Source organism: Mesocricetus auratus, unplaced genomic scaffold (genome assembly GCF_017639785.1).
Source record: "Mesocricetus auratus isolate SY011 unplaced genomic scaffold, BCM_Maur_2.0 Super-Scaffold_100020, whole genome shotgun sequence".
Classification (NCBI taxonomy): Eukaryota; Metazoa; Chordata; class Mammalia; order Rodentia; family Cricetidae; genus Mesocricetus; species Mesocricetus auratus.
Genome location: NW_024429201.1, coordinates 11,942,210 through 12,086,388, shown reverse-complemented (window position 1 = coordinate 12,086,388; position 144,179 = coordinate 11,942,210). Strand labels below are relative to the sequence as shown.

Sequence of the window (144,179 nt, the reverse complement as noted above, 5' to 3'; positions counted from 1 at the left end):
CCACTTCAAAGACTGTTTGACTTCAGAGCCAGCCTTTCACACATGGCCTTGCAGGTAAAGATTAGGTTCTGTTAGGATATTCTGAAGTGGTTACTGAAGAATCTTGTGAAGTCAAGAAATAAAGAGCCATTCTGTTCTCAGAAGTGCGTCCATTTATGCTACGGCGAGTCTCACACTTCTGTGTTGCATCTCCTGCTCTCTCCTGCTGATTTCAATCTGGCGGGACCACACATGTCTTTGTACTCTGCACCACACATGTGCATATGGTGCATGCTAAATATAAATCCTTCTTGGCAGGATCCTTTTTCCCTTTCTTTTGTTTCTGAAAATGTAGCAAAGAAAATGTGTAATGTGCACCCTCTCCAAAATGAGACTTTCAGGGAGTGGGATTATCTTGACAAGCCACGTGCTTCTTGTATTATTTTGAAATGTGGCAATAGAGGCAGCAGTGTCTGTCCACTGTCTATCTGATCAAACTTGGCTTATATTCTCTCTTTAACTGGTAGTCAGATCAACACCTGCAGTGCTCACTCACTTGACTAAGTTTCCATGGTCTGGTTCTCCCTCTAGATTCAAGAACTAGTCAGGTTAGGCCATGCTATGCCATAAAAACAAACAACTCAAAGCTTAGTGCACAGTCTGCCTTTGTTTCCTAACCATGCTATGTATCCTCTGATAGTTGATCAGGGCATTGGCTCGTTATAGTAATCTGGGCTAGACTGATGGAGGCTTTGTTTCAACAAAAATGTTCAGTATCACCACAGACATGAGTTGGAGGTGTGATGAATTACCCTCTGGTATTGAGAGTATCCCATGGAAGTACCAGCATTACTTCTGCTTTTTATTTATTAAACAGAATGGGACCATGCCACGCCCAGTTTCAGAGAACAGAGAAGACAGAGAAGAGGATTCTGCTAGCAGCATCAATGATGACCAGATCTGTCAGAAATAAGGAGGACACTCAGTAGGGGATAGTAAGGCCTAGAACACGGATATCCAGATTCACTTTCAGTTCCTGAAGCTGGACAGAGTTCATATCCACAGTGTGAGGTCCAGAGTGAAGCAAGTATGAGGACCAGCAGAATACTTCTGGAACATTCCATGAGACATCCTGTTTCCTGCTCTTTCTGCTAAGTTTCACAGGGTCCTGTAGACTCCGCTCCTGTCATCAGGGCCTGTTGTGACTGCTTTCACAGGTGGCAGGGACCTCAGCAAAACTACGATTGAAGGGAATTCGGCATGCCAGACCTTGAGAACTGGGGGATGCTACAGAGCTACTTAGCAAGTGAAGAATCGTGGCTGTGCCTGCACTGACTTGGAAGGCCTCGCACTTCTGTGCTGATTGTGCTGAGAACAACCGAATCAGAAGTTGGATTTGCAATCTTCAGGGCAGGGGAGAGGGCTTTGCCAGGTAGCACTGATCACAGTAGGCAGGGCCCGCTGAGGAGAAGCAGCAGCATGTTGCTTCACACTCCACCCCTGACAGGTGACCACTGCATCAGAGGAGGAGAGCTAAAGAAAAGAGCAGCCGTGAATAAGACAGATTCAACCATCCACAGTGCCTGGTGCAACCTGCAGTTCAGCAGTTTTCAGCAGTATTCTCCTAATGAATGTGGACCGTGGGCTGGCAGTTCTGTTTCCTCTGGCATTAACATTTTCTTGCTTTATTTTAATGAGGAAAATGAAATTCTACTCAGTTTCCTATCATTGCCCCCGGTTGGGGGGGTTTGACATTTAACAACAGTGCTTTGAAAAAAATATTAAGCATTATACAAATATGAAGAATTGTTGCTGTTATTATTCTGATGGAGGGCACACACAGCCTTGACTTAGCCTTAATATTGGAGGGATTAGGAGGGGCTCTGTAACTACTGGGTAGTTACTTGGGATAGCCTTCCTAGAAAGGGCCAGCTAATCTGCCCATATTAAATCTGTTTTATGAAGCTAAATACCCAAACTCTGTGTCAGTACATTGCAAACACAAGCATAGATCATAAAGCTTGATCACTTTTCATCAGATGCCACATGCTCATAAATTATAAAACATGTCAGGTTATTAACTCCAATTTGAAGTTGTAATTTGATCATCTTCTGGGTAAAACGAAGAGATGGTGTTTAGAAGGAGCAGTAGCCCCAAGTTTCTCAATACAGAGATACATACAAAATACAGTGGGTAGAGGGAAGGCTGAATTTATATGGTGGAGTTGGAGGGGAAGTGGGAAATTTAGGATGGTGGGAGTGTATTTAAATCAGACCTCAAAGGCCTTGAGAAACTCTGTGAAGTCTTACTAATATGGATATATTGAGAGGGGACTACTGAAAATGTGACTTATCCACTCTTTTAAATGACATCTGCTTGCATCGTTTTTTTGAAGTGAAGAGACTCGCAGAATTAATGGGTAGAAGAATGAAGCCACATACAAGTACAGCCAAGCCTCTTTAATTATCCTAACTATTGTTTACATGCAACTGATTAGTTTTATTAACAGATTTATAACAGTTAATTCCTTGAAGATTTGTTTATTTTTACTTATGTACACGAGTACCTGTGTGAGTTCACGTTCACCATGTACCTGAAAGTGCCCATGGAGGACAGAGGGCAGTAAATCCTCTGGAACTGAAATTGCAGGTGTTGTGAGCTGTGTTATATGGGTACTGAGAACTGAACCCCAGTTCTCTACAAGAGCAACAAGCACTGTTAATTGCTGAAAAATCTCTACAGTCCCTCATTCTTTTTTTTTGTGAGTTATAAAATTTATTTGTGTAAGCATTCAGACACTTTCAGGTGGGAAAGATGAGATGCGGATTCTACGACCAGGTTCAACAGAAAGGTGTTGACAGGACAGGACATCTGGTGCGGACACAAAGGCACAACTCAACCAAGATTAGATGAGCAGCCCCTCATTCTTTAAGAATCTATAATCTGCCTTTACTTTAAAACTTTTTTATTTGGTTTTGTTTTATGTATATGTATGAGGCTGTGTGTGTATATGCAGACCACACACGTATCGGGTCCTCTGGAACTGGGCTTACAAGCAGTTTTGAGCTGGCATATGGGTAGGGAACCAGGCCCTCTGCAAGAGTAGTGAGTACCCTTTACTGCTAAGCCATCTCTCTCTCCAACCTAAGAAGAAGAAGAAGAAGGAGAAGGAGAAGGAAAAGGAGAAGAAGAAGACGACGACTGTCATCAATAACAACCAAACTAACCTAGTAGATAAGTCCCATCTTATTTTTTAGGAGAAAATTTCAGACATATTCAGAGGGATGAATCCCCAGTTTCTGTTGTGCCAGTATAGGCAGCAGACTGGCTGTCCCCAGACATTGCTAGTCTTGCTATTCTAAGTGAAATAGACAGATGCCACATAGCATCTTGTGGAATTAAAAAATGTATCCACTACTCTATATAAAAAATCCAGATATTGATTTGTTTACAGATTTGCCTATAATTTGGCCTTGAGAGATGGCTCAGTGTCTAGCAGAATCCAGAGGATGTTCATGGAGAGAACCCAGAGAACTCACAACAATCTGTAACTCACTCCAGGGAATCCAACACCCTTTCGCAGCCTCTGTGGGTGGTACTAAGCACATATATGATTCCCTGAAATACATACAGGCAAAAACCATTACACATAAACATTTTTAAATGTCATAATTTGTCCAAACTGTCTATGTGCATTGTTTCCATACCAGTTGAATCAGATGGGGCAATGTTTTGGTTAGAAAATAAAATGTCCCCTGCATATGCTTTTTTTTGTTAGTTGCATTGTTTTGGAAGGTTGTAGAAGCTTCAGAATTATGGAATATTTAGAATTAGATAGTGGGTTACTCAGGATGGGCTTGAATATAGCCTCACCTTGTTTCTGGTACAAGCTTCAAGTCCACAATCTGGGCTTATAGGTCTGCAAGATGTAGGGAGCCATGCCTTAAATTTTCATTGCTACAGGTAGATCCCACCTACCATGCCTTCCTCACTGTATTGGCTAGTCTTTTGTCAATTTGATACAGACTAGAGTCATTTGGTAAGAGGGAACATCAATGGAGAAAAATGCTTCCATCAGATGGACCTGTAGAAGAGGACCAGAAAAGAGAGTGCCACATGTCTTATTTTGCTTGAAGATGTTTGCTTTGGGAAACATCCGCTGGTTTAGCCACTCAGGTACTCAGGGGAGGCTATAATCATTGTCCAAAGAAGGCAGACTTCATCTCAGGTTGGCCCCAACTTGGCATCATATACATGATGTTTCTCTTGGAGACATTCAGGATGCAGAAGTGATGGGATCATGAGGGCTTGTGACAAGATCCCAGCAAAACCCAAGAGGCCAAGCAACATGTATCATGGTAGGTACCTAGAGGATTATTTGTGGATCTGTGAATGTGAAGTCTAAATGGCAATAGAAAATTGAAAATTCAGGATGTTGGAGATGCCAGGGTTATAGAATATCTACTGTGGAAAGCTCTAGGCATGGAAGGAATCCAGATCAAGAGAGAGGTCATTGGAGCTATTGAAATAGGTTAACCCAAGCCCATTGTGGCCCAGGTGATGACATCAAAACCTTAGGTGCTGAACATGGAACTATGAGTTTTTATGCTTTCTCTGCTGTTTTTCTTTTCTGTCTTCCTTTTCTAGTTTCCTGTTCTTCCCCTTTGTAATAACAGTGTTTACTTTACAATAAGAGTATCTACTCTGCCACTGTATACTGAAAATATATGATGTATTTTCTGGTTTATGGAAGTGCTCTCACAGTTAAGATTTTTTCCTTGAGTCTTAGAAAAGACTTTGGACTTTTGAAATATGTTGAAATTGTTAAAACTGTGGAAACTCAAAATTGGTTTGGAGGAATTTTGCATTATGAGATGGTTGTTAGTCTATGGGGGCAAGGACAGGTGTGAATGGAAAATGCCCCTCAAAGTGTTTAAAGACTTTGTCTTCAGCTCTTGCTGCAGCTTGGGGAGCTGTAGAATCTTTAAGAAATGATGTGTAGCTGGAGAAAGGGAGTCACTGGAGAGGAGAATTTTGTGGTTGATAGCCAGGCCTTTCTTCTGGACCATGATTCCAGCCCAAGCTCTCTGTTTCTCAATCTGCCAATACATGATAAGGGCTGCCAAAAGTGCCTTGTGCTATTGGAAGAGTCCCAGCTGCCACATCTTAAATGTGGTGGACTGTGTCCCCTTAGACCATGGGCCCAAACAAACCTTTCCTTCCTTAAGTTGTTTCTGCCAAGTTCTTGGTTATAGAATTGTAGAAGTAACTAATGCAGACAGTTTCTAAGCAGTGTGCTTGGGTGGTTAGCTGTCGTGATAGTAGTAGTATTAGTAGTTAGTAGTCAGTAGCAGATAACCAGTCAATAGTTAAAGTCTCACTGTTGTTCATTGGTCCCATCATTTCAGTATTTTAACCTTCTTTGTGATCTTTTATTTACCTTCATTTTCTCTCTCAGTATACAAGACTTCAGGCCTGCTGAAGGAAAGGCTCTTTTATGTAATTCTGCATTGTAGTTCTGGAATACTCACATGCCCAGATTACATAATTGCTACATGCTACAAGAGGGAATCAATGCATTATTAAGCCACGTGAGCAGCAAAATTCCACATTAAGTAGTACACGCTGATGGGGGAATTGATATGTTGAGGACCTTAATAAGGAATAATAGTTAAACCTGTAGGAATGAATTCTGTTTCGGGCAGGTGAATACCTTCCCTCTAAGTAGATGACTGTCAAGTTTGCTCACCTGCAGTAAACTTATTCTAAGTAATAGCAATAGCAGCTATAGTGTCTAGTTGTTGATAACTTAGTATGTATCAAATGTGTAACAGAACAGCACTTGGTTTTATGTGATCAGTCATTACACCAAGTACTTGAATTCTCTCATTCTCTTTCTCTTTCTCTTTTACTTCCCAGGGTTTCATAAAGCCCAGGCTGGCCTCAATCTATGTAGCTGCAGCTGTCCTCGACCTCCTGATCCATCTGCCTTTATATTCAACATAGATCTTCGTTTGGTCATCTTTATTTTACAAACAAGGACATTGATTGTAAGGAAAGTCAGATTCTGTCATGTGCCACAATGTTTTGGTCAACACTGAACTGCATATAAGAAGGTTGTCCCATAAAGTTGTATAACCTAGTGACATTGCAGCCTTTGTTGTTTATGAACACTCTATGGTGTGTGCACAATGATGACATTGCCTTGTCATTAAGTGATCCATTAATCTATTCTCCCAAAGTCACATAGTAAGCAGGGGCTTTGAAGAGTCACTTTGTGACTAAATCCAAATTGGCGTTCTTTCTATATTACTAATAAACCAAATTTTCCATCATTGGAACTTAGATATTGTTCAAACAAGCACACCTTTCTTCTAAGCCATTTGAGATCCCAGATGGAATCCCAAATATTCTGATTCTATGATCATTATCATCACCAACAACTACCATGATGTGTGTTCATTACAAGCAAGGCATTGAGTTCTAAAATAAGCAGGTGTTCGCCCAGACTTCATAACTCACTGAGGTCTGGGAAATTTGGGTTCCATGAAATTCCTTCCATCACTGTGAATGCTAGATATTAAGTGCACACAAGTTTTATACAGGAAAGCATAGAAGACTAGAAACAAGTTCCTTTCCTTTACAGAGCATCCGTCCTGCACTTGGGCACAGAGTGCCGAGGTTTGTACACAATGACGCAAAGGCATTATTGACATATCCAAATTACAAGTTCAGAAAAGGAAGAACTTGGTGAATCACAGCATTTAAACAAGGTTCCCTGGTGGAAATCTTACCTGAGCTGTGTCTGCAAAATGAACAGCTTGAATAAACATGGAAGAGGGCACTGGAGATGAGAAGCAAGGATGACAGAGGACAGGAAGTAACCACATTCACTAGACAGTTTCTTATGCTTGCTACTTAATTTTGACAACAGACTTTAACATTTCTTTATGCTTCACATTACTCCTGAGATTAAATATGTAAACTTTTGTTATGCTTTATGTACAAAAAGGAGGTAACATTTTATCAAGTCTGTGGCATTCACAATCATAGGCTTAATGCTAAGGCTGGCTGAATCAGAAGATGGATCAGAATTCTCACTGATAAGTAGGAATGACACATTACAGTAAAGAGAAGCAAAGAAAATTTATTCTTCAACTTAAAATTGTTACCAGAATGTAACATTATACTTTATACTGTTAAAAATATGTCTATCTGAGGTTGTTCTTAAAATGTTAGCACTTTCATTTTAAAAGAATTACTTGTAGTCTTCCTTTCACTATGTTTTTGGAGGAGAGGGAGCTGGCCTGGAAGAAATATGTAGAATGCATCTATCAGGTTTTTGTTTTTGACTGTTTTAAAGGAAGTGCTTTAAACTGGGTGAGATAATTCAAGGTCCTGGTCATGGGTAAGTTTTCCTGAGAGGTCCAGAGCCAGCTGTTTGAATCCAGCGTTTGTGAACGTTAAGTCTGTGGAATATTAACATGACGTTTCACACAAAGCATGATAATTCGTTAATTCGAGTGATGCCCTTCAATCGTAAGCCCTCATTGATAGTGGCACTTGCACAGACTTTAACAAGTTCTTTTCAGAGAACTCTTTCTTAACTTTGCTTTAACCCAGTGATGCCTGAAGTTATTTGGTTATTAAATAATCCTTATGCTGATGAACTCTCCCCTACTTTACTATTTTCCCCCCCAAAGACTGCTATTATACCCAAGAAGCAATCTAATAGATGGAAACTACACTAGCTATATTGATGAAGAAATTTTCAGAAATTGATTAAGGTTTGTTACCTTAAAAATCATGAAAGAGAGAGCCAGTCAGCTCAGAGACAATGACTGTTAGAAGTGACCTGATTGGTGTTCTAATTTGAGGAAGACACTGTGGAGTTGGGGCTTAGAGGTAGGGGCCTCCTCTAGAAGCTGCTTATATCAAGTCCTTGAAGGCAAAGCTGCCTGGCTAACACTGGTATCTTAGGAGCTCTGAGGTGGGGAACAGGAGTTAGGGTTTAGATCGTGGGTCTGCCTGTGGGTTGCTGGTACTGCTAAGTGGTATGTGATGAGGTTGGCCATGTGGGAAGACGCTAAAGATGGGAGACTGCTGGTAGAACTCCCCACTGCTGCCTGGGATGAAGGATCATGGATGGACAAGTAGATGGAACAGCCAGAGAGCAATCAGAAGAAATAAGTCCCTGATCCCTTTCTAGCATCTCCTATTGGCAAGATTTGTAAAAGGAGAATGTGGCTTGCATGGTCCTTACTCCACTACAGAAATGTGAGTGTGGTGCTAAAAAGATAAATAAGTAAACAAATCCCCAAATTATATATGCTTATATTACAGCTTCATTATTCCCTTCAGTACTCAGGGTCCATAGTCCCCTTCCAGATTATACTTGAACTCCTATAAAGTTCTATAGTAAAAAAACTCACTATATTTTTCTCTAAAAACTATTCAAATGTCCTTCTTATGTGCAAAAATGCTTGTACTGTTTCCTAAAAGGGACACAAGGAGCCTTGACACACTGCTTCCATTTGGGAGAAATGTTAAGTCATTCCCCAAATTCAGTCATAGGACCATCTGAATATTCTTTTTTAACCAACATCTAAAAAAGTATCTATACCGCCCACAATTCATGTAAAATAATACATGGAAAGAAGTAGGAAGGGAACAATAAATTTGCTCAGAAACATTTGCCAATTCATTGGGAAATATCATGGCCTTTAGGCTACCTGTTTGTTTTACATGCATGCAAACTTAGATATCAAGCATGAATTGAAGCTGTGTAGGTAACTGAAAAGTAAGCAGTTTCCAGGCTAGAGATCCTACTGTGAGTTTTCCACCCAGTCAGGTCCAGAACTTTCCAAAAACAAACAAAATAGTGAAAGGGAAAGAAGGATTTTAATCAACGTGGACATGTTGAGAGGGTGACACATCCCAGTCCCCCTGGGGTACCTGACACAGTGTCTCTGCGAAAAAGACTGGACAGGGAAGACCAGTTAGAGGCGTATTATCAGGCAGTCTTGGCCAAACTGTGGTCTGTTTGGTTGTTATCATGGGCTTGTTTCTGAAAGGTATTTTGTCCCAGGAAGTCCTTATCACTTAGGGAACAATCTGGTTTCCATTAGGACTGCTGTGCTTGGGATACAGCCCCAGTTCCCACCCAGGGCACGTGCTCCTATTCAGGGTAGTGGTTTCCCTGTGATCTGTCTTTTAGACTGCTGCCCCTGAACTCCTCAGTGACTGCAGATTTAGGATGGCTAGAGACACTTAAGCACCTTTTCAGATGCTTGGAAGAGGATGCTGTAAAAGTTGACTTGAGATACCTCAGTCATTCTTATCTTTGTGTCTTTGGTTTTGTGGGATTGGCAAGGTTGGTAAATTGAGGTCCAATCGGCCTTGCATCATAAGTTATTAGAGGGAAATCCCTACTCGAATAACATACCGAAGCTCGGAACTGAGCAGGAATCTCACTCAAGTAGAGGAGACACATAAAGTAAAGACAGAGGTCCAGGTTTTCACCTGCCTTCAGTGAGTCCAAGTGAATGGTCAGTGCTTTCCAGCAAAGGCAGCTTCTACATCTCGGCTACAAGCTCACCCCCGCCCAACAAAATCACAGTTGTTTTAGATAGAAATTGCTGATTATTAACTAAATGTACTTAAAATGTAGTATCTGCCTGAATTCCTCACAGTTCACTTCCAAGCCACAGATTTCCCTAGAGGGCATTATGGATCCAGAGAAATCTCTGTGGCAGACTTCGAAAAATGCAGAAGAGAATGATTCTCCCTTGCTAAAGGACTATGGGAAAGACCACTGCACAACAGGGCAGGCAATGCAGTGGAAAAGTTGCAAACTTTGGCAACTGCCATAACTTTTGAAGAAAGGAGACCTTTTCAAGGCGGCCATGGTCACCATCACATTCCAACTTCTTGGGAGTGGGGAGACAACAACCACAACCACAACCACAGAGGACCAGAAATGCAGGGAGTGAAGACTAAAAGAACCAGAGATCCTGGAACTCAGTTTCCTCTGTAGGAGGGAGCACTCTCCTGCCCCCAGCCAGCAGGGTAATTAGCATCTTGTGTGTGCCTGGGGGTGGGGGAAAAAGTTTATTTGGCTTACATGTCCAGGCCAATGACTGTCATTTAGGGAAGTTGGGGCAGGAACTCAAGCAGGAGCTGAGGCAGAAACCTGAGAGGACTCGGAGGCTGGAAGTCGGATGTCTCAAGCCTAGTTTCAGATGCTCAGCACATTAGCCCTCTTTGTTAGTGAACCTTCTTCCTAGGTAAATGGATGCATTAGGAAAAGATTATGTTGGGGGAGCGAGCCCAGATCCTGGAAGGCAAATGTCAAAATTCTTTACATCCTCTGCTCTTAGCTTCTCTTCTTTGGATGTGAGTATAAAATACGGAGGGACAGGTAGGGGAGGAGCTACCTAGCATGACTGGATCCTGTGATCTGTATGTGTAAGTGGTACTCTTGCTGTGGGGAGGGGGTACTTAGCAATACAACTCTGTCCTACCTTCAGAGATAGAAATCAGTTCCTGCTAGGTATCCTCCTCTGTAGGTAAAGTCCCACACAGGAATCTAGATGCAGGTCCTTCTGGGTGTCCCCTCTTCTGTAGCCAAAGAATCTCTCTCACACACATGGCTGTATTTCCTCCCACATATCCAAAGACTCACAAGCACATACAGAGTTAGGTAATTAGCATTGTAATGAACCTTAACTGAGTGTGTAGAACTGCCGCTGACCCCATGATCTCAGTGCCATCTTTATGCGGCTGCCCTCAGTACATACATGACAGATCCTTATCATAGGCTTAGATGATGCCTTTTGGAGACAGACATCTTTCAGCCATAGTCGATTTATTGCATTGACTGTGTGACTTTTGAGGACTCCAAAAGCATTGGCCTTTGGTCTTTCCAGCTATGAGTAGGCGTGGTCTATAAAACAGAAACAGCAACCACTGCAAAATGGCAAAGCCTCTAACACCAGTGATTTATCTCAAAGATTGTCTCTGTATTGTAAGCCCACAAAACATAAAAGGAGGTCTAGCAGTAGAGACAAAAGGATGCTGACACAAAGCTCATATGGAGGCTGAATTCTGGTATGGCAATTTGTTCTCTTTTTCCCTAGTTAGGGGAGTTGTGATCTGAGTTTAGAAGCTTTAGTACTTGTCCTGATCTTTGCTGGCTAAAGCAACACTTACTGAGGACCCAGATGGAGTGACCACTTGAGGTTGCTCATTTCAGGGATAACCCGGAGGAAGCTGTCTTGCAACTCCTTGCTTACTTCCGATCTTGGGGTCTTGTAATAAACAGATGCTGTGGCAGGTGTTATTTCTGTCTATTCCAGATAAGTAAAATGCATCCCGGATAGCTAGGAACAATAGAGAACAATGCCCTGGTGTCAGCAACATCAAAAGGTTAGATGTTCCTGATAGTCTTCAGAATGGCATATGCATATCTATCAGTACTTGAGACTGAAATTTGAGGTTCAAGAATTAAATTAACCTGAGTTATGGCAGAAGTACTTAAACACACTGTTTGCACATAGTATATGCTTGATAAGGACAAATAGTCCTTATTTAGGGATGATTTGACTTACAATTCTTAGTTTTTGAGATGGCCTAGAAATATGTCTTCCTATTTTGAACTTTGATCTTTTCTTGAGTTAGTGATATGAGTGAGGTAGGTTGATCAGCTGCAGGAGAGCAGACAGCCAATACTCTACTGTGTACTGGGTTGCCAACATTTTGTGGGTATAGCTATTCAGTAAGCTATTCCTTACTTATATATTAAACATTCAGTACTTGTTTTAAAATAGGCTTTGCTTTATTTGAGTTTGACCCACTGTAGATGAATGCAAGCAGTATTTGAAGTTAGATTGCACCATGATGCTTGATAGGTTAATAATTTTCTATGGAGAATGTATTTATAGGGATGCAAGGTCATTCCAAGCCACAGGTTGAAGAAACACCTGTGTTTCTCCCATTCAGGGCAAGGCTGGCTGTGCTAAGATGAGCAGAGCTTTTAGTAGCTGAATAACCCAAAATATGCCAATAGTTCTGATGGTCCTTCAGTCCCTCAGAAGCCCCATCCATACTAGAACCCATTTAGTGACTATGGTCCAAATCCACCCAGTTCTAGGACTGCGAGGAACTTGCATCCCTATAGGGTTGGTGGCCAGTTGGACCTGGCTGTAGCTGGATTTGGACAGGAGCTCTACATCACCAGTTCTCTTCAGTTTTTCTACCTGATTGCCCACTCTGAGTTCTCCATCAATCACCCATCCACTTTAACAGACACCATAGCCTTGTGTTTTCTCATATGTCTTTTTTTTAACGATGTTGGAGGATCCAGTACAGCTGGATGAACTGGGGAGAGAATAGGTGCACTGCTTCTTTTGAAGTTATGTGGTCCTATTTGGACTTATGAATCCCTTTGGCATGCTTCACAAAGAGGACTTTCTATAGGAAACAAGGTGCTTGCCTGCTAACAAGTCTCTATTTTTCTCCTTTCAATATGGCTGTTAAAGTACCAGTGTTCTGAGCACCCTCCAAGTGCCTGTCCATGTGCTGGGTTGAAATACACCGACGAACAGGATTAAGTCTTTGCATTGGTGTGAGGACAATGGCAACAAGCTGCTCTGTGTAGGGGTGTGTTTTATGACCTGAAGCAATAGGGTGAGGTGACAAAGAGTGGCCGCTAGGAATGGGCCTGACTCTGATCAGATGACTGGAAAGATACTCGTATATGGAACTGACATTTGAGCAAGTCCTAGAGCATAAGGAGGAGCCAGGTACGACGAGAAGCCATGGTATGTGGGGCTGAGGGAGTCTTGGACAGATGCAGAAGCTCTAGGGAGAAGACATACTCCTGTGGATGCTGTCTGCCAATGCATGAAAAGACAGGCTAAGCAAGGGCCAGGAAGGAAGTTTTGGTCACCGGCACACACCTGCTCAAGCGACTGGCAGTTCTGGGTGACAGATCTGCCGTTAGCACTCTGTCTGTAGGCTGGAGACTGGGTGATTTTCTTGAAATTTCTCCCCATAGTCAAATTTTTCCTGAGCTAAAAATAACAAACTGGCAATATACCCACATGTGTTCTTTTGTAGCATCCAAGGACACTATTATAGCGTGATGGATAATATTATGAACTGTCTCAGTTCTGTGATGGGTTGTGGCATAAAAGTGAAGGAAACTTCATCTTGGTGAGGAGCTTAGTGGAGGGAGCAGCATTTCTAGTGTGACTCTCAAGTTACATTTCCCCCTTGTTTTCAGTTCTGTCCTCCCCCTACTTACCTCCCCCCCACCATGCACAGCAAACAACATACTCTTTGAATAGACTAGGACCTCTGTTGGCCTGTTGTCATGTGAAAAGGAGGGCTGGAGAGGAAGGCATATGGACAGCCGTTTTCTCAACCTTGGCCTACAGGCTAGAATAAGGGTACACAATGAATCTGAAGTGTTTCTGGTGGGGTTCCTCGGTGCTGTATCATGTGACTTCACTTCAACCTTGGTTCTGCACACACAATGTAGGCACTTCAAAGAACGCTGCCTCAGACACCTTGACTTAGATTCAAGGCTATGGGATGGTCTGAATCATAGTTCTTTCGCATACAGTATTCTCTGTTCATGTAGAGACACACAGACTTAATTATGGAAAACAAAAGAATTTTAGTATTTTCTTACCATTTTTCTTCAGCATGTAAATGTTAAGTTAGTGTTTGTTTAGATTGTATTGTGTTACAATAGTTTATTTTAAAAGTTGATGCTTAATTCTCTAATTGACTTTTATTTTAAAAAACCATTAAATACATTTTGACTTAAAGTTAAGACAGAATTTCCATCAATTTCTGAAATGACTCTAAACATGCTTGTGCCATTTTATACCATATATTTACACAAAGTGATGTTTACAGGATTGGTAATGATAACATTCAAGTGTTGATCAACTCTGAAAAATGTTGAAGGTGCCCTGTCCCATGTGTAAAACATTTGAATGAGATTGAGTTCATTATGTAAAAATAAACAAACACATCCATCTCATTACCATGTCAAGACAATCTCATCTTTAGTAAATTGTAAAATTATATGAACCAAGGAAATATTTTAAAACACATTTATTTATGATTCATTATCACAAAATATTTTATTTGTATACCTATTTATATATCTAGGGTCACATTAAAATTTCTTGGGTGAAACAGGGTTATGAGTAGAAAAATTTAAAGAATTCCTGACTCAGAGAACTGGGTCACATAGTAGACTCTCACATACGTCCTTATTGAGATTTATGTCTATTCTACCTATAAAAGAGCTGTATTTTTTTTCTGGTCTATTTGCTAAGAGTAGCCTCTGCTTGAGAGCACGAAAGGCTGGATAGTTTGCACGTTGCTTCCCCCACCTAGATTTAACCCCAACGTTTGCAGATTTTCCTCGGTTGGTGAGAAGTTTCCAGAAACATGGAAAGAAACAGTGCTTCTGTTTGTTAGCCCATCCCATCTGTGCCCAAGGCAGTGCACAATCTGTCCCAACACCGCAGAAGCACAAGTTATCATGACACTCACATAGCCTGAGCCTCGGTGCCCTTGGAATCTTAAGCCCTTCTAAGTTGGAATTTGAAATTTCGCATTCATTTTCTTAAAAAGTACTCCATAAATTGTATAACATTTGAGGAACCACAAAGCTGGGGTCTCTTCCTGCTACAAGCGGTCAAAAGATCCCAGTCCTCTGAAGACACACAGGCACCCGGAGGAAGAGTGAGCTACAGACATATAAAAGTATCTGCAAGATAGGGCAGGCATCCAGGTGACTTTCACCGTTGGATACCTTAAAAAAGGGAACAGAGAGCTGCAGTGCTGAGAACCGTGGAATCCTGATTTGCCATATCAACAAGCTGGCATCTCTCCTATTTTCTATTCTTCCCTTACACATGCATGCACACACGCACATGGGCACGCTCACTCACTCACTCACTCTCTCTCTCTTTCTCACACACACACACACACACACACACACGCACACACACACACACGCGCACAAATGCCCATTTCTTTTTCTTCAACGAATTGAGAATTGATTAAAAATGATTCCTTGCCTCCCGCACTTCATTTACACTTACTCAACAGCAGACACCCTCTATTAAAGCCATAGTGCACCTATGAAAGTAGAGATCGGCACTGACTTTTTGCCACCACATATTGCAGTCTCTCTGTGTTCATAATAGTGACTTTTATGGGTCAAGAGCCCAAGCCCAAATCTCATATTGGATTGAGTTGTCGTTCCCTTTAATTTATTTCGACTTGAGGCAGTTTTTCGGTCTTTCCTTGCCTGTCAAAGCCTTGTTATTTTTGAATCATCTAAGCTAGTTACTCTGTAAAATGTCCCTAAATTTGCTTTTGTCTGATATCGCCTCAAGATTACATTTGCATAATGAGCTGTTTTTGAGGTGCACCACAGGAAAGTCAGGGTGTTCATGACTTTGATTCTTTCCATTGTTGGTTACGTTAACCCTTTCATTTGGTTAAAATGCTAGTTACTGGATCTGTCTTTGGCTTTGTGCTGTACATAAGTATTTTGTGGGGTGTTTTGAGACTGTGAAAACATCCTATGCCTCATCACATTTTCACTCACTAACTCAAGCACTCAGTGATGATTCCCTTGGAAGGCAATCACTACTTTTCTGGGTGCCAAACAACCCAACAGTAGCATTCTAAATCTATTACCCCTTCTATATTTACTAGTTGCCAATCTCCCATAGACTTTTTCCCTTATTCCATTGTTTTTAGACATTTGTATTTATTTGTATCTGTATAGACCTCTAGACTCCTATTTTGTTCAATGCATTATAATCCAGTATCATTATTACTTATTGCAAAGCTCAATTTATCTTATGCTTGGGTGGCAGGAAGCTTCTTCAGTTTAACTCCTGTATGGTTTTATCAGGTCCCTATGATTCTTTGAGAACTTACATTTGGATGCATGATGTTTTGGAGTTATTTCATGTTTTTCTTATCTTAGTCCTCTAGGACTAAAATCTGCAATCTCCCCAGTACACTGAGTTTCTTTCAACGAAAAATAAAATGGTGTTTACAAACGAGGATGCGGGGATGAGTGCTCATTGCTAATGGTGTGTTAATTATTAGACCTCACTAGAGTCAGATAATAGGCATGTAAACACACACACTAGTTATTTCTATAGATTTTGATCTACATATTTAATTCAGATAGGCACCTCCAGTTGCAATCTGATAGCCTTTCCGTTTCCTATAGTCAAAGGTAATGAGAGTTTCATCTCTCATATCTCATTGCTTAGTCCCTTGTATCCAGCTGCTTCCAGATCACATGTACCATTTCACCCTTGAAGGTGGCGTACTGCTTACATACTTTTTCCCACAAATAGTCACTGGTCTAGTGCCCTATTGTCCAAGCCTGAATTCCCAACAATCTCTACTGGCTGAAAGTTCTTCACCCATTGAAACATTCAGGCCAGTAGTTTCTGTCAGTTCCAGTGGTATTTCCACAAGAATTGAGATTTCTGTCACCCTCTTGTACCCCATACATGCTGGATAAGAATCCTTACAATCTTTATAGCTATCTGATCAAGGGAAATCTCTCACTCTTAATGACATGCTGGTTTAGGCTGCCAAGGCACTAAACAGAACAGGAGCTCCACTACGTTAAGGGAATCTTTCTCAGGATGTTATTATGGGGTCTGCTGTTGACATTATGGGATGTCATTCTAGGGAAAGGACAGTCAACAGATCCTGGCTGAATAACCATGAAAAAGAAGCACAAGATATCTTATGTACAGACTCTCTCATTACCTATCAGTATGGGTATATTATAGGTGACCACATCTTCAAGGCTATTTCATTGACTGAATTCCAGCTGGGCATGTCCAAGGAGAGACACAGAGATCAACTTAGAGAGCAGGTTGAAGAAGTCATACTTTGGGCAGCTTCTCCATGAATGGTTACTTCTTCTCTATGAATAGTGTTTTTATGACACACTTGTCATGTTCTAGATTTCGATTCAGACTTGTGCTCCTATAATCTGATAATAATAATAACTATAAATAATAATAATAATGATAGCATCTTCTCCATCTTGACAGCCCCAAGACTAGTGGTAGTGACCTTCTCCCCTGTATCTAAATTCTTCATTCTTTCTTTTTCCATTCTATCACCCATGCAAACAATTGCTAAAATTAAATTTCCATTGATTTAAAGACCTAAGAGCCTTTAGTATTTTCATAACCTAATACTGAAAATGGCCCAAGAAGCTGATTTCTCTTAATGAACCTAAGAGCCTGGAGATACTGTGGTCAGTTCTCTCCCATTTGGAGAGAATGAAGCCAACACAAAGGAAATCAAGCCAAAGAATGAAGGAACAGATCCTGGTGACTCTGAGCAAGTCCTTGATCAACCTCTAGCTAATGCTTGGTGGCTTTTGGCCTTTCACTTACTAGAACCAAGAAGAGGACTCTTTGTTGCAATCCTAATTGTTACCTCTGTGCATAGGGGTCTCAACTGTCAAACGAATTACAAATTATAGACCATGAAGTCTTTGACTCATGCAAGTGACTTAGGTTCCACTCATATTTCCCAGCAGGATTTATCTCCTTGTGTGTTTTACTTATTTGTTTTCTCAACGGAGGAGGTTTTCTTACAGCTTCTCCCTTTTATTGGTCTGTCTTTCTTTTACCATGTGAGTTCCCTTTCTTTTGTGATCTGCCACATCCCGACAGGGGCTCATATATCCAGCACATCAGTGGAAGGGACAAAATAAAAAATTTATGTCATCCACATGACAGACCTGAAAAACTAGCCTCTCATTTAAATATTGCAAAAAATTGAGTTATATGCTACATAAGTGACAGGAGAATGGGGCTCTTAATCTATGTGAAAGGAAATTGGATTCAAGTTGTTTTATCTCTTGCAGATGTTCAACGTTATTTTTGTCAGCTAGTAGTTAAGTTGAAGAGAGACATCTTTCTCAGAATAGAAACATGAAATAATAATGGCCTCAAGCATCATCTCATCATGTTAAGCCACAAGATGGATGAGATCCTTATGTGAGAAGATGCAAATGATACTCGGCTTGAAGTATTTGTTGGGAGTGGAAAGGAGCTGAAGTTTTGCTCTGCAGTGTACTTCTGTGTGAAGATAAAGAATAACAGAGACTCTTTTTCCTGGATCATAGTTTCTTAAGGGATTTACTTGGGGCATGAACCATTCAACAAAGATGTTAGTTCAAATGTCCCTAGGCAGGAAGTTGGTCTTCTTATAATTTGGACCCAATGTCCTTAGACACAGGGTTATTGCTGTGATTTACCAGATCTTACACTTAACATGAGGTACAAAGGCTTTTTAGGGTGACTTGGTCATTGAAATTCCAAGATTCTGGCCTTTTTCATGCTTGTCATTAAGTTCACTGGTTTCTCTCACCCGAAACAGGTCCATTTTCATCTTTTCTATTTCTTAATGATCTGACCTAAATCACAAAACACCTCCTTTTCTTCAACCTTACCCTCTAGCCCAACTCAACCCAGGAAATGATCTTAGTGGCCTCAGACCTCTTAGAATTGTGAGTAGATGGACTTGGAACATGTTACTTGGTTTAGGACATTAGGAGATTAGGAGGTACCTCTGAGTAATGTTGTGGTGGTTTATCCCAGAAAAGTACATGACTGCCTCAGTTTCCCTATCTGATACAGTGCTGTATAAACTAAGAAACATAAGAACACTAATGAACTTGGCCATGGCCATGCTGTTCCATTGGAGGATGGTAGATTCTGTTTCCTCCATCTGCTACCCCCACAGCTGGTTTTAGAGAGAGAACCAGGCATAGATCAGGGCCAATGTCTACAGACCTCAGGCTGCCTTGCTCACCCGCCCTTGTTGCCAGCTCCTGTCTGACTTCTTTTTTTATTTTATTTTATGAACACTCTTACTTACATATCAATGCCCTCATTCCCTCACCCTCCCATCCTCCCCACCGCCCACGCCCCACCCACTCCCCAAGGATAGTGAGGCCCTCCATGGGGGACCATCAAAGTCCATCACATCATTTGGGGGAGGACCTAGGCCCTCTTTCTTGCATCTGGGCTGCAATAGTATCCCCCCATAGGGAATGGTCTCCCAAAGTCCATTTGTGCTCTAGGGATAAACACTGGCTTCACTGTTAGAGGTCCCATAGACGGCCCTGGACTCCTAGCTGGCACCCACATTCACAGCACTTGGTGCAGTTCAATGCTGGTTCCCTAGCTTTACAACTAGGGTCTCCATGCTCTTTCTAGGTGAGGTCAACTGTTTCTGTAGGTTTCTCTAGCACAGTCTTGGCTCAAAGGAGAGCCAAGCTCATTCCTCCTCCCTCTCCACAACTGGATTCCAGGAGTATGGCTCAGTGTTTAGCTGTGGGTGCCTATTTCTGCTTCAATCAGCTTCTGGATGAAGGTTCCAGGAATGGCAACCAAGGTAGTCATCAATCTCAGTGTAGGGGAAGGGCATCAAAGACAGCCTCTTCACCACTGCCTAGATTCTTAGTTGGGGTCATTCCTGTGGATCCCCTAACTTTTCCTCTGTGCCAGACCTCTCTCCAAACCTGTGCTGGCTCCCTCTATCAAGGCATCTCCTTTCTTGTCCTCCTCCATTCCTCCTCTGTCCCAGTCCTCCTATTCTCTCGTGTCTGTCTTCTTGAGTTGATGTGTTAGCATGACACACATCTAATGACTGCTCAGTCATGTGACTCAGGACATGAGACTTCTCTGCATTGGAGCAGAACTTTTACCTGAATGAATTCAATCCATGTCATGCTAGTGTCCACTTTTCATGTCCACATTGTTAAGTGTTAGTATGGTTTCTACTTAGAATATGAATTAGAAATGCCTTTTCTTTAGCAGTTTTTTTTGAGATAGTCTCACTAGGTAGTCCAGGCTAGATTTCTGCTTCAGCACTGTAAATGCTGGGATTACAGGCATGCATCATAACATCTAGCTATAAATGGCATGCTAGATAATAGTAATAATTATTATTATTTCACTTATATTATGTGAAGATTGTATTAAAGGCTTTATATTTGTTATTTAATTCTACTTCATGGGGAAGATATTAATTTGGTGAGTTTCAAGGTGTAGAGAGAATCTCTGAGGTTGATTTCCCTCTGATCACAGAGATAGGGATTCTAATTAATCTGTTTGATGTTATAACTTGTACTTCAGCCAAGATATCCAGACTCACTTAAGCAGAGACTTATAACTTTATATACTAATCCATCCTAGGAGGCAGTTTCAATATTAAATGACCAAGCTGGGTGGGTTTCTATCTCACTTATAGATAGGAGTGTGACAGGTGTGGGAATCAGAACAGCAGTAACAACAGCAAACATAAATACATAACTAACAAACTGCATTTAAATCGCACTGTACAGAGTAAGAAGCACACATACCCCCAGTCAGGGGAGGGGCTACCTCATGTATCTTCAAATGGATGTTCCTTTTTATTTATCTTTTCCTTTTGTTGTGCTCGGGATGGAACCCAGTAGCTTCCCCTCCCCTCAATATGTTTATACTATTTTACAGTCTCTTCTGAGGGCATGCACACTGACACTTTATATAAATTAACTGCTGATTTAGATAAGGTTTCCCTCACAGCTGAGCATGGCTCGAGGCAAGGAATAAAGCCTAGGAACTCAGAGCAGCAAAAGTCAAGACATAGCACATGTGCAGTGATGTGATGTCCTGTCTTGGTCTTCATGATGGCAGAGCCAGGCAGTCCACTCAGCAGGTGTGTTAGAAGACCTGTATGGCTTTCTAGAAAGACTGGTTGGAGAAGCCATTCCTCATGCTGACTGATTGGAAAACAGAACGAGGCAAATGTTTCCCCACACCCAGTACTCCCCATCTTAACCACTGAGCCCCTCTCTCCAGCTTTTTAGTTCCCCTTCTGGTTGACCCAAAGCTCTCTGATTGAGAGTGAATCCCTTGGTGCATCCTTAGTTGTCAGAATGTGAGGTTCCCAGGTCTCATTCCACTCCTTTGAAATCTGGAAATTGCAGAACCCCTGAGAAACTCCAGGCTGAGGCTGGCAGGCAAAACGGGTAGACATGGCTAAGGAGGGAGGAGCTTTCTGAAAGCAGGTGGTGGGGTGGTACCCTGGGACAGTTGCATGATCTGGGAGTCTACAAACCAGGGTGTGTCTAAAGAAGTAAGATTTGTGGTCTATGCTTCTGTATGCATTGTCCGAGGGCCCTGAGAGGTGAGAGTAAGCTGTTCCCAGTGGAAGAACGGGCTAATTTGTCTGACATCTCAGAAGAGGCTCTGACTAAGTCAGAGCTTGACTCCAAAGCAGTGTACTTTCAAGTCCTGTCCTCTCTCGGATGTACTCACAGGGAAGGTCCTTCGGATGCTTTAATTTCAGAAGAAAAAAAATGATGGGACTCAATGAGAGTAAATACATGGTTCTTGTAGAAAGAAATGTAAATTATAAAATGATCACTCCCAATATGTGGATCCAGAAATGACTTTTAAAAATATCCTCAAACCAGGCACGCTGGCACATATCTGCAATCCTAGCACTTAAAAGGTAGAGACAGGAAGGTCCTCACAAGTTTGAGGTTAGCCTGGTCTATAGAGTGAGTTCCAGGCTAGCCAGAGCTGCACATTGAGACCCCATCTTAAACAAAAAATATTTTAAACATGGAATCTTTTCATTCCTCTGTATTTCTTGTATATAGTTGACAAGATAATTCACATTTGTAGTTTATTGTGCTGCCATTGCTCAAAAGTCTTATGCTTGACAATGTTAATTTTTATGGTTAAAAGTACCTAGATATACCTGGCTTGGAGACACCTGCCTATAATCTCAGTACCCGAGAGGCTGAAGCATAAGTTCATAAGTTACCATAAGTTCAAAGTCAGCCTGGGATACAAGTCAAGGATGTGTACCTAAAAACAAACACAACATAAAACAAAAATACCCAGATCTAGTCTGTATGGCCTACTTTGGAAACAGTCACTCAGGATCCATTCTTTCAGGGGAGAGGGCACATTCCTACACTGGAAAGATGGTAAACAAACCATTTACTCTTATAAGGGTACTAATGGCAGGCCTCCTAGTGAACTAAATGTTTTCTGCCAGCAGGAGAGTCCTTACCCGAGGAATGCTTTTAGCAGAGTGTACTTTGGTGTCTAGGATTTCTTAGGTAAACAAAGCTGGAGTCCACTGGTTTATGAGACACAGTTCTCTGGAAAATGTCCTGTAAATTATGTAAATATCTGAGTATAAAGTGGAGATCTTTCACATGTTTCCTGAATTCCAGCTACTTCTGGACAAGTAGGTGGCCGCATACCATTCTTGAGAAAACTCATGTATATCCTCAGGCCAGAGCCCTTCTGCTGTAGGAAAAATAAAAAAGACACGGGAGGTGCCACTGTGCTTCTCAAGCTCCTGGATCCTTGTCTCCGTGTTATGAGCATCATCTAAGTTAGAGTAGAGCCTGGATCAGGTGTACAGTCTCCAGTGGGTGTGCCTTACCTCGCAGTCTGGTCTTTGTAGTATCTTTTGCTATATAATTTTATAACCACTTCATTACTGGTAACGTTTTAAGTATCCAGTGTTTCATAATTTGAAGCACAGCTGTGAAACAAAAACCCTGATCAAATCATTGCCTACGTTTTGTCATTCCTTTGGTGTGATCCCGAAGAGAACTGGTCTTCTGAACTGTTCCAGTAGCCACTAGAGGGAAACCTCTACTGCCCTTTCTCTTTTCCTTGCTACTACAGGAAGAGAGGAATGGAGGAAAGAGAGGAGAAAGAGAGGAAGAAGTGGAAACAGATGGGAAGTCTTTATAATCACTGGAAACCCTGCTCTTCCATCACTCTCTGGGACGGCCATTCCCTTAACCAACCCTTCTATTCTCAGTTCTTAATCTAGAGGCCCGACAACTGTTCCAAGTCCCTGGCCTCTTGGAAGATGGAACTAAGAATCCCCTGCTTTTCCCCACTAACTCCTGCTTCAGCTACTGAGGACTGTTAGTCAGCCTGCTGTTTGATTGGAGAGCTACATTCCTGCTATTCTGAGCTGGACCCGCTGGCATTTTAGTGTATTTGGGTGCTTAACCCAGGGTTTAGAGACAGAATTCCAGAGGGAGGGTCAACACATTCTCATAGAAGAATCACAAATATATCATTAATCCCTAATCAAATACTAACATTTCTTTTTCATTTTAAATGTGAACAGAAAGTAGTTTTAGAAGGATCTATGACTTTCCCACCAATAGAAATCATCTTGTTGCTAATATCTTAAAATATTATTTTCTTTTTTTGTGTGTGCATGTAAGGTCAGTGGTCAACTTGTAGAAATCTGTCTTCTCTTATCACATGCGGGTTTCAGGAATCAAACTCAGGCAGGTTTGTGGCCAGTGCCTTTACCTGCTGAAACATCCTTCTCACTGGCCCCAACTGTTTAGAAACTTTAATAGTACATAAACCTGCTGTTAAATTTATCTATGATACATATATGTGTTATTTAATACACTACTAAAGAAGCATGGCAAATACATTTTAAAAATATTTTAATAGTTATCAACATTTCAAAAGCTTGGTTTTCTTTGGTGTCTGGTATTCTTTTTTATTTATTTAAATCCATTATTCTAAGAAGGCTTTTGTAGCTTTACCAGGTTGGTGAATGGCACAGGAAGGGTCAAAAAACCTTCCAGGTAAAATGCTTTACAAGCATGCATTACCTGATACTTAATGGTCATTTGGAAACTGGCCTGGCTCCTCTCTTTAGAGATTAACATAGTAGTGTCACTAGATGCATAAATAAGGTGTGTTCTGGAAAGCATTGATACAGGGGTAAATAATATGCCTCAGGAGCCTACAGACAGGAGAATCACTTACAGCTTGAAGATTCAAAGAGGCAGTAACATTGAGAGGTTCCCAGCCTCGTATGAAGCACTTTGAAGAGGTGACCCATGCTGGCCATACCTCTGTATAAGAAGTCTCTGAACACTCTATTACCATCTGCTCCCTTGGAGGATACATGTCGAAGTAAGTTACAGTGGTTCTGAGTTGCTATTTAATAAAATCATGGAAAGAGCTTCTGTGCTGTGGTGGTTTGAATGGGACTGACTTATAGCCTCACACATTTGAATATTTGGTTCCCCATTAGTGGAACTGTTTGGGAAGGACCAGAACATGTGGCCTTAGTGGTGATGCCTTGAGGGGGGCAAGATTTGAGTTTTCAAAAGCCCATGCCATTCCTCATGCTTGTAGGTCAAGTTGCGAGCTCTCAGCCACTGCTCCAGTGACGTGCCGCCCTGCCTGTCACTATGCCCCCCACCATGATGGTCATAGATTCTAACCCTCCAAAACTGTAAGCTTCTATAAGTTGTCTTTGTCATGGTGTCTTCACAACAATAGAAAAGTTACTAAGACATCTAATAATGTGTTTTCCCTAGAGTTTACTAAGGATGGTAGCTTGTCTATCCAGCCACATTCTTCTGTATAGGAGTAGCCTTTGCTACAGTAGCCAGACTCTAGCCTAGGGATGAGTTCGGCTGGGTTCTTACATTTGTTCAGATTTTCCTAAATCAAAGTGTTGAACATGGCAGTCTTCACCCTGACCACATTGCTTTGAGAACTGCCTTTTAGAAAGTTGTAAATGTTTGATGAGAAAAAAGTCATCCAGGTCAAATGTTTCACTAGTTGTAAGAAAGCTGCACACCCCCATTCCACTGCATTGATAAAGTGGAAAACAGACCACAAGATGCCCAAGAAGCTTGTGGTTACCCCTCTGCCATCCCTGTCCTTTCTAAAGTGTCTTCCTAGAAAGCATCAACTATTTGTACATCCGGTTTCTGACAAACTGAGGAAAAATAATATGCAGAAGATATAAAGAGAGACTGCGGGCTGTTTGAACCTGAGGCAGCCTGCGCGTAACAATAAGATGTGATCTTCAGAGGGGCCTTGTGGAGCTGTCTTCTAAGTCAAACCAGGAAGTTGCTCCTTGTCCTGACCTCATCCTCAGTGGCTGAGCTGTACTCTGTCCACTGACAGGAATGTCTGGACATGCACAATCCTTACTCTTTCATTTTGTACTTCTTAATTATGAGGAGGGGGGACTAACAATACAGGTAAGAATTCAGTTTTAAAACCAGCAGACACAAATTGAGAAAATGAGTTGAAGGGAAAGGGCAAAGGGAAACCGTGGCAGTGGGGGGATGAGAGCAAGTTGGGAAGCGAGAGTAGTTGGTACGCATTATATACACATGTGAAATTGCTGGAAGGTGAGAGTAGCTAATACGCATTATATACACATGTGAAATTGCTGGAAGGTGAGAGTGGTTAATACGCATTATATACACGTGTGAAATTGTCAACCAAGTTTTTAATTAAAATGTTTGGAAATAAAGCAACAAAATAAACAATTCAGTTTTAAGTGTTGCTGAGAAACTTGGGGGCTGGGGAGACATTGCTAGTCACAGAAGTACTTGTTTTTATTCTCTTCTGTTCTCTGTACCTTGCCTTCCAGAATACTAGCCCCAAACTACAGTTCCCAGTATTCCAGCCTTTAAAAACTTCAATGACTTCTTTAAACTCCAGCTTGAGGGGAAAGTCCCAGAGGTGAGGTAGAAAAGGGAGTAATGTTCAGTTGACATGTTTGTGGGCCTGAAACAGAGAGACAAGTGCTGAAGGGCAAAGGAAATAAAGGTTTAATTGAGTATGATTCACACAGCATTTCCTAGCAAACTCAAGCATGAATTTTAGCAATATGCTAGCGAGACATTCAAAGGTGACCGATAATCAGTATGTAATGATAATGATGATGATGTTGATTAATAACACAGCAGAATGGTAAGAAAGAAACCGCCTTCTAAAAACCACAGGAATGATTGCCTATAGAATTAGAGAAACATTTTCCATACAGTTCTGTGAAGTTTTCCTTGGCAAAAATTTAAATTCAGAGAAAAGTATTTCAAAGAAGAAATAGAAAAGTCCAGAGAGGAATGAAAAGGTAATAGAAATAGAAGGGGCATGAGCATAGAGAAACAGAAGGGAACCAGGTTCAGTAATAGTAAACGTGACCAACAACACAACTATATGAACAGTGGCAGGTTTGACAATATCACTCAAAATGAAATTGGAAAAAAAAAGGACATGAAAAGATTACAGCAAAGTGCTGGATACCGAAGAAAAATAAAAGAGAACAAAGAAATACAATCTCACTGATATTTCTGAGGGAAGGAATGGAGCAGAAATGATTTCAATAGTAAAAGGCATCCACTTCTTCATCAGTCTCCTCATGCTAAAAGCCCAACTCAGCACAAGCAGGAGTAACTGCAGAATTCAGTGGAAACTGACAGCACATTCGACAACAAAGCCCAATCTTGAGAAAGACGCTAAGCATGAAATGAGGAAGGGTTTCTATGGGTACAAAGTAAACAAATTAAATCACAGATCCAGGAAAGTATGACTGTCTTTGTCTTTCTTCACAACAACGTTCAAATGTCAAAATAAAGGGAAGGAATGCGGGCAAACTTCTGAGGCAACCAAGTGTTGATAGTTGTCTTTGCAAAGTCAAGTCTGAAGGCATCAGATCTTCAAAATGAGAGTACTTACATGATACGGGTACAGGAATTCTTGGGAAAAAAATGAATCCAATGGATCAAGACCTGATTTAAAAATAAACATAACTAGTTTATTAAATGGTTTGAACTTTATATGCACAAACATAAAATCTATTTCCCCCTTACATTCTCCAACACAGTCTACATGCTTTTCCAGAAAAGCCTTCTTCTTGAAAATTTTAAATTACATATTGTCTTGATCCTACCACTTTCTCAGCAATTTCAAATATCTAAAATCCAGTGACATTCCCATCCTATATGTGTCAGCTCTCTACTTGCTGTAGTGAAATGCCCAAGAAGAGCAACTTATAAAGAGGAAAAGTTTATTCAAATTCACTTTTGTAAGTTCCAGTCTGTTACTGGGTGTCCAGAACCATTGCTTTAGCCTTCTCCTAAGTGGAGAATGTCATATTAGAAGGGTGTGGCATAGCATAAATATCTACTTCATGGTGGGGCAGTGAAAGAGAGGAAGGTGAGGGGGCTGAGATCCCACAGTCCCCTTAGAAGGTATACTCCCAATGACTTGAATCTCCCACCAAGCCCTACTTCTTGAAGATTCATGTCCCAGTAGAACAAATTTGGGGACTAAGCTTTGACACATAGCCTTTGGATAAGGCCCATTTTAACCCTCACTTTCTTCCCCTCCCCCTAATAAGCTTGGAACCCTATGCCCAAAATTCTTCTCCTTTCCTCTCCATTTTCTCTTAGATTCCCTTTTCGAGGCATAGTGAAAAGGAGAGAAGGAAAAATGGGGAAATTTCTACTTAGATGGTACAACTGGATAACTGTGGTACAACTGGATAACTGTGGACAGAAGCTTCTGTCCCACCCAGTCTGGTCCCACAGCTGTTCAGTCCCAAATAAACACACAGAGGCTTATGTTAATTATAAACTGTTTGGCCTATTGCTCAGGCATATTACTAACAAGCTGTTACAACTTAAATTAACCCGTAATTCTTACCTGTGTTTAGCCACGTGGCTTGGTACCCTTACTCAGCAAGGCATTCTTGTCTTGCTTCCTCTGCATCTGGGTGGCAATGACTACATCTCTGCCTTTCAGCTTCCTAGAATTCTCCTAGTCTGGTCTCCCTGCCTATACTTCCTGCCTGGCTATTAAACCAATACGAGTGACAAATCTTTACAGTGTACAAGAGCATTATCCCACAGTAGATAACCTTGTGGTTGCTATAGTCTCTGGTTCATTCTGTATGATTTCAGGGAAATGTTAGCATACTCAACAGATTTATGTGTGAATTCTTTTGGCATCCCTCAAAGTTCTTCTTCTGTCCAGAGGATAAGTGATGCTCTGGTAATTTCTTTTTCCTAACTCTGATCATTGACTCCAGTGACCATTCTGAAGTCTTCTAGAATATTGTTGTTGCTGAAATCTTCTTGCTTGGAAGCAGCGTGTCCCTTGAACTATAAGTTATCACACACTGGCTACCCTATGGGTACTTGACTTTGTGTGAGACCAGAATGTACGTCCCTAAAATGTGAAGGATTTTCTTAGCCTAAAGCAGTTAAGGAGCAGCAGAGGACTGGTTCTTCTGTTCGCCCCCTTTCCACCCAAGACAAGCTATAAATTCCCCTTTACTGAAGACAATCCTCACTAGCTCAGTGGTGGCACCTGAGGGATCTACAAACAAACCTTACTCCATTTGTTTTTTCCCAAACATTTGTCTTCTTGTAGATTCTTGCCTTTGGAAGCTGAAACTGCTTTCCTTTGTCTTGTCATTTCTCTGGAAATTTATTACTGTTTGTTGAAGCTGCTGTAAAAGCCAGAGTTTTCAGTCACCGCCTTGAGTGCCTTTCATGAATCCTTCTCCCATGTGATATGACTGCACACATAAATAGACATGCTTGGTTTTTCTCCCGCTGATCTGTCTTGTATTACAGAAGTTTGTCCCAGCTACGGATTTATGAAGATTGAGGAGAAATCATATTTCTTCTTCCCGTGAGGAAATTCATACATCTTATCATTGACATATCTGGAATATGGGTTGTTCTACTATCTCCTGAACTCTCTTGTTTTCTTTTATAGACCTCTTAATTTCAACCTCAGTTAGACCCAGGGCACAATCTCAGCTACACCAGGTAGTATCTTTAGCAACAAGGTGTCAATATGCTGTTGTAAAAACTTCAACTGTGTAGTCAAAAATGACATCGCAATCTATTGCCTGTTTTCTGCCCTTCATTCTATTTTCCAAAGTCTGAATGATTCTTAATTAGTGATGGTTTTTACCCTATTTCTCTCCAGGGAACGATTGGCTATATATGGTTTTCACACCGAGGGAAGTGTGTTCTACCGGTGCCTAGTGAGTTGAGGTCATGATTGCTGCTAAAAAAAACAAAACAAAACAAACAAAAAAACCCCAAACTTTACAATGGGATTAACATCCTCCACAAAAGGACTCTGAAAATTAAAGTGAAAAAATCAGAAAAAGCACCTGAACAAATCAGACGTCAGATTGTCTATAGTTTAGCAGAAATTCCTGAAAAGAAACCTGTTGTTGATTCTTCATATATTCTGCAGACTGAGTGTGCCCATGGACACAAATTGATTCCTGTCTAAGGTACTTTCTTGGTCATGAGAAGACTATTAGTGTCAAGCAGTTCAGAAGAACCTGATTGAAGTTTGGAAGTTTAATTCCTCCCCACTTTTGAATATATATATAAATGTGTGTGTGTATACATATATAGATATTCACTTTATCTAACTGGATGTTCAGTTAGTTACTGATGAGAGCTCACATATGAGCAAACACAAATTCTTTGGTTAATCTCCAGTTGTCTGCTTTCAGGTTCCTTACCATTCATCCATTGGAATTTCTGTGGACAGAGAAAGTTTTTTCTTCCCCACACTTCCAATACACTCACAGCAAAGAGGCACATTTTAAGTATTAAAATATGCCAACTGATAATAAAATCATCTTAGTAAAAAACAAAGGCAATTACATTGATTTGAGGCCTAATTAGGATTGCAATCTGGGGAAACGCAGATTTCAATAGATGGGAAAAGGTATTCTGTGCTTTTAGAAAATGGTAGCTATATGCATAGCTTTAAACTGCCAAGGGCTTTGGCTATTACATCATTTGTTAGTCAGGAGTTAAGATTGGTGCTGGCAAAAGTTAATTTGTGTTTTAATAAGAGATTGGGCCAGTTGATGGTGGCACACACCTTTAATCTCAGCACTCAGGAGGCAGAGACAGGTCGATCTCTGTGAGTTTGAGGCCATCCTGGTATACAGAGTGATTTACAGGACAGTTAGGGCTGTCACATAAAGAAACTCTGTCTCAAAAAACCAGAGACAGAAGAGAGAGAGACAGACAGAGACAGAGAGAGAGAAAAGGAGACAGAGAGACAGAGAGAGAGAAAGGGGGAGAGAGGGGGGGGGGAGAGAGTTTGCAGTCTCAGCAGCTGGACAGTTTTGGGGAGTGGTCTATTACATGGAATGCCATCATAGATTTACAGCATGATGTTTCAGAAGACCCAGACCAAATCTCATATGTCAGTTGGCCTTAGCGGAGTTCAAAGGCTCAGTTGGGAATGTTTCTGAGATCTGATTTAGCAAGGCCTCTCCATTCCATTTTAGCACTCTGAATCCACGACTCCATTTTTATTTTCTTCTTTGACAATCTGTTTGTTGGGGAGAGCAATTTTTCTGCAGTTCAGTAATTTATCAACATTATTATAAGATTTTTATTGTTCTTAGAGTAAAATAATGTAAAACAGAAATGCTTAAGAACTCATAGGCCTTCAGATCCTTGTTTTATAGATGTTTTTTGCTTTTATCTGTATATGTATGTGTAAGTGTGTGGGAATGGTGCTCAGAGAATAACAAATGATGGATATTTGCGGGTAGTTGAATTTGGAGTGATTTTCTTCCTATTATTTGCCCCTGCTCCCGGCACTACTTAAAGCCTACTTTTTGTAATGATGAACATAATGTTTATAAAAGCGATGCATTTGTTCCTTGCTAAGAGAAAAGCAACTGCAGCAACAACCTTTTCAACGGCTCTTTCTACACAGTTCAGGAGAAAATTCTAGCTTATTTCCTCTGTTCCTTTGTCTGTATAAAAATAAAAACGACACAAATACCAGCAACCAGCTTCAACAATATACATGTCCCCATGGTTTGGAAATGTCTTGGAGGCTACCAGCAGTCACCTTCCTGGGCTGTGGGGGCAAGTCGCTTCGACATCAGTCTTTTTATTCTTGTTTCCCTTCATCTTCCGGAGTGGAAACACACCAGAAGATAACGCCTCTGCGTGTTCCTTCTCCAATCTCACGCTATTCAGGTGAGGGTCTGTTTGTGTCCCAGGAATTGTCTCATTTTCTGCTTCATTTTGCCAGCACTGATCTGTCATTTGCACACACAATGTAGCCGCGGAGGGTGGGGGCGGGGGCTGGAAGCCGCCTTTTCCTCCACAGAAAGAGCTCTTTCATCTGCACATCTCTTATTTGCACAAAAGTTGCAAAAAAAATTATATTATGCCTACCAATTTTCTGCGAATAATTTCGACTGAGTGCATGAAACAATGGCTCTTTCCTACTCCTAAAAGCAGTGAAAGAGGGAAAAAAAAGTAACTAAGACGATCTCCCTTCTTTATGGGCTCCAAAGCAGAGCCTGTGTGCTCTATTTGGAGAATGCAAATGCCTCCAGCAGCCTTTCTTTCGCTATCTCTCAGCAAGCGGCCATTCAGACTTAATTGCTCCTCACAGCGTAGTCCAATTAAGAATGGGCATCAGCGGGGTAAGGGCTATTTGTTAATCCATAAAAGGTATGAGAGGCAGGACTTGTTTTGCCTGCGGTTTTTATTCATATGTTTGGGTGAAAATCTAAACAGCTGGAACTCCCCGTAAGTGATATGCGTGTGTATTTATTCTTTTGGTTGTGAGCAAGATAAGTGTATGAATGTATTTTATGAAAAAAAAAAAGAAAAAGAAAGAAAGAAAAATCCAAACCAAAAGACCCAAACCCAAAAAACATTCAAACTTTTCTTCCAGTACAAAGGAAAATGCTGTCAAGACGTTGCCGAAAGCTACCCTTGCATGAAGCTTGAAATCGTGGGGGTGGGCGGGGGTGGGTCAGAGCACGCTGAGAGGGGGAGCCTCTGAACCGAGGGTGTTTTTGCAGTGTGAAGATGGCTTTCGTTCCTTGGGGAGCAATTTCTTTATCAAAGTGCCAAACTCGATGAGAACATGTCATTACCGGCTGTTGTTGTTTAGCATTTTTTTCAGACAGTTTTGACTTTTTGAAAACTTACTTTCTGTACATCATTAGGGCGTGAGCAGGAGAGCTGCCACCCTACACCGGAGACAAACTCAAGTGACAATTGAGGCGCGTGGGTGTGGAGCTGGGGCTCTTGTGACTTACAGGCAAACAGGAAGAAAAATAGACACCACGTAGCTCAGAACAGTCCCACTTGGTTTTTTGTAGGAGGAAGAACCTGGGGTCAGCCCCTCTAAGGGACAGGCCTTCCTACAGCTCTAGGGGCCTTGCTCTTCAGAGGAGAAGGTCAAAGAAGGCCCTGTTTTAGCTACTGGTGAAATCCCAGGAGAGCATGCCAACCAGGAAAGCCAGACTCAAGTAGGGGCAGACTTTTGGGAAGTGAGGAAAAAAAATGTTTGACTCTCAGGGCGGCAAAGATTTTTAATCACTGCCATAGATTTCTTTGCTTTCTCGGAGTAAGGCAAGACTAGGTGCCGAATGTCTGTCAGGTTTGAAGACAGGCAGAGCTGTCCGTTCCTGCTTCACCCCCCAGTGCGCCTCTTTCCTAACCTCCAGTTTCCTGGGGGATTCTGCTCCACTCGCGGTACCGTGTCTGTCTTTCTCGTCACATTCTTGTCTACACTTAGCAAAGGGGGACAAATCTGGCCCATTACCTAAATTACCTAAGTCACCGGGCTGTTTGTGGTTAATCAACCTGGTGTAGACTAGAACTTTGGGTTTTGTTGGTAGTGTTTTTTTTTTCTTTTTTGGCAAAATGAAAATCACTGTCCCCGCTCCTTTCTCCTCTCCTCTCCTCTCCTCTCCTCTCCTCTCCTCTCCTCTCCTCTCCTCTCCTCTCCTCTCCTCTCCTCTCCCTCTCCTCTCCTCTCCTCTCCTCTCCTCTCCTCTCCTCTCCTCTCCTCCCCTCCCCTCCCTCCCCTCCCTCCCCTCCCCTCCCCTCCCTCCCCTCCCCTCCCCTCCCCTCCCCTCCCCCTCCCCTCCTCCCCTCCCCTCCCCCCTCAATCCTATTGTAGATCTTTAACCAAAACTCTGTCGAGTAAGACCTTTGTTAATTTCAGGACTCTCCTTACCATCAAATGAGAGATCCTCTGCCGGAAAATGCAGCAGCCACCACCTCTAGGTCTGTGCCCATGCTGGCTGCTGGCTTCGGGTAATGATATTTACCCGGCTCATTGAAATGTCACACTTAGGACTGAGCCCTATAAATTATTATTGTGCTCCTGTTATATTGTACAGATAAAGGTCAGATCAAAGCTCAGATTTATTCATACCCACGATGCATTTCTGGGGGTTGGTAGAAAAACTGTAGGGTCTTTTAATTTTAGAGCAAGAAACTTGCCTTAAAAAAAATGAAATAAAAGAAACAATGACAGAATCAGTAGCTCTTGGTTTAGATAAAATTAAAGGAGAGATTGACTCACCTAAAGGTCTAGAAACATCATCTGCAGTTTTGCGGTCCTTTCTTGACATCCCTTTGATAATGCTCGGATAAGACAAAGGTCAGAGGCAAATTCATGAAGATTGGAGGAATCGCTGTGCACTGATCGTGTAGTCACTAAGGTAATCAATCCTCTTGTCTCAGGACCAGGGAGGCCCTCCTGTTCCCTACAGGAAGTCCCAGTGATTGGAAAGCTTGTCTCACAGAGCTGAGAGTCTTGGTGTACAGGTAATCAAAGCACATGGCTTCTCACACTGAACTACAAATTTCCACAGGCAAGATTGCTCAGTGATGCTAGTTGGCAGCACTCAAGCTAAGGAGGCAGAGAGATCAAGAAGGGGGAGCCCTGAAGGACACCATGCAGGGATCGAGGTGGACTGGAGATCCAGGCTGCGAGCTTTACAGCCTTGTATGCCTGTGTGTTTGCTGTGCCAGCTCCTGGAATGAACCACAGGCTGAGTGTTGTCAGCTGTCAGAGTAACAACTCTCACCAGCGCTTCATAGAGAGTTCCAAATCATGTACATCAAGTGGTTTTCTTCCATAAAATTTGGCTTTTGTGCTTTGAAAGAATCTACCAGGATCACCCCCTATTTTTCTCGCTCACCTATCCTCCTTTCAAGGATTATCTCCACATGGAGAGTGACTTTTGAAGGGTTTAGTCCTTTTGAGCTATTTGAGCAAGAACTGCTGGATAATCCACTTGCCTCCCTCATCTCCGTGATTCATCCCTCTTTCTCTTTCTTCACTTCTCACTCGTATCTCAGTGCTTTCACCTCAGCATTTCCCTTTATCCAGGTTCTTACAGTGTTTTCATTCTTATTAGCTCATTCATAAAAATTATCACTAAAAAGATTATGCCCACTCTGTGCCAGCACTGCCCTGGACATGGTAGGGAAGGGATAGTCACATTGGACAATATTTGACTTGCTAATCTTTGTCATTTTACAAAAGCAAAAAGGAAAAGAATGACCAAAATGCAATGATAATAGTACCAGACAAATTGAGGAACAACAAATACATGCTTATTCCATATCACTACATCCATAATAGAATTTTTCCTTAGTCACTTTCATGTTCATTTTAAAACTCCCTGCTCAGTCTTCCTAACATTTACAGAAAAAAAAGGGAGAGAAAATCATCTATTTCTATGCAAATTCCCCCTTCCTTATGTTTCAACCATTTTAAGAACATCATTGTGTTTGAACATACTAATTGTTTCTGCTAACAGGTTCTCTGAATGGAACACGCTGTCTAAAGAGGAAACATCAACTATAGGAAATATAGATAGCTCACCGCTGACAGAAAGTCAAGAGTAGGCATCTAGATTTGCCTCTTTTCTCTCCTGGTATGGCTTCCTTCTCCTTCCCCCCTCCCCTCTGTATATTCTATTTTCCTATAGGGTTAAGGTCTTTGAGCCACCAGTGAATATACAGATACAGTCCTTTTCAAGACGTACAAACAAGGAGGCGGAGCCAGGGCAACACCCTCATGTTTTTACACTGGACCATGATGCTTTGTTTCTAGCCATCTTTTTTTCTATGCTGCCAAAAAACATTTCCTCCTTGGGAGAGGCGTGTTTGAGTTGTTTCGGCAGCACTCTAGAACTTGGGATATTTATAGTTGAGTGACCAAAACAAATCAAGATCCTTGCTCCTCTTGGGTCTTCAATTCTAGTGAGTGAAAACAAGCAAACAAACAATCAAAAACAATAAACAATGAATCAGATAAAATGGTTGGTTTCTTTGAGTTAGCTGATGAAAAGATTAGTTTAACAGGAATCAAGAGAAAGGCAAGAAAAGAAGTTTTCAAGGAGGGGTTGTCATTTTAAAGCAAATGTCACAAAGTTCTCAGAGAGGGTGACACTGCAGAGACACCTTCCTCATCTAGACCCAACAAAGGTGGACAGAAATGTCAAGAGCGCAGGAGCACTGTCTGCCTTGCGGTGATAAGCTTCTCATAGAGCCTGAGGATCACCCCTGATTGGTGGGATGAGCTGCTAAGAGAGGGGAAGGGCTGGCACTTCTCTCTATTTTCTTCTCCAGGAGAAAATATCCAAGTAGAGGCGAGTTATGCCGAAAAAGAAAGATTACAGACTCTAGAACATTCCATGAGAGATGAATACTCAGTTTCTCAGTTCAGCTCAAATTCAGCCCCTTTGCTTGACAGCTCTTTTCTGGGCCACTCTATAAAACCAGGTGCTGAATTTAAAGGTACCTGTGCAAAAGCATCTTGCCATTCCATGGAGCACTGTCTATTTACTTGAGGCTTGGGTCTTGGGTCTCTGTGTATGTGAGTAGAATTATCCTACCTTGTTAATGAAAGGTACTCTAATTATGGGCAGAATTGCCCAACTTGTTTTATTTAATGTAGATAATTGTTTATGGTTGTGTCCTTCTTTGTATATTCGGTTATGTTAAAAATCAGTTTATGATTTTTCCAAATCATGAAGCAACAATTCGTTATTGTGATATCTAGATAAAGGCTCTTAAAACTATTTGGTCGTCCGTAGCATTTCTAATGGAGACTGACTATTTAATTCCGTTCTTTGAGGGAACTTAGAGTCTGATAAGTAACATGTCCGATTTGATTATGGGAAAGCAAACCATGAATGTGTCCCCAAAGAATATGTATGTCTTTGGGAAATGAAAAGAATCTCCTGAATTTTCATCCTGTCACACATTAAATGGAGAGTCATTTAGATGAGACCACATGATCATACCCAGTGCAGTGGCCAAGTCTGATGTTTTAAAAACAGTGTATCTCCTCCTCTCTAGAACCTGTATGCAAGAGTAGCTGTTGCTGTCTGATAAAGTTTTTGTGTGGTTTGGCTTAAGGGAATGAATGGGGCTTCTGTGGAATTTAAAGCAGACTGGTGGTAATTGCAGAATAACAATCTGTCTTCTAGGGACAGGCTGGGAATCAAAATGCCTACTGGAGGGAAATATGATGTTATATTTACCTTTGCTACCAAGGAGTTAAGAGTGGGGCTTGGTAGATATACAGGGTGAACAGACATTCTTGGTCAAGGAGAAAGGAGGCTCAGTGCTAAAAGATTTGGGATCATGTCTAGTTTTCCAAGCATGGAATGTGAGAGATGGAGAAGCAGGAACCATGTGAGCCTTTGCTTTCCCCCATAGGTTCACATTTGAGTATTCAGAAATAAACTCTACTATTTAGGCTTTAGCCAGTGCTTTCTAGAGTGATCAGCCCAGGTTTTGTCCTCTGAGTTGGAACTCCTGTTCTCCCTCCCTCTTTCACCCGGGCAGCTTAATCCATGCAGGCAATGTCCTATATCTCTTTCATCTGTGAAGGGAGGATGATGGTGAGTCTGTTGGTCTCTAACAAGTCACTAGCTAAGAGTTCTGTGTGTTTTAGCATAAAGAGTCTTAACAGCACCCAGATTCCAATCTTACTTAACACATGGAGACCAAAAGAAAGACTGGGGAAGATTGTACCATTTATCCAGAAAAGTTGGGAGACTTATAGGGGTTAAAGACCAAGCATAATATGCTGTCCTTATTTGAGTCAGGCACAACAGCTTCTATACTCTAAAGATAGCTTTGACTCAAAAACATTAAAGGGACAAAGAACAATTTTAAAAACTTCTACTTTTTTGTGATGGGTATATTGTTTGGAATGATAAAAACTTAGAGAATGTTCTGGGCTACAACATATTACTTTTGGGCTAGAACGATGTCGTTTTCATTTCGCCTTTCAAATTTAACATCCCATGTCACAGTGCACATGTGAGACTTGGTGACAGTGAAAAGCAAATTTACTTCTCTCGATAGCATTTCTTGGGTAGGGCTAGTTGGTTTTTAATCTCCTTTTTAAAAAAACAATTGTGTTGCAGTCAGTGTGGATTATCTAAGGGATGGTGGTCAAGGAAATGGATTACTCAGCCCTGTTGCTCTGAGATTTCCCCTGAATCCCTGATTTTAAAAGCTGTGCTGTTCCTTGATACCTTCACCAGAGGCAGTGCAGAGGTGATGGGGAGAGAGGCTCTGCTATTCTGTGGGTCTGAGTGTAATTTTTGGAGCTGGAAAGTCTGTCTCCCTTCATGTTTAGCAATGCCCTTCAGTCTACCAATATTGAGCATTCTTTCATCTCTTTGCATCTGTCTTCTAGTCTGTAAAATGAGATGGTATCAGTGTGTTTCTTACAGAGCTGCTGTGAGGATTAAGGCAGAAGGGGCCTACAAGGACTTTACATTAGAGCCTAGTGCATCAGGCAAGCTGGATAAGTAAGTGCTTGCTTTTACCATTGCAATGAGTGTTTTAACAAAACACTCAGATGGCTCTGCAGTGCTGGTAGCAGGATACATCCCTCTTAAAGAACTGGTGTTCGTGTGACTGTCACATACAGTCTTCCCTTTGCAGATTCCCTAGACAGAGAAATCTGGCCTGGATTCTTTTGTCTCCTTCTGAGTATGATGGTGATTTTTTTTCACTTACCTATAGCTTTCTTTGAATTTCAGTCTGTCTATTTGTATTAATAATATGTTACTAACACTATCCAATGTAAAATGTAATAGTGTGCTAAGGTAAAGAAGCCAGAAAGCACTGTACACTCCTCTGGCATGTGGAAGATGCCCATGTTCCTCAGGGTACCAAGACGTAAAGATTCCAACCCAAATGAACATCAAAAATATGGTTAAGAACAACAGTGATTTTCTGTTTCCATGTTTCAGTGGGTTGACTGGACTCAGGAGTATAGTTCGTTAAAATTAAATCTGCTACCAAATGTATGGGTGGCCTCTCGTCTCTGTGTCCTATCTCCATGTGGTCTCTCACCTTGAGCATTCTGACCTTAGCATCTATACAGCAAGGTAATGGGCCTCTAAGGCTAGAGAGGCATGGCTCCTAAGGACTAGGTCTGGCTTTAAACAGTATTACTCCAAAACATTCGATTGGTCACAGATCAGCTCAGACTTAAGGGACAAGAGTAGAGTCCACTTTGGTATTTCCGGAGATGAAGGAATTACTGATGGCAATATTGGAAATCATATATCATAGTGGCTCATCTCACAGTGGCATATAAGACCTCCTGAAGGATATCAGTTATCTTAGCCCATCACTGCTGTCATAAAAATACCTTGGATTGAGTAATTTACAAACAATTAAATTTATTTCTTAAGGTTCTGGAGGCAGGAAGGCCAAGGTCATCATACTAGCAGAGTCAATGTGAAAGCATGTTTTTCATGGATGAAACCATTTGTGTCCTTACATGGGGAGAGAGAGAGTGAGAGAGACAGGAAGGTTCCTAAAAGGGAACTTCTTAATTTTAGTACACTGGGGGTCAAGTTCCAACATAAGAGTTTTAGGGAGGTATACACATGTAGAACATTGCACCAATAAGATGGCCAAAGCCCAGGCATCTTCTAATATCTACATTACCCAGGGAAACTCCTAGAGCCCTGCCCCTCTGAGTCCTTGGATTTTTGTCATTTATCTTCTGGACTTCTCAAATGTTTTCATACCATGGCAATGTTGAGCATTTTGTAGCCACAGTGGAATTCTCATCCAAAGATGTAGGCAATTAACAGACTTCCTTGAAGATGAGGGGTTTTTATTTGGTGAACAGCATATTTTGGATTGGCTTGAATAATTTTCTTTATGTGCCTTCCTTTCCCTTGGATCTGAGGAGGGGAATCACCTATTACTCCTGCCTCACAGGAGATCAAGCCCATCAAACTATCCAGAGGCAACATAGCCCAAGGTTGGGGAACCACCTCATGATCTCATTTAATCCCATTTCCCTCATCCCTTCTCCTATCTATCTCAAATCCACAAAGATATTCAAGCAGAATTATAAGACAGGAAAGGTGGAGTTCACCTGGGGGAGAATTCAGCTCAGAGGTTTCCATCTTTACTCCTTCAACAAAGGTAAAAGCCGGCACCACTAGAGGAGGAGTGGAGATTTTTCTAGTTCTTTTCCCAGCTACTCCAGATTCCTTATTCCTCGTTGTGTTTCCACCAAAAGTTTCTCTGGAACCATTCTGAAGTCTCCAGGAATAAGGACCAGTGAGTATGAGTCACATGCCCAATCAGCAGGGCAGCCTAGCTTTAAGGGGAGGCAGAATAGAAAGTGATAGATTTATGCTTGGAGCCTGGGGAGGCAGGCAGGGAACAGCAATATCCAGACCTCTGCAGGGCATGCAGGGATTGAGTTAAGCGTGCATGGCACCCTGAAGGAACATGTGTATGAAGTCAAGCAAAGGGTTAAGAAAGGGCCTTGGGGAATATACCAGGATGTACATTCCTATCATGGTGACTAGGGCATGTCCATTTTCCTTCTCCTTATTCTCACACTTATGACTCAACCTCTCTTCTAAAATTTGAACACGTATTTAAAGAGTGCAGGTCTGAAAGGGTGCCACATCCTTTTCTGAGCACTCAGCTGCATCTGTTTGGTTTGGGGTTCTTAGGAACTTGAATAACTAGTGGCTGAGTTGGAGGGAAGAACTAGACCTCCCACTTCCCATTCCAACATCATTTTCTCACTACAATTCCCTCTTATTGTAAAGGAACCAGCAAGATGATGTCTCCAGAAAGACAAAGGATATGCCTCAGGAGCTAGTCTCCATACCGCCTCATTTTCTTTATCTAAATAAATCAAGAATATAGTTTTTCTCTCTACTAGCTGTTATGAGATTTGCTGATATAATGTATATGGCTCCTTAGATAAAGGCATAATGTAAAACAAAATTGTATTAATAAGATATTACTAATATTAATCAATGTGAAATGCAGTTGTGTGCTTGGTGAGGAAGTCACAAGAAACACGGTTTAACTCCTCTGGGATGTGCAAGACCAGACACTTTCCGATGCTTCTTGCTAAACACTTAGTCTAGAAATGGTCCCCAAAGTGCAATAAAACATGCCACTCTAATGTTTGTGTTAGATTGGAATTATAGCTTGGAAAATTCCAGCATTCTCTTTAATCATAAAAAGAGTGAGAGATGTTAAATTTCATGTAATTACCCAGTTGAATGGGAGCTATATCACATTCTGTGCTGTCTGACTGCCTAAAAAGGTCAGAGTTCCTATGGTCCTTGTGTATAGACCGTATTTGAATCAAACTTCCTAATGTGTTTGACAGATGGGAAATAGCTCATTTGGATCCTGAATGTCCAGTCTTTGGTTCATAGAACCTAATAACATGGGCTTATTACTTTAGTATTTTCTATAGATCTATAATAAAGACCCCAAGTTTCAAGGATAGCAATCACAGAACTGTTATTATTTTTTTCCATTTAGCTCCAAAGAGCTCATAGCTATGATATTCTCTCATTAAATGAAGAGAACACTATTATATTGCTTTTATTTCTGCAAAATGAGGCACTGAGCTGCATCAGAGTTAAGCAACTTCTCTGAATTCACAAAAGTTTTGGTCAGAGCTGGGAGTCAAACCATTTTTCCTGGTTTGCTGCGCTTCCCAAACATTCAGCAGTGCTAGGATGTCTCTCAGAATTTAATTATGGCCCAACCAACACACAGCCACTCACATTTTCTTTGTGTTACTTTTCTTGTCTGTTACTCGATGTTCATCAAAAACAAACAGTGCCAACTTGTGCTGTGTGATCCTTTTCCTTTGGGGAAGCCAACACAAGTAACTGGAATGAGCAAAGCCAAAGCCAGACAGATCCAGATGGACCGCTCATGACCAATGGCCTCAGACATTAGTATTCAGCTAAACACACAGCCTTAGAGACCCAAGGAAACAGCATAGCCCTCAGAGGCTGTCCAGTTTCTCAACCCCAAACACTCACACGAAGAAGCATTCTTGCTTATGTACCAGAGCATCTCAGGAAGAGAGGGCTTGCCGTGGTCCCTGCCATTCTTGCTTATGTACCAGAGCATCTCAGGAAGAGAGGGCTTGCTGTGGTCCCTGCGATTGCTTACTCTCCAGTTCCCACCCTCCTGAGCTCGTCCCTCTATTGCCTCGCCTCTTTCACATTCGGTTTTCCCCTCCACTAGTGCTTCCAACCTCGCTAGTCCTTGGGTGTTGTGTTCTCCTCTCATTGCTGCCTTTGCTTCCTGGACTGACTTTACCCACTACGAAAATGTCACCAATGACAAAATTAGCATCATCAGCCCAGACCTGCTGCCTTGACATCTTCACGTGGCTGCACTTGTGGCCTGTGAGGAAGACTCATCATTTTCTTTGTCCCCCATTTCCCTTACCAAGCCTCAACTTCTGCTTCAGATTTCTGTCACCTATCAAAATAAAGGTCATAACCATCCACTTTACTAAGAGCCAAAAAGTTGGGGCCAATCTTTTTTTTTTTTTCAAGACAGGGGTTCTCTGTGGCTTTGGAGGCTGTCCTGGAACTAGCTCTGTAGACCAGGCTGGCCTCGAACTCATTGAGATCCGCCTGCCTCTGCCTCCCGAGTGCTGGGATTAAAGGAGTGCGCCACCACTGTCCGACTAAGTTGGGGCCAATCTTAGCCCTTCCGTGTCCAGCACTCATCATATGGCAAATTTCTGCCAATCTCTCTCCCATAGATATCTCACACCTGTCCAACCTTGACACATTTTCCCTGATAACATCATAGTCTACTGGTTGTCCATTGCCTTTCACCAAGCCATTGGCTAGAAAGGCAAACAATCAGGAGATGAGTGCTCTGATCTTGACTCAACCAATAACAAAGAGGTCTGTTGTGGTATACTTAACTATGTAAAGGTGTGTTGCATTTTTTTATGCTGTGGAATAATATCACTTTAACTGTGCAAAGGTGTGTTACATTTGTTTATTCTGTATTTGTACAGATGTGAGGATGCATGACACTTGTTTGTGCGCATTTGCTTAACTATATAAAGATGTGTTGTGTTTGTTTCACCTTGCCTGCCTAAGTCACCTGATTGGTCTAATAAAAAGTTGAATGGTCAATAGCTACTCAGAGAAAGAATAGGCAGGGCTGGTGGGTTGAGAGGATAAGTAGAAGGAGAAATCTGGAAGGAGGAGCAGGGAAGGAAAAGAGAACGAGGAGAAAGAGGGGGACATGCCTGGGGCAATAAGCCAGGTATCTACCAGCCAGCCAGCCAGACAGACACCAGAGGCAGTGAAAGTAAGACATACAGAAGGAAAGAAAAGTAAAAACCCCAAAGCAAAAGGCAGATAAAGAGGAAAAGGTTAATTTATGTTAAAAGAGCTAGCCAGAAATGAGCCTAAGCTAGGCTGAGCATTCAAAACTAACAGTAAATCTCTTCGTCATGATTTGGGAGCTAGGTGGTGTTCTAAAAAGAAAAAGCGTGGTACAGAGGTCAGCTTAAACAGGGTGGATACCTCCCAAGGATCCACTTGTTTACTCTGTTGCAGAAGGAATAAAGGACAATGGGTTTTCTAGAAGGCAGGGCCCAGCCAAATGATTTCTGTCTGGAAGAGCCTTTCAGTTTTATGAGCTGCAGTTCAGTGTAGGATCTCAGGCACAGGGACACATTGAAGGCAACTAGCCACACACAGATCAAGTCCAAGCATCACAGAAACCAAGTCAGGGGAATTTGAGGTGGAGCGTCTCTTGCCTTTTGGCAACTAAGCACCTTTCTCATTTATTTTGTTACTTAACATTTTGTTTTGAAGCTTCCCGTTTCATGATTCCTACAACACAAACAGATGAGACAAATGCAACACCTCAGCTTCTGGTGGAGCTAGGACACACTCATGTTGGCCCAAACTTGCAACAGGTGCACATTTTCTGAGATTTAAATTTGAAAAACATGGTAACAAGATGAAAGAAAGGCCATTCTGGCAAGGAAGGCAGGGAAATAGTAATTTTTTAAGAAGCAGATTTGACAACAGCCTCATTCTAAGCACTGTCAGGTGCTGAGCAGAGCCTGTGCTGGGGTGAGGGGTCCTTACTGGAGGACTCTGATCATTCACTTGAGCATTATTTGTGATTCCTGTAGGCTTGGTTTCTGACCTTCCTGGGGATTGTGTAACAGTTCCCTATTTATCCCTTAATCAATTTTATCTGTCTTAACAAGCTATGATAACTCTTCCCAAACATGAATGATGAGTACGCCTCCCCTTTCTAGTCACGCTCCTATGGGAAGTGCTCTTTGATGCACAGTTACAGGAAACTCCTTGCTGTAAGGAAGAGGAAACTCTTTCTCCTTCCCTAAGGTCTATCACATGTGTACAAGTATCTTAGATGACAGTCGTCTCTGTAGATTTCTAAGTTGTTGGTGGCTGGGGCGTGTCTGCTTGTTATTTCTGGCATCTGGTATCACAGATAGCTTGTAGGAATTGCTTGGCAGATGTAGACTGGAATCAAATTATTGACATCAAAGTGATCTATACTTAACAATAAAATGAAAATGTAAACTGGAGTCAATGTGGAGATTATTATTTTTGCTAGTTTTGCTTTAGACTCTCAGAGATGCTTGGTTTCTTTGAAATTTTCACCTTCAAAGACAAAAGATGATAGATTAGAAACATATACTTCATTCACTTCCTTCTAAGACTTGACTGAAATAGCATTAAGAGCATAAAAACTCACAAGGTTCAAGATGAGTCCCTGGATATAGACAATGGTTCCAGATATGGCAAATAAATTCAGATCATGAACTGTGTGTGTGTGTGTGTGTGTGTGTGTGTGTGTGTGTGTGTGTGTGTGTGTAATAGTCATCTCTATCTCCACAACACAGATGAAGAAGAGAAGTGATTTCTGAAGTAGTATAGGCAGTGGTTGGCAGTGGTGTGTTGGTAAACACTTGGTAACAGTCTCTGTAAAAGGAAATGAGGGACAAAGAGGAGATGGAGTGAGACAGGGGGGTGGGAGGAAACAGATTTTAGTTTTATTTGTTTTATGAGTGTTTTCTCTTCATGAATGTCTGTGTATCAGAAGCGAATCTGGCTCTTGAGGAAGTGAGAAGAGACCACTGGATTCCTTGGAACTGAAGCTGTGGACAGTTGTGAGCTACCATGTGGATTCAGGGAACAAGTGTTCTCAACCTCAGATGTATTTCTGCAGCTTCAAGCAGAGAGATTTTTAAAGGAAAAGAAAGAAACCTTTAATGTATAGTATTTGCTGCTTTTTTTGTGGTGGAAACACACCACCATGGCCAATTTAAAACTGCCAACATGACATCCTTGAATGAAGGGTTGGAAGGAAATGAGCCTCTTAGAGGCCAGTAAAATGGAATCTGATACTTTGAACCGACAGGGTAGACAAAGAGGAGTTAGTCCTCACAGTTAACTGTCCCTCAGTTAATAACGCAGAGACTCTGCAGCTAAATAATCAAAGGGGGGGTGGAGGAAAAGGAGGAGGGAAAAGGAGAGGCAGGCAGAGGTATTTAGTCTGGGGAGCTTGAACCCCAAATTTCTAGGAATGAATTAAGAACCGTAAATGAAACGACTTAAAGATATTTATATCTGTGTGTTTGTATAAATTTTTTAATTACCTGAAAAATGATGAGAACTGTCTAAAGCACTAGCATTCAAAATGCTTTTGGAGAGTGTATGTACACTTTGAGTAAAGGGCACACAGGAAGAAATATGAATATGAGAACACAGTTTGATGGTAGACTTCGATGACTTAAGGATATATTTGATAATTTGTAATGGACTAAAAATACAGTCAGGAAGAGAGAGGTATCATATGCCTATAATACAGTATATCATAAGTGCTATATGTAACTAGGTAGCATGACTGTATAACATAAGTCAATACAGGAGATTAAATGGATTCAAAAGAAACAATTCATTCCAAAGTAGCCAGAAATGGATAGAGGAACAAAATATAAATGCCACAAATATTTTTTAAAAATGAAGACTTTTAGCCAATCATTTAAATCATCAGATTAAATGTAAATGTATTAGACTCTTCCACTAAAATTAAAAATTAAAAAGCCCAATGCCTCAGTTATAGTAGCTACACTTTAAGTGCTTAATAGCTGCACATGACTAATGGTGACCACACCAGACAGTACAAATGCAAACACCTCTGTCATCACAGAAAATCCTATTACACAGCACTTTGTAGAGAGCAACTAACTCAAAATGATGCGGGAGGTTGGAACACTCAGGATTAGGGTTCTCTAATGAGGATATATAGGTGCCAGGCAGTATAAGTGAACAAATACTTTAAGATAATTTGAACGTTTAGGAAAAACAGAGAGCTCATCAGGGAAGTAAATGTAGCCGTAGGATTCCATACTCTGCTGTAAATAGTGTCTACATGGGCAAAAGTGTTCCAGCAGTGGTCCTCGGTCTATTCTAAATTGGTGGATAACTGTTATTGGGAACATGGTTGGGAAGATGAGGGGCATGAGTGGTGATGACTGGAAGAGAGAACTACTTCATCTACTGAAGCAGGGATTGATATTTGTTACTAACAACCCAGAGACACCTCATTATTAAAAAACTTACATGTACTCTATCCAGGTAATAAGTGTGTAGATAATCACAGAATTTAATTGTTGCTTATTCGATTAATATTTGCTCGAAGAAGTAATGGGCCCGCTGATAATTCGCAGAGGCCATATTCCATAGTAAAACCTGATTTATATATTATGTAGTATGTATTAAAAAACAAGCAAAAATATTAGGAATGTAAAGACAAATGAAGAAATGATTTCCAAAGTATGATGGAAGACTTACATGTAGAGAGAGGACACTGGGTCATATGTGTGGGGACAGAAAAGAAGGCAGAAAGCTACTGTGTGGCCAGAAGTTCAAGGGAGGCCATGAGCCCCACCCACAGCCTGCTTCTTCTCACATGTAACACACAGAGCTTGCAAAAGGACAGCCTGCTACATACAAACATGGGACAGGCAGACGCTCTGTGAATGACTTACAAGGGGACATGGGACTCCTGGCCCAGACCCTCTGAGCATGTGCATTCTCTCAGCTCAGCACCCCACTCACATTTTCCAAAGTATCTTTCTTAGCACCTCATCTGTATTTCTTACTGTTCTTTCCCCAGTGCAGTCTCTGGTCTGGGATCCTAGAAACTGGAAGCTTCACTCGTTCCTTCCAGGACTCAGATCATTGCCCGTACCATTCCTATTGCATAAGTGGCCTAGAAAGGTACTCAGAGTCAGTTTTCATTTCCCACCTCACCTGGCTCCTGTACTCATTGGAAGGTCTCCACTGGGCAGAGCCACCCTGCCGGTGGGAGGGCCATCTTTCTGTGCCCTGTCCACGAGCCTTCACACACTGCAGGCTCTATCCCTTCTTCCCACCTGTGCTAACATGTTGCAAGACTGTTCCCAGTCCTACATCTTGAGTCACAAGCCAGCCGGGTAGAACACCACACCAGGCAGTTAACTGAATTGTCTGCTCAGGGGGTGAGATGCCACACCAGGCAACTTTCTACTGTGATCAAGAGCTGCTGGGGCACCAGGATAGATCCAAGCTTTCGGACAAGACATAGCACACTGGTTGAGGCCACGGGCTTAACCTCTCTGGCGATTAATATTGCTGACCTCAGAACACAGCCTGTGTAGACTGGTTCTCTCTTTGGCTTCCTCACTACTCCTTGTTATATGGAGATTAAAGTTTAGTTTTATGAACAGGAAACTGTTGGTTAGAAGGTTAAGCCAATTGTTCCAGATGAAGGGAGCAGGACAAAGAGGATTATCCTCCTTCCAGTTTTCCTGCACATAGGCAAGCTCGCTCGCTTGGCTTCCATTGGTCATCTAGCAGTGCTGGAGGCTGGGTGCTTCACAGAAGAGAGGGAACTCAGCCTCATCAATGAATCTTTGCAAACTGACTTCCTCAACAGCTGGGTAATGCAAACAATCACTGTTGGGAAGCCAGATTTCAAAAACTGTACTGCAGGCTGTGAAAAAGGAAACCAGTTGTCTCTACTCATCCTACTGACTAGGAAATACAGACTCAGAGTCCCAGTGGCAAATCACTGTGGCAGCCTATGGTTATCTTCCAACGAACTGTGTCCTTAATTATGTTAATTGACAGTCTCTGGAAACTAGAACCATGTTTCTTTCTTGCCCAGAGATGCTACTGTCTACTCTGTGACCTAAATCATAAGCATAGACATCATTGTAGGCACTGTAGTCTCATTCTATTTTATCTTTCTTCCTTCACCACACTCTTTAGTCCTTCATCTAGTGCTACTCACCTGAATTCCAAAATAGTTTGAAAAATCTTCCCATAGAACTAGAGCTATGAAAATGAAACTTAGAGTCAAACTGGCTTAGAAGTACATTGACGGGCCCTGATGCCCAACCCGCATCAACATAGACAGGTCACACTTAATATGCCCCCAAATAGACAGTCTCCAGATAGCCTTTGGCTTTAGTTTCAGGTTTTGTTTTCCAGTTAAGCGTTAAGCATAGTGTTGTTTGGCCATCCCTACCACTCCTTTGATTATGTTCTTTATGTAATCTTAAATTGCTCTGACAATGAACAAGGGATAAAATTCAGGAGGAAAAGTAAGGAGGAAGTGTTAGGTGGTCTCACTTCTTGTTCCCTGCTCCTGTGTTTTGCCAAGTGTGGTGTCACACATCTGTAATCCTAGCATTTAAGAAGTTGAAGCAGGATAATCGTGGCTTGAGGCTAGTTTGGGCAACATAGTGAGACTCTATCTTGACAAAAATAAAACAAAACAAAACAAACCATAAGCAACTCCCCCCAGAAAATAGTAGTTCCTGTTGTTCAACATTAAGAACGCCAACTTCTGTGTGTAGTCTCATTTACATTGCCTGGATTATTCTTAGCATAATAAAGCAGATTCTTCATCATTGTTCAACATTTATTGTCTAGGCACATGACATTAACATATATCTCCTTTCATATTAGTGAATGAAACACTTCTTCAGCTTCTGTTTTATTATTTAATTTCCTTAGAAAACCATTAAAAGACACAGAATATCCTTTGGCATACTGTAAAAATGATTTAACTCTTACCAATGTTAATAGAAGTTGTACTATCTTCCCTCACTCAGCCCTCTTCTTTAGGGGAGATAAGAATTCCACTAAATTAAATATTGGTCACATTGGAAAAACATTGTACTGATATTGACACTCTGACTTTTCTTCTGATCCACTGATTATCAGCAATACTTTCCCTCCAGCACTGAGGATTGAACACAGGACCTCACACAGGTTGGGTAAGCATTCTACTATTGACCTTAATTCCCAGCCCCAACTGTATGCCTAGATATGAAGCCCATTGCTTCTCCAGTGTGGTCTGTGTGCTTTCTGGAGTTCCCGTTTGTATTCTTGGCTTAGTCAAAATCTGCATCACGTTTTGCTTTTAGCCACCAGCTGTATGAGAAATCAGCAACATTTTTACATGCCACACAACCACCCTGTCTTACTGTATGGTAAGAGATGAAAATACAAATTTCAAGGGCTGTGTCCACCTTCTCCTTGGACAGTTAGAGCAAGAGAGGCTCATTTGTTATGTTTCACTCCAAGAGCCACAAACAATAAAATCATCTCTGTAGAGAGTGTGGATGTGGGACTGTGAAAATTTTAGCATCTGTTTTGAATGACTATGATACCAAACATGTCTTGTCTCGTGTCTGATTCAGTGAACCAGGAAGATTTTTTTCCTTTAGGATAATGAGCAACATGGTGAAGGTCAAGTCAGGAAGTTTAAACAAGGGTATTGACTAGCTAACAAACTTTTGGCAGATCTTTTCATTTTAACAACATAGATTTACTCATCTTTAAGATAGAGTTGGGTTTAATCTTCCTATGGACCAATGTAATTGTCACTAGATCATCTACTTAGGCTGCTCTAAACATAAAATGACAGAGTCCATTGTTTAGTTACAGGTCAGGCTATGGCTATTGGTTGGTATTTCAGCTATGCATTGGAGTCGAGGCATGAATGAATGGGACAGGGACAGAAGGATGCTATGTGTGTGTTAATGAGGATGGAGTGAATTATTAAAAGAACACTTTAGAAAACAGAGGCAAATTTGACCTACTTTGAAGATTCATCCAAGGCTTCTTTGGGCCAGAGAAGTTCCGTGTATGGATTAAGTATCCTAAAAAAATTGGTACTACATAGGATTGGGTCCTGAGCCCTCTTCTTGCTTCACGGTACACATATTATCTCTGGATAATTATTTCATACCTGCTTTTTATTTTTTGTTTTGTTTTTTATTTTTATAACTAGTTAATTAATTAGTTTCTGAAACAGGTTCCTACTATGTAGCCCAGGCTGGTCTCATGCTCATGACACCTCAGTATCCTAAGGGATGAGAGTGGAGATATGCTACCATGCCTGGTCATATTCATTTTATTTTATTTTGTTCACTCATCTATGTCTTTTTCTCTGACTTCCAGAAGTCAGACACTGTGTCTTATTTGCTTTTAATTCCCAGCTTTAAGCACAGTTCCTGGTCAGAATGGACACAGGGCACACATTTATATAGAAGCAAACAAAATAAGCACACAGTCTGTCTACAAGGACAGCTTCACCTGTCTCCTTCCTCTAATCCCTGTCCCTGAATCACCACTAAGGAAAACATTCTTTCAGAGATATTGTGTATGCGTGGGCCACAGCAAACTGCCAACCTGCTTGGGGAAATAAATAGTAGAATAGTTATTTTTGCTTTTTAGTGTCTTCACTTGCCAATAATATACTAGTCATGGAGATAACCTTGCAATGTGATGTGTCCTGCAAGACTATAGTGAATATATGTATTTCTGTGATCTGATTTCTTACATTAAATAATATTTGAAACAGTTTGTGTCATGATTTTCTTTTATAGGAGAAAATGCCACATAATGCGAGTTAAGGCAATGGGAGCCACTATTTCATTGCCCAGCACCATAATCTATTAAGCCTGAGATATTTTCAGGGAATTGCCTTAAATCCTTTGGTGGTTTAAAGTAGCTTCAAAAGGATTAGTGGCTTAGAGGTAATTGTTATTGCTAATATTTTATTTGAAATGTCCTGTTCAGCAAAGGTAATGTGACATTTTGCTCACTGGAAATGCTGTCTTTCTAGGAAAAAGGATGAGTCAAAAGGTCAGTGCCCAGGAGGGAGAGGAAGGGAAGGGCTTGTGTGAGACAAAGGACAAGGGCTTGAACTGAGGAAACCATCACAAGGTAGCTGAGTTAGAGCGGCTTTCGCGTAGACCTTGGGGACATAAAATTTTAATTGTATGGGAATTGTGAGATTAATCTCGACAGTTAATCAGCTCTAAAGAGATGTCTGAGTTTTACTTTTAAAAGCAGATTTGGTAAGGAGAATGAAGCATATTATGGTCTTCTTTGTGGTTTTATTTTTCTTCTTCTGAGGGGAAATGTTGGTGCTCTTTACAGCCTGTCTGTGTCTCTTGGCAATGAATCTCACAACAAGATTGCCCCAGAAATCACATGGGAGCAGCTCTTGCAGAATACAGATTCCCTGGGTCTACCTCCAATAACTCTGATTCAATAGTTCTGAGATATCCCCAGACCTCTACATTATAATTAGAGAGCACCAGGGATTTCTACATGGGTATTTCCTGGACCCACAGTCTCCCAACCTCTAGCTTGTCCATCCATCATACCATTTTTTCCTAATTTCTATCTATACCATAAATGCAACTGATTTATGGATTCCTGTATCAAAATGATAGTCACAATGTCAAGGGTTTGAACACCTCAAAGATATTCTAGCTGCCGTATTCTAGGCCTTCCTTCTAAGTACCCACTGGGTTTTTTAGTAGTCCCCGCTTCCATCATCATTTGGACCTCAACAATAGCTGACATTTGTTCTTCTATTTGCTCTCTGGAGACAGAGGGGCCCTTTCAAAATGTGTGCTTGAGTGTTGTTGTACCCCTCTCATAGAGACACTTCAGTGACTTCCCATTATTTTCAAGGTTAGGTTCCCAAACTGTCCCTTGGTTCACTTGAGTGACCACCTGCCAGCTTGCCTCACAGCACTATCCAGCACCATGTTTGAGCCACGCCTTCCTGAGTTCTGCAGAACTTTCACACTTGATTCCCCGCAAGGTGTGATATTCAGCTCTGAACTGAATTCCTTCATTCCTTTCCTTTATCCAGTGAACATCTAAATGAGATGACACCCCAAAGTCTCCCTCATACTCTTCTCCCTACCTAACTCAGGTTCCCTTAGAGTACACCCTCCGACACAGGGTGTGTTTCTTTCTCTAAGCCTGAAGGCCCACAAAAGAGCAGGTAGGTGCTCTTTTTGCTCATAATTGTAACTCCAGTGTCTCTTCCAGTGCTCATTGCTTGGGAGAACTCAATAAATGCTCACTGAATGGAAGCCTAAAGGCTGAATGAATGAATGTGTATTGTATAGAATTATCTCATTTTAACAGAGAGATCACAGACAGGAAAATCACAGTAGGACTAGCAGAGACAGAAACTGGGGATGTCTGACAGCTAAATTGGATTGCTAAGGTCATTAGCTAGCTAATTAAGGCAGGTAGGACAACATAATTATAACTTTTAAGCACAACCATTAAATGTACCCAAACTTTGTACTTAGATGTATAATTTTAAGCTTGAGTTGACTTTTCAGTGACAGATAGTTAAGACTTTTTGAAAAATAATAGAGATCCTGATTAATAAATTATTAGATTTCACTCAAATTAAGAATATTTAGAATAATAAGTGCTTTTCAGATTAAACAGAGGCTCATATTAGGTGTCATCTTGCTGGACCATTTTCCTCTATGCTTCTGAGCCGAACCTATAGTAGAGATCTACAAGTTTACCTGAACACCCACTCATTCTTTTACTCAACTTTGACACTTGTTCTGCAAAGATGAACTGCAAATGTTCTGAGCTGCTGGCACCTCCTGAATATGCAATAGCTGAATGTACTTGTTAATGTTAACTCACTTGGCACTTCAGGTCATCTAGACTCTATCATTGAGGTCTGTGAGTTACTTGTTACAACTTTATGATATTTTCCTCAAAGGAGTCCAGAGCATTTTTTTTATGGCAATCACAAACTGAAGAAACGAAAGAGATAAATGCAGCTATTGGAACTTTCTCCAAAACTGATCACATACTTGGATACAAAGCTAGTTTCAAAAGATGTAAGAAAATCGAAATAACACCCTGGTTCCTGTCTGATTAATATAGATTAAAGTTGGATATCAACAACAACAGAAACAACAGAAAGCTTACAAACTCATGGAAACTGAGCAACTCACTACTGAATAAAAAATGGGTAAAGGCAGAAATTAAGAGAGGAATTAAAAAGTTTTTTGACTGAATGAAAATGAAAACAAAACATAGCCAAACTTATGGGACACAATGAAGACAAGTTCATAACACCAAGTGCCTACATGAAAAAAAATGGAGAGATGTCATATTAGTAACTTGTAGCACACCTGAAAGAACTACAGCAAAAAGAAGAAATCACACCCCAAAGGAGTAGATGGAAAGAAATTATCAAACTCAGGGCTGAAATCAACAAAATATAAACAAAAGATATACAAATAATGAATGAAACAAAGAGTTGGCTCTTTGAGAAAATCAGTAAGATTGGCAAAGCCTTAGCCAAATTAAAAGGTAGAGAGAGAAGACCAAAATTAGCAAAATTAGAGATGAAAGAGCGGGACATAACAACAGACATTGAGGAAATCCAGAGAATCAAAAGGACATACTTTAAAACCTATACTACACCAGATTGAAAAATATAAAAGAAATGAATAATTTTCTTGATATATACCACTTACCAAGGTTAAATCAAGAACAGATGAGCAATTTAAACAGACCTTTAACCTCTGGTGAAAGAGAAGCAATAATTAAAAATCTTTCAACCAAAAAATACCCAGGGCCATGTGGTTTTAGCATAGAATTCTACTAGATTTTTCAAGGAAGGATTAATGACAGTACTCCTCAAATTATTCTACAAAATAGAAACAGAAGGAACATTGCCCAATTCTTTTTTTATGATGCCCTAGTTCTTTTGATACCTAAACTACATAAAACCCAAGAAAGAAAGAAAATTACAAACCATTTTCCCTTATGAACATAGGTACAAAAATTCACATTAAACACTTGCAAACCAAATCCAAGAACACATCAGAAAGATTATTCTCCATGATCAAGTAGGCTTCAAGTAGAGATGCAGGGATAGTTCGCTATTTGTAAGCCAATAGATGTACTCTACCCTATAAACAGACTGAAGGACAAAATCCACATTTGATGCAGAAAGGGCTTTTGACAAAATTCAAGTCAAAATATTTTCATTTGCAGATGATATGATTGTGTACATGAATGACCCTAAAAATTCCATCAGGAAACCAGTGCAGCTGATGAACACCTTCAGCAAAGTATCAGGGTACAAGATTAGCTCACAAAAATAAGTAGCATTCCTATATATAAATTGCAGATGGACTGAGAAAGAAATTAGGAAAATACCATCTTTCATAAGCTTCAGATAATATAAATACTTTGTAATAACCCCAAGCAAGTGAAACACTTGTAATAAAAACTCCAAGACATTGAAGAAACAAATTGAAGAGGATATCAGAAGATGGGATGAGCTCCCATGCTCATGGATCGGTAGGATTAGCAGAGTAAAAATCGTCCGACAAAAATCAATCTACAGAGTCACTGAAATTCCCGTCAAAATTCCAGCATAATTCTTTACAGAACTTGAAGAGACAATTTCAGCTTCATGTAGGAACACAAAGAGTCTAGGATAGCTAAAACAATCCTGAACAACAAAAGAATGGTTAGCAATACCACCATTCCTAACTTCAAATTATACTACAGAGCTACAGTAATAAAAACAGCATGATATTGGCATAAAAACAGATATGCTGATTAATAGAATTGAATTGAAGACCCAGAGATAAGTTCCTACACCAATGGACACCTGATTTTTTTTAAATAAAGAAACCAGAAATACACACTGGAATAAAGACAAGGTCTTCAATAAACGGTGCTGGTCAAACTGGATGGCTGCATGTAGAAGAATGTAAATAGATACGTATTTATCAAGCTCTGCAAAACTCAACTCTAAATGTATCAAAGACCTCAACATAAGACCAGATATACCGAATCTAATAGAAGAGAAACTGTGGAATAGTTTAACACTTACTGGCACTGGAAAAGACTTTCTGACCAGAACACCAATAGGACAGGCACTAAGAACAGCAATTGATAATTGGGACCTCATGAAGCTGAAAAGCTTCTATACACCAAAGGGCATCATCATTCAGGCAAAGCATCATCCTATAGAAAAAGAAAACATTTTTACCAACTACACATCTGATAGAGGGCTAATAGCTAAAATGTAGAAAGAACTTTAAAAAACTGGACATAAAAAACCAAACCAAACCAAATAAATAACCCAATTAAAAAATGGAATGCACTAAACAGAATTCTCAAAAGGTAAAATGACCAAGAGACAAAGAAACGTTCAACACCCTTAGTCTTCAGGGAAGTGCAAACCAAAAATACTTTAGGGTGGGCAAGGGGCATGGGAGGATGAGAAGGAGAGAGAACTGGGATTGACAGGTAAAATGAGATTGATTCTAAATTAAATAAATAAATAAAAAAAGGAGTTCATCTAACACCATTCAGATTGGCCAAGATCAATAAAACAAATGACAGCTCAAACTGGCAAAGATGGAACATTCATCCATTGTTGGTGGGGATACAGTCACTATGAAAATCAGTGTGCTGGGCCCTCAGGAAGATGGGAAGAGATCTATATCAAGATTCAGCTATACAACTCTTGGGCATATATACTCAGGGACTCTATATCCTATCACAGAGATACTTGCTCAGCCATGTTCATTGATGCTTTTGTCATAATAGGCAGAAATTGGAAACAGGCTAGATGGGATAGTGGACTTTTAAAAAGTTGCACATTTACCCAATGGAATATTGCTTAGCTGTTAAAAAATGAAATTCATCAGTAAACAGATGGAGCTAGAAATAATCATCCTGAGTAAGGTAACCCAGAAGCCAAAAGACAAATATTGTATGTACTCATATGTGAATGCTAGTTGTTAAGTCTTCAATAAGCAGACTATAATCCATATAACCACAGAGGTTAGGTATAGAGTAAGGACTGTGGTGGTCCTAGGGAGGGAAAAGTAATGGATAATTATGGATGGATTGGGGAAGGGGACTATGATAATAGGATCAAATGAGGAGGGGGAGCGAAGAAGTGGGTAAGGGAAAGAATATGAGTAGGGACAGCTAAAACTAAGGGCCTTTTGAGGAGTTGCATGGTAACATCATATAGTAAAAGCTTCTGAAAATACATATATATGCAAAAGAAATCTATGTGGAATCACCAAATCATGGGGAAGACAAAGCCCCAATTAGACATCTCTTTAAACAGGTTTTTTTGTTTTGTTTTGTTTTTTGCCTAAGCCTTGGTTTCTTTTTGAATAACATTCTAACATCAAGGGGATTAACATCTTTCCTTGTGTGTGTATACCTCCGTGTAGCTGCTTAGTGTTTCATCTACTTTCCACCACGTCAACTGTACCCTTCCTAAGAATCTAAATCATTCTAAAATGTTGTGATTGGCAAGGTGGGCTATCAATTTTGGGGGCATGCGTCCCTAGCAATCCTGGCCTGTTCCCGTATTACGTTCCCAGCCTTTATTCCTGGATAATTCTTCTCCCTGGAATGCTCCCCAAGAGACTTTCTTTGCCTCCCCGTTAGGGTGACCTTCTGCATTTGGACGGCTTATCCTTTTCTTCATCTCCTTGGTGCAGTGCTGTGACTTCTCAAGAGACTCATTGGAAACACTGATGTATACAAAGAAAACCAAGACCTTGCACACACCATAATCTGTTATGTCACCATTAGTGTAAACCAGTGGCTTGATAGGTTATAGTATTTTGGGCTTTAAAATAATTTCCTTCAAAATTTTTGGGGTTATTTCCCCATTTTCTCCTGATTTCCAATGTGGCTATTGAGGAAGCTGATGTCTGTTTGATTCTTGGTCTACTTTGGAAAATGGTTTATTTTCCCTCTCTCCTTTTAAAATTAGGAATCTTTATTTAGTTAATAATAAATCATGTTTATTATGTGCTCAAATTTTACGATTAGTCATTTTAATACATTTCATTAAAATATAACATCTAAGCCGGGTGGTGGTGGTGCACACTTTTAATCCCAGCACTCGGGAGGCAGAGGCAGGAGGATCTCTGTTAGTTTGAGACCAGCCTGGTCTACAAGAGTTAGTTCCAGGACAGCCTCCAAAGCCACAGAGAAGCCCTGCCACCTCAAAAAACAAAACAAAACAAAACAAAACAAAAAAGACATCTAAGCAAGGTCAGGTTTTCTATTCAGAATTAAGTTTTCCTTCTAGGAAAAGGCTGGCTTTGTGTGTCCATGGATCACCTTCATCTGTTATCACTCAAGTAGACAAGTCTCCATGGGTTTAGCTCTAAGTCATCTTGGTGCTTTAACAATTCTGAGATCTCAATCATAGCACAGGCACTTCATCACCAGGGAACTGATGCCTAGAGCTCCCGTGATGAAAAATAGTTGGTATGCCTACTGTTGAGGCCCTCCTTCTATCTATTGAGAAGTAGAACTCAGAGCCATGCACATGTTAAATGCGTTGCAGTGCCTTTAAAAAGTAAGAATGGGGCTCTGACTGCACTGCACAGCAGTTACCTTTGGATAAAATAGTTGTCTTGGCCACTTGTCACTTAGCTCCCCAAGCTCTAGACTCAGGTGGGAAGCAGATTGAGCTATTTGTAAACTCCATTAATTACAAATACACAAAGCCTGTCTCATTTTACCAAAAAATCAGACTGATTTTTTTCTAAAGCCTAAATTGAGTAAATTTCCCAAGTAATATTAGCATTTAGAATACACGCCACCTTAAATGATCACCCACCCTGATTACCCATCCAAAGTATCTTCTCCTCGGAAAGGGTAAGGCCTCCCCTAGGAAGTCTACTAAGTCTGTCCCCTCATCTCACTGAGGCAGGACAAAGGCACCTCTCCAACCCCCAAACCCTGTGTCTAGATTGAGCAAGGTATCTCTCCATATAGAATGGGCTCCACTAAGTCAGTTTGTGCATTAGTATTAGATCTTGGACCCCACTGCCAGTGGCCTCATATATTGCCTCAGCTACAGTATTGTCATCCTATTAAGAGAGTCTGGTTTGGTCATGTTTTTTTTTTTTTCTGAGTGAGCCTGTCAGTAATCTCAAGTCCCCATCAAAGTTCCCTGCCTCACCCCAAATTCCTTTGGTTGTTGTTGTTGCCCTGTGAGCCCAGTAATTTCTTCTGGACCAGTAATTTCTCCTGGGATATAAAAAAGAGAGATCTATTATATTAATTGAGGTTCCAGAAGATCCATTAACTTCTACTTATTAGACATTTTAGTGTATACTGTTCATGTCAGTGGTATTTGGGACAGAGTTAAAAACAAACAGAAAAGATTTAGGGTGTGCCTTCAAGAAGTGTATGTGAAGGGACCAAGAGCTCATAAAACAAACCAATAAACACAGGAGATAACATTGGGTCATGATGGGTATCATGCCAACTTTTGAGTAAAGTGGCTTGACAAAACTTACCCTAAGTATCAGACCTCTTGGGAATTGGCATTTCCATTTGGATGCAAGCTTGGCAGCTTCAGGGATGCATTGCTGTGATATGATTGCAAGGTTGTCTCAGGAATATGTCAGAATATGTGAATGAAAAACTAAGGAGAAATAGCAGTTCAAATCATTATTGGGTTTCTTTTCTTTTTATTCTTGCGTGATGGATTTTTCCCCCTCTGTCCTTGTGACTTTGCTAATTACCACAGCTCCTGCATGTACTGTGTAGTCCTTGAGTTTGTAGTATTAGTGACATGATCAGAATGTATTTCTGAGTAAATAATGTCAAATGTTTTTCTGATTTCTTAAGTGTAATTTTCAGAAACATTCTCAGTTTTGTTCCCATGTGGCAATATATCTGCCATATCTAACTTCTTATAAATGTATCTTTCCTGTGAAATTAGGAACACTGTGCCAAAAACAGATGTAGATATACTTAAAATTGAAATAGCAGGTGTTTGGGGCCAAATTTTGGAAAGATGATTGTAGCCATTCTATAGATAATGGCAAACAGGTAGGTGGAGTTTTTCTACCAAAGAAAAGAAAATCTAAGCAACATTTTTTTAGGTAGCCTAAAGTATGGACTGTGCCATACTAGGAAGAGCTATTTGATGCTAAAATTTACAGTGTTATTATTTGCCTTTGAGAGATAATATGGGTTAGGAAATTTGACCATTTGTTTTTGATACAAATTAGGAAGGTATGTGTTATTTTTAGTGACTCAAAGCCTTGTTCAAGGTTATATGTCCACTTAATAGACATTATGATTAGTGCATACTATATTATATTTATTTATAATTTTAGCTCCATGGGGGCAAAGGGAAGAAATGCGTAAGATTGTGAACGCTTTTTCTACAGGTGGTGGGTTTTGGTGCCAAGGAAAGTATATCTGGACTGCCTAGTCACAGGCCCAGCTGTGACTATTTTCCTAGGAGAAGACAACTCTCAAGAAGAAATCGAAAAGCTTGAAACCCCCTTTTACAAAGCAACATCAACTATCAGATCCCTATTTTCACGCCACACAGAGCTCATGTAAACTATTAAATGACTTGTTTATGGAGAAAGAGTTAATTGCCCCAGTATTCTTTTTCATTCATTCTTCGTGTTTTATGTGATGTCTTTGAGTAACTTATTAAAATGGTTACAGTAAACAGATGGTGACTTTAGATACATGTTCCATAGATGTCCCCTTGCTCTTCATGACTGTGTCTTTTATCTTTATAGATGGTCAACATTTTTTACAAAAGCCAATCTAACATTCTTGTACTTGCCTTCGAGGCATGCTTTTTCTAACCGTAATTAGCAGCCCTACAATGAAGAACATGGTTTATTTCTCAGGCAACATAACTTGCATTTATTTAATAAATTTGAGGGTTAACTTTAAATTGTTTCTGTATTAATTGTTTAGTATTCACCACCAAGTCTGCACTGGTCAGCTCACGCTCTGGGGAATTCCATATCTGTCTTGTATATTCAGTTCATCTTTTTGCAACTATATTGGCCAACTTTCAAATTTCTCTGTAGTATGCCTGGTTGGTTATATAGAGAAAGCAGCGACTCTCTGGGGTGCTAATGCCTCATCTCCACCAATCAGGGTGCAGTTCATGATTCATTAGGTGAGCTGGCTAGATTATTTAACTTAATTCAATATAAATTATTTAATTTCTCCAGCCTTCCTGGTGTTCAATATGAATGAAACAATTATTTCTGGACAAAATCATCCAAATAACACCACACAGTTTTACCAAACCCCAAGATAGCCATTAAATCCCAGCTAGCCACTGCTTTACATAAAGTTTGCATGCTGAGTTTTTGAGGGAATAATACTCCTGAAATTGTTTGTATTCAGTAAGATTATGCTATTCTATATTTAATGAGAAAACATCCCAATTACATAGCAACATGAGAAATCATAAAAATATTTCTAGGTAGCAACTTTGCCCTGGTTTTGTTGTCTATTCTTGTCCACAGGGAAAAGGAAGAACTCTGGGTTGTTTTTGTTGTTGTTGTTTTATGGTAAGATTGCTGCTGGGATCTGTTACAATAGGCTTACACTCATCTTTAATTGGTCAGTGGCTGATGAACAAAGGATGCATGACTGCTATCAGTGTGATAAAATACATGAGGTAATCAACTTAGAATGAGGGAGGGCTTACTTTATTTTTTAAAGTTATTTTTAATTATGTGTCTGTGCACACATGTGAGTTCAGTGCCCATGGAGGACAGTAGAGGTCATCAAGCTTCCCAGACCTGGAGTTTACATATGGTTTTGAGCTGCCTACTGTGGGTGCTGGGTCCCCTACAAGAACAGCAAGTGCTCTTAACCACTGAGCAGTGTCTCCAGCCCTGAGGAAGGATTCATTTTAGCTGTCATTTCAGACCATGGGCATCTAGGCATGTGGTACTGTGTCTGGGTAAAGCATCATGGCGGGGAGCACATGGTGGAGGAAGCTGACTCCTTCATGGCATCCAGGAAGCAGAGGGAGGGAGAGATGAGGATGGACTGCTGTGCTAATACCCTCTTCAAGTGTAAACCATCAAGAATCTAACTTCCTCTCACTTCTCACCAGGTCCTAGCTCCCACTACCTCCTAGTGGTATCATTGGCTGATGAGCACACCTTTGATTTATAGGACTTTTTTTTGTAGGAACTTATTCAAATCATAGGAGCTTGTGTATGTTTCATATGTAAGTCATATGACACATGCCCACATCCGTGCTGTCTGTTGTAGACTGGGTTCCATGGAAACAAGTCTTTAAGACAGAGAATCAGGAACTGAGGATCGGTCAGTGCTGTAGTATTGGAACTGGTGTGGCCTTTACAGGTGGCCTGAATTAAGACAAAAGGTTCATGCCCTTGTACCTCTGTACCAGCCACTCATCAGCTGAGGCTGCTTCCCAGGACAGATTGACTTTGTGGACAAATGTAATTTTAGTAAGCTTGCAACAGCTTGAGTAGCTCTGCGCTGAGAGGACATCTTGGGGCACCACTGACCTTCTTCCATCTTCTTACAGAAAACTTGGGTGGGGAATGTGAAGGAAACAAGACCATAGCACAGTATCATTTTCTTGACACAGCATCTCCATTCTGTTTTTTCCGTGGAGTGCAGCTCCGTTCTGCGGAAGCCCATTGCCCTTCTTTGCACTTTCCTTGCTCTCCTGTCTTTGTCCTGTACAAGGCCAGGGATGCAGTAAGGCAGGCCCTAGAGAATTATGACCCTGGAGAAGTGAAAACTGTGTAGTATAGTTCCTGGGAGACTAAGCCTGAAACAACAGAAGTGGAATTACTGAAGTCGGCTGAGAGACCCAGGCATGAAACTGCACCTGAGAAAAGAGAGGGGTCAGGAAGAAGAGATTCGGTTGAAGAGGGCTCTAGGTCATAGACAGAGGCTTGTTTCTTTCACTCATTACTCTCTGCTGAAGCCAGAAAGGGGTTCTTTGGCACCCACAATGGCACTTCTCTAGCTAGTTGTACTATCACCATCTTCTGTCTCCAGAAGGTATCTCACAGCATCCAGGCTGAGGCTGAGATGACCTTTATATTCAAGTATTTTCTTTCCCACCTACCTTAGCTTCATCTTATACGTGTTGTACTTTTGTCTGTCTCTGATCCTTTCTTCCATTCATCGACTCATAGCCATTATTCATTCACTCATTTCCTGAACTGCTACGGACCGCTGACTCCACTCAGAACACCCTTTGCACTTGCTTGGCTTCCCTTCTGGTTCTTGTCTGTTGCCTGGATTTCACATTAGCTGACCTCCATCTTTACTGTCTACATATATGCTGGGTTGGCTGGGCCCCTAGTTTCTGATTAAAATTCACTTATCCTCAGGCGACAAGCCTGGCTTGAAGCCAGCCCTCTCCAAATAAGATCTGTGAACGGGTTTTTGAAAAAACTTTCAGCCTTCCAGTCTCTACCTATTTCCTCCAGTCTTGGAAATTTTCCTGATACCTAATTTCCACAACTACCGAAGATGATCAAGCGAATGAGAATGACTATAGACAATGCTACATGGGAAACCCAGAGTGTGTGGCTGGGTGTAACACTCAAGGGTATAGAAAGTGAACCCAAGACAGATATAACAAACCTAACAGTTTGCCAGTGAAAGCCATTTAGACTTCCTTTTTTTATCGATTGAGAATTCTATACATGCATATAATGTGTTTTGATGAAAACCTCCCTCTCTTTCCTTTTCCCCAATTCTGTTTCTTACCCACCACTTCTTTTCTTTCATGACTTCATGTTTTCTTATTTTAGTTTTTTTGTTTGTTTTTGCCTCACTGAATTCATTTAGTGCTGCCTGTGTGTGATCTGTGTAGGACCATTTACTGGAGCATGCCCAGCCCCTCAGGGCCCCATCTCTGAAGAAAACTGACTCTCTGTCCCTTAGTAGCCAATGATTGCTGGTTGCTCCTCAGAAAGGGGTGTGTTTCAGGACCCACTCCCTCATACAAGCTGGAATTTGGCTGGCTTGTGCTTGTGCAAGCACTCCTAAACACTGTGGGTTCATGTGTGAAAAATAATTATTTGATTTATAAATAATTGACTTACAAATATTTGCCTCTTTTTCAATTTTATTTCTCTCCCAAGGACCAAATTTAAATAATTGCTCCAGTTTGGAAAACATTTTGATGTTTCTGATTTTAGTCCTGGCCCAATTGTTTTAGATATGGTTCATTTAGTTGGCTATTATTAATAAACCTGACAAGAAATGTTGGAGAGGATACAGTGAGAAACAAACCCTTATTCACTGTTGTGGAGAGTGCAAATTAACACAGCCATTGTAGAAAATATTCTGGAGATTTCTCAAATGTTTAAATATAGAACTATCTTATGACCAAGCTATTTTACTCTTGAGCATATACCCAGAGAACGCCACGCCTTACTATAGATATTTGCACCCCCATGTTTACAGTTGCTTTATTCACTAGAGCAAGGAATTAGAATCAACCTAGTTGTCCATTAACAGATGATAGACAACAGATATTTGGCATGTATATATGTACATAATATATGTATATATAAAATGGAAATGTACTGTGGAATATTAGTTGAACATGTGTCACATTTGTTGATGGTGTGGAACATTTGTTTAATGATGCAAGGATATGTTGCATTCTTTTATGTTGCATTTATTTAACTCTGTGAAGCTGTGTTACTTTGCCTATCTGAAACACCTGATTGGTCTAATAAAGAGCTGAATGGCCAATAGCTAGGCAGGAGAGAGAAATGGGCAGGGCTGGGAGAGAATAAATAGGAGAAATGAGGGAAGAGAGGATAGGAAAGTGAGAAAGGAGGCAAGGAGGTTGCCAGGGCCCCCTACCCAGCCACACAGTCAGACACAGAATACGAAGGAAAGAAAAGATATATGGACATAGAGAAAGGTAAAAACCCAGCGATGAAAGATAGATGGGATAATTTAAGTTAAGAAAATCTGGCTAGAAACACGAATCTAAAACCAGGCATTCATAAGGAAGAATAAGTCTCTGTGTGATTATTTGGGAGCTGGGTGTTGGGTCCCCAAATAGCAAAGAGTTAAGAGTAAAACAAAACCATCAACAGAAATGTTTTTCAGTTCTGAAGAAGAATGGACCACAAAATGTGCAGGAAAGTAAAGGGACTTAGAACATTAAGTGATGTCACAAAATCTCAGAAAGAAAGAAAACTTTATTTTCTTCCTCATATGTATTATCTAGTCAATAGAATATATATTATATATATGCATATGTGTATAATATAACATGTAGAAAAGAGAACAAGAAAGCCCAAATATTAGGGAATGAAAAAAGGACTGGATACAGATAGTGGACATGAATTATAAATATATAAAGCTAATTATTTTTCTAGTTCTAACTTGTCCTGTATTATTCATTTTGATGGTTGACAAATGTATAAAATACATTTAATAGTGAAAGTTTAAGATCTGGTGTGAACCTCCACAGCTTCAGTTCCTGATGACTATTCTAACTGTATAGTATTTGAGTTTGATTAATTTTGGAGTGTGATTTTTATTTATAATGTTTTATAATAAAGTTTAAAATAAATATAAAATAATTAAATGATAACCTCTACTTCCTTGTTCAACGGTGCTGACTTTTTGTTTTATGACTTAGTTCTGTGAAAGTTTCTTATTCCATAGAGAATTAGTCAACTGATTGTACTTGTTTTGACTTTTCAAAGTATCCATTTGTCTTGGTCCCACATGGAGGATAGCAGCATAGCCACATCTCCCTGCATGCATTGTACCTCGAGCTCTTGTAGCCCCACAACTACATTATCATGTGAACACCAAGTTTTAAAAATGTTATGTTTATTTTAAATTATGTGTACATGTATGTATCTACATGTGTAGGGCTTTGTTCACATGATTGCAGTGCCTGTGGAGGCCGGAAGGGGATGTAGGGTTCCCTAGAGCTGGAGTAACAGATGGTTGTGAACTGCTTGACTTGGGTGCTGGGAAGGGAACTCATTTCTCTTGCCAGAGCAGCAAGTGCTCTTAACCACTGAGCTACTGTGCCAGCCCTGATACTGCTGCTTTCAGTGTACAGCTAGGGAAACAGAGGCAGTAGGAGTGACGAGCTTTGTACTACTAGGACGTTCAATTCCAAAGCCATTAATTAAAGTGGACCACCTGGAAAGATCATAGCAAAGACCAATTGGAAATGACCATTTGGTTTTAAATACCTCCTTCTAGCCCTCTGCTTATAGGTGTGCATGTGTGTGTGTGTGTGTGTGTGTGTGTGTGTGTGTGTGTGTGTGTTCATATGCATGTTCATCCATCATTCTGCTATGCTTATTCAAGTCAGGGCACTGCTGGTGGGAACTCATTAGCTATGTAACTTAAATGTGGGAACCTGCTCTTCCGTCTCACTTTTTTTAAAATTGACTTTTCATATACTTCCTGTTTTTACTTGAAGATGTGCTGGGAGTCTCTTGACTCTCCCTATTAATTTTTCCCCTTGCCGTGGTTTTTTTCATTCAAATTTCTTGACAGCATTATTTGAGTTAGTCAAGATAGAACTTTTATGAAAGACTCAGCATGAAAATTAAGTTGCACTGCAAGGAATTATGGGTAAAATTGGCAGGAAGGGCATTTAAGAATCTCTATTGAGGTTCTCTAATGCAGTCTATCTGAGGCTAATGCAATAGTCTGTGCTTGATTTATGATGATATATTCTGAGGTATAAAATGTTGTTTGTAAATAGTTTAATAAGAGGCTATTGCTCCTAACTCCAAATTAGTAGTGAGGCTGATTTCTATAAGAGCAGACATTTGCAGACGGCTTTTCTCTTGATACTTAATAAAGCAAGTTCTTTCTCTCCATATAATACAGACTGTCGACTTGTAGCTGAGCTCTGGGGACCTGCTGCTGTATGCGAAGAATAAAAACATATCTCTGCTCATTGTTTATTTACGACATTCTGGGGTACATATGGCAAAAATCACTTTCCTTACAGTTCCCAGTTCAGTTTTTTTCTTCTTCTTGATTATGTGTTAAAAATCTGGGCATGCAGTTCCTTGGTACCTCCGCTTAACTGTGCGAATCTCCAAGCTGCTTTTATTCAATGACATTTCTAGTATTTTAATGAGGCTTTGACATTTTCACATGTTACAATTTTGTTTTATTTTTATATTCATTGAAGTGACTTTCATGTGGCCTTTGTGTGCTTGTGATTTACCGTTTCTAAAGGTGCTTAGAGACGCCTATTCAGAAGGAAGAAGTACGTTGGGAAATCATTCAGGATTCTCAGGGCTGGCGTTCAGAGAGGCGGATTTGAGAAAAGATGACTTGCAAGGCTTTAAGTACAGGGCTTTTGTTCCGAGCAACATCAAATATAGGTTCTTTTGAAATGGCAAAGGCCAGACTTGATTTAGACTTGGGCTTGCAAACTCAACACCTGGAGGGCCCAGTGGGTGACACAAGTAAAGGAGGCGGCCCCCAGAGAATTGTGGGGTGGGGTCAGGGTCTGGCAGGGCACATCCAAAGAGGACTGTGCTGAACTGGCCATTTTTGATGGTCGCTGTGAGAGAATGTCCAGAGCCATTAGGCTCCTAAGGATTGTGAGGAAATACAGGAGTCTGGGTGTTGAAAGGAGACAGTCTGACTTTTAACTCTGCTATTTCTGGTTAGTGTGTGCTGCACAGGTGCTATATTCACAGTGAATGGATGGAGCTCTAAATAGACAGGAAGGCAAAGTACGGTTGGAGATTGTCCCGGAAAACCAGAACCTCATTCCAGGAATCTTCAGTTGCCTACTGAGGCAGAGCATTGCGAAGATGGTCCTGTGTTAGCAGAGGAGGCCTAAACTGCACCTTCACATTGGCTAGAGAACATTTGGTCTGTTGGGAGGCCATAGACAAGGCCAATGGAGCTAACAGGTCAGGTGAGGAGTGGCAAGTCCCCTAAGGGAAGGCTAAACAAAAGTCAAGGAGGGAGAAGCCACATGTGGTTGGTGAGACCACGGACCCTAAGTGTGACTGCGGTGGATGGTCACACATTCAAAGATGATGAAAACCGACGAGGCTAGGTATGAAGGAAGGAAGACACGGGTGGAAGAGGGTGCTCAGAAACCAGGAACTAACATGCAAGGCAGGGAGAGTTGTTAAAGGAAGCAAGAAGGAAAGGCAGAGTCTCATCTGAGGAACATTAGGTGCTGGATGGGAATTTATTATGCTTATTTTGGTAAAAACCAGGTATTGATGCTTGCTACGTTACTTAGTTATTGGTGTATATTATTTGCTTGCATGATAGGTTTTGTCATGATATTTTCACCTATGTATAACGTACTTTAATCATATTTAAAGTATATTATAAGTAGAGATTGACATTTGACAAGATGAAAACACAGGAGGGGAGCATTTGCTATTTGTTCAGTTTGGTTTAAGCCCACCCCTGTCCCTGTTTTCTCCATCCAGTTGCAGCTTACAAGCACAGTCTCAGGTGAGATGGTTGGCAGTCCCTGGCGGCAGAGGTTGGATCCCATCAGGTAGCTGTGCTTCTTGCTCTGCAGCTGAGACACCAGCCTGAGATGTGTAGCCAACATGGCCTCCTTGTAATGTGATGCTGGATTCACAATCCTCTTCCCTCCTGGCTGTTAAGAGTGTTCTAAGCAGAGGATACAGTCAGAACAGTGGCCTGAAGACTGGGTGAGACCAGAAAGGTGACAGGCCCTAGATCATAGAGGACATTGGGCTTTTACATCTGTAGGGAAGCCAAGAGACTTTTGGGGCAAGACAGTAGAGCCCCACCATTTCAGATAGACTGCCTAGCCAGCCAACATCCACCACCCAGGGCATCTGCCTCTCTTTGTCCACAAATGCTGAGGTTACAGGCGTGTGCCACCATACCTGGTGATCCCCCTCCTCCTCCTCTTCCTCACTCTCCTTCTTCTCATCCTCTCTTCTTCCTTTCCTATCTTCCTTTTCTCCCACTCTTCCCCTTCTCCCTCCTCCTTCTAACTTAGGTTCTCAGGATCTGAACTTAGGTCCTCATGTTTGTACAACAGTCATTCTTACCTACTGAGTCATTTTCCCAGAACTGAATTTGTTTTCTTGCATTGTCTTACTGATTTTCTATCTTCTTGTTTCATCTTTTACAAAAAAGGGTCTACTTTAAAACTATTTTCTGGATATTCTTTTCAAATGTGTCTTATACTTACACATTTATTTCTGGTATGGTTTTGAGATAGGGTCTCAAAATCATGATCCTCCTGACTCATCTAGAAAGTGCTGGAATTACAGTTATGGGATCAACACACTTGGCTTCTACCTATAGATTTATAGCGCCAGATGTAACATTTTTAATAAAAAGCTCTCATCATCAGACTTTTGAGTATCCTGACTTATTTTAGGGACATGCGATTGTCTTTTGTAGCCCCAGACACCGATTGCTGCTTTGGTGACCATTTCTTTTCATCCCATCTCCATTTCCACATGAAAAGTCACAAGGTCTCAAGCACCAAGGAACTTCTGCATATTTTACACTTAAGAATGAGAAGCCCTGGTTACAGGTGTTTCTGAAATAGTAACTTCTTCCGGATGATAAGGTGGAGACTCAACTATTTTGCTGGCATTACCAAACGGGAAGTGAATTATAGTCTAGAGAACCCTCCTCTAATCTTTTGCAGGAGTGGTGGAAAGGACAGAATCAGGGATACTATAAGCCCCAAATTCAAATATCTGACACTGTGTAAAGAGGTGACTAGGGGAATCTTGGGGAAATATGTGCATTTTCCTTTAGTTACCCACATTTCAGTTAGGTATTTCATTTTTGTTACTCCACCCCCCTTGTCACTGTTTTACAAAGAACCTTGGAGGGTGATGGTATTTGTATCCATCTCCTATAACCTGCTGTTATGTTCATTGCGCCCTTGAAGCAGACTCTGGCACACCTTACTGAGTGGGGCAAAAGGCTACCACGGTATCTGTTGTCTGTACTTTAGTGTTCCTTCCTGGTGCTCCCTGAAGTGGAGGTCTATTGCCACTTCAGAAATAATCTACCGTGTCCCGAGAAGACTCAGTGTCATACAGATGTTCTCAATGTCAGGATCTCCTAAGTCTTCATTGTGTCTCCATGCCAGTATGGCAGGTCCCAAGGATTGATTCAGAGCAGCAAAACCCAAACCAAACCAAACCAAACCAAACCACGTTCCCCCACAGCAAGTTGATGCTCCCTGTCTGTTCCCTATTTGTTTTCTCTTTCAAAATTCTCTGACCCCACCCTCCTTTATTCCGTGAATATTCCTCATTCCACATTGACTGTATCCCATGTGACACCATTGTAAGAAGGTGTTTGTGCTCTCATCTGTCGTTGGTTCCCATCACTGTCCTTCAGGTACCAGCTGGCAGTGGGAGGACAATGGTGATGGAAGCCAGGAAGATTCTTGTCCTCTTGCAGTCACACCCTTGACCATTCCTGGCCTTTTTACATTATGTTGGTAGATCTGGCGTCATATCTGCAGGGAAATGTATGGGATTGGTTAGAAAGCAAGGCAAAGGCCCCTTAAATGATGCTTCTGCAGTGACCTAGAAGAAACATGCTGTTCTTCACAGTCAGGTTCTGGAAACGGTGAGGTGTAGATGACATTCCTTTTAAGCAATATGCAAAGTTTTACCCAGAGAAAAGAGATTTGAAGATAACATTAACTATTTTCAAGACTATGAGTCCTGATTTCTACTAGTTGCTTGGATTTGCCACCTGCCTGTTCAGACTGGTGACATTCCATTCGTGGGAGTCCAGACCAGCACAGAGAAAAGTCTTTCCTTTGGAAAGTGCCCACTGGAGCCTTCTAAAAGGTCTAATGTGGAAGAAGGCAAAGCAAGGACTCAACATCTCCAACAGGGGAGCATGAGCCTGCAGCCTTATACAGCCATGTCTCACCAAGAGGGAGGACTCAGGAAAGTCTACTCCACTGTGTCCATAGCAGTAGAATGCACCCTGGAGCCAAAGCTGGGGTTCAGACTCCTTCCCAGGTGTGCTAGCATCTGTCTATCTTCTGTGAGCCACCTCACCTCTCCATGCCCTGGGGCTTTCGCTACATTTGAACCCTTTTCATCTAATGGGCACCTCTACCTCTGCCCTCTTTTTTTTTTTCTGAGGCACATAATATATTGTTAGCATGGCCTAGAATCTAGACTACACCTAGGAACACCTGTTCCAAGGGCTAACTTTGCCTCTCCTTCCTTTCTTTCTGGATCTTTCAAGGCCCTTTGCAGCAGACCCTTTTCCTAGGTGACTTCAGAGCTCCTCATCTCCCTGTGCTCTGTGGTCTCAAAGGTTTTGGCTTGAGGATTATGTTAGGTCTGAAACCAGGGACAAAAGGCTAATTGAGGTGCCTATTAACACACCAAAGTTGACACGGGCCCCCAGGTTCTTCCAGCATCCCTCAGTTCCAACTTGTTATAGGATCCTGCTGCCTGGCATACCCCAGCCCTTCCCTAAACTTCTCTAGCCCAAGGACTGGCCTGAGCCTCCCCCAGCTGTTCTTCCCTATATAATCAAGCTGTTTTGGCTACTCCAGTCCTTTTTATCCCCTTTGGTTTCTTGGACAATCCCCTAACCCAGATTATCCCTCTTAGTTGTCAGCTCCTCTCTTGTTCTCCCTGCCCTTCTCTGCCCACATGGCCTGGCTTAGTCTGCCATGTTTACTCTGGACTCCTCCTGATGCCTCTGCTGCAGGCAGACCCAGTTGGGGTTCCTCAACCTATGGAGAATCAGGGATCCAGTACTCAGGAGGGCAAAGAGTCAGCGAGTGACAGACATGAACACAAGAGAGTGCTGAATCTGAGTGTAATTTCTCAAAGCATGCATCAGACTTTTATAATCATTATATTATACGAGGAAGTAAAGAAGTTAATTTTGTACATATGTCAATGTACATTGAAGTCAGCAAAACTGACACATAAGGCATATCATGAGACTAAAAGTTGAAATAGAAAACTTAATTTTATGTATATGTCAAAATACATTGAAATCAGCAAAATCGGCACATAAGACACATCATGTGACCAAAAATTCAAAATAGAAAATCAAATACATAAGAACTGGTAGTAGCCAGACAGTGGTTACAACATGATAACATCAGCTCTGTCTGAGATCAAGCTATTCTTATAATTATTTCCCCTGTCTCATGGGCATATGCCCCAGTCATCGTTCCAATTCTTGGTCCAGTGCTTAACCTGCCATTGGCATGCCTTCTCTAACTTTCTGATTATACTATTTTGTGCCTTGGATAATAGACCAAAGGGGTCTTACTCTGGCAAGCCTTTCCATGAAATTCAGGGTGTAGTATAGCACATGTTCTCCTCCTATTATCTTCTTCATCATAAATTCCAGTATAAGGAAGGGGACCAGCCATTATCCTAAGCTTTTGGGGAAATTCCCTATTTACTGGAGGAGCCCACCATCGGCCCCTGATTTTGTTGGTTCTGTTTCTGGCAAGGAAGTTGGAACATCAGTGGTGGCCAGAGGAGGAACACCCAATTTTACTGGACCTTCAATCAGATTGGACCCTTGAGGCATACTTATTCCTACAAAAAATTAATACCAAAAAAGATAAGGTACAGAAACACCCACTGGTTATTGCTAGAACAAATCTGGAATACATCCTTGATATGGGATGCCAGGGACCTTTCAGGAGACCAGTTTCCATGCAACTTTTGCCTCAGGCCTGAGACCAAGTTTTTAGGCTTGTCATGCAGACACCACTGGAGTGGGTGTGGCAGCCTCAAGTTGTGTTGCCCCTTTTATCTACAGTAAACCTTCTCCTCCACCATACCTAGGAGCTGTCATGTCCTCCTTTTATTTATTTCTCTCTCTTCTTTTAAATTCAGATGAGCATGGTGGATTGAAATATCCCCGCAGGCTCCTTTACTTGAATACTTGGTCTCCAACTGATGCCATTGCTTGGGAAGGTTATGAAACCTTGCTGGAGGAAGTATGTCACTGGGAATGGGCTTTGAGGGTTTATAGCATGGCTCCATTTCACACTCTTGCTGTCTTGGTCTCCCTTCTTCATGGTCTTGCTGTCTTTGTCTTCCTGCTGTCTCTGATTCTTTCTGCCTCCAACCCCTTATATCTCTTTCTCTGTTTCTCTACTTTCTGTGTAAGAGTGATGTGATTCCTGTGCTTCTGAGTGCCAGGCTGGCCTCGGGTTTCTGCTGGCAAGCCTTCCTTGCTATGATGTCCTGTATCTCCTCTGGAAAGGTAAACTAAAATAAACTCCTTTCTCCTGTAAATTGCTTTTGGTCATGATGTTTTATCACAGCAATAAAAGTCACTGATAGAATGGATAAAGTGGGTTCATCTATAACACATCCCCTTACTGCCACCCCTAGGTAATACATATTGTGTTAACTCATTTTGGTGGTTTGAGTAGGGATGGCCCCCATAGGTTTATGTATTTGAATGCTTAGTCATTAGGGTGCTAGTTGATAGGGATTAGGTGTGGCCTTATTGGAGAAGTTGTGATTTTCTTGGAAAAAGTGTGTCGCTGGTAGTGGGCTTTGGAATTTCAAATGCTCAATCCAGGCCCAGTGTCCCTTCCTGTTGCTTGCAGATCCAGATGTTACATCTCCTCTGGCCATATGTCTGTCTGTATGCCACTATTCTTCCCACCATGCTATTAATAGACTAAATTTCTGAAACTGTAAGCCAGCCCCAATTAAATGCTGTCATTTATAAGGATTGCCACCATGGCTGTGATATCTCTTCACAGCACAGAACACTGACTAAGACAGAAGTTGGTACCAGGGAATAGAGTATTGCTTTGCTAGGCCTGGCCATGCTGTTCATTGGTGGAATGTGGACTTTGGGACTTTGGATTAGGAACACCATTGATGCTTTAAGTGGGGCTTAGAGGGCTATACAAAGAGGAGCATGGAGATAGTGATGTTCAGAGCAATATAGTTTATGATGGCTTGGCTCAAGAGGTTTCAGAGGAGAAGAATGTTAATAAATAGCCTAGGGACTGTTCTTGTGATATTTTGATATTTGCTTTCTTTTCTTGTTTAAAAAAAAATCTGCCTGAGGCTAAATTGAAGAGTTTTGGATTAATGGCAATGACAGAGGAGAGTTCAAGGCAGCCTAGGATTGACTGTGTTGTGTGAATATTAGTAGACACTCTTATGCAGGTCTGTGATGAAAACAAGCAAGCCAAACAAGGAAAAATACAAAATGTATAGTTTGTTGAGAAAGGGAGCAACAGGAGGTATAGTGGAGCCAAATCCAATGCTCAAGGAGATAAAAAGTTTAAAGCAAAGCCTGATGCTAAATGGAACAAAGGGAATGGTGACTGCAGGGCAAGACCCCAGCCAGTAAGCTTCCAACTTGTGAAAAGAAATTTTAAAAAATTTAAGCAGTGAAGGAAATCATTGAAACAGAAACAGGAAGCTTAAACTAAGTGGCTATGCTCTAGCCCCAGCAAGCAGCAGAACGCGACAGCTTTGACCATGTGGTTCTGGTTTTAGAGTCAAGGATACAAGAAAGGGGTTATGGAATCTCACTCTATGATGTTACTATTGAAAGCCCCCGAGGCCAGGCATTTGTCAGGAGTAGCCCTGTGTGGAGGCCCAGAGAGGACTTTTCGTTAAGTTGTGAAGGTGAAGCCTAGATTGCCTTGGAGATCACAAGATGTTGGAGATGTTGTAGTCATGGGATACCTGCTGACCAGGTGTAGAACCAGCCTAAGAGAAAGAAGTGTGTTTGCAGTCAACAAAGCTGAAAGGAGACCTGAAGATGGCTTTGACATCAGTCACAGAGATGCATAATTTGGAGCCCTGCTGGTTTTAGACTTTGTTCCAGTGTTTCCTCACTATGCTCCCTTTTGGAGTGGTAATGTATATTCTGTACCATTGTGTATTGGAAATATATGATTTGCTTTTTTATTTTGCTTTTAATTACTGGTAAGAGAGTGCCATGAGTCTCTGAAGAGGCTTTGAACTTTTAAACAGTGTTGAAACCTGATAAATTGTGAATGGGGACTTTTGAAGTTGAACTGAATGCATTTTTGCATTATGTTTTAGCTACAAGCCTATGGTGGCCAGGGAGTGGAATGTGGTGAATGTATATAATTTCTTTTTGCTTTTTGTGCATTGGTGTTTTGCCTGCATGTATGTCTGTGTGAGGGTGTTAGGTCTGCTAGAACTGGAATTATAGACAGTTTTGAACTGCCATCCCAGGCCCATATTTTTGAATGCTTGATCATTAGGGAGTGGTTCTACTTGACAGAAATTAGGAGGTGTGGCCTCATTGGAGGAAGTCTGTCAGTGGGGATGGGCTTTGGAATTTCAAATGACCAAGCCAGGCCCAGTGCCTCCTTTCTTTCTTTTGCTTGCTGATCCATATGTAAAACTCTCAGCACCATGTCTGCTTGCTTGCCACTATGCTTCCCATCATGCTGAAATGGATTAAATCTCTGAGACTGTAAGCAAGTCCCAATTAAATGCTTTCCTTTATAAGGGTTGCCGTGGTCAGGATGTCTCTTCATAGTACAACAATGGCTAAGACACTCATTTTCTCATTTATTCTATTTGTGTTTATCACTCCACTACAGGGATACAATGTATCCATGGACTAGTCAGATGAATGAACATCTGGTGAAATCTGAAACAGTGCAAATGTAACCTTTCCAACACACATTAGTTTTTACTAGGCAGGGTTTCTCTGTATTGTTTTGGAGGCTGTCGGTCCAGCCTGGCCTCAAACTCACAGAGATCCTCCTGCCTCTGCCTCCTGAGTGCTGGCATTAAAGGTGTGCGCCACCACCGCCCGGCCCAGCACACATTAGTAATAACGCCTCAATTTATATTTACAAATCATGAGACAAACCTGGTTTTTGTCTTTGTTTAGCGTATTGATTACAAGAATCTCAACTAAAATATAAGATGAGCACTTGACAGGAGCAGTTCAGCCCCTAATTTAGAACCAAGTCACAAGAGTGACCTTTAACCCAGGATCTCATGGTCAGAAAGGTGACGGGAACTTAGCATACAAAGAATGAGGTGCAAGGCCGGGTAGGGGAGTGCTCCAGACACAAGGGCAGCACCAAGAGGAGTGGATGGAAAGGTGAGCACAGCCCTACTTGGGAGACTGAAATGATGATGTCTGAATACAGAAGTCATGGATTGCGACCTGCAAGAGTAAACCAAGCAAGCAAACACTTTCTCCCCGAGTTGCTTTCCAGCAGAGTATTTTATCACAGGTAGGGAAGCTAGAACACTAGCAGCCAGAAAGACTGCTCTGGTCACCACAGGAGCAGAGGGGGACGTGTAGAAGGAAAGAAGATGCCAATCTGTGTGTTTAGGTCTAGAATGCATATTTAAAGATTTCTTAGATTGGCTTACAGTTCAGTAACAGCTGCTTCACACTGGAGAGGCTAGGGATCTAGTTGTTGCTCAGGTCACAAGGCTGGATATCTGAGTGGTTCCCAGCTGTAACTGAAGGTCTGGAGGGTTCCTGGCTAGTGCTGATCTTGGTCTATACTGGACTCCCGAAGAAGTTGGTTGTAATACTGGTGAAGGAAGATTGCAGCAAAATGAATAGGGTAATGAACTTGCCAGAGCAAGAACAAGCAGGCTACAAGCAAACCCTCCTTCTTCTATGTCTTTTCATCCAGGTTGCCACTAAAAGGAACAATTCACATTTATCTTGGGTCTTCCACCTTCAAACAATCTCATGAAGGAAATCCCTCGCGGGAGTTTCTGGCAGCTTGTCCGTTAGAGGATTCCAGATGCAGTCAAGGTGACAATCAATATTAGCCATCACAGGCATAAAACTTAGTTTCTGTGCCATTTAAGTCCCAAGTGAGTCTACCCCAGATCTCTTGCTTTCTCTCATCTTCCTCTCCCTCAGTCTGATGTCATAACAAAATACCACATTCTGGGTAGCTTGGAAAACAGAAATGCATTTATTATTTCACAGCCAAAGATCAAGGTGTCAGCAGGGTTGATCTCTGCCAAGGCTCTCTCCTTGGCATTGAGGTAAGTATCCTTGCTGTGTCCTGGCACAGTCTTCTCTCCTGGTGTCTCAGCATGATCTAACCTCCTCTTCACCCAAGGACAGACACCCCAGGACCCACTTAAGGGCTTCATCTTAACTAATTCATGTCTTTGATGGATTTCTTTCCAAATACATTCTGAGGTGCTGGAATTCAGGCTTCAGTATATAAAGGGGTGGGAGGTTAGCAAGTTAGCCCATAATTTTCCACTTTCCTTTTATACCTACTTAGGTATTACTGCCATGCTGACACTAGAAATGGCTTTGTTTGGAAATGAACACTTCTCTAAATTTTTATTCCCTCCTCCATCGCCTGGCTTCTTGGGTTTGATCCTTATTTCCTACTAATTAATTACACAGACCAATTATTTGTGGGAAACACTAGCCTATTCTTTTCTTACACTAGATGAAAATTTTCTTTTTCTGATAGCAAAAGAGCTTCTAAATCCTATGTGCTGCTACATTCAGCCTTAGTTTTATTGTATCTCGTCTTTACACTCCAGTGAGAGTCTTACTTTCGGGGTAGGCTTATACTTTTCATGTTTCCTTGACTAACTTCCAAGTGAATATATATCTTTCCTTTCCTTTCTTCCTTCACAGTCATTGCTTAAACCCACCAGGATCTGGAAAAGCTCATTGCATTAATGTTCTTCCAATATCTGCTGTCATCAGCCAAACTGAACCGGCTACTGCAAGTCTCTCTAAGGCCAGGATTTCATCTCATTCCCTTGCTTTTGTCTGCCGTGTTTCAGCGCCTCAAAAGGGCCCTGTATCCCTGGCACCCCATGAATAAATGAAATCACACACTGTAATAACGACAATAGGGCACCGACTCCTCCACCTGCCTGCAGAGTGAACTGCTCTTTTGACTATTTTGCAAAATCATAATGACTCACTGGAGGTTTCTTTCCACCTCCCTGATTCTGAGCCCAGTGAATTATAAACATATTTTATTTAACAAATTCATTTTTTATTACTACAGTCAGCTCCTATCACGGTGGTTAAGGTTCTGTTTGCAGGTTCATAACTTGGCTATAACATTTTGCTTCAGGAGGGTACTTTGTTCTAATGACTCTTGGCACAAAATGTCATTATTAGAATCTTTTTCTTTTAACACCTAAGACAGTCTAAAAAAAGAGTGCTATGACTTAAAAGACCAACTTTTCAAACTCTATTATTTTGTATTAAAGACATGCTTGTCCCAACTTTAGCAGCAGCAACAACAAACTACCAAACTCTAGCTCTCAAGATTCAAAAAGGCAGAACAGCATGAGACATCCTCCTTGGTGGTGCTCAGTGGGGTGCAAGTTGTATTTTGGGGAGGCAGTTTTCTTTGTGCAAACCTAGCTTGTACAAAGCAAGTCTGTCACACATTTAACACTCTTCATGTCCATTTCTGTTCTCCCGTTCCCTTCTCTCCTCCCCCAACAAATCGAGGACAGGGGTTTGCTCGTGCACTGACAGCACTCCTATATTGTTGTGGTCTCTGTCTCATTCTATCCTCAGGAAGATCAACCTCCCAGCTTAGTGCCTCTCTTACTTGCTGCAGGTAAAATTAAGGATCAGCCCAGCTATCTCTGTAGCCACTGGTGGAACCTAGAGACCTAATCTCAGGAGTCGTCTGCAGGTCATTTTCTCATTTTTTTCCATTTGCTGCTGGCTTCCCCTGGAGAGTGCAAGCTTCCAGGTGGCTCTTTCAGGGTCATGTGACTCTTGCTAGTCTGCAGACAGAGACCTGCCTACCTGTCAAGGTGTATTGGCCTTTGCTCATGCTCAAAGGTCCCGGTTTTCCAACATGGCTGTTCCTCTAACAATCCAGCCTTGACAATGGTCCAGTCTGTGGTGACTCTTCGTGTTGTATTGCCAAGTGCTGCACCTGTTACTACTGAGGATTTTCCTTTTAACAAGAGACTCGGGGGTTCTTGATCTTGATGCCTTATTCTAAAGCAAAGCTGAAACCCAGGTACCATGACTTGGGAGTGAGGAATAACTTTACAATTTTATCTTATTTATGTGTGTGTGTGTGTGTGTGTGTGTGTGTGTGTGTGTGTGTGTGTGTGTGCACCTCTGTGGGTGTATTCCATGTTTGTGCAGCTATACTTGGGAAGTAGACGAGGGCGCATGATCCTCTGGAGCGGGAGTTATAGGAGGTTCTCAGCGGCCTGATGAGGAACTCTGGTCCTCCGCAAGAGGCTCTGAACCCTGAGCCATCTTTCCAGCCAACAATCTCTTATTTTCATATGTAACATTGAAAGTCCCCATTTTATCAGACAACAGTCCAGAGCTCTCTAAACGAGTCCAGCTGTATGTGTCAGCCGTATGGCCTTCATTATCGTGACATCACTGACAGGTTTGGTGTTAGATAAGTCTGCCCTCCAATTTCAGAATCTCTCAGCTACTTCAGTAAAATCACTTTTGTGCATTTTAAATAGCTTTTGTTGTTGTTGCTATTACTTTAAAGTACATGACTCTCATTCCATAGCACAGGCTGGTCTTGAACTTGTGGTCCTCTTGTCCCTAAGGCTGCAGTTATGCATCACTCTGTGTGTGTGTGTGTGGTTTTTATCAAATTCCTTCTCTTATGGGAACCTCTACTCTGCCAACTGCCTTTTAAAAATTAGAATTATATAAATATGCTTAGATATATTAAGGAAAAAAGAGTCAATACTCTCTATTCTCTCTAGTTAGACATATTGTGAATTTGTCATTATATTATAATCACTGTTTATATTTCTCAGTAAACTGTTGCAAATAGAAGTTCCAAGAAAGCGCCTGCATTCCTCACTGACCCCTGCAGGGCTGACTGACTGAGCAGACCTTCAGTGACTATGAAGAGTTTGGAATGTTGCAGATCCGAAGTCTAACTATGATTTATCCTGGGCTGTATTTAGCTCTCTAAATAGTCATCTCTTTCCCACCTCTATGTCTTACTTAGCATCCTGTTAATACAGTTAAAACCTTTTGTGATATATTGACTTAATAAAATATCAGTTCCCATCAACCCAAAAACCAAAAACGCCACCTGATATACCCCTGAGGCCTGTAGTAGAGATTTCCCCACTTAGCTTTAACTACCTACCTACTGTTTTTCTCTGGTGTATTTGAAAAGCGTGTTGTTTTATAACTTTTGTTACTATAAAAACTTCATGAGACTCCATCTGAGCTGGGTCATGGAAGTTAAGTGATCCAAATCTCTGTTCCTTTGCCACGGACACTCACATTTGGCTTCACAATAAATTATCTCTTCTTTTTTTTTTTTTGAGGTAAGAATTGCGGTTTTGCATCAACATGTTTACTGTTGCCTTGAGGTAGGCTTGTATTGCTTTGGGGATCACTCATGTTTCCCCTGCACTTTCTTCCTTAATTCTTTGGTTAGTTTTGTTACTGGCAGAAATTTTATCTTGATGCCAACTAACTAGATTTGATAGAGATGGGTGTTGAGGCCCCCAAACTTCATCGCCTGCCTGCCCTCCCACACACTGGCACACACCACCAGCTGATGTTCCGTGTTGCCACCTTCCCTACAACACGGATTCTGACAGGAGTGCTTGAAGTCTGTGAAAGCCTGCCGTGCTGGCACAAGCATGCCTCAGCTTTCTGTTGTTCTCACTCTGGGCGAACAAACCTCAGGAAGACATAAACATAATTGTCTATTTTGACTAAATATGACTTCCTCTTAAATACTCACAATGGGACTTGTCTTCTGAGAAGCTCTTTGTACCAATTACAAAGGGGCTCAGAAGGCATGTTCAATAATGGGTTCTCTCAAATGTCAGTTATTTATTAAAAGGAAGAATAGCTGTAGAGGGATTAAAAGATGTATTTTCTTTTCATATCTATGGTCCCTTTAAAGTTCAGGGATAAATGTGCAGTTGCCACTGCCTTACCTGTATCTTTCTAAATAACCAACAAACCTGTTCCAGAAAAAAATTCAATTTCTCCCTGAAGGGGTGTAAGTGAAGAGAAGGGGACTCAAATTCAGGTAAGATTGCTTGACAAGCTCTCCAACAGCTGATGAAGCCAGACAAGGGTAGAAATAGCTGTGGGGAGCAGCAATTGGTGCCTGGTTAATTGTGTTAGCTGTACTTGAGGGACAAGGAGGAAAGAAATTGTGGCTAAGGGAGAGCTTCCTTTAAAAGAGTCTGGATTATATCTCATTGTAATTATGCCTTTGCATAAATAATCCAATAACTCAACTAGAAAGCGTTAAATACTTGGTATTCTCTTCTCAGGTAACTGGGAAAGATTGTGGATGGGGTCCATTGCTTTTTTGTTGTTGTTGTTCTCAATTTAAACTGCACTTCTCTGATCTCGGGAATTACAATTTTACTGGGATAGTAGCAAAGGTATCAGGGGTTAAACACATGAATGGTGTCAGGTTTTTGCCAATTCATCGTTTGCAGTCAGCCTTGGCTAGAGATCCTCACAGGACAGAAATTCTGGGTACTGGAGTGCTGATGGGCAACTAGTAGCAAGTGTTAGTAGACATGGCATTTGGTGAAGTCACTTCAATACTGCTGACCATTACTCAAGAATGTACTGACAGCAGTATTACATCACTGGGCACAAAGAGTACTTGAGACACCAGCTCTTTTGCTTCTTTTCTGACTCCAACAAAACTGCAGTCCTACTCTCAAAGAGAAACACAGCACTGTGGCCGGTGCTTTTTTGGCTAAGACATCTATTGACCAGTGTCACCATCATCTCCAGGGAACTAGTTAGAAACAGGAAGTATTACATGCCTCACTATCTGGAACTTGGAGTTTGGGGCAATCGGTCTTTTGATAGGCCTTCCAGAAAATTCTGATGCATTGGGGGAATTTCACCTGATGCTAGAAAGTGGAACATTTGGATGATATAATTGATTTTATTATGTTTTGCTGCTTTCGTTCAAAAGGCAGTTAGATGTCTAAGATCTCTGACCTGGGTGAGGGAAGGGAGGTGGGTGGAGAGGGAGATAACTGTAGGCCTGCCATCCTCCCCAATGTATGTGAGATAATAAGCAGATAGTAAGAGCATATGAAATACTAGGATTGCATAGTAACGACCAATTCATTTGGAGTATGTAAGGAGGCATCTACATCAAAGTTCTTCATCAAAATCTGTGCTTAAATGAGATTTACAGTAGTTACTTCCAGAGGAGTGAGTTGGGGCCTGGCAGGTGGAGTTAAACAAGGAAACGAGTGGACTACCTAAAGTAAATAACCAATGCATTGAAGTGAGCCCCAGGTTGTGCAATGGCGTAGACAGGATGTTTCATAAGTCCCCGTATGGTGCTGCATGGCCACTTGCATCACATTTCCTCCTGGCCTGAGATTCACAGAGCAGAGACAAGCTGCCACTCAACAGCATCCAAATAGGTAACTACAAAAACATCAGGGAGACTGCCTCACTGTGATGAGCATTCATTCTCCTGAAAACTGAGTTTTCTTCTTCTGAGCACATGGCATGTCCTCTAGCTGGATATCCTAACGTGCCCATAATTTAAACTGTAAAACTCCTGTGTTCTAGCAAAGGGGAGAACCATGGCTATCCGGGGAAAGCAGTATTGAAATGCTATTAGGAAAGGAAGCACTGGATTCAGGAGGGAAAAACAAAAAGGCACAACCAGCAAGCAAGGGGTTGGAGAGACGGCTCAGAGGTTAAAAGTACTGGTTACTCTTCCAGAGGTCCTGAGTTCAATTCTCAATACCCGCATAGTGGCTCACAATCGGTAAGCAAACAAGAAAACCTTCAAACGGAGCAGCAACGCAGTTGCAGTAGGTGGGATGGACAGTCACCGGCCTGTGTTTTCTGAGCTCTGCAGTGCTTTCTGTAGAGCTTCTCCTTTTGAGCCTTCACTAATGGCTCCTTCTTGTGACTACAAGATGACAGTGGGAAAAGTCGGGCAGAGGCATGAGGAGCAGTGGATGCCCCGAAGCCCCTCTCTCATTGCCTTGATATCCACTCTCTTCTATGTGGCGCTTTCTTCTACAGCTTCTAAATCTTAACACAGAGCATTAGTGAGTTGGAAGCATGCCCAAGCCCAAGCCCATGTTGGACAAACCAGAAGTTAATCTCCTAACAGCTATTCTCACCAATGGCAGAGAAAAGTCAGTGGATATATACCCCAGTTTCCTTGCTCTTCAGTGAGCCAACTTTCAGGTAGGTTCTCCCCCTGTATCTTAGAATTCCTAGAACAAGTGCCCACAGTGATGATCTGCTCATGATCACACCCATCTCAAACATCGGTCTTCCCTAGCTTACTTCATTCCTAAAAGATCACGTTCCAAATATTAGTTGCACTCGTGTCTTCCTCTCTCCTTCTGAGACAATCTAACCTAACACACCTAGGTTCATCATCATCAATAACAAAACCCCAACTTCTTATAGAATGAGAATTCTTAGAGCTTCCTGAATTCCTATCATTGTTTCTCTTTCTCTGCTGGAACCAGAATCAGAGCCCCACATACCTCAAGGAGCACACTATGTGAAAGAGACCTGGAGTCAACGCCAACAAGGTCTTGAAGAAACCAACACTTAGTTCCTGTGCTCTGCACCCAGGTCCCTGTGGTTTTTTAACCTTTCCTTCCATCGTCTAAGCAACCCATAGGCCTTCACTGCTGGTGGTGTCTTAGTTTATGTATGCACTTGATTATACATGCTCCTTTTTAGGCTGTTACCACAGTCCTCACACCCCTTTCAGACACTTGTTTGGTTTCAATGCTTGACTCCGTCCAGTCTCTCACCATTACCACAGTAGCTCTGTATGGCCTTTCTCCTCCCTTCCATGTGGTCAAGCCATCTAGGACCCAGGAGTCCTGCGTGTATGCACTGCTGCTCCTGGCTTGTTTCTAACTCTCCTAGTGCTTGATAAGTCTGCTTCTCACTCTCTTCTTCACAAAATAGCAGCTTGACCCAAATCATTGCTTCTCAATTGAGGGCCAGTTAGTGTGCTGGATAAATACAAGCTGTATCATTTTTTTTCAATGACAATGGGTTCAGGAAGGCATGGTTTGTTTCTTTAAGTTTTTCATTTGGGGTTACAAATACTTCATCCAAAAGCATAGTGCCATCTTATGGTTACTACTAGACCACTCAGTGATTCCAAAGAGTCAAAATGTGGAGCCATATGAACAAAGTCTCTTTTGCCCAAAGCCACCAATATAATATTTAGGTAATGGGAAGAAGTTGGATGGGTAACCCATTTCACATCTGAGACCCATGCTGGAGTTCTGGTTGTGAGAGTAGATGCTATTATCAAGAGTGTGGTTGAGCTGGTGGACCTTGAACTCAGGCAAGGAACAAGCCAGACTTCCCTTTCACAGGAATGAGACTTAGTGACTCATTGTCCTATTCCCACAAGCATCCAAGCAAGCCTGGCAGAAGGCAGGTATCACTGCAAAATGTAGGCCTAGAAGATCAGAGCCCAAGAAAGGAATCCAAGATAAAGCTTTTGAACATTTTAAAATTATTCTATCGTTTGTATCATTCTATTCATCCTAAGCGAACTGATAATGTTTTAAAAAGTAAATGAATGCCCGGATGTACTAGTTCAGGGTAAGATTTGGGGAGAGATTTTAGCTTTTTGATGAGTCTCATGATAATCTCCAAGAGACGTTATACCTTGCAGGGCCAAAGCCACCTTTGCAAAAATGGCCCTGGGAAACCATCCTAATTGAGTACCTGCTGCACATCCACTTGCTAAGTGTAGGTCTCCCACTTTGCATGTAAACGTTACAAAATCCTGATGTGTGAATTCCAGTTGTCTCCATTTTAATGCAGAAAGTGAGGGCCAGTGACTCACTCAACATTGCACATTAGTAAAGAAATGAGATGTTGATCCAGACTACTAGAATTGAAAGTTCTCCTAGAGTTTAGGTTTTACTTTGAAAGTCTCTCAGAAAAACCTCAATGTATCATCTCAGGTATCAATCTACTTGTTAATGAATAGAAGCTGAAGCAAAAATAATGTCAAAGTAGTGAAAACTGGGAGGGAAGTGTTAAAAGGTCAGCCATAACATTGCTGAATACATTCTTAGAGCCCACGAGGAATAGGTCATGCCTGCCGAATAGTGATAAATATTATGGAGAAAGATAAGGTAATGCCTGGGGATGGGACATGTTGGGTCTGGTTTGGAATGGTGATGATCTTATATAGGTGGTTTAGGAAGGTCTCAGAGAGTGACATGGGAACAATGCCCTTTGGAGAGAGATGGGAGAAAACTATGCTGACATATGGAAAAGGAAATTTCAGGTATGGCAGTGGAAAGAGCAAAGGCATAGGGGTGTGGCATAATGCCATGTTTATTCAAAAGACCAGCATGGGTAACAGAGTGACTGTTGCCAAGTGATTATCCTAGTGAACAGAGATAAGGAAATGGGGTCAGATTGTGCTGGTCCTCATGGTTTTGCTTTCTTGTTTGTTTTTGGTGTGTATGTGTGTGTAAAACAGATACTTTCTGGGAACTATGGCACAAATTTTTGTGTGTGTGTGTGTTTTGGATTTTTTATTTTATTTATTTATTGTGCATATAGCCTTTTGTCTGCAGGCCAGCAGAGGGTACCAGATCTCATTCAAAGTGGTTGTGAGCCACCATGTGGTTGCTGGGAATTGAACTCAGGACCTCTGGAAGAGCAGTCAGTGCTCTTAACCGCTGAGCCATCTCTCCAGCCTGTTTTTTGGATTTTTTTGATCTCCGTCTTCTGGTATAGCAGGTATCTTGAAGTTCAACGATCTTGAACATGGAGGCATTTTATTGTTGTTGTTGTTGTTGCTTTTTGTTAGAATCTATATCAGATTGGGGCCCCAGAATTATATCCTGACTTGGGATCTTAGCACAAGCAATTTGTTGGGGAAGTGGAAAAAGGTGACCAATGTTGGCTTATCACCAACCCACTTACTACCTACGGAGTCCAGTAGGTTATAATCAGCTATCCCACATAAGGGGCAAGTTGGGATATTTATATACCATTCCCTATTTCCAGTCAAGGGCTGCTTGTGGGGTGCACTGGCTGTCCAGGATTCCAGTCAGTCACCTCTATGGGACAGAGTACTAGGGAGACCTCTTAGGCATACCATGTCAGTCCTGGCTGGCAGGAAGTTTAGCAGTGCTCGTAACTAAGGTTAAGGGGAGTCTGTGGGAGAGCAGAGCCTGTGGGGGAACCAGACTTGCTAGTTTAATTCTAATGACTTCAGGTCTATCTCTGACCATCTCTGTTAAGAGAGGAGAAACAGGAAGTGTCTCCATTCACCATGCCATCGAGGCAACTTTGGCTGGAAGAAACTCTCAGAAGGAGTCAGTGGGAACTTGAGATGAACATACAGATCACTCTCACGTACGTCTGTCTGCCTGCCTGCCTGCCTGTCTGTCTGTCTGTCTGTCTGACTGTCTGTCTCTCCTTCCTTCTTTCTCTCCTTCTGAAGCAGAAGATAGCTATGTATAAAACTCACATCAGTTTCAAACACAATTTTTTAAAGGAACGAGAGAGAACATTTATTACTAATTGCTATCATCAGGGTGAGGATTATATCTTGGCAAACTGCACGGGGAGCTTTCGCAGAGAACCTCATTAAAATCATCTGTGATTCATGGAGATTTAGTCTGGCAGATGACAGCCCTGCAATTCGTACTGTCAGGGACAGCGATTGCGGGGACTAGGGAAGAGCATTTCTTCTTACCGTCAACTGTTCATTGCTCCCCACTATCCAGGATGTCACTTATGTAATGAGATTTTCATGAGCAGAGAGACTAGGAAACCTCCCTCCTCCAACATGCCCCATATCTAAACACCGTACTCCAGGCAGGGTTGTCCAGCCCTTGGAAGAACCAAACAGACCTCCTTTTAGTGCCAAACAGATTCTGGAATCTGGCAGCTTGGATTGGGTTTGCATAGCCTCAGAAGCTTGGTGCTGCCCCTCTTCTTTTCTCACCACACTTGCTGTTTCCATGTCCCATTGCTTAATGCAAATTGGTTCTTGGATTTGGTGTGACCCAATGATGTACTCTTCACATGAGGGTAGCCTTTAGGACCAGAGAAGAAATTAGTCACATTTTAACCCAGAACCCAAGATGGTTCATTTCAAAGTAACAAACAGTTGCTGAATTGAAATTGACGTGATAATGTTTTGTTGCCACAAAAATTCAAAGCTTTCAGCATAATTACTAGTCACATTGCCCAGGTATGTAATTCTTGCACAGAATATTGACATTAGCTTGTACAAACACTTCCAGAGTATCTGCTATACAGCAGATACTATAGTACTGTCTGAACACAAGGAAGACACAGCCTTGAACTCAAAGGACTCACAGTCTCATGAACAGTTGGTAGAACATGGGAAATGCTAGCACATCTGCTCACGGCCTGTTGTGGTCCTGGCTTGACTAGGTTGTAGAAGGCTTAAGGCAAAAATGTATAAGGTGTTGGTTAAGTTGGAGAAGGGCTGTTGTGAAAAAGCAGGCTTTTCATAATCTGCCGGAAATGTTTATGCCAGTAGGTCACTTATGCCGAGGATCTGGAGTGCTAACCAATGTGTCCCAGGAACTGTCCTTCCAGCAGTTCAGGACAGAGTGTCTTGAAGTTGATGACCTTTATGGGGATTCTCAGTTTGAGGGATCTGTACTCTCTGGGGGTTGACTTTGAGTATCCTGTGTCTGTAACGGGTGATTCTCCTCGTCATAGGATTTCTTTCTAGGCTCATCCTGACATCTTCACGTGTCACGATGGTGCTGTGGCTGTGGCATTTGGGTCCAGTGTGGCTCGGAACTAAACTCTTTAAAGGTCAGCACAAAGGTCAAGGTCCCCCATAGCCAAGAATGCAGCCCAAAGTGTGAACAGCTTTCTGCAGCAGCCTGTCTGTTATATTAATATCCATGAGCTAACAATTGTACCAGTAACTTTAAATCCACATTTTTAGAAACAAAGGGGGGTGAAGGAGAAGTCAAGTGTGAGCATTTGGTTAAAAAACATTGGTTTAGGGATCAGCAGATAAAGGTGCTTGTTGCCACACCCGACAACCATGAGGTGGGTTCCTGGTGGAAGAAGAGAACTAATGCCTTCAGGTTGTCCTTTGACATCAACACCTGCACTGTGACATGTGCATGCACGCACACACCATACATACACTCACACACTCACACAATTTAAAAAATACCAGTTTTATCCTCAAATCACTTGTAAATCTGGAGTTACAAGTCACATGTAGATGTCTCAGAGACAAAGACATTGATGACCTGTAGAGGAAGTGTAGCCAAATCACCATGCATAAGGAATTATCATTTGTTTGTGTGCATGTTATTGTGTGTAGCTAACAGTAATATCAGTCAGAGCACTAAGAAACAGCCAGTCTCTCATAAAGCACCACCCTGTTTGGCTGTATGTATGCATATACTTCTCTAACACAATGATAAAGGCATGCCTGTGGGATTGCTAATCCCTTGACTTCTGCTTTCAGATGTGAGGACCGTGTGTCTGAGCTCCAGGCAGTCCAGCTTCAGCGTGATGACCAAGTCATGGCCAGAATCATGAGACGACCTATATGCATCAGGTGTCTGTGTTAACGTGAATGAGAGGGTGAGAGGAGGAGAGATGGAAAGACCTTATGAAGAATCCCCGTGGCAACTAAAACAAATCCAGACAAAACAGTCTACAGTAGGTTTAATGAAAAACAATTTCCTCAAAATGACATCCAACATTTAGGGACACATTTCCTGTTCTACAGATGCTATCAAAGTATAAACATAATGCAAAGCTAATACGTAAGGGACTCAAAACATCACACAAATTGCTTGATGTAAAGTGACAAAATAGTCTGTTGTTATTGTGTGCTGCTTAGCGGAGTTCTTCCTTTGTTAAAACATTCGAATAAAGTGACATCAGCTTGTCACTTAGCAAATGGTCCTCTGCTTTCTAAACCGTCCAGCAGATGGTCTAGGTGATAAAGTGCAGCTCCAGTGTGATTGTGTTTTTGCTAGCAGCCTCTACCCCGCACTGCTGCCATCACTCAGCTTCTCTCTGTCAGGCCACCTCATCAGGCTGTCATTCCTCAGTGTCCCACACCCCAGGTCACATGCCTCACAGTCAAGCCACACAGCTCTAAAGGTAAATTACCCCCCTTATTAATGTCAGCTCCTTTGGTGGATTTTCCCCCCATTCTTCATGTGCCTCCCTCAAATCTCCATAAGGTTACTCTCTCAATGTCCCTGCACTGAGTTGAAAACTCCTGGAATTCTCTAAAGAGTGAGATTTCCCTTGTACGGTGTAGTGCCCTCTTTCTCTTTACAGAACATAGTATCAGAGGAAGCCAAACCAGATACTACTGCTCCCAGCCACCCCAAAGTCAAAAGGAAGAGATTAGCATAGATTGAGTTTATCATGGACAAGAACTCCCAGAATTCCAAAGGTTGAACTTTCCTTCTTCCCTCACTGGGCAGAATGAAAGGACGGGGACCCAGCAGATGATGCTTTTACAACTGGCTGGGGTAGGAGTGGCCCTGCACCTGGATAGTTTCAAGCTGGCCTCTTCTAAAATGTGTCTTTGTGAATTTAAACCATAACCGTCTTTTCATGAATCTGCTAAGTATAGACTTTTTTGCCTCATGGCTACTCTTTATATTCATTGATCTTGAAATCAACCCAGGAGCTGGTTATATTTTAGAGATCAGAAAAGGGAACAGTCCCCATTGGAAGGAAGAGATACAGTGACCCTTGAGAGCGGGTATGCCTTGAGAGATGGAGATACAGTGTTGGCCCCTGAGAGATCCATGGAAGGACCTGCCACCTCTTCAAGAAGAACATCTGCGCATAGCGCTATGTCTGTGACATCTGTGCACAGAACCACTGTGTCTATGAATGGTTTCTGAATCGGGACAAGAAGTATATAGTTGTTCACCATATTTAATTACATAACTGTATATAGGTAAGAAGTAACTCTGCTATCATTTATTTCAGAATCATTACCAGGTGAAGCATGGGATTCTGAGACAAAGGCAACCAACATCATATTTTTAACCAAGACCTAGCAAGTTATCTGTTGGTAGTTCATGCTGTAGGTGGTGGGAAGTGAGCAAAGATACAGAAAAAACTGGACCTTCATATGAAATACTCAGCACACTCAATGCATGCTACAATGAAACCTGAGCAATGAAACTGTACATCTGACTTTCAGTACTATTAGATCTATGGCTACAATGATGTTATCATGAAGGCTTTTGATTCTCCATTGTGGTTTTAGCTAGGACTTGAAGAATCTGATCTCGTTTGCTTTCTGTAGGTCTTCATGCATACTGAGCGTGATCCCATACTACAGCCCTCACAGTCTATCCTTACTATCTCTATAGCCAAGAACAGCAGCCATCTAGGCTTCTGATTTGTTTCAGTTGGCCCTATAGCCCAACCATGTGTAGATGTTACCTTGACTGCAAATGGCTTGCTAGCATCACATGTTCCTTGGAAAGGTGATCAATACAACTAAAGCCCCTAAACATGACCATAGGAATCTCCAAACTCTGTCTCTTGGGATTTCCTCCAGAGCCAATTTCCTATCTATCACAGGATACAGAAAACACAAGTATTTTTAAAGGCAAAAACTCAAATATAGCAATATACTATTGGATATACCTAGCAACCTCTGTCCCTAGAGTTGGGGTGAGATGCTCTAGGAAGGGACATTCTTCCATATAAAGCTGAAATATAGACCTAGAGGCCATTGTATGTTCTTTTTGTTGTTGTTAATTATGTAGCACCACAACAAAGACAACCCAGAAGGTTCTGGGATCAAGAGGGGGTGCCTAGACCGCGGCCCTCATTGGGAAATAATATCTATAGTGACTGGGGCAGTTGTTAGTGGGAGGATGCCAGCACTCCCATTGGAAACCAGCTGAAGGAGACTATGGAAAGAAGATAGTGTATATCGCCACACACTAATGGCTATGCTCTATGTGGGGGTCAAGTTTGCTGCAACTGAGTGCTGTAAAAACTATAGGGCTGAGTACTGATCTGCTGCCCAAGGCTCAATAGATTACCTAAGCCTCCTCACTGACACCCACATCAGGGGGTCTTGATCGGTCCTATGCTGGATTCCCAGGCTGATGCTTGGAATTCAAGAGTTAACCTTTGTCAGGTCAGCTGTTTCTGGGGGTTAAACCAGCCCAGTCTTAATCCCTTTGGTCATCAGTCCTCCCTCTCTGTTACTGGCTTTCTTGAGTTCAGCTCAGTGCTTAGCCATGGGAGTCTGCCTCTTCTTCGATCAGCCACTGAATGAAGTTTCTGTTTCCCAGACTCTCTGGCCATGGGATTGTAGGCTGGCACTCCCCAGATCTATGTCTAAAATCCATATATGAGAGAGTATACACACGGACTTTGGACTCCCATCCAACAATGTGAGATGCATTCTCACCCTGAACTCTTGGGGAAGGGTCTAGGCCCTGCCCTGGATGAAATGACAGACTATGGACACCCCCATGGAGGACCTCACCCTCTCTGGGGAAATGAGGGGATAATGGGGGGGTTGGGGGGAGGGCACGGGAGGAGGGGAGGGAAAGGGAGAGGGACCTGGAACTGACTTGTGAAGCAACCTTGTTTCTAATCTAAATTTAAACTTAAAAGTAAATAATAATAATAATAATAATAATAAAAGGAGTTCAAAATTACAAATTCATGAAAAAAAAACTATAGGGCTGAAGAAGCTACCTGCTGAGTATTGGATGCTGGGGCTGGGGCAATATTGTGAATGAGTCTGGAAATAGCACAGGAAGAAAGATTCTCCGAATTCAGAGTCTATCATGTGGGCACTTTGATTGATCTTTATATACTTTACCTTGTTTAGTACCATTGTGCTGATAGTATATATTAAAGTAAACTGCATCCGTAAGTCATTTACCCAAGGGTAAACACTCTTTGGGTGCAAATTTACTTTGCTTTCAAAGATGATATGGCTTATACACCATCTGCGACACCATTGCTGTGGAGTAGAGCAAAGAGGAGTGTCTGAGCAGGTAACAGAACACTTTGGACAATGTAAGGGTAGCATTACACCCCATCAAATGTCCTGGCACAATAGACACTCCAGTTTCATTCACAGCCTAGAGAAAGGTGAGTTCCTGTTCACCAGGAGGTTTCATACACATGATGACTTAGATACCAAAGACACTTTCGATATGGCTTCCTATTCCCTAAGCCTCATCATCATCTTCACCCACCATCACAGTCATCCAGTGGGGGAAGAGAACACAGAAAACATGCCCCGTTTCTTTAAAATTTGACCTGAAAGGCACATGTAGTAAGTCCTGCACATGTTTTGTAAGGGACGACTGACATTGCTGCTGCTCACACTTACGGGTGAGCAATGGGATCCTTTTTGAGGGCCACATTCTCACAACCATGAACCAAAAAGGGAAACAGACTTAAGGAGTGGCCAGGTGTTTGGGTCACAAGGGACACATACTGTCATTGCCACAATGCTTGGTCTTGTTTCTGGCATTTAAAAATAAGACTACAGATGACAGGGTAGGATCTGGTGAGGCTGGGCTCTAGTCTGGGCCTCAGCAAAGCAAAGACACTGGCCATACATATTCCTTAACAAAAGGAAAGGCAGAAGGACTTTTAAAACCATCCATATCTATGACATGTTTCTGTCATTTCAGAACTCTGTTTTATGATGTAGCATCTTTAAGTTGGGTGATGGAAAATGGAAGATGATGAAATCAAATGCTATTTAGTGTGATTTAAGGCTGCTGAAATTTCTAAGAGACCCAGACAAGAGGATGAAGATGGGAGTCCAGTACCTGGAATAGGGACTGGGGAGTTTGGTCTCAGAAAGAGAGCATGAATTGAGGTAGTAGGGGTCCCATGGTTAGAGCCTAGGATTAGAAGCAAGTTGGACAGCCATGTCATTGGGCTCTGTGTCGCACCTACAGCTGCTGAGAAGGCTTTCATTTGCGTCATTGCCTGGGATGGGATTTTTTTCTAATGTAGCAGTGAGAAGATTCCCCTGAGATTAGAAAGAGATATTGAAGTCAGGAGTCGAGTAGGCCAGGATAATCCTTTCTGAGGTTCAAAGATGAACTGATCGGGGGTGGAGGGGGGGTTGCAGGATAGCGGCATGATACAGACTCAGGGAAAGACAGACTTGCTAAGAGCTGTTCTGATTTCTTCTTCTTGTTCTTCTTCTTGTTCTTGTTCTTCTTGTTCTTGTTCTTCTTCTTCTTATTATTATTATTACTCCTCCTCCTCCTCCTTTCTCTTCATATACATATATTTGACTTATGGAGGGTAGGATCAATGCTTGATTATTACTGGCAATAAAGTAGTGGCTTTTGTCATGGTGGTTTATGGCCACTAGTCTCTTATAATTCATAGAAAAACAGCAATCAGAAAGAGGGGTCTGGGAAAAGGAAATGAGGGGAAAATGACCAGAGTCAGTTTTGTTAGCAGTTCAGAGGCTGGGTAAAGGCCAGGGCTCCATTCTCCAGTATTGCTATGTGCTCTGTCTCCCCTTCACCTAGTTGACAGAGTAGCTTGGCTGGTAGGACTGAGATATCTATGGCCTAGACTGGTCCAGACTGTCTGACTATCTCTGACTTTCTTGTCTGGGTCATTCAGGATGGACTTGCTGGAAGCAATCTGCTCTAGCGGGATGTGCCAACTCAGTGCTCAGCTGTGTCTATGGATAGCACTCCTCTGTGGCTGTGAAAGGAAGTGTGAGCTTCCTGCTTATTACGAGCTATGCCACAGGAAAAATTGCAATCACAAGCTAGGGGTGGCTGCCCAGACCCGAGTGTGTGATGGAACACCATTTGAATGCTACGTGGTCTTGAGACCATAGAATTAGTTCAACTTGTTAGTTGTGCAGATGTCTATAAAATATTTACAGTTTTTATAAATTACGTTGTTCACTATATGGCCTTTAAGATATTTACCTGGGAGGGACTGGAGAGATGGCTCAGAGGTTAAGAACACTGACTGCTCTTCCAGAGGTCCTGAGTTCAATTCCCAGCAACCACATGGTGGCTGACAACCATCTTCAATTCAACCTGGTGTATATGTAATAAATAAATAAATCTTTAAAAAAAAAGATATTTACCTGGGAAATTTTTCTACAGATACTGTACTCTACCTATTGTATTTATCTCACTGCACATAGGGCTACTAGTCAGGAAATCTAGATTCCTCTTTTGGTTTTTGATATGAAACTCTGTGATCTTGGGCAAGTCCATTTACTCATCTGATTTTTCTTGTGCTTAAAATCAGAAAGTGGGGTTGTGGACTACCCAAGATCCTTTTAGTTGTGTACAACGTATGTTTCATTTCTAGCAGACACAAGACTGGCAGCCCTCAGCTTGTAGCAAGTTTTCGGTTCTCCATCAAAGAGTCTTAACATACAAAAGAGCCCTCTGCCCAGTACAAGTGGAAAAAAGATTCCATCTTCCTATCTAGATGGGAGTAAGACTTCTGAATTGTAGCAAGTGAAGAAAGTCTGGAATGTAAGCAGCTAAGACCAATGCAGAGGCTTAGACTTCAGGCTTTGCAACTGTACCACTGGTGGTGGGTTGCCCGGAGCCTTCCAAGTCAGCAAATCAGGGACTGTTGTTCACCAACATTTACTGATGTGTTACTCATAATATGTAGATTATGAAATAATGTAGTTGTCCAAGAACAGAAGAATGGATAAAAAATATGTGACGTATTACAAAGGAATTTTTATCAGCCATAAATAATGATGGTATGTCTTGTAGGAAAGTGGGTACAATTGGAGGTAGCCATACTAAGTAAATTCAGTCATCCTCAGAAAGACTAACATGTTTACTATCATAGACTAGCTTCAAACTTTGGGAGATCTGACTTTCTCCCGAGTGCTGAGATTAAAGGCATGTGCCACTACACGGGGCCTTACCATCTACTCTTCCATTTTCTTATGCTATGGCCTCATCCACAGCTTGATGGGACCTTAGCAACACACAGTGGAGGGTTACTGGGACTGGAGAAGTCTGAAGCAGACAGGAGAGTTGGTTTACATGCATGTTGTAGTTTATATAACATAGGTTGAAGGCACAGTAGAATGTCCAGGTATGTTTGCACATTACCTTATGAGAGGAAAATGTTCAATGTGGACTCCTCTCAAAAATGTTATGTTTAAAATATTATAGTAAAAATATTATAGTAAATGGACTAACAAAATGACTCAGTGGGTAAAGGCTCTTGCGTTCAGCCCTGTCCACCTGAGTGCAATGCCTAGAATCCTCATAATGGACAAAGAGTCTTAAGGGTTATCCCCTGAGCATCACATGAGAGTCTTGGTACACACACACACACACACACACACACACACACACACACACACACACACACACACAGAGAGAGAGAGAGAGATAGAGAGAGAGACAGAAAGAGAGAGAGAGAGAGAGAGAGAGAGAGAGAGAGAGAGAGAGAGAGAGAGAGAGAGAGAGAGAGAGGAGATACTAAAAGTTGAGGAAGGAGCATCAACACTTTGAGGCTAGCCTAGGCTGTATAGCAAGACCTGTCTCAAGACAAGAAACAAAAAAGAGGATATTATGTAGTTTAATCCTATTACTCTGTAAAGTAGGGACCTTACAATGTTCTTATTTCAGTTTTAAGAACTCATCAAATTGGCCAAAGGAACACAGCTTACGTGAGTCAGAATCTGTTTCCCTCAGCACACTGGTGTTCTCAGTCCATGGACTCACCACTCCACAGCAAAGAAAGAGACTGTGGCATGCCACAGCTCACAGAGCAAGGCTTGCAGGAAAACTGTTCTCTTCTCTTTTAGTCCCCCCCCACTCTTCCCATGGGGGAAGCTTTCATTCCCCCACTCTTCCCACGGGGGAAGCTTTCATTCCCTCCATTCATTTTTGGCCATTTCTTGTGCAGTGGCTGGGAAAACTCCCACCCTTCCATCTTCTCTGGCCTCTTCCTTCTGTGAAAGGTTTGGTGTTGAAGGGGAAGAAGACCATGCCAAAGGAAACGGGTGACTTATTTGATTGGAGGGAAGGAGGGACTGCGTGCAGTTGAGCCTATTATGTAAGAGATGAGGAGGGCTGTGCACATATGGTCTAATTTTCAACAAGAGTCATTGATCACATTCACGTTGGGGCTGGGAAAAAGACTTTTTCTTAATTCTTTTGAGTGAGTAGAATCAGGTGGCCTGTCATGCACAGTGTCATCCTTGTTCCCAAATGAAACCTAAACAGGTGCACAAACACTTCATACAGCGTGCTGAACCCCGCTTATGGATGGAACAGTCATGAGCCAAGCCAGATGGGCAGGGGTCCCTGGCACGGCTGGCAGTGTGGCTATGGGAGTTCTGCTTTGTGAAGCGCTGGAGTGTGGGATTCCAGGGGCTGAGCAGAGCAGCTGAGAGGACTTCTAGAGGCCATCCCAGATAGATCGTTTGAAACTATTCGTCTTAGAGAAGGATGCTTTGAACCTCCCATGGCCACCCTGCCAGGGTCCAAGCTGCCCAAGGGCCACAATAAGAATGGGGTGGCTTTATACAAATTTCTCACACTAGTACTTTAATTAAAAGAAAATCCTTCTATTTTCTGTAGCATTTAAAAGCTTCATTGTAACAATGTTTCCGGAAATAAAGACTTCCTTTGTATGCTTTGCAGCCACATCTCCATGGCAGTGAGGTTGCTGGAGAGACAGAGGCTCTTGAATGCACTATGCAAATTTATGAAAGCAACATGCAAATCAGTAGAGGTCTAGTGACTCAAAACAAACAAACAAACAAATGAAAGAAAAGGGAGTGATTACTGTGCCTCATGGAGGATTCCTGACTGCGTCCATAAGGTTGTCCAGGGGTGTGTGTGTGTGTTTGTGTGTGTGTGTGTGTATGAGTGTATGTGAAAGTGTGTGTGTATAGGGTGTAATGTGTATATGGTTATACATGATTGTGTATATGGTGTATATGTGTATATGAGTATATGTGACTGTGAATGTATTGCATGTATATGTGTATAAGTGTGTGTACATGTGTGTGTATGCATGCGTGTGTGTCTGTGTATGAGGTATATGCATGTATGAGAATATGTAAACATGTGTGTGTTTTGTGTATAAAGTGTGTATGATTATATGTGATTGTATGTATGGAGTATATGTGACTGTGTATGTATGGCAAGTACGTGTGTATAAGTGTATGTATGTGTGTGTTCATGCATGCATATGTGTGCACATGTATGTGCATGTGTGTATGCAGATGCACACATGTGTATGTGTGCTCCTTTGCTATTTCCTGAAACCCAGAATTCTCCCTTGTCCTGAGTAATAGGTATTATTGGAGTGAAGTGGGACTGTGTGTACATTGTTTTATTATTATTATTATTTTAGTTTTAAATAGTTTGTTTTACATGTCAATCCCAGTTCCCTCTCCCTCCCCTCCTCCCGCACCTCCCCACCATACCCCCCAGCCTCCCAACCTATCGCCATTTCCTTCCACATAGGGGATATCTAGAGTCTGTCATTTCACTCAGGGTAGGGTCTAGGCACTCCCCTAAGAGTCCAGGCTGAGAGAGCATCCCTCTTTGTGTTATGGACACATGATGTCTGTTTGTATTCCAGGGATAAACATTGATCCACTGCTCAGGGCCCCATAGGTTGCCCAGGCCTCCTCACTGACTCTCACATTCGGGGGGTCTGGATCAGTCCCATGCTGGCCTCCCAGCTGTGGTTTTGGGGTCCAAGAGCTCTCCCCTGTTCAGGTCAGCTGTCTCTGCTGGTTTTGCCAGCCCATTCTTTGCCAATTTGCTCACCACTCCTCTCTCTCTGTCACTGGGTTCCTTGGGTTCCGTTCAGTGTTTAACTGTGGGTGCTTGCCTCTGCTTCCATCAGTCACTGGATGAAGGCTCCAGGATGGTTATAGACATCAAGTTCATTATCAGGAGTGGGCATTCGAGGTGGTCTCTCCCTTGTCCTGAGTAATAGGCATTATTGGAGTGAAGTGGGACTGTGTGTACATTGTAATGGATTGTGCTACAATTCAGGAAAGCTTCTCAGGGCTAGGAATCAGAGCAGAAGAACTCCCTGAAATTCTGGCTCTGAGGCCCAGCCAGGCCTCAGGTTAGAGGCCTCATCTCTGGCACTCTTCTGTCAGGGTGTCTCTCTACAAGACCATCTGCATGTGTCACTCCAGAGCTTGTACCTCATTCTGATTTGCATTCTGGGCACCTGGAGAAATACAAGCTTTCTGGCATTGAAGTTAGCTAGCTGACTTGTTAGGAAGTTACTTCTCCTGTCAAAGGAGGGTGATGGACTACATTCTTAGCTTACCAGCTCTACTTGTGACATTTTGATGGCTGGTCCTATGATACTGAGTTTCATTCAGCCCTTGTGTCAACAATAGTGAAAGGGGGCATAAGCAGGGATTCTTTCTTGTCCCAGGTTGGTCTTGAGTGCCTTATCATCTTGGAGAATCGGTTGCCTTCAAGTCTTAGGTACCTCCACGTGGTGAAGCTGAGTTGGATGAACAGTAAGGGCTCTGGAAGATAAGCATCATGGGAAAGCGGTGGTGGGGGAGACTTTTAAGAAGACTGTCTGTGCTTGGTGCCCCCCACAGGTGCCCTGGTTTGAAAAGGAGCAGGCATGCTGCAGGTTCTGTGAAATTTGCATACGCAGTTCTGAATGGTTTGGTAATCTCTTATATTCCTCGAATACAGTGGCATTGGTGTATTATATTTGCACACAATTATAGGGTGCTGCAGTAATTAATTTAATGGAGCAAATTTTGCTTTCTTGATATTGCAGTCTTCTGGACGTACTGAGTGAGTTTATGAAAACAAGATGCAAATAAGAATTCAAGTGTTTTAAGTAACTCACTCAAACAGGACTATCATTATAACTTGAGTAATGTTTATAGTTAGCACCCTAACTAGAGCTCATGTCACAATTGTCAAACTTATTTTATACTAAACAAGGTAGCTGTTTTCATCTGTGTATCGTTATCTAATAAGTTACTAAATAATTTACCACATGAATGAATTCTTCCAAATATTCTTCATTCTGGACACATAGGTGGCTGGCAAGTAGGGTAAATCTGAAGGCAAACGGAACCCAAAGTTCTCCATCTCCCACTTCTCCTATTCTGTCTACACCGTCTTCTCCCCCCTCATAAATAACTAGCTAGCATATCCAGTGGTCAGAGACTTCAGAGTTGGATTTTCCTACCAAGTTTGAACCCCTTGAGTCCAGTGTGTCTGGGGTCAAAAGCTATCTTTCCCAGGCTTATGGGACTGCCTGATTCTTTTGTTCACCACTGTCCATTGGGGCTTGGAACAACTTTGTTTTACCCTGCTGTACAGCTCTATAGGCATGTAGGGTATAGCGGCAGAGCACAGTCTGAAGGGCACGCCTCACCTCGGACTCCCTCTATTGCTTCAGCAAACTCAGGTTCAATAGTTCAGAGTAGCACCAGTAGCTACAGTGAAACAGAAATGGGTAAAATCTGTTTCAATAATGTACTTTGTTAACAAAGATATCCGAAATACTATTATTTCCACTTTTGATCAATATAAGGTATTAACAAGATACTAACACCAAGCAAGTGAAGCCTGGTGTCTGCTTTGCACTCCGCATGTTCATTTAGGGCTAGCAACATTTGAAGTGCTTAGTAGGCACATGACTACTGGTTGTTGGGCTGGATAGCAGAAATTGAATCCCTCAACCTTCTTGACAGTTTGCCTGAGACCTCGGGCTGCAGATGATGTGGAAAAGACTGCTTCCAAATGCAAGTGCTGTGTTTGTGTGACTTGTTTATCTTTGCAGTAATATGAATAACCATTCCATCCAGTATGCCTACTTATGTAATTAATTAGCATTTATATAGCAGTTTATGTTTGCAGAGTGCTTTATTGATGTAGTTGCCAGTATATTTATCTACTTCCATGTTTATGCTTTTCTATAAGCCTACCTGTGCTAATTACTGCTATAATTACCAAAGTTATTTAAGAATACAACTCATAGTTACCTTCAAGAGCACTGACAACTATTTTAATAGCAACAATAAATTCTATCTTCCCTTTCTAAGATCTGCCTGTTTCACAAAGAAATTTTATAACTCCATCCAGTATTCTCCAAGTTCTTGCTCTGCCTAACAGTGAAAGATACATTTGAAAGCAATTTAGTAATTGTCTTTCCCCCTTTGTCAGCTTAAATTTTGTACAAATGTGATGGAAATTGAATGTCATATCTCATAAAAACAGCCTCAAAATACACAGCCTTCCAACATGAAAAGAATAATTACAAATAATGACATCAATGTCAAAGAATGCTGTTGTGCTATTGGTGTTATTGAGTGTCATTTCCCAGCAATCATCCAAAATTTGTATTTAGTGTGTGTGTCTGTGTGTTGATGTATGTGTGGATGTGAACGTGCCTGTATGGATGCACATAGATGTGTTCCTGCATGTGTAGAGGCCAGGGGTTGATGTCAGGTGTCTTCCTTTATTGTTTTCTACTTATTCCTTGATACAGGGTCTCTAACTGAACCTGGGGCTCACAATGTGGCTTGACTCGCTCACCAGCCCTGGCTGCTCTTTCCCAATACTAAGAGTACAGGCACATGGCTACTCCTGTCTTCTGTGTAATTATTGGGGATTCAGACTCAGGTCTTTGTGCCCACAAGGCAAACATTTTATCCATTGAACCATCTTCCCAGTCATTCAGTTAAAACTACCTTCTGATAAATTATAGAGTCCATAAGTAGGAGGGGGATAAGAATACATGGGCAGAGTCTAGGGTACCATGTCCTGGCCACTCAGGGCACACCATGTTAGAACTATCTCCCTGAGATGAGAGCTGAGGCACAAAGGATGGAAAGAGAAGGGAGAAATGAAACTGTGTTGTGGCTGGGAGATTTCCACCTCACCCACTGCTCTCCCCCATCACTCCCCTACTCCTCCCAAGTCAACAAGGGGGGAAAGTTACAGTATTCCAATGCATTCCATGCTTTTGCAGCTCATGGTGATTGGAAATACCAGCGAAGGGAGTGCTACACATCACACAATGCACCAACAGCTACAAAATGCAGTCAGCTCCACAGCAAAACCAGGCAGCTCTTGACTACAACAGCAACACCACCCAAGAGACTTGAGACCAACTCCCACGCTGAAGCAATTTTGTGAGCCCAATATTGGGGATTAGAGCTGAACATGAGAGATCTTACTCCACAAATCACCACATACCCACTGCTTCTGCTCCCTGCTCTGCCATTCCCTGGAGAAAATCATTAAGACTCTTTCTGTCTCTCTTTAAAATGGGAGCTAAATTAGTAACTTACCACAAAGGAGTGTTTTCTTAATTACTTGCGTACAAATTACTTGACATTATTGAATGAAAGGTATCAAGGAGAATGCAAGCTATTACCATGATTATTTTTGTTCTAATATAAAGTGGTGGGCCAGAAGCCCTTTCTATCTGTGGATTACGCTTTAGCTCCTAGATGCTTCAGGGACCGGTTCCTAAGGCTTCAAACGCCATTAGTACAAGCAGCCTTTCAAGGCAGATCAAGAGGGGCTGGCAATCCAGGCTGAAGCTTGCTGGATGTAGATGTAGAGTTGAAAGAGCAGATTCAGGGGGAGACAATGGGGACTGGGTGGTGGGCTCATCTTGGCTGGCCACAGTGTGAAAAGCTTCATTTTCATGACCTCCAGTTTCCTCTCATCCTGTTTGCAGGTCTTCCAGCTCGGCCGTATAGCCTTGGGGAGAGATGGATTCCCACCACCACCACCACACGACTGCCTTGCCGTGTGCTCTGCAGCACAAAATGACAGGCACCAAAAGTAAACACAGAGAGTTCAAGGCCAGCCTGGTCTAAAAAGTTCCAGGCCAGCCATGGCTATATACTGATACTCTATCCCCTGTAAAATCCACCACTGCCACCACCAACACTGCCAATAACAAAAATAAACACGGATTGACATAATATAGCAGGGCTGGAGAGGAGAGGACAGCTCCCTCCAAGTTATAGCTAAGCATGTGTGGAAAGAGAGATGTCAGAAAGAACTTTCTAGTCTGGCTCCTTCCAAAACCCACCAGCGCGAGGTCAACACCACAGTAAATAGCAGTCATTTTAAGGAGCGATGGTCCTGCTCAGAAGGAGGGCTTAGGGGGCAACCTAGCCTAGGGAATGTGAGCTTCCCTTGTTGACCTTGGTTTGCTTCTGACTTTCTGAAGCATGCTGTGATGTTGTCTTCACGGGGAATGCAGAGTCAGGAGGAAGTGACACAGCCTGGTAATTATTTTAGACAATTGCGCGGCAGTGGAATAAGGCCTTGAATGCTTCCCATAGAATCCTTTTGATCAAAACATTTACTCTGCCAGAGCTAAGACTGCAGCATGCCTCTGAATAATTAGACAAGTTCCCATCCAGTGGTATGGTGAGGGGGAAGCCATGCCCACCAGGTTTCTCCTGCACACAGAGAGGTTTTATTCGCTGCTCTGAAATATCTTCCTTATGAATTCCAGTGTGTTATGCTTACTATTAATGTCTTAATGATAGTGACAGGAGACTGTTTAAACCTCATTTCATGGCCGACTTTCTATATAGAAACGCTCTCTCTCTCCTCCCATATGCGATTTTCTGTCTATTCATTAATTGCACTGCTGCTCTCCTAAGTTTATTTACTGCTTCTAAATATGTATCTTAATTTACATGTCAAGTCCCACGGGGTGGCTATAAAATGTAAAATCTTATATAATAGCAGAAGCAGCCGCAAATATTTTATATCCGAGGCTGCTTCTGAATCCTAATTCTGCAGATGGCGTGAGGTTCATTTTTATAGAAGCCATTGAAAACTAATAAATGCCATCCACATCACTCAGCATTGTCAATAATCTACCAGATTGTGTGCCCAGGGATGCTCGGGAAGCAGGATGAGAGGCCGGCCCTTCCCTCTGCAGCCTCCAGCTGCACAGCCACAGCTGACTGGTCCTATCAGCCTCCACAGTTTTGTACAGCTCAGCAGCAAGGCCGGGCTGTTTGCATTTCTCACCAGCCAGGGGAAAGGCCCTTGCAACAGGGTAATCACTGCACAGGGCACGCAGGGGAGAGAGGTGAGCTTGCCACTCCTAATGCTGATTATTGCATTTGCCTTCCTCAGAAGCAATCGGTGAGCAGAGCAGGAAAAGAAAGGAGGTAGCAGTGAGGTGAGCACCACCTGACCTGGTGCAGAAGCCATGCATTCCTGACTCGTTTCTTAGTCTACAGCCCTACCGACAGCCAGTCTCCCCCTATTCACACTCATATGCATGCATGCTTGTGTGCGCATGCATGAGGAGGCCAGGGGTCAACGTCAAGTGTCTTCTTCAGTTGCCTAGTTTTTTGATACAAGGTTTCCTCACTAGAATTGGAATTCATGGATTGAGTTAGCCAAACTGGCCAGCAGGCTGCTGGGATCTTCTTGTCTCAGTTTCCCCAGAGCGGGGACAGCAGATACTTGCCATCATGCCAGGCGTTCTACATGGATATTGGGATCCAAACTCAAGCCCTTATGCTTGTGTGGCAAGCACTTTACCAGGTAAGCCCTACGTCCAGCCAAAAGGCATTGTGATAATAATGTCCACACTTGAAGACTGTGTGATTTGATTACAAAAATAATCACAGGACATATTTGTTTTAAGCAATTCTTTGTTGGGCTGTATTCCTAGTCATCCTTGGGCTCATGGGGCCCATAGGTCATGGGTTGGACATTCCTGATTGACAATTTTTCCTTGTTTCTAAAGATACATTGATTTTTATTTTATGTATATGAATGTTTTCCTGCTTGTGTGAACGTGAACCATATACATGCCCAGTGCCCACAGAGTACATAAGAGGGCATCAGATCCCCTGGAAGTGGAGTTATGGATGCCTGTGAACAGCCGTGTGGGTGCTGGGAAATAAATCTAGGACCTCTGAAAGAACAATAAGTGCTCTTAACTGCTGAACTTATTGAACTCCAGTCCCCTTGCCACTGTTTTCCTTTTGATAAATTCTCTTGTTCAGCAAAACAAAGCTGATGTGTAAAAAAAAAAAAAGGATGGCAAAGGGGTCAGAATTAGATTTAATAAATTTGTGATTTATGTTTGCATTCTTCCTGCTGTCAAATGGGCCTCAGTTTCCTACTGTGTCACAGGTACCATCTAGGCAAGGCAAGTGAGTATACATATCTAGAAACTTACACTTGGCCATGTAAGTGACCCTGCCCCAGAGGAACTCACAGTGTAGAAGTGGTGTTCCTGCGATAGCAAGTCACCGTAAGTAGGAAGTGCTCCAAAGGGGGAGAGAGAGGGGAAAGGGAGAGAGGGGGGGGGAGAGAGGAGTCACAAGCTGGCCTTTCAGGGCCCTGAAGCAAACTAATGACCCCCAAAGCCAAAATCAATTCCTTGCTTTTGTCAGCCCCCCTTAGGATCTTCTCGCCTTCTTGCAGAATTATTTTTTTCTCTCTCACCACTGTTTTTTGAACTAGATTTTGTCTAAATGTAAATGCAAAAGGAGCAAGAGGGTCATCTGCTGTGAGATGCTGTGAGGAGGTTGGCCTGAGTGGTGAGCTATACGTCGAGTAGACTATGTGAGAGGCACAAGCTTAGAGAAGCCAGAGAAGAAAGCAGCTTGGTTGTAGAGGGGTAAAATTGCTCACTAACATTTCTCCTTCAGATTCATCGAGGTCCCCTGATTGGCAGTTATAGGGAGAGAAAACCTGGCCGCAGACACTCCTTGCTGGTACAGTCCACCTCACTTAAATCTCCATGTGTGTATTGTTTTTAAGGTAGCTGCGGTAAAGACACCTCCCATGTGTGTAATTCCCTGCTACTAGTAGAACAAATCCTAGCCTATATAAGGCCTGCATGTGGTTGGACAAATCCTGGCCATTTACCCTCTTCTTTTGTCATCTGTGGTTTAGTAGCCAAGAGTGTAATGGTTGTATATGGTGGCATGTGCCTGTGATCCCAGTACCTGAGAGACTGAGGCAGGGACATCATTACTTCAGGCCAACCAGGTCTGTATAGTGAAGCCCTGTCTCAAAAGCAAACAGATGCACATGGACCGTTGACAGTAGTCTTTGGAGGCAAGAATTCAGAAAGAAGACAACATCCAATTCCTGCCAAGGGTGTTGTGGGGCAAGTGTGTTCAATAATGAATGCATGGTCTCATCTTACAGGCCCTTGGTGGGTAGGATGGGAAACTGCCAAAAGAAGAAGGTCCCACGTTGGAGGCCTGTTCATAGCGTTGCACAACTGTGGTAGGAATATGAGAGGAACCACGTGTGCAGGACACAGCAAGCACCCAGAGATCCTTGGGGACTCTACAAAAGGATCATCAGACAGAGGCCAGCATTAGAAGGCAGCTGCCATGTGAGGCATAGGTTCCAGGCCAGTGAGGCAGAGCCTTAATTTTCATCTTATGTGGAAGAAGCAGGGGCTCATGGGGAGCTGTGGTGAGGCAGCAGGAGTCTATAACTGATGTGGGAGACATCATCCACAGTTGCACAGGCGTGAATTTCCTGCAGGGAGATGGATCAGTGTGCATGGAAGACAGCAGACTGACCGAAAGGAATCTAGTATTGAAATGATAAGAAGGAATGATTCATCCTGGAGAACATGCTAGAAAACAAAACTACTAGTGCCTACAGAGAGGAAGACAGGGCTGAGATAATACACTCAGTAAACATTACCTTATGCCAGCTGATGCTTGTTGTTTTGGGGTGTTTTCTCAAGGTAGCAACTCTAAATGTGTTTGATGCAATCATCCTAGGTATGTGAGGAGTTGAAGGAGCCCAGTCTGCCTTGCATATGTGGAACTTTGTCTGATGCTTGCCTTGGGGGCTATGACTTTCCTTTGCTAATAAAAAAGGCAATGCCTTGTGCAGGGGTAAGTTAAGACTCTTGGGGTTAAGCAAAGAAGTTTTAACCCATCCATGGCTCTCTCTGATTTGTCAAGGAATGTTCTAGAGAAACTCCCAAAGAGAAATAGTACCCTTGACTAATGGTAGGACTCCAGCTATTTACCGTTTGTATCACTGCACTGTTTCTATGTGCAGACACACTGACTGATACAGTCATAGTTAAGAGCTATGAAGTAAGATGATTCAAAATACATTGAAAAGAAGAAATTCATCAAGTAGGGAGAACGTATGCAAATGGAACTGGCAGAAACAAAAATTCCCATGACAAGTAAAGGCAGCGAAGGAAAGTGGTACACATTACTGTCCACACCATCCAACATCATCAGCTGAGCATCACTAGGCCTGTGCTGGGCTCTTCCATGACATGACATTTCCCTCAGGACCCACCTTCCTTTGTCCTTTGTTATTTGACTTTCTCCTTTAGCTTACTGCATTTGTCTTAAGTTGAAGGCACTGGAGTGGATCATTTTCTAACACGGAGAGCCATGGGGTTAGAACCAAATTCACATATTTGCAGGGAATGATGAGATTACATATATGAAGAAACACTCTAGAACACAAACTCTTTGTTTATTTCACTCTGGAATGAGATTCAGCAGTAGCATGCACTCTAGTCACTGTTCTCAGTGTCTTATTTTAATGTCTGTTCAATATATACAAAATATCAGTTGTATAATGTGTTCAAAACCTTATGAAATTTTTTATGCCATTTCATAAATTACAAAATATGAGACAACTGTGATTAATTCTCTTTTCCAACAACTTGTTGGGACCAGGGGAGCCATTGTTTCAGGACAGTCTGAGAAGCATTTTAGAAGGGCCCCACCTCAAGCCTAGGAGAAATTGCCTTGAAAATTGTATCGCCACAGCTTAGACTCACCAAGGTGCTGTTTCTACCTGGTATTTTATCCAGATGCATACTGCACACCTACATGTCTACTCAAATTTGTTCTTTTCTTCCCCCTTTAGAAAAAACTCTCCTTGAATTTTAGTAGGGCATGTGTTTGTTCATCAAAAGCCCATATTTTGTAGATTATAGAACTAAATGTTAACCAATAGAGGGTAAGTAGATAGTTCTCATCTTGTGGCTTTATCTTTATATCTGTGGTGCAGTTGTGGAAGCAGGAAATGGAATGGCTGTTTTAGCCCCAAAGAGCACATAGCTCAGATTTGATTAATGTACAAAAAGAAGATGAAGTTCCAGGATGAAGAATGATGGGTGGGAGTCAGGTTATGACAAAGGCTTTGGTTACTTTGCTCATGAGTAAGGATGATTTTGGGAACATCAGATAGTTTTTTGAATCTTTGAACCAATTGCACAATCTTTCAAGTCTTTTAGTGTCTTCCTCTATTGAGAAGGGTGTAGATAGAGAGCATTCTATTTCATGAGGTAGTTATTGGGACTCAGTTGTAGTAGGAGCTGTTTGAGCAACATATGCTATTTTAAAATTATTGCCAGTTATGGTTGCAACTACATGCAAAACAGCATGTTTCTTACCCAGCAAGAACATCTATCTAGAGGGTGATGTCTCATGAGAGAAGCTTCTTCTCAGTTTGGTGTTCTAGAGTCTTGCCTATTCAAAACCAATAGGATCATCAGGAGAAATCATTTGTTAACTAGGCCTTGAGCCTGCCTGGATTGCTAATAACCTTCCTATGATGCCGCCATTCTCTTTGCAAAGGATAATTCTTGCTGTCATCAGCTGCAGACGGATTTCCTGTTTGGATAAATTTGATGGAGGAAATTATCCTGCCAGGAGCTGGGCAGATGTATAACTGCTGTACTGTTATGTGACAAGCTGATTGTCATGGTGGATGTCTGTGGACCCTGTATGTGGGAAGCTGAAATTGGAGATCCCTAGTATTGTAAGGTGTCGGGTCAGTTGTCTGAGTCTGCTCACCAAATGTTCTCTCTGTTTCATTTCAGAGTGGTCCAGTTCATCCTTTACGTCCTCCTCGATGTGCTCACATCCCAATGCTCACAGAGGCTTCTCCGCATGCCTTCAAATACAAAACTGAACACCAACCCATTCGAAGTTCCTTTCCAGTACCACTAAAGTGTTGCAAAGCAGAATTTGAAACATTATTTGGGATTCGCTGTGAGTTTTCCGAAGCAGAATGCTTTGGGAAGGATGGTTACATGGCTCACAGCACGCCCTGGCAAAGTCTCTTAAAGTGGCTCATCATTTCTGACCCCTTATCACATTGCATCTGTTAGTTACCTTGTTCCTAAATGGTTAGACATCACAGACAGCGTTGGTATGAGCTGTTCTACTAAGTAACCCTGTATACAGATGTGAAAGTCTAAGGATAAGACTTGGAAAGGATCGTTTGACAGAGTACACATGGGAAAAATAAACTAAGAATATAGTTCTCACGTACAACTGCCATAGCATCATCACTATGCTAGGCACAGTCCCATAGAGTCTGATGACAATGTGCAGTATGTCATCTCACAATCTAACGTTCACTGGAAGCACAGTGTCCAAAATGCTTCATTACATTGGATAGAAGCTAGAAATGCTATTCTGCAAAACTCAGGGCACCTGGCAAACTGATGGCTTGCTCCTTTGATAATTTCATAATTTACAAGTTCAAAGAAGTCTACTAACCAGGCAGAACTGGGTCATGACCCAGAAATGACAGAACCTTTGATAGACAGGAACTCAGTGTACTCAGTATTAAAGTAGTCAGGACCATGTCATAAATCTAATCAAAATTTCTATGAATGTTGATAAATAAAATATGTAATAGTGGATTTATTGGGGATATTACCTCAAAAAACATTTTTTGAGAAACTGTATCTATTGATGACCCCATTGATGACTGGAGACCAACAAATCAGCCTAGACCAGCATATTTGTAACCTGAATCAGGGATGGTTCTGACCCAAGGCTAGCCAATGACTAGAATGGCTGATTGTGTTTAGTTGCTGTCCTCCAAGGCTGAAAGGCCCTGGACAGCAAGGGCCTGACACTAAGAGGAAGCCAGAAAAGCCGATTGTTAAAGCGAAGAGGAGTGGAGTAGTTGGCAGATGCCATTGGGACGTAAAAATGGGGTGAGAAATAGAGGAAAGCTAGACTGTGAAGCTCTGAACAACAGAATGGCTGCCTGTCCTCTGTTTTGACATAGTGTCCATAAATAGGTATTGATAGGGTAAGAAGAGGAAGGTGTCTTAAGACTGCTAAGTTTCAGGCCCCGTGAGGACTAAGCATGCTTAGCTTAAGGTGATGGTTGTCTGCAGATGCTATCCGAGGTCTACCACTAATGGATGTTTTTTTTTTCTTTTTTAATTTGAACTTGCTATATGGTGTATCTGTCTGTTGTTACCAAAGCAGCTGGAATCTTGCATAGATGTGACCAGACTTTCTAAGCAAGAACTCACAGCCCAGATTTTGATGTGAGGCCTCTTCCTTGCATCTCAGCTAAGCAAATGCTCATTGCCTACACTTCTGTTACTCCATCCTATGCCTAATGTCTTAGAAAGTCCCCCTTCCAACAGGGAAACATTTGTAACCTACCAAACAAGACATTCCGGGTATCCTATAGTCTAACCATGTCTCTTTTAAATGATTTTCCCACATGACTTCCTAATTGTGGTTCTACTCACAAGACAAGCATTCATGTAGTGTCTCTCTCCTAGACTTTGATCAGACATTGTTTATTAAACTGCCTTAAGACTTTATTTCAAATGGAACAATCCAGAAAAAAACCACAATTTCTCCAGTAGATGTCTTCAAAGTCTAAGTGAGGTGGCTTGTCTATATTAGTGACACCAAAGTTGGACACCTCAAAACCTCTGGTTCCTAAGCACAAATGGGTGTTCCACTGAAGATTCCCTATCTGCCCTCACTCCCAAATAGAGACAGGGGGGAAGATGGTGTAATTACACCACCTCTTGGTCTGCCAAATTCTTAGATTATGTTGTTAATGAAAAGATTGGGTGTATTTCTTTTTTGTTTGTTTCTGTATTTAAAGCTTTGTACTCTTTAATGACCATTTGATTTAGCCCTTCCTTATGACTTTACAAGATTCTAATATGGTCTATCTTGAGACTCTAATGGAACACTTAAATAAATGTGCAAGCTATTAAAATAGTGCTAGAGAATAACTCCAAAGAAGGAGGTATAAATATTCATATTCACAATATCTTATAGATCAAGACTGAATAGTAAAGGACAATGGGTGTGGACATAGCCTCAGCTAGAGTATCTGTCATGGTTAGAACCAGGTGGGTCTCATTCATTTGGGAAGTAGAGAGTCCTGTAATCAGAGCAGATTCTTTCTTCTTTTTAACAGAACTGGTGCAGTAGCTTGCCTAGATCCACTGCAACAGAAGCTGAGGTGAACCATGTTATGGGTCTTGGTTAAGCTACGCTGGGAAAAAAAATCAGCGGCAAGAGTTAACTTTTTAGCAGTCTATAGTTGCTGTTCATATTCATGTTTAGGACCACTTCAGAGCCAACCTAGTGGTCATTTACTCTCACTTCAGTTTTAATTGGTCTAGCTCATAAACATTTCATAGTCTGTAGTTGAAAAGGAACCCTTATCTTTGCTTCAACAGTCAGCACACCATCCATATTCCTTTTTAAAGCCTCACGTACAATACAGTTTATTGAGACCAATGTTAGGTGACACGCCTTGGTCTTGCAGATGTGCACATAGCAGAGAATCAAGGCTGCCTCTCTATCTCTTTCTCCTCCACCCTCTACGTCCTTTCTTCTTTGCCTATGCTCCACCAGCTTTTATGGCCAGGACTCCTTACCTTCACTGCAGAGAAAATTTCACTCCATTAAAAAGGGAATTTTAAGGGAGAAATTGGGCAAGTAAGGTCTTACAGACAAACACGGTTTGCCCTGTGGTTATAAAATGGATTGCCATGCTCTGCTTGGTCTATTTACCCATGAAGGGAAGATGGGTAAAGGGAAAGAGCTAAATACAAGCACCTGGGTATGGTAATGATTTTTCTTTTGTTTTGCTTTGTTTTGTTTTGTCATTGATTATGTGGAAGACAGGTACCTGGCTATTTGCCGGCTGGAAAATCCTACAGGCAGCTTACACTCTTTTGGGATGCCATAGACATGACATCCAGGCCTTGGCACCAGTTCCTCTCCAACCCAGCTTATATTCAATGCATTGCATCTTCTGGAATCTCAAAGGCTCTGAGTTGGGAAGGAGCCAATGTCATGGCCAGGGAACACAGCTTGGCTCCAAACCCTGGAAGACAATGGAGTCCCATTGTGACTGACACAGTGAGCCACTGGATGGCACTGTGGGTCCATAAAGATGAGGATGGGAGGACATTTGTCTTTCTTTTTAAAAGGCCATTTAAGTTTGACAGGCAATTTGGCACATTTCGAGTTTGAGAGTGCCAAATGATTTGGCAAATATTTCATTTACCTCTGAAAATAGTCACACCTGCTGTTGTGGCCTGCATGAAGGTGGAGGTTGGTAGCTTCTCCCTCCACTCCCTTGTTGACGCCAATTTCAGAGATGAAAAAAAAGATTTGACTAAGGATAAGGAGACAACCTACCATGGTTTCCACTGCGGTACCATGCTCTGGAAAATGGCCAAAGGTTTGTGTTTCTTCTGAGCCCAACCTCTCCATTCTCAGGGAACATCTTTATGTCTTCCCATGCTGCCTCAACCCCCAAATAGGTAACTCAGCTAACTATTGGCCGGATGGAATGAGATTTGTATGAAGAGTTGTGTCCTCTAGTGGTCCTCCAACCAAGAGCATTGGGAAAAACTATCCCCAACTTTTCCTGTTCTTAAAAAATTTCTGCTTATTACTTGGTGTGTTTAATAACCAGAAGACCCAGGCAATATGAGAATGCCTCCTAAGCTGCCTCTTAACCATCCTGAAGGCATTAATTTGCTGAACATGATGGTGACAGTCATATGTGGACAGTCCATACCTGTGGGAGAATGTGGGTGACAGGCTGAAACTTGAGGCCTAGGCCAAGTTCCTAGTGTGACACATTCAAGCCCATCTCCCATAATACATGCTGTTCAGTAGAGCATATTGGGGTACAAATGAATAAAAACACTGTTATTATCAGTATAACTTTAAATGTGATTTAATCTTTAAGATGGTAACACATTTTCAAATCAAATTACTGTAGCCAACACACCTATGGTATGATGTAGGACCACTTGCCAAATGCTAATAACAGGTTGGGAATGGATAAGTTAGAGAAGAGAGATTAGTGAGTCCTGCCAGGACTGTGCACCAACTAGTAAAAGAAACAGTAATTGTGTCAAATCTATCAATCTTTTGAGAAATGCCAAGGAAGCATGCTATAGTGGAATGCCTCTGGCTTCAAGTTTTGAGGAATGGCTTGTAGTCCCAAGCCCACCTAGCAGCTGTGCCACAGTGCAGACATTATTAACTCTCTAATCTGTTTTCTTACCTGAGCATGGAAAAAGTAATTCAGATGAACTCTTGTAGCTTGACACCATTGGGATTTCCTTTAGGTTAGGCAGTTTTGAACATTTTCAAATATCTTGGTATATATTAGGATTATATATAGCCATAATAAAATGGGAGGGTATATTTATTTAAGTAAAGTCTAAATTAAATAATTACCATTTCGCGTAATAAATTTCAGTACCATTAAAAAGAAACTTTTGGAACAGTGAGATGCTTTATGAAAAATGCATATTTATGCTTTTAACATTTAGATTATGAGCACAAAGAAGCTCTTTCTTAAGTTTTTATCTTTTGACACGTATTAGTTTTTTCTTTATTCATGCCTCTGTATCATATCACTAAAGTCTTACTTCATGAGAGGCCAGATGACGAACATTATGGATATTGATGGTGAACTTGATAAGAGGTTTCTGTGGCCTGACAGAGTGGACACCTAGCTGGAGCAGGCCGAAAAAGAATGGGAAGTGAGGGATTGTGTGGTGGTCGATTGCGTGAATGCTGTGTGTACTGTGCAAGTGTGAGGATGGGAGTCTGGATCACCAAGAGCTACACAGAAGCTGCATAGGTGGGGCTGGCAGGATGACCCAGAGAGGAAAGTCGCTTGCCGCTGAGGCTGAAAGACCTCTATTTGATACCCAGAATCCACATGGTTAATGGAAAGGACTGGGCTCCTTCAAGTCAGCCTGTGACTGCCCCACCTACACAGTGACATGCCCCACTCAATAAAGAAATGAATGCAATTTATAAAAAAACAGAAAAACTGGGCTTACCTGGAGATCTGCTTATATTCCCAGTGCTTGAGAGAAGACATGGAATGCACCAGGGTGTGCTGGCTAGACTAGACTAGCCAGATCCCAAGTTCCTGGTTCAGTGAGAGTTCCCGCCTCAGTGAATAAAGACCAAGAGATCAGCCAATGTCAACTCTTGGTCTCTTGGATGCCTACTCTCACACATGTGAGTATTAGAGTATGTATAACACACACACACACACACACACACACACACACACACACACACACACTTGGTCCTCTGTACATGTTTTGCATCTGTGAATTCCAGTAAGTGCAGGTTGAAAATATTCAGAAAAAAATATATATGAACCATGTATAGAACATTTTATCATTGCCCTCACTTCCTAAATCAAACCATATAACAACTGTTTATATTATCAGTAATCTAGAGATAATTTTAGACATATAGAATGATGTTTGTAGACTATATGCTGTTATGTCTTAAAGTTTGTGTACATTCAGAACCCATGTCTCATTATTATTGAAGGAAAAGAGTATTTACGATTCTTACAAGGATTTTTTTAAAAGAAAAAAAGCCCTAACCAACCAACTGAACAACAACCACAAAAAGGTCCCAACCAACCAAACAACCAACCAACCAAACAACTAACCAAACAAACAAACAAAAAATAGGGAAAGAAAAAGAAAGAGGTAGTAGCCAGTACATGAATTCTAGAGAAGCACTCTCTTCTGAGAAGGTGGACACACTAAGGTGCACTACATCTGAAGGAAAATAAATAGATAATACTTAACCATATATTTGGAATTCTCACTAAAAGATTGAGATCTGGTTGTAGATCTTGTGCTTATTTTAACAAAGAGCTAGACCATCTTGTGTGCCCCCTGTCTTTAAGCAGAACAGTCAGGGTGGAGGAGGATCCAGGAGAACTCCTTGCTCCTGCCAAGTTAGCAGGCTTGAATTTAAGAGACCATATCATCCAGAACTGGCCAATCAAGGCATCCAAACCTCTCATTAAACTGACTGTGGAAACTGAGGTTAAGAAGAATTAGGGCTAAAGCTTTACTCTCAGAATAGTATTGGGTAAGCATTTAAAAAATGGCTTTGGGACTAGAAATAGCTCTGTTTGGGTGCAATTCTACCATCATTTATCAGTTGAGTAACCTTTAAGCAAGTTATCCTTGGTTCTCACATCAATTGAATGAGGGGACTCTATACTATTTCAACAAGTAGGCACTGGAATGAGATATTTGTCTTCTATGATTGTTGTGAAAACAAACACAAAGAAGACAAATGCTTACTCCAGTGCTGAACATGAGGTCAGGGCAAACTCTGATGCTTGTTAGCCATTATATGAGCATTTGCATGCATGGAAATGAAACGTTATAAACTTGCATGTACAGAAATTCTAAAAATGTTATGGATACTTCTACAAATGGAATATAATAAACACCAGAGAAGGCACACAAGCCACAATGTTTAGTCTAAGCCTTGCTAAGTGCATGGCCAGCTGCAGTCACCACACTCAGAGGCTCTTACTCATGGTTGACTCAAGTCTAGGTCCTTTTCCAAACCCTGTTTGGCCTGCCCGTGCACAACGGTTATCTTCTATATACAAACTTCAGAGACACCTCCCTAACCATCTGGGAACTGAATACCTCATTTCTCTCTTGCTCTTTCCCCTGGAGTTCCTTTGGAAGCAAACCAGGAGTCTAAATTTGCTGGTTGTGGCTAAGGGCTGCCAGGAACGAAAAGCAATCCTCTTTCAAAGGCTCCAGAATTGGCTGCTGCGAATGAAATGAGAGCAATGAAGCTGTGGGTGCAAAGCAGAAAGGATAAGGGGCACCAGAGAAAAGCAATGCCTTCCAACTCTTTCCCATACCAGGAAGGATGCTGCTAGTCTGCTTCCCTTCAGCAGGCCGGCCAGGCACCATTCCTGATTTGGCCAGAGCCTTTGGGTGGGTGTCCACCTATGTTGTCATCCTCCCCCCAGTTCTTTATGTTTTCCTAGATCCTGTAGCTTAGGATGTTTGCTCTCTCTATTGGGAACCGCCCCCTTTTTATATATAAATTCCCAGCCACCACTTTGCTTAACTATATTTCCAATGTTAGTTTTCTTCTCACTGAAGATGAGCAACATAGGGCCAAATTAAAACTCATAGAACAGCACAAGTTAATTGGAGTCTGAGAAGATCAGGATACTTGAAGCTCAGCTTGATAAAAACCCCACAGGGTTTGGAAATGAGTCTTATGGGAACCAAAAAATAAAATAAATAAAAAAGAATCTGCTTTCTCTTGCCCCAGGGATCCACTTACCAACTTTCTATAGTAATCTCTAAACTTCTCAACTACAATCAAATGCTTAGTTTAAATAAACAATATGTTTATGCTTCTACTTTACATAGACTGGTGAAAAAGTGTCTGAAGTGAAAATTAAAGTTTTATAATCTTCTTAGTTACTAACATAAACTAATATAATAGAAAATATTTTAGTAAGGCAATTGACTTCTTTTTTGATGGAGTTGACGTACTCATAATTTTCTCTTTCTCAATTAAATATACAAAAAATCTAGCTATGCCATGTAGTCTAATGTACCCTTCCTGCAGGTTTTCTTTTCATTTTCAAATTATACTTCTAGAATGATGATACAGCTTATTTGGCAAAGCACTTTTTGTACAACCATGAAAACCCAAGTTGGGATCCCAAGCACTCATAAAAAAAAGTTCAGCAGTGCACATCTGTAACTTGTGCAGTAGAAATGAGTCCATGGAGCTCAAGGGTCAGTCAGTGTAGCCAAACAACAAGTCAATGAGATACCTTGCCTCAAATATTAAGGTGAATAATGATTGAAGAAGACACATACAACTTCTATGTGTGAGCACATGTGCATCCGCACCCTCACGTGCATGTGCATATACATAAATATACAACACACATATACACACATGTACACATACCTTACAGTTTTTAAAAATGTGGTTAACACTGAGGACGTCCTCTAAGCATCAGGTGGTAATAAATTTGATAAGGAACTTATCGGGAGTGATCATGACACAAATAAGAACTACCATTCTGGGCTTCTGCATAATGGGAAATAGAAGAGTTAACCTTTAGTCTATCAGCTGAATTTTGGCTCAGAATTTAATGACACAAAGTCATTACCCCCTGAAGGTCCAGGGTCTTTGGGGAAATGAGTATAGTGGTTTCAGCTCCATCCCCAAAGAGCCTGGAGTCTCCATCAGAATGGCTGCCATTACAATTACAGCTAATTGACACTAGTGCTGTTGGAAACAAGACTGAATGAGAAGGCAGACTGAAATCACTTGTGTGTACCATTCAAGGTAGCCCGGAGCAGCTAAAGGCTGCCCTTCGCCACAGCTCATGAAAACTTTAGCTTTGAAATTTAGGGAAAACAAATGGAAGGCATGAAAATGTCTACTCATAAATTCAGTCTCAAAGCCTTTCTTTCCATACAGAATAGGGTTTCAATAGCAGTTCCTATTCAGGCTATATTTTATCAAAGTCCCATCTGTGTTGAGATCATGAACAAAGACAAGGTAAATCAGTCTACTTCCAGTGAGAATCAAGTATCTCTGTGGACAGCTACTACTGAATCTGAACTATTTCAGGTGAAAGAATCCTAACTATTGCTTGTTCTGGGCTGGTCAACGCTGGTTCTTCAGAAGAACATCTGTTAGAGAGCTTTTAAAATTGACTCTAGTTGGACATTTAGAGGTGTGGGTTGTTCACTTCCTCATTTACTGGAGGTTGTATTTAAGCTATAAACAGCAACAACGATATATTTTTAGGTTAAAAGAGGCAACTCGATATAAACAGTGGAGTGAAATAACTCTGGGCTCTTTACATATTTATAAAGAAGTTTCCTACTGTGTAACTCTTTCTTGTGAAATGCCATAAGGGATGTGGACAACTTGTCTTCCGATTGACATTTCTAAATTGGTGACATGCAATTACTTTCTCCATATTCACACTGCTAAGTAAGTTGAAGATTTTAGAACATATACTTGAGGCTCATTGAAATCTTCCCTAAGTCTAAAATGGACATTCAATGTCTTGAGAATTGATTTTAAAATGTTAACTTCCCTACTATCCTGAACAAAATGGGCCTCTCTGGAAAATTCCTGAAGACAGATTGCTGCTGTGTTAACTAATTCCTTATCTTGGAACTGTTTCCTGTGATTCCCTTGTTCTTACAGCATTACAGGTGAACCCCATCCGATGGAAAATTCTGCTTATGTTCACAATCCAAGAAGCAGAGATTTTGAGTTGGAAGGTAGCCAGAACTGAGTGGGCTTCTGTGATGGTTTGCATGTTTGGTAATCACATAAATTGTTTCATTATTTGTATGATAAATTAAAAAAAAGTCTGAAATAGGACTTGAGGAAGTTTAGAAACTGAGTCACTCTGGTATTTGTTTTGAAGCTGGCCAGTTGTAAAATGTACATTATGACTTGAAGAGTTTCCCACAAATGTTATGAGCTAATGTATATACACTCCACCTGACCACAGAGTGGAAGTGGCTGGAATTTAACATACAGGTGGTATCAATAAAGAAGTCATGCTGATCCCCACTGCACTAGTCAGGGTCCTTCAGAGGAAAAAGCCAATAGGACAGAGGCAGATATGCAAGAGGGTTTGTTATGGGAACTGGCCTAGGTGATTTTGGAGGCTGATATATGCCAGTAGCTAGCTGGGGACACCTGAGAGCTGTGGTGTACTCAGTCTGATTCTGAAGGCCCGAGGGCCTCAGGTGTAAGTCCTGGAATCATAAGATTCAAAACCTACGAACATTGAGACAGAGAGGGAGAGTATGACTTTCTTTTGTCTTATTTGGTCCCTTGGTAGTTAGGCTGATGGCCACTACACTGGTGAGAGCACCCCTATACTCAGGGTTCTTATCCAAATGCTGATGGCATCTGGAAACACCCGCATGGAAAAACATAGAATTATGTTTTTCCCACCATCAAGGTATCCCATTTCCATATCCCAATCAGGTTGACACATAAAATTAACTGTCACAGCAAGTTACTCAGACGCACAAGAGGGAGTGAGTCAGGGGTTCAGCACTCAAGGCTCAGAGGACTGATTGAATCTGAATTATAGAGCAGTGAGGCCCAGAGAAGCCATAGAAGCCAGCAAGTTCATCCATGAAGGTTGAATGGAAGGTAAGACAGTTGGCAGTAGAGCTCTAAGGTAGAGTCATGGTTCAGGAAGGAAGGACAATTGAATAAAGGAAGCCAAGGACCAGCTCTAAGAAAGCAAAGGCTGTAAAGAAATGTCATGTCCCTAAGCAAAGGCACAGAGTGTTAGGCAGGAAGAGTGGCTTCTGTGTCAATACTGGAGAAGTAAGATATAGATGGAAGTATGTTCATTAGATATGTCAATACTCGGACCATTAGTAACTCTGGGTTTCTGAAAAGCAGTTTCTGTGTCAGACCCTGGCAGGAGCCACACTGCAAAGTTAGAAAACAACGGGAGAGGGGAAGCTTGGCTGTGAAGTGAAATAAAATAATAATAAAAAGGAGAAGGCAATCAGGGAAATGTCTGGGGCTTTTAAAATCCTCCAAGTTTTGTATAGATTTTAAAAACTTAAGATTGTGTTACAGGATTGGCCCACAGAATCAACTAAGCAGGACTCATAGGGGTTCACAGAAACTGAAGCAACAAACAGGGATCCTATGTAGGTCTGAGCTAAGTCCTTATAGTTGTATAGCTTGCTGTTCTTGTAGGACTCCAAACAATGGAGGTGGGAGTGTCTCTGACTCTTTTGTCTTCACTTGGGATCCTTTTCCTCCTAATGGGTTGCCACGTCCAGCTGTAATTTGAAGGTTTGAGCCTAGATTTATTGTATCTTGTTAGGCCATGTTCGGTGGATGGATATCTTTGGGGAGGACTCCTCCTTCTCCTCCTCCTCCTCCTTTTCTTATTTTTCTTCTTTGAAGAGAAGTAGAGGAGGAATTGATCTGGGGAAGAGGGGAGGTGTGGGGGTATCTGGGAGGAATGGAGGGAGGGGACCCTGTGGTCAGGATATAGTATATGAGGGAAGAATGTGAGTTAAAAATTGATTAATAAAAATATTGTGTTTACAGAAAACCCTGTGGAAGGAGAAATTGAATGCACAGGGAGTCTGGAACCGAAGGAATGGGGCCCCAGGAGTGGTGAAACTGTGGCAAGATGGATTGTGAATCCCCAAAGGCAAGAAGGAACGCCTACCCCAGTGTCTAAATGGGTGGCAGGAAGAGAGATTTAGAGTTAAACACATCATGGGGAAGGTGCTAGAGAAAGACTTTTATTTCCAAAAACAAGTTATAGTTTTCATCAGAGAATAAAGAAGAAACTGCAAATGAAGCAGATTTTTAAAGAGCTCAAAACCTGAAACTGGAAAAAAACCCTAAATAAATAAACCAACAGTCTGGTGAGATGGCTCTGTGGGTACAGCTACTTGGTAACAAGCTTGATGATCTGAATTCTGTCCTGGGACTCTATCCTAGTTAAAGGTACTATTGCTATGATGAAACACCATGGCCAAAAAGAAGTTGGGGAGGAAAGGGTTTATTTAGTTTACACTTCCAGATCAGAGTCCATCTTGGGAACTCAAACAGGGCAGGAACTGGAAGTAGGAGCTGATATAGAGGCCATGGAGGGGTGCTGCTTACTGGTTTGCTCCTCAAGGTTTGCTCAGCCTGCTTTCTTATAGAACCCAGGACCACCAGCCCTCATTTAGCATCATCCATAATGTGCCAGAGCCTCTTCCATCAATCACTGTTTAAGAAAACGTCCTATAGGTGTGATGGCTAAGTTTTAAGTCTAAATTACTGTGCTTAAGGGATCCATAAAAATGTCTCTAACCTGTAAGCTCTACATGCCCAAGGACAGACAAGTTCCTGGGATACTGGGGCTATTGTTCTTAAAAGATAACAAACCCATGTGTTTTTTTTTTTTTTTTTGCTTCTGTAAACAAGCTTGGAGTGCATAGGATATGTGCTTGATTATACCTAGGCAGGAAGTACGTCAGGATGTATGCTTGCCTCTGATTGCACGAAAGTGGGAAGTACTTAGCCTTGTGAGGTTTGCTTTTGACTAATGTAATTAGCGTCTGACTAATGTAAGCTGGTACCACATTCTGAGTATGAGTATGAGTTTTAGGTATGAACCTGACCAGCCCCCATGGCTCTGGTCAGAATTTAATAAAGTATCTTATTTGTTAAATTTTATTCATGGTCAGACTGGTGACTTTCTAAACAACCCCAGATCCACAATGCAGGTTTGCCTACAGCCCATCTTATGGAGGCATTTTCTCAATTGAGGTTCCTTTCTCACTGATGACTCTAGCTTCTGTCAAGTCAACATAGAACTATCCAGTACAGTACAGACTCCTACAGAGGAAGGAGTACATAGACTCATCCAAGTTGTCCACTGACTCACGTGAGGGGGGGAGAGTGGGGTGGGGGAACACAAATAAGAAAATAAATCTTAGGTTTGCAACGGGCAGTAGGGGAGAGGGCACTGACTTGATAGATGGGTGGGAAGGCTTTCCTGGAGCAACGTGTCTGTGGCTCAGTGAGCTAATTTAATTAGAGACACAATTGCCTTTACCTATTTTCCATATATAAAATGTACCCCTAACTCATGTCACAAATGTGAACTGTGGAACAAAGGAAGGAAGCAGATGAGGAAACACGGAAGGGTCTAGGACATTTGTGATGGGGAAGAAGCTTCCGGCAGAGGATGGTAAGTAGCTGAACATCATTTCCAGTATGCATATCTTCTAGCAAATCAGAAACTGCTCCTGTATTCCTAACAAGGAGTCATGCCTGTGGTGCGACTTTCTGTCCAATTAATAACTGGTCCCATAATTTAACAGAGGGAAATTGTCACATTTTTGTAAATCTGCCATTATTTTGAGGGCTGTTTTCCATTTTTTCCTAATCTCATGTGTTTTTTTTTAATCACTTTTATCAGTTTTATTTTTGGCAACAAAATGACTTTGGTTACTGCAGTATTGAAAGTCACAAAGGTCCTGAATTTGAATTTATATTAGGATTATTGTGTATTCCTAGTGGTTAGTTTTATTTTTAAAAAATGGAATTGTGATGGAGGAATTTCAAGTTGTTTCACTGTGGGGGAAGAGCAATTCTGCTGAGAAATTCTCTTTCTTAGGCCATTGTCACAAGCTAACACTATTCATGCATGTCTGCTGCATGTTCCCCTTGTCAAAGTCTTCAAAACAAAGGCAAGTGAAACTATTTCACTCCTTTCTCTCCTTTTACAATCTTTGTGCTGGAGACACATTCATACCAATGCTGGATGGAGTTTTCTAACTGTTTGAGTTCTCATTCTCAAAGAGAAAGCGGGGAAAAGTGGCATTGAACTAATCCATTCTTGAAAACATCTTAACATTATAAGCAGAACAAAGTGGTACAAAATGTATTCAGCCTCACGGATTTCTCTAGATTGTAACCAGAATAGAAGATGGCAGAATGTATTAATTCTTAAGATAAAATTATAATGAGAACAGAGAATGGTGCGAGATGAATTAATGTGGTGGCAGACTTCTTTCTGTCTGCAGAGCATGGAGCTCTCTAAATACCACGGCACAGCACTTTGTAGTCAGGGCTCTCTTGTAATCTATATTTTAAAGATGCTCTAAAGATAAAGCTAGGCCATATTTTCATCTCTAGGAGCACTGCCATAGCTCTCTGGACACAGAATAGCCCTGGGGAAGTGATGAATGGACTACCTGGCAGGCACAGAGGAGATTCAACTTAGATATCAGGAAGATTTTTATTACTGAGAACATACACTGACATGTTACCTCCTCTAGCAGATCCCCTTTAAGTCTGCTACTTCACGGGAAATGTAGTTAGAGCAGTTGTGGTTTGTAAAGAAGAATTTGCACTTTGGGGAAAAGAAATTCTTTGTATCTGCGGTGTGCAAAGAAGTACTGGCTGTTTTCTGCCATCGCTACTTAAGCATTTAGATTTTCTAAAAGTCCAAACACTCCCCACCCCCACTTTTTTCTGGAATGATCCTTAAAGGGGTAATGACCAAATTATATATTCAAAATGAGATTATTTTTCATCCATATTATAAATATAGTTATGAAGATACAGGCTGTGGGTTTGGGGAGAGTTGGTCTGTGCAGTTGAATATCTGCAGTGTCATTCAGATGCATACAGTTTTAGAAGCTTTGTGCTGTTCAATGAAGGCAGATGTGCCAAATAATAACCAAGGAGACGCATGACTGCCGACACTTGAAAAGGACTGTGACTCCAGAAGCCATGGTGGAAAGCCTCAAGTGACTATTTTAGAACTTTGAAATGTTTAGTAATGCTTGTCCTACATAGCTTTGCATCTTCCACAACCTGATCTGATTGTAAAGTTTTAATCAGGAAATTTTGTCTGGCCTTTTAATCAGAATGGCTTTGCAGGTTTGATTGACAGCAAAATTACTCTTTGTTTTGAATGTTTCTGATCCAAGAAATTTGGGCCCTAGGTTTTTTGTTGTTGTTGTTGTTGTTTTTGTTTTTCTCTCTGCATTAATACTACTGCTCAGGGCACAGCTAGGTTACCGGAACTATGAATTAGAGTTTTTAATGACATCAGCATGTGGCATTAGCAACTCTGCCTGTGATTTCAGATGCAATCTGCAATCTGCAACTCTATGGTAATAAGCAAGAGTGAATTGTGCATTGCAAGGATGTGTTAATTCCAAAGGATACTGTAGCCCAGGCTTAAACACTTTGTATTCTCTCTCTACTTTAGTGGTTGACTGTGACTGTTCTATGACATAACCTTTATAAGCAATGATTCTCACTGAACTTCCCACAAGGTCAAGTGTTTTCATCTTACACGTACCTTGGAAATGAAGCTGTTTGTGCCTCCTCACTCGGCAGACTCAACGAATAGTAATGTAGTCCCTTTAAAATGTCATTAAAAGGACTGTCCTCTGTGAATGACAACCTACCATGCCCTATGGGCTATGATGAGAAGCCAAAACCTATAAGTAAACAGCACTTGTGAGATTGTTCCTAGGAAATCTACACAAACCAAACTGCCTTTCAGGAGAAATTAAACCTGAAATATCTCCTCCCCGCTGTTTGCAGGCCAGAACATGCAAAATTTGCATTTTCCTTTTAAAACATAATAAGGAGAATTAAAGGCCTATGATTAAGCACTTAACATAAAATTAAAGGGCCATGGTTATTCATTAGGAAAACACCATGTAACTAGAATTCAATTGGATTTCAGACAGATTTCTTTCTTTCTATACACAATTGCATGTCATAGATTTGACATTTCTGTCTATCCCTTTTGTCTTTCAGGCACAGTTTATAATATTTTATTCATATCTGCAGCACTGTAGAAACAGGAGAACAAATTCTGGTAAGTTATCATGGGCTGGCTTCCCGTTTCCCCTAGCAAACCCCATTCCTCAATTCTGTATGTTTCTTTAGGTTGAAGAGAGAATAGCATGCGATAACAACCGTGAATTTGCCTGATAGATGAAACTTTCAACTTAGAAAAGAAGGTACCTTCAGAAACCAGTCTTTACATATGTAGTAATGCTCTGTGACATGAGAGCTCTGATTATTTAACAGTCAAAGTTGAATAGTTGGAAAAAATATCCAAATGTAAATCCTGACCTTCCCTATGTTCCACAATCTATTCCAGATTAAAATAAACATCATAAGAAGAAAATGAAATGTGAGAATTTAACCTGGTCTCTATAGAGGAAAGACGGCCTGCATTTGAAAACAGTAGAAAAATAACATGAGGATGGGAAAAAAGTTTGAACAATATCTTAAATAAAATTAAAAAATAAGTAAATCCAGGAGACAAACACAAAACAAGAAAAAAATTCATAATAATGAAAACAAGAACCAAGCTACTTATAACATAAAGAACAATACACAAATAGGATGACAGAAAGGAAAACAGACAAGCTGCCACAGGGAAACAGTCCAAAGAAAAGCAGCACCGAATGCCACAGGCATACATATACTTGCAAAGAAAAGCCACACACATTTCCATTAACTAGTGAAGGCAGTGTGTGGTGATGGTTGACAGTGGCTGAAGGAAGTGGTACCTCACAGCCCATTGGGGGGATTGGCCTTTCTGGAAATCAATTTGACCTAACCATGATCCCTGTAACCATTACATCTGCCGTGTCCATAGTGCATCTCAAGCTGTGAAAAGAAAACTGCAAACCAGTATCTTTTTGTGATGTGATTCCATTTTCTTTCTTGGAAGGAAGGAATGATGGAAGAAAACAGAAAAAAAGCTAATTATATGTATTTATAAAGACAAACTGGTGATTTTGTTTCTTCTTTAAACGTCACAGAAGTTTGTTTATAGTACTCCTATATTGCAATCAGGGAAGGTAATAATCTTATCTTTAAAAAGAGGAAGAAACTTGTAAAATCTGTTCATATCCTTTGACCTGCTGGTTCCCTGTTTAGAAAAATCACTCAAAGGGAAAAGAAAACATGTTGACATGTTGTGGTTAAAAATGAAGGCAGCAGCAGGGGATTGTTTAAATAAATTCTGGACCATCCGAAAGATAGACTGTTATGCAGCTGATATGAATTATATGTCAGAAGGATTTTTGATGACCTGCTAAAATATATCTGACAAATTCTAAGCAAACAGAGTAAAACAAAACAGGATGGAAAACTGTATAAGAGGAGTGATTCCCGACCTCAAAAAATTCCACATCAGACGCTAGAAAAGCAAAGCACACCAAAATATTGATGGGTGTTGTCCTGGGTATATTAATTATGGAGGAATTTTTCTCTTTGTTGTGGGTTATTTTTGGTATTGTTTAAAACAACTACTATGCACTGCTTTTGTAAGTGTGTTTGGGGACACCATGGATCCTTTAACCGCTCAGATTGCCTTACACAAAAGTGCAACAGTTTTCCCCAGGAAGGGATTTCACTACCTTACCTTAAACTAGAAAGGATCAAACTCCAGAAAAGGGCCTTAAAATCTGCATGCCACTAGAAAAAAATTAGTGTCTGCCAATAAGCAACAGGCATTGATGTCGTTAGCTTGCTTTATCTGATACCACACCAGTCAGCTATGGGGCATTATGTAGAATGAGAAACCACACAGGGAAACAGAAGCAGCCAATACTTCATCCTCAAGGGATGGCCTTTCTCTAAACAGCCTCCAGAAAGTCTGCCTTCTATCCATGGCACGCTAACGCTTCACATTGCAGCGAAAATCTGTGGTCTTGCCACGTGCAGTCCCTTGGATGGCTGCATTGCTGGGTGCCTTGGGTAATTGCTAGGTAAACATCCGAATGCAGATTGCAAAAAGATACTCCTGTGGGTAGTAAAAATGCTGTCTGTTTGCAAGTTGAGGCTTACCCCTGTGTTTCGGAGATACCTGAATTGGTTTGGCTCTTTTCCAATTACAATCTGTTCGTAATCACCCAGGGTCTGTAACATCAAGCGGCGTTATGAGGGAATTAATTCTTCCTATGTGACAGTTGTTAGTGTAATTCATGTCCTTGTTTTTAATTGCTGGATCAAATTACTTTGTAGATTATTTCATATTTCATCCCAAGAGAAAGGAATAGAAAAAAATGCACAGTGCCTGTGGTGACTTATTTGTTTAGTCTACACTGGGGGGAAAAACAGAATTAAAAAGATTGACTTTCTAAGCAAAATGGCTCTTCTGTATCCTTGGAGTATTTTTGCATGATTTTAGATGGAAAGTTTAAACACTCCAGGAGCTAAGTTTATTTTTGTAGTGGTCCTGCCAAAATAATGGCCATAAAGGTCACAGGCAGTGTCTACTAATAAATGCTTTGAAATGGATTTACAATTCAATGCTCTTTCATTAAAAGAAGCACCTCGAAGATAAGAAATTAATGAGATTTAGAATAATTTATTAAGGAATATCTAATAGATTCTCATGAGATTCAAATGTCAAGATGTTTAAAAACATACACATACATGCACACAAACTTAGAAAATGCAAATTGAATTTGGGGGAAAAGACAGTATTTGAAAACCTTATAAATGTTTATTTTTACTACACTGAAATTTACTCTTTGTGTTTGAATATGTACCCAGTAGACATTTTATCCGTGTTAGGAGTCCTAGTCACCAAATGCCTTTCGTTCTGTTGTTTAGACTCTTAGGAAGAATTAGCCATTGCTGCTTAGGTGACTTAGGAGTTGAGAGTTTACTTGCAGTATGATGGGTGGGTGAAAGCCCAGCTAAAACAAGCTCCCAGAACTGGAAAGTCACAGATAAAAAAATCCATTGTTCTATTTATTTTCACTTTCTGATGACTTGTGTCGAAAGGGAAGTGTTTGGGAATATGGGACACTTGAAATGAGCTGTCACTGTAACTGTCTGAGGCCAGCCAAAATGTATATTATCTCATAAATAGTCATCTTCTAAAGTGGTGATAAACAGGAGGAGTTTGAGCTTATGGACCACTCACTTAAAAGCAAGTGGCAAAGAAACTGATAAATACTGCCTGGTAAATAAAAGCCCAGCAGTCATTAGAACAGGGGCTGGAATTCGCTGATTGCTAGGATATTACAGTAAGAGACAAATGAACAGATCTACTCACAAAGGTATCGTGAAGTTCAGGTATTGAAAATGCTGTCAACATAGAAAGGTCCTGGAAATAGGACCCGAGGCTGCTGGAAGCAGAAGATGTAGACACAGACACAGTTCACAAGCTGGCAGTACCCGAGTCGGTTTTCTTTGCTACAGCACTGAGTGTACTGCTATCATTGTCACCTTTAGGAAAAGAAAAGAGATACCTATAAAAATAGACGTCTTGCCCATCAAACAATTATGCAGAGTTTCTGGGGCCACATATTTCCTGGTAAGCACATCTCTACCACATTCTATTTCGAATGTGTTATTCCTTTGCCTGTGTGTTGATCAAAAGAAGAGAGTTACCTGCTGTCTAAGTCAATTCATGGCTGTGGGCTTCTTAGCTACATTTGGTCCTTTGCAAAGCATGTCTCTGTAGTGAATTGGTGTAACCGTGTGTAAGTAACTTTCCTTAGGAAGAAGAGGCGAAGGACCGAGAACACTGTGGATGTGGATTGGGGAAGATGCCACATCATTGTTGTGCCCAGTAATTTTGTCTCTAATTGAGACAAAAGCAACTGAGCACTCAAGAGTTGCTCCTTTGTAGCAGTAATGTCTCAATATCAGATACACTAACAAGGCCAACTGATACCCCCAGAACAGCCCTGAAATGAGATTGGCTGTCATACAGGCCATGCTTCCAGCTCACTGCATAACCAGTGATAACCTTGAACAGCTAATCCTTCTGTCTCTACCCAAATGCTAAGAGCATAGATATATGTTACATGTTTATGTGTTATTCAAGATAGAACCCAAAGCTCCATGCATGTTATGTAAGGATTCTGCCAACTGCACTACATCTTCAGTTCCCGTGAGTGGAGTCTGGCTTATTTTGCTTAATGTAATGATCTCCTATTTCATCTATTTTCTTGAAAAAAAAACTACGTAATTTAATTTTCTTTACAGATGAACAAAAATCCCATTATTCATACACTGTTTTTTATTTTTCTATTCATGGGCATATAGACTGGTTCCATATATAATACTTATTTTTTTGTCTGAATGTTCAATCTATTCACATGTGATTTATCTTAATGATTTATTTAAATTTACCATCTTACTATTCTGTCCCATCTGTTTTCAGCTCCTTTCATTCTCTTTTGTTGACATGTTTTAGACTAATCAGGTTTCACTCCATCTTCCCTCTCCAATGATATATATTTTATTATTCTTTTAACAATTACCTGGAGACTGTGAGTACTCATCCTTGACTTTTAAAAGCTCTCAAAATTAGTACTTTTTTTTCAAAGAATGACAGTTTCAAGACTTTATAAAACCTTACAATTTATTTATTTATTTTACAGTCTGACCATAGTTTCCCCTCCCTCCTGTTCTCTCTCCCTTTCCCTTTCCCTTTCCCATCCTCCCCTCTGCCCCTCTGCACCCCTCCCCCCAATCCATTCCTTCTCTGTTTCTGTTAAGAAAGGAACAGGCCTCCTAAGCCCTTGTAGTGGGGCTGGGCAGGGCAATCCAGTATAAGAAATAGGTTCCCAGGAGCCAGTCAATGTGTTAGGGACAGGCCCTGCCACAAGTAGACCAAGCCACACAACTGTCACATATACATGGGCCTAGGTCGGTCCCTTGCAGGCTCCGTGGTTGTTTCAGACTTTGTGAGTTCTTATAATCCCAGGTTAGTTGTTTCTGTGGGTTTTCTCGTGATGTCCTTGACCCCTCTGGCTCCTACAACCCTTCCTCACTGTCTTCAGCAGAACTCCTGACTTCGGCCTACAGTTTTGCTGTGGGTCTCTGCATTTGTTTGCACCAGTTACCAGATAAAGGCTCTCTGGTGACAATCAGGGTAGTCACCAATCTGATCATAGGAGATGGCCAGATCAGGTACATTTCCGCTGCTGCTAGGAAGACTTTGTAAAACTTTCATTCCTGAGTATTTTTGTCACCTAAGACAGTTTTACTCTTGCTCAATCAGTCTTCCTCTGGTTCAATCATGTCATTCCAGTTTCCCATCCTTAGGCCCACCTTTATTTCAATGCCTCCATTTGGATCATGAAGAAATCCCTTCAGTATCTCTTTTAGCACAGGTCTGATGAGTAAGTCTGCAAGAGTTTTTTGTTTGGTTGGTTTTGGTTTGAATAGATATTTACTGGCCTTTATTTCTGAGGATATTCATGTCGAATATTTCATTCTAGCTCATTCATTTTCTTTTAACATTTTAAAGATCTGATTTTTACTTATTTATTTTTTATGTGTGTGTTTGTGTCTTCGTGTCTGACATATGTGCGCAAGTTCCTGTGGAGGCCAAAGAGGCAATAGATCCCCTGGAACTGGATTATTGACAGGTCTGAACTTCTTTACACAGGTGCTGAGAGCTAAACCCAGGTGTTCTTGAAGTGCATCAAACGCTCTTGACCTTGAACCCTCTCTCCATCCCCTCACTTGCTTTCTGAGACAGGGTCTTGCTGTGTAGCCTGGGCTGGCCTCATACTCAGTTTCCAGAGTGCTGGGCTTACAAGCATGCACCATCACTCCAACTGCAGGTTCACTTTCTGCTAGAGATTTTCTTCAAGGTACAAAGATGGTGGCAGGCAGGGGAGCACCCTGGCTCCCCCCCCCAGTCCTCCCTGCCTTCTGTTATTCCTCTACTGGCTGACTGGGCTGCAAGCCAGGAGCCCCAGAGCCAGCCAGTCCTTTTGTGATGCACCTCAGAACATAGAGAAGATTGTAAAGGATTGGAAGATAAGCACAACATAGATCTGCATAATGACTTATACTCCCAAGTGTTTATTTCTGTTTCTGTACTAATTGTATTCCATGGTATAGTTATGAAGGAAAAAATAAGACTTGGTTGCATTGTGATTTTTAAAGTTCCCAGTGTTTAAGTGGACACTAATGTTTATTTTTCATTTATATTCTATACCTAAAACAGGCTGGGGCTAGCCTCCGATCCACCCATAGGGCTCAGACCAATGGCAGTTCTGTAATGGTTTACCTGTATCTTCTGGAATGTGTTACCTTTTAGATTGCCACAGCAGGGAAGGGGGTGATGCAGAATGGTGTAAGGGTTCTTTGTTTCCTCCCATGCTCTCTACTATAGTATTAGGCACCAGGTGCTAGGAAATGCAGAGGAATATGTGGTATAGATGTTAAGGGTGACTATTTCTAATACCTATGAGTTAATAATTTAACAGTAGCTAACAGGTCCAAGGGTATAACTGAGTGGTAGATTATGCTAGCATGAACCAGATCCTAGGTTCTTGAGTTAATAAACTCTATACCCTTACTCAAAAAGCCACTGGAATTTCATTTTCTACTGTGTTCTCCCTGCCAACTAATTTCTGAGAATTCCTCAGTTACTCAGTCATGATCACAAGTTGCACCAATCTTTCCTGGAGGTCACTGGTCGCCTCTACCAGTCATCCTTTCTTTAGATGATTTCTGGAGCCCTGGGAGGTACGCAGTTACTGCCTGTTCATATCTTACTTCCCTGAACTACTCTTTCTGCTTTACTCCAGTAAGACATGTCTATTGCCCTTAACCTCACATCTAAGGCCTGAGAGTAGCATCTAACACACTTTGCCAGGTAGCTTAGCGATGCTAAAAGGGAATCACCAGCCAGGAGAGGAACATTTAGATTTTAGCTGTGTTTCTTCCATTCATCATGGTTCCCTTCTGGCTGTCACCCTGCTCTTGGCCTCCTTAGCCAGCAGTCCCATCTTTAGTGACCAGTTCTCACCAAAGTGTCTTTCCAATCACTCTTATCCAGAGGTTAGACTTGCTACTGCCATTCAGAGATGAGAATGACTTCTCTCCCTTAGCTCCAGAGGCATGGTCTTCAAGGGCTGACAAACTCACCACATTGTGTGGTTTGCCGCTAAGTGCTCAGACAGGGTAGTCACACAATTTGACAGTGGATTTCCCAAAGTCTGAATTATACCACCTGAAATAACATCACATATGTGTTTTCAGACCAGGCTAGACTTTAGTGTTTGCCATCTGGCTCCTTTTAGATCTACACATCTCCCTCCCTAGTACAAGGTCAAACCGTGCCTCCCTGTCCATCACCTCTTCATTTGGTTTTGGCTACAAATATCTGATAGCTAATTTTAAGATGGAACCTGTGTGTGTGTGTGCTCAGTTGAGTTTGTAAAAATCAAATTTGGCTTCTTAAATCTTTTCAAGGACACACTCTTGCTAAAAATACATACATTTGCAATGATAAACAAAATCTATAATGTGTCAGTTTGAAGTATTTGCATCTAGGTTATTGGGTGACAATCTACCTCAAAAATAATGAGCATACCTTTGCTTTACTTTTGGGTCAAAGAAAGGATCTTCTTCCAATTATTTTCCTGAAACAAAGGAAGTTTTTCTCAAAGATGAATTGCTGTCTGCACCAGTAAAGATAGAAAATTGTTCACAACTTTTAAAGGATACCTTACTAGTTTCAAAATAGATATCTTTTCTACCATGTTATCTGGTTGCATTAGGGCTGGTACCTAAGAGATGGAACTGGGATGATGTGTATTTACTTATCACAAGAAAATTATGGTTGCAGACTGTTGTTACATGAAGGGGTAAAAACCTCTGTTCCAGCACATTATGTTGCGTAATGGAAAAGTTCAGAGTAGTAGAGTTAAATAGAAGTACAATGTGACCCACAGATACGGCTTTAAGATTTCTGGTGGTGACATTAAATTACCTAAAAAGATGGAACTACTTTTATCAGTAACAGTTCATGTATCCTGACATACATCAATTATTTTACATGTTGTTTATGCTTATACCCTTTTAAAAACATTCTTTATTTTTATTGCATGTGCAAGATGTGAAGAGGGAGAAGAGATGTGTGCATGCCAGAACATTCATGGGGATCAGGGGACAATTATATGGAGTTGGAGTGTTGGTTTTTCTCTGAGGATTCCAGGGATTGAACTAGGGCAGACTTTTGAAGGAAGTGCCTTTATACTCACTGAACCATCTCACTGGCCTGTTTGAATTCCATATAAACTATACTGAAGCATACAAATCATTCACCAGTTACACGGCTAGTGACTACCAGATTGGAGTGTTCAGGAAGAAGGCTTGAATAAGAAGAGATCCTAATGAGGCTTCAAGGTTTCTTTTTCTACTGGTTCCTCTATTCTTTGTTGGCTTGGCTTGCTCCTCATAGTGGGTGAATGGCTGTGGCAAACTCAATCTATCTTCTGGTCCAGTTTACACAACAAAGGAAATCCCTGTCTTTTCAACAGTGGAACAAAAGACCTGAACCAGCTGGTCTTGTGTGCATTTCTGGAGCCATTTCTGGAGCGAGGAGAGGAGAATGAAGGCCACAGTCACATGATACCCTCTCCTCTAAGTTAGTCTTATCATTTCTGCTGCTAGTACCAGAAAAAGAGTGGCTGGTGGTAAGCAGAAAATGCTGGAGCAGGAAAGAATCCCAAAGTCAGATCTCCTTTCTAGGAACCAGCGAATGGTCCCTGAATCCCAGGTCGGGGCAGACTCTCTCATGTGAAGAGAGGCTAGAAAAAGCAGGTCTGCCAAACTTTCAATCTAAGCAGTCAGCAGAGGAAGTGGGGAAAGGGAGGGAGTCATGGAACCAGCAAAAGTGAGATGGAGAAATCAATGGCTGGCATGGAACCAGATAAGAACCAGAAAGCATTCAATACGCCATGTGAAACACAGGCTGTCCCTGATGAGGCCAGAATAGCTCTGAGAATGCGATGGGCAGAAACTGGACGACAAAGGCTGAAGGGAAGTAGAAGTAGAAAGTGGGGGAAGGAAATGGAATCAGTGTCAGAACTCTCCTGAGAAATTTGGATGTCAAAGGGAAGGTCTTGGATGGGGGGGGGGATAATGCTATGCTAAGGAAGGGTTTAGTAAATATATGCAATGGATTTAAGCACTTGCAAACTCAGCAAGTATGTGGTATGGCATAAAACTGGGTTTGAGCTCTAGCCCAATGGTGGCTCCCTGCCTTGATTTTCCCTTGTGTCAATGGGAGTAGTATGCTTATTCCACAGGTGCACTAGGCATGTGAAGTCAACATGAAAGGAAGAATTAAAGAAATGGAATTATCTATAGTCACTGATGAGTGACCAGCTTGTTTTCTTTTTTCATCTTTCCTTATTCCACTTGGGGTGTTTCCTCCCCTTTCCCAGCAGCCTGGTGACCTCCTTTCAGCTCCTGTTTCAGAATCTAAGCAAGAGTGACTTTCTCCTCAGATGCTGTCTGTCCTTAAGCCTTTGAATTCCTTTGCCGGCTTGGATCTCTACTGCCCTGGAATTCACTTCTGTCTGCTGACCCAACCTGCATATCTCTGATGTCCCCATGCTAGGTATCTCCTGAAAAACCAGGTCCTCTATTAAGGAAGATACACAGTCCTGGGCAGTTTGAAGCTCTCTGTGGAGACTTAATCTTGGATAGTTCCCTTCAGCAGTGTGCCTGCAGACTCACCCTCCTTTGCGGTTCCCTTCTGGCTTCTTCTTCTCCTTCGGTGTTTGCACAATGCTTCCCGACAGTGAAAAGCTGTGAGCACAGTTCTCCACATGCTGCTTTCAGATGACAAATGGATGCTGCTGACTCCTGGGGCAAAATGCTTCCTCCAAAATGTCACTGTCTGTGAATACTTTTTCCTTCAGTGCTCTGGCCAAGGAGCAGAGTGAGGAATTTTATGGAACGCAAAGTTGCGTTTCTCCCTTTCATATTACCCAAAGCACACGTGTCTGCAGTTGACTCATCTAATCTAGTCTGGATCCTTCTGCCTGTTCCGTTCTCACTTGGCTTCTGCAACTGTACTTGTACTTGAGGCACTTTCTGCCTTTCCAGGCTTTTGCTATTGAACCTCTCCGTATAGTCATGTATGTGATGATAGTGGCTTGTCTGTGTTGTAGAGGGTTGAGCTGAGCCCGAGTGCTGTCTTTGGACCTTCATTCCTTTAGTATATTCTTCCAGTGCTGTCAAAGAATGGGCAGAAACACTGTGAGAGTCAGAGGTCAGTGAAAACTGGACAGTGAAACAATGCCTTCTGGACAAGACAGGATTGACATGCTTAAGAACGCACAACAGTTGTGGCTGCCTTCACAAGACCTGCACAAGATCAAACCAGTCAACACACCAGTGTGAATGGGAATAGCTGAGGAGCTATTGATAGCTATTGCTGGCTGCTATGGAAGAGAGTTACTTTTCTTTAGGGGTGTTGTTAGATTTCTGAGGCAGTTTAAAAGGGACAAGAAGCAGAAAAAGAGACAGGAGCTTGACCATAAACAGCCAGGGTCATGTTTATCGGTTCACAAATCAAGGCAGCAGACTCTTCCCCTAGGAAGTTAACTGCTTGAGAAAAAAAGATAGCTTTAATCCTTTATTGGGGTGTGGGATGAGGAGTGAAAATAGTTGCTGCATTTACACCACATAGTCCATGTAGCACATAGCCCAAGTTTCCCTCCTGCAGCCCCTCCCTATCAGTATCCCATGGACTTCACCTAGCTGCAAGAGGAGCTGGGAAGTGCAGTCTTTTAGCAGGATACTATCAGGTGTCATCCCTGGTGAGTTGACATGCTCCAGTGGATGGCTCCTCACCTATTTATCTACGTTTATATGGACAATGATAATTGGACTGTGTGTGTACACATGTATGTGTGTGTGAGAGAGAGAGACAGAGACACAGACAGAGACAGAGAGACATGGAGACAGAGAGATGGAGAAGCTGAAGTTGGAAGAACTTGGGAGGAATATGGGAGGAGTTGGCAGAGGGAGTAGAGGTAACTATGATAAAAATACATGGCGTACATCTCCGAAATTCTCAAAGAATAAAATAAAATATTATATTATCTACTTAAATACAAAAATAAAAATGTGATATATTCAAATACTTGGACATTTTCCATGTGTCCTTCCCACTTGGGACACACACAAATGTCCAAGTGTCCCAAGTTTTTCTGAGCTCCTACTCCTTAAAATCTGGAGTGTGGTTGGGGACAGAAGTTGGAAGCCTGGCAGTGAGTGACTCACTTTTTAATGACTTCCATTCTTTAGGATACTTGCTCCACAGCTGTCGATTCCAGAAAAGAAGCTCAAAAGATATTGGGCTTTAGATGCTAACATTTTACTGACTGTCTTAAAATACTGACATTAAGAAATCAGTAATCAGAAACTGTTGTAATAAATGTATGAATGTATGTATGTATGCATGGATGGCTATATAAATGGAACATGTTTTGGACACAAATAGAATGAATTTCTGATACTATTTTGTTGTTTAAACATGTTCACTTCCCAATAAAATCTTCTTTGAATCCTGGAATTCCAGAGGACTAAAATGGTTCATTTTGGTTGCTGTAGAAGGATTCTGCAGGCACAGCACAGTGATGGGAAGCTGAGCAGAGGTAGGATGAACACTCATCAAGGAAGCCAGGGCTGCATTTGGCATGATCAACTCAAAGCCAACTCCTCTGCACTCTGTTCTGTCAAAAGACCCTCCCAGCCACTGCCATGGAGGGAAAGCAAAGCAGGCTGATGGATTTTGCCCAAAGTTGTTAATCTGTTAACAATTGGCTGTAAAAGTATGCATATGGAGACAAACAGGGAAGCTAAAAACCAGCTTCTGCAGTATAAAGATATAATTGCCACGCATAAGCAAAATGAAAGCCCCCTCGCAGATTGCAAATGTTATTTTAACGCACTGAGTTTAATGAATTTCCTTTGACCATCAGCAAAATGGAGTTTCAGATCTGAAGCTCTGAATCATATTTTTTTTTGTCCTGCTGCTACTGTTACTGCTACTTCCCTCATCCACCCTTTTGAATAAAATGAGTTCCTGACAAATTCATCAGGCAATTGTGCCATTTATTCAGCCTATGACCTTGGGTAAATTACTTAACTCTCTGAGTTTTGAGCTCTTCATTTTTAAAATGGGTCTAACGATCTCTTAGTCAGATGACTGGATGAAGTGGTGTGTGTAACACATCCTGCAGAGTGCCTGGGACACAGAGTGGAACTCAGGGGCACATTTACAAAACAGTTCATGGCTGTAGGGTGGTCAACTCCACATCTATAGGGCAGGTCAACAGACTGGAGACATGTGGCCAAGCCTCTGCTGTAATTTAAGTTTAGAGGCCATCTGCTGCATAATTCACTCTTGCTCATGGTCTTTTGTGATATTCAGGCTTTCAGCTGATTGGATAGGGCCCACCCACACTGTGGAGTGCGATCTGCAGAGTCCATTGATTTAAATGTTGACCTCATCCTTGAACACCTTCACAGAAGCATCCATAACAATATTGGTTAAATAAGCACCAAGGCTCAACAGTACTGGTATATAAAACCATGAATGAGAAAATTCCCAAAAATAAGCTGTGTCTACAAAGGCCAATCAAAACTTCAATGACTGTAAAGTTCAGAATGTTACCATTATAGAGGCTAATTACAATTAATCATGATGATCTTTGGCGTCCTAAAGACCCATTCCTTGTCCACCTCTGTGGGCCCTAACATCTGACTACAGATGAAAATCTTTTGGAATGTATTAACTTAACAAAACCTCCTTCTCTGCCAACTAAGGGCTAAAAAATGCTATTAGGTAACAGCGGAGGCCTGTAGTTGAGATTCTTCAGTCTAGCGAACCTACCTCTCTGATGTTTCCACTGATATATTTTGAAAATGCCTTGATTTATAGCTTTCTTTGTTCTATTATCACAAAATTCCATGAAAATTGCTTTCACATTGCAATGTGGACTTGGGATAACCTAAATCTGTTTCCAGGCCCCATAGATCTGGCTCTGGAATAAACTGTCTCTTATTCCCTTTAAAGTGAGAATTTTGATTTTGTGTTGACAAAGTCCACTCTCCCATTTTGTCTTCTTTAACACTCAGGTTTGTGCTAGAGACAGTTGCCTCTCTGCCTCCATATGTGTTTCTTTCTGATGCATTATGAGCAGTAGCAAGGGTGGCTGTAAAATGAAACAAATTCTTTCTCTCTGGTGCTTAACTATTCATGGCCACAGATGAGTTCTGGGGAAGGGGGCTCTGGCGGAGAGAGGACTCACATCTCTGAACTTCTTTTTCTTCGGCTTTATGGGTGTGGTCCATAGCATTCTTCTATGGGGGCTCCCGCTCTCCCATTTGCACGAATGCTTGCTCTGCACTGTAAGTTTCTCCCCAACTTACACATCTTAGTTTAAATGTCACCCCTTTCCTTTGAGTAGAACTTAATGGGTACTCTAGGTAGAACAGATTCCACATTCCAATATTTTTAGCACTTTTTATATACTTCCTTTGCTACAACAGTAGCACATACTTTTTTTTAAAACTATCTCCATAGAGGTAGACTCTCCATGAAGGCAGAGAATACATGTGTTCTTCAGGAATACTTTCTTGCACCAAGCATATTCTTCTTCTGCTGCTGCTGCTGCCGAGTAACTGAATGGAACAGCTGTGGTGGCAGTGCTTTAGTAAGGGTGACACACGTCCTGACAATGATCTGATGCAACACAAGCAAATACATTCTCAGTGCCTCTCAGAAGGGTACTGTGATACACAGCGGTGGCTTTGATATTGTGCCTGTAACTCACTGAGAAAGACCATGTGCCCTATTCCAGAATGGAGAGAGAGGGGGAAGTAAAGCAGGGGAAAGAGAGAAGAGACCAGCAGGCCAGTGAGGACTCAACAGCTTGGATATTCCTTAGAAGTGTCACACACTGAGAAATTTTCAAGAGACAGGACTAGTATGGGTGGGGGTTATTTGTTGTGTGCATTGCAAGGAAACCGTAAATTCCCAGACCCATAAGCTTAAGTATGATCTGCCTTATTTGCATGGACTTTATATGAACAGAGTGTGTGTGTGTGGGTTGTGCCTAGAGTCATTTAAAACTGAACAAAAACTGCCTTATGCACTAACTCACTGCAGAGTGGAGAGGGCAGGCAGACGTGGGACTCCAAAAGCTAAGCCATCCTCAAAATTTAAATTTTCAGGAATTCACAAGAGTTTGATTAAAATTTCATATTCTCCAAATACAAAATTTGGCTAGGGAAAAATTTACATGTATCTACATGGAGTTGTAAATGTCTCCAGGATGTCACCAGACGCTCTCTCTAGTCATTTGACTTTCTATTGTTGTATTCTTCACAATTCACCAGGACAGACAATTCCTAGTCCTGCTGGAATACAGGTAAGAGCAGGGCAACTGGTTCTGGCCAATGGAACGTGAATGGAAATAACTTTCCACAATGACTATGACACAGTAAAAAGTCTCCCCTGAACTCTTCTGCCATTTCTTATTCACTGACCAACTGTTGCCAATCACAAGGAACTATCAGACAGCCTGACCTGAAGATGTCTGTATCTATGGAGACCAGGTCTTCTAGATGCCTCCATGCTTCAGGGAATTTTGGACATAGATCAGAAATGTTCTGTGTTAGTCATTTTTCTATTGCTGTGATAAAGTGCCATGATCAAAAGCAACTTACAGAAGAGTTTGTTTTGGCTTATGGTTCCAGAGGGCTGCATGTCCTTAATGGCAGGGGAGGTGTAACAGGACCACTAAATCTTTATCTGCACACAGGAAACAGAAAGAGCAAGGACTGGAACTGGGGTGGGGCTATAACCTCTCTAGCCCCACCCCCAGCAATGACTTCCTCTAGGAAGGCTTCACTTCCTAAAAGTTCCCATAACCTTCTCCTCAGACAGCACCAGCTGAGAAACGAATGTTCAAACACAGGAGCTGTGTCTCCATCAAAAGTAGGAAAATCAAATGCTTAACCATAACCATGTTTCTTCCCTATGTTTCCTTGTGTGCTTAAGAAAGATAGACAAAGTACCTAATCATGTAAAATACATACAGACAAATCATGTGTCTGGCAAATGGCACTTCCAAGAACCTTGAAATTAGAGTGTTTCTTTACTCCTTGTTACCTGTGGACCTACTTATTGTAAGTCAACTATTTCTGGTGGTCTTTTATAAACCATTTCATAGGCAGGAAATCTCTCGACTGTGGGAGGATGTTTGAGCCTGTAAAGGATGCTGTTGTCCTTTACAGAGCGGTGAGGTCAGGAGATGAAGTGGTTCTTTCCACAAGGAACATGGATACACCCGTTGCATCATTCTGGAATGGAACAAAGATGGGATAGTTTGTTAATCTCTTGTCCCTTGTGTTGAGGTCTTTAGTGTCTTCTCAGAATGCAGTGAAGTCAGCAAGACTGACTAAGTCCCAGAACATGTATGATTAGGACAGAGAAATGCTAAACTCTTCCAGGGTTGAGAAGGAATGGAGAGTGGTAGCATCATCCAGAGTGGAGCAGGAATGAGACGTGGTAGCATCTTCATGGCTAGCGATGCAGCTGGTAAGTCGTGGGTCCCACACAAGTCTCAAGGGTAACTTCCTGCCAGGCAGATCATTTGCAAATCTTTGGAGAAGAAATCCTGCTTAATTTTCCCACATTGAAATGTCTGCTTTGTAGACTGATCCTGCAATGTCATCTCCTCGTACAGTAAAACACTTCAGAGGATGCTTGGCAGAATCCTGAGTTGAGAACAACTTTTTGGAAGCCAGCATCGAGACTTAAAGTTAAAGTAGAGAAAGAGTATCTCTCCAACTTTAGTTTCTGAAAAGGATTTGTCTTCATCACTTTAGCCCAGACTAATGGTTTGTGCTTAGGAAAGACAGATATGTCCTGGAGGTCCTACTGCCTGCACACGATGAAGGCAGCAGTGTATCATACCTGGCTTGTGGACAAACAGAGAATAGCAGCTTCCATTTCACAAAAACATCCATTCAGTGGAAGGACTTTCCCCTCCAGCTGAGGGGGCAAAATGCCCATTCCAGAGCATTTTGCATGTCCCCAGGCTTTAATATATCTCACAGCAGCTCTCCTCAGTATCCCTCATGACAAAATCAATCTCTATTTAAGTAAGAGGGGGATATTTATTTCTTAATTTTTTAATAATGTATTTTGTGATTTGTTATAGCTTCAGTGTTGTATTATTTATTTATTGTGCCTATGGGGTGCACTGCCACTTGGTAATAGAGCAGCTATGGAAACTTGAGACCTAAGCAGAAATGAGTTCAATAATATTGCTACACTCAAAGACTTTATCCCACATGAACAGAAGAACAAAAGTGCAAGGCCATGATAACCCAATCGACAGTGCTGAGGGAGTATTTAGAAAGAAATAGTGATGGAGATTTTTTTGTTTATGGCAAGCAGGAACAACTGACAAATGGGTGGGCTGTTTTAAAACTCAAAAGCATTTCATAATTTCATAAGCGTCATAAAACTGGATTTACTATATTCTTGATGTATGTGTTTGTGTTTGTGCATTCATCTGATATTTTACTAAGGTAAAAGCTGCCCAAAGGCCTGGTAGAACTTAAATATATTTCTCCCCCATTGTCTTGCAAATCGCATAGGTGAAAATAGTGATGTGTGCAGAGTGGGAGAGAGATGCCTTCATTTTCGTTCCAAGGCTTACTAACAATTTACCAAAAAGAAAGCATATATTCATATGGGGGTATGCTTTGGTTGGTTTATTCTCATCATTTATTAAAAGTATAAAATTGGTTCATACTCCTACTTTTTGACTTCTCATATTAAAGTAACAGAAGATACATCACAGTTGAAAAATCCCTTCTTATGCTTATAAATGTTGTTATAATGACTGAGGACAGTTAGATAAAGCCAACGTTAGATTAACATGTTTTAAGCTCAATGGGTTCTGCACCTGTGAGACATTACTCAAGCCCTGGCACTGGTGATAAGCTAGTGATAACTGTCAATACTCTCCAATAATTTCGGCTTCTCTAACTCTCATTATTCCTGGTATGCATTTCAGGAAAAGTTGTGTCATGCTGATGGCACCGGTTGACATTAAGCAATAAATAAAGGCACTGAAGGACGCTTGTCCTTGGTCAAAGATGCCATCTCAGCTGGTTGGGCAGCTGGCCAGTCTGTCAACAGCATTTATTGACTGCTTGAGGGCAGTCGGGACAGTGACAAAGGCAGGAATGGCTGCAGAATTCCCGAGGGCCTGTGTGTCAGCATGGGCAGCCTGAAGGACGGGCTGCCTTGCATTCACCAGGCACCTGAGTTGGCCCAGGTAAAAGGCATTTTAATGAATGATCTCTTTGCAGACTGCAGTAATCCTGTGGTAGACACGGCCTCAGATTCCTCGTCTGTGAAATGAACTACACTGAATGGTCAGCAGGCAGGAAAGTCAGTGTCAAAGTGGTGCCTAGTACTTACCCAGAGGCTGGTGGGCATGGAAAACTGGCAGGGGGAGGTGAGAAGAGATGAGGTGTTCTCTAGATGTTAGAGATGTCTCCTTTTTCAAGCTTATTGAGGTTGTATAGTTCAAAGCTATGTGATCCTTGTTTTAAGATCTGGCTTCAGTTTACAAAAAAAAAATCACAAAAGAGATTTGGCACCCACACATACTCAGTTCTGTCATATCTGTGGGATTTATGTCAGAGACAGCAAATTAGTAAGTGAATGCTTGTGTAATCTAGGAATTCTTCAAGGATACATGGCATGGTCTGCTGACTTCCGTCTCTTTTGTAAGGCGTTTCTCTTCAGCGGATAGTGGTTCTCATCTTTTTCTTGTACGCCCTAGAGACAATTCCACAGAGTGGACAACTGCCCTCCTCACTGTCAAGTTGTTGAGAAGGCTCATCCCTCCCTGGTGCCCCTTTGAGTTAGCTTAACAAAGGTAAAATTAATCAGCATTTGTGACTAAACAAGGGCTATACTGATTTTGGCTGGATCTGCCTGAAGCTATAGAAACGATTGAAAATAGAAACCCTTCATCAGTACATTAGTTGTTTAATTTTTTTCAAATACTATCAAAGAGTTTGACTTTTATCTTTGTCTCTTTTTCACTGAAGTGACTGATTTTGAGTAAATGGGAATTGGGGCAGAATGACCGTGTTCTCATCAAACTGTTCAGCCTCCACAAGGCTAGGCAAAGCTCCCATATGAGATGCAGAAGCCAACAAGACATGGGTGGAATGGAGCCCTCTGAGCAGGCTACAGGACTTAAATGTGCTCTAGATTTATTCCTTATCTTTAAAACTAAAAATATATTTGTACCAAGAAAAACAGGGGGACAAGAGGCGAGGAGAAGAAGGCATGGGGGAGCAGGAAGGTTGAGTCAAGGTAAGAATAGAGGAGAGCAGGATGAGAGATAGCATAATAGATCTAGTCATTATAGGCTTGAGGAGTGAATTGACTCTAGTGAGATCTCCAGAGATCTACAAGGATAACACCAACTGGCAAACTAAACAATAGTGGAGAGACTACACTAATAGCCCCTCCTTTATGATAGGCTTGATGACTATCCTATATGCCATCCTAGAACCTTCATCCAGGGATTGATGGAAGCAGAGGCAGATACCCACAGCTAAATACTGAATTGAAGTCCTGGAACCTAGTGACAGAGATGGAGGAGTGATGAGCAAAGGGGTCAAGATCATGATCATGAAACCCACAAAGACAGCTGACCAGAAAAGGGGGAGCTCTTGAATACCAGACTGATGGTTGAGAGGCCAACAGGAGACTGGGTAGTAGATCAGTGTTCACCATGGTTTATGAATGAGCTTTGGGAGCCTATTCCAAATAGAGGGATGCTCTCTCAGCCTGGACACATGGGGAAGGGCCTAGGTCCTTCCCTGGATGAAATGACAGACTCTGGAGATCCCCCCAAGGAGGATCTCACCATCCCTGGGGAATGATGTGGGGATTGGGTGGGGGTTAGGGGGTTGGTGGAGGAGCCAGGGAGGAGGGGTATGAGAGGGAGCTGGGACTGACATGTGAAACATTCACGTTTCTAATACAAACATATATTGAGAAAAATGTATATTTGTAATTATTTATTGTTATGGTTGTTATTATTTTATATCCCAATTGCAGTTTCCCCTTCCTCCTCTTCTCCTAGTGTCTCCTGACTTACCCCTTCTCCCCCTAACCCCCAATCCACTTCTCTGTTTTATTCAGGAAAGAGCAAGCAGGCCTCCTCCCATGGATATCAACCAAATGTGGTATATCCCATTGCTGTAAGACTAGGCACTTCCCTTGTATTAAGGCTCAACAAGGCAACCTAGTATTTGGAATAGGGTTCCAAAAGCCAGCAAAAGAGTCAGAGAGAGTCCTTGCTCCCACTGTTAGGAGTCCCATAAGAGGACCAAACTAGACAGCTGTTGTATTCATGTAGAGGGCCTAGGCCGGTCCCATGCAGGCTCCCTGTCAGGTCAGTCTCTGTGAGCCCCTATGAGCCCACGTTTGTTGATTCTGTGAATTTCTTGTGATGTCCTTGACCCCTCTGGCTCCTCCTTCCTCCCTGTCTTCAACAGAATTCCCTGAGCTCAGCCTATATTTGACTATGGGTCTCTACATGGGTTTCTATCAGTTGCAAGATGAAGTCTCTCTGAGAACAATTGGGCTACGCAGAATTCTATGAGTATTGCAGAAAACCATTAGGCATCATTACACTGACATTTTAATAAATCTTTATCTTGAATTATAACATTTCTAAATGAATTTCTTCTAATTTAGGGAAATGGCTGTAACTTTTAACACAAATAAACTATTCATTAACTTAAATACGTGTGAATCACATACCATGGATCATCGGAATACACAGTATTGGGGGATTAGAAAAGGTCACCTTGGCCCATTCTCAGGGAGTCCCTTCTATGGTGAGGAACAGGATAAATTTGCAGAGCATGAAATGCACATGGATGGCAGATGTATGAACAAGGCTCCGTGTTGCTCAGCAGAGGTCATGCTTCTTGGCAAACATGTAAACTGTGCCTTTAGGGCTCAACTTCAAATAGATGTTCAGAAATCAGGGAAACAACTTCTGAAATGCAAGGCTAAGGTTTCATGCACTGGTAAGCAGGGACCTAGGGATTCAGTAGTTTCTCAAGCTAACACATGGGAAAGGCGTGGGAAAGGGTAGGAGGCACACTGGTTGGAATTGCTCAACTGCTGAATATCCGTTTTCGTCTATTCACAATGAAGTCTTTCAACTAATTGGAGAAAGGCTCTCTGGTTCCACAAAGCACTGGTCTCACTGAATGCTGGGAAGGAGGAAGGAGAACGAACCCAGTGGTAGACTTGGGAGGGGCCAAATTGGGAGGAGGATGGATGAGCACTTTTCATGGTACTCTATCCCCTAAACAATTCTGATCAGTCAAATTACAGTTATAATAGATTTGGAAATTTAGTTCATTAAAATGGCCTATGAACCAAACCAAAACTTTTAAGTAAAGAATAGAAACTAGATCAAATGAATCCAGATTAAAAATAAACAAACAACATCATAGGAACAATGACAAGTCCAATGAAAGATGATCCAGAATAACAGAAGATCTCATGTTTGAAGTTCTACTTTTAAAAAATGTCAGTCAGTCTTGAATGTCATTCCCTTCTTTTACCTTTCACTGTGCCTTCTTGTCTCAGCAACTTTACCATTTCCATGATGAGGTTCCTCAGATCCCTGGATGGATGTGTGTGATACCAGCCCTGTCGACCCAGCTTCCTGTACCCATCCCATCGGAATACTTTCTATGTTACCATAACTAACCCATCGTATGCCTTCACCAAATAGAGTAGGAAGGGGGTATCCAGTAGTATAGGAGCAGTGCTTTCTATACAGTTGCTGCATGTTGAATGTATACCAATGCCAGTGTATCTGAAAATGGAATTCGTAGGACATGTAACAATGCCTATGAAAGAATAGCATAATGGCCCAAGACCTCCTTTCTGGAAACTGGACGAAAGGTGACTTCTTTGGAGTAAGTGCTCCCCCAGCATACCATGTATGGGCTGGATTTCAGCTCCCATTTGCCCCTTTGGTTAAGTGTTCTTCTATAGTGAACAGCCTACTCAACTACTCCCTGAAAATCTGGAAGGATTCTCACAGAGTCTGGGTTTCAACTCCAGAAACATATTAGCGGAACTTAGATCTTTGTTTATTCTTTTTAAGCGATATCCTAGTCTAAGCTGTAATCTTGGACATCTGAATTTCATTGGTCCTGGGCACTGGCTTTAAAGTTCCCTAGGCATTCATCTTGGGCAGAGAACACAGTTTGGGGTTTATTGTCTTGACCATCACACGGGAGGCCATGTCCCATAGGCACACGTAGACATTTCTCCATGAAAGGCTAACACCAGAGCCAAGCAGCAGCACTTCTGTCATCACTCCCAGGAGGTTTTGCTTCTGTAGTCTACTTCAACTGCCCCTCCCTCCTTGGGATCACTGAGGGAGTCACTAAGCCGTCTCTAGCAGCACTACTGCTTGGGACTCTAGCTCAAGACTATGGGAGCAGAGATTCTGAAGAAGGCCTTGCCACACTCACATCTGGTTTTGTGGCCTTGGGAAAGTTAACAAACCTGTGATTCAGTTATCTTGGCTAAAAAAAATTAACTAATGACATTGACTCCTGTTGCCAGGAATGTCTTCAAATTTCACACGCAAATAATTGTGAGATGTTTCATCCATGTAAATTGTGATACAATTCGCAAAAATAACTTATTTCTAAAACTCCGTAGATATCTGTGCTCTTCCTTTGGGTATTTTCAATCACTATTTATTTGATTTATGTATAGAGGAAAACAAGTGCCTAAAACCCCTTTCTTACATGGATACTGCCTTTGATTTATTCTCCTTTGCTCTGCTGGTACACAACTCGACGTACACATAAAGGATTTGCAGGAAAAATCACTTAATGCATAGCATTTCCTTTGTTGTGACTGTCTTGTCATGAACTGTTATAGTTGTCAGTTATTCTCAGAAATTTGCTAGTTTTTGTTCAGGCTTATAAATACTCACCTTGGACATGGTTTATAGACGGCATAGGGAAAACAAATACGTATGCTGAAATCGTCAACTTAGATTTATTCTTACTTAAGAGAAAAAAGCTTAAAGGTTTAATGTGTGCTTGATAAGCTATGATTCAGCCTGGAAGAGGCAGGCAGTTTATATTTACTCTCCTGGGTAGGATCAACATTTATGGTCTTAGCCTTTCCCAGTACCTCTTCAGCAGGTTGTACCTTTCCCAGAAGGGCTGGCTGATCTCAAAGTACAATTTCCACACACATTATTCTCTGAGGAATAAGAACGCTAAGCCAACTATGTTTTATGAAGAGTTGAGCAGGGAGATTTGGGCACATGAGTATTTATTAAAGAGCCTTGAGTGGCCTGGCTACTGATGTACCTGAGTCTGCTCATAGCACCAGGCCACTGAAAACTTATGAAA

The 144,179-nt window shown here is 41.6% G+C and overlaps 1 long non-coding RNA gene across 1 annotated transcript; it reads left to right on the top strand.

Annotated features, from left to right (window-relative positions):
* Positions 1 to 30,682: 30,682 nt before the first annotated feature.
* On the top strand, positions 30,683 to 118,565 carry LOC121133158. The gene is made up of 5 exons (XR_005869926.1): positions 30,683 to 30,917; positions 86,706 to 86,902; positions 99,935 to 101,778; positions 106,073 to 115,667; positions 117,441 to 118,565. It is a non-coding gene; the product is annotated as an uncharacterized LOC121133158 (long non-coding RNA).
* Positions 118,566 to 144,179: the final 25,614 nt, after the last annotated feature.